Source organism: Mytilus edulis, chromosome 6, assembly GCF_963676685.1.
Source record: "Mytilus edulis chromosome 6, xbMytEdul2.2, whole genome shotgun sequence".
Taxonomy (NCBI): Eukaryota; Metazoa; Mollusca; class Bivalvia; order Mytilida; family Mytilidae; genus Mytilus; species Mytilus edulis.
The window spans coordinates 54927731-55039557 of NC_092349.1; the positions used below are offsets into that span (position 1 = coordinate 54927731).

At 32.5% G+C, this 111827-nt stretch overlaps 4 protein-coding genes and 1 long non-coding RNA gene across 5 annotated transcripts; 4 read left to right on the forward strand and 1 right to left on the reverse strand.

Annotated features, from left to right (window-relative positions):
• Nucleotides 1-5213: 5213 nt before the first annotated feature.
• On the forward strand, nucleotides 5214-9284 carry LOC139526490 (potassium voltage-gated channel subfamily A member 1-like). The gene is made up of 3 exons (XM_071321643.1): nucleotides 5214-5287; nucleotides 6985-7207; nucleotides 8006-9284. The coding sequence occupies exons 1-3, from the start codon at nucleotides 5214-5216 to the stop codon at nucleotides 8894-8896; spliced, it is 1188 nt and encodes a 395-aa protein (XP_071177744.1). The 3' UTR covers nucleotides 8897-9284.
• A 21131-nt stretch (nucleotides 9285-30415) lies between these two features.
• LOC139526142 (uncharacterized) lies at nucleotides 30416-31987 on the forward strand. Its single transcript, XR_011665144.1, has 2 exons — nucleotides 30416-30554; nucleotides 31562-31987. It is a non-coding gene; the product is annotated as an uncharacterized lncRNA (long non-coding RNA).
• Nucleotides 31988-37386: 5399 nt separating this feature from the next.
• LOC139526491 (methyltransferase-like protein 27) lies at nucleotides 37387-96185 on the forward strand. Its single transcript, XM_071321644.1, has 6 exons — nucleotides 37387-37429; nucleotides 38047-38147; nucleotides 38582-38713; nucleotides 93224-93359; nucleotides 94370-94462; nucleotides 96007-96185. Exons 1-6 carry the CDS (start codon nucleotides 37387-37389, stop codon nucleotides 96183-96185), a joined length of 684 nt encoding a protein of 227 aa, XP_071177745.1.
• On the reverse strand, nucleotides 40716-52272 carry LOC139527906 (uncharacterized). Its single transcript, XM_071323580.1, has 7 exons — nucleotides 52141-52272; nucleotides 48971-49135; nucleotides 48156-48241; nucleotides 47024-47115; nucleotides 45171-45280; nucleotides 43201-44045; nucleotides 40716-41948 (listed from the first exon to the last, which is right to left on the reverse strand). The coding sequence occupies exons 1-6, from the start codon at nucleotides 52270-52272 to the stop codon at nucleotides 43731-43733; spliced, it is 900 nt and encodes a 299-aa protein (XP_071179681.1). The 3' UTR covers nucleotides 40716-41948; nucleotides 43201-43730.
• On the forward strand, nucleotides 51855-67401 carry LOC139527905 (uncharacterized). The gene is made up of 3 exons (XM_071323579.1): nucleotides 51855-52556; nucleotides 55593-55682; nucleotides 62905-67401. Exon 3 carries the CDS (start codon nucleotides 62910-62912, stop codon nucleotides 64986-64988), a length of 2079 nt encoding a protein of 692 aa, XP_071179680.1. The 5' UTR covers nucleotides 51855-52556; nucleotides 55593-55682; nucleotides 62905-62909; the 3' UTR covers nucleotides 64989-67401.
• Nucleotides 96186-111827: the final 15642 nt, after the last annotated feature.

Consider the following 111827-nt stretch of genomic DNA (forward strand, 5'->3'; position numbering starts at 1 on the left):
AATTTTATATGACAAAATTTTAAATTTGTAGTATGCTACAAATTTTGTTAAACGGAACTAATCTTTGTTGAACAAAAATCACTTTTGTCCGTACAAAACTGATTTTCGAGTACAAAACCACAAGAGTCCCATTCGGCGCCCCTTAGCTAAACCTCTCACGTGTATGACAGTCGTATCAAATTCCGTTATATTTACAACGATGTGTAAACAAAACAGACATAAAATGGTTAAAGCAGACATCAATGTGTTACAATCTAAAAAAAACAAAAACATTAACAAAAAAGCACAAAAAGCATCTATCAAATTAAAAAAAAACACATTCATTGCTTAGCGCTTTGTCGTCAGAAAATGTAAACGTCACATAGGAAGAAATTTTGTCGTTCAATGTATATTCAAATTAATGATAATTTCACATTGGAAATGGTGGTGAATGGTGGTAAACACACTAAAACAAATCAAAAGATATGTTAGAATTAGTTTCAGATACAGACCGAGATTTCAAATTATCTAGAAGTTCTTTAGAATTTTTAAGAATCCATATATGGGCTATATGGTTAATACCACTATGCGAATTGTGTCATTGTTTGATTATCTTTTTGACTAAGATAACAAAAAAAAAAACAAAAAAAAAAACGTCCGAGTGCAACAGGTAACAAAAGAATCTAGGCAAAATGACAATGATACATACATTAACATAGGACTACTATCATTTAATGTTATGCCAGCCCCAGACCTCATTTATTATTAAACTGATTAAAGATTGTGTTTTCGTCATATTAAAAGCAAGCATAATACATATACGACAGGCAGGATATTAAAGAAAAGAACAAAGCTAACATAGGCAATTTATCTCCTGATTCTAGTACTTATAGATTGAAAATGTTCCTACAATGTTAGCTTGCAGTTTAAAAACAATTATACATTTTGAACAATATTCGTGTATTTTAAATTTTCAAATCTATTTAAACGTGCTAAAACAGTGATAGAAAAACGTTGCTCGCTAATCTTAAGGGCATACGATACAGTTTTGATTCCGTATTTACATTTTGATAAAAATTTCCATATAGACTAAATCAAATATGTAATAAATATACCTTCATGTGCTACTTTTTGAGCAAAAAGAGGTCTAAATTTTGTATATTTGCTCAAAATTCGGATTTGTGGACATATTTTCTTTCGAAAGAAAGACATAATTTGTTTGTTTTAAAAGATATACACAAATTGTTTTTTTGTTGAATAATTTGTAATTTCTGTATTTTATAAGTAATCTAAAAATTTATACATTTTTTTTCAGAAATAGCTCATATTTATCAAATGTTCATGAATGTAGAAGAAAAACATCATTTTTAATGCATTATTTACGAAAATTAGTACACTTATTAATCTTCTTGCGTAATCGAACGAAATGGTATTTTAAAAAAAGAGGGGTCTATGAACCCGTTTTCAAGTTAATTAAGTTTGAATGATAAAAATCAGTCGAAAACTGAATCTTTTCCCGATAAGTAATAGTTTGACGTCGCGAAAATAACAATTTACGTTAGCAACGTCATTACCTCCCCGGTAACTGTATCGTATGCCCTTTTAATTACTGGTTCGTGTCGAAAGTAGATAGATTGATTGTATCCCACAATTTATAAATACGCTTACAATATAATCGTCTACCTCCAAACAATACTCTGGTTCTTGATGCAATCAAGTCACATGAAATCATAAAAATATAGGCACCAAATATCTCCAAACAGCATACGTAGCTAGGTCATTTTCAAGTGTACACCTGAACCTCGGTCAGGGCCTAAAAGCCCTATTGGATCCAGGCCAATGAACCAGCTGGTAGTAGATGAGCGGGTGATAAGCCTTCGGCAGTTTTAAAGTTATTGAGGATGATATACCATTCCTGTTATTGAAAACTCATATCAATAACAACATTCTTTAGATTCAAAATGGTTATGTTTAATCTAGTCATTGTTTATTTAGAATCGTAAATGAAAATGAAATGATTAATTTTCTGAGTTGTTCAGGTGCAATATTAAAATGTGTAGATAGAAACCCTGGTTCACACCTGAAAGTTCTCCCCGCGAAAAGTTTATTCATTTATCAGTCCATTACAGGATTTAAACAAATCAAAGGTTTTCATTTAATGTCTGCACAAGTTTCATGACAAAAAAGGGGGTTTATAAATTAATCATGTTAATTAACTGGACATCATAATTACCAGGATGGAAATTTATTCTTGGGCTATACGCGTTTTCCTCCAAGAAAGTTTCATTAACTTTGACCACGATTTTACAAATAATCTATATGCACAAAATTTTAACCTCAGAATGTAAAAACTTCAAGAAATTACTTTTAAACATTTATAAATTACGGGAAAATTCATCATATATAATTTCGTCGTGATGCGCTGGATACTCTTTTGACCATAAACAGTTTTTGTCCAGCTATCGTAAAATCATACGATAGTTTGACGTATATTTAGTTATTATTATATTAGAGCTTTCTTACAAATTAACGAAAGGTACGAACGAACGTAAAGGAAGCACGTATTTCATTTCCACTATAACAATTTAGTCTTTGTTTTATCCGGTAAAACAGCATTCTTTTCTAAATCAAATTTATCTTTCAAAAATAAGCATATCGGAAATAATACACGCTTTTACTATCAGAAAATAAAGGAAAATAGTGTCAAATGCACTTACAAAAAAATGTACGTCCGATACGTTACTTACGTAAACCACGAGTACACACATTTCCGCCGGAATGGTTTAAGCACGAGTTGCACGATTTAAATTTTAATGGCATTGTTGAAGTTCGTTAGTACAAATTTAACGACAAGATTCACATTTATTTTTATTTCGTATAGTTCATTAACAGCAAATTGTGAACGTGGAATATCGATATTTGTGAAACAATGATGCTACAATGTTTTGAAAAAGTAATTTCAAATAAATCTAGTAAAACAGATTTTGTGATCCAGTTTTTTTGTATTAATGTAATGTTAAATGTTAAAAAAAGGTAATGTAACTCTTGTGATGGCAGGCGACAAATGTGAAACTATAAATTTAATTGCAAATTTAGGTTAATATTAACGTTACAAAGTTCACACTGTTAAACAAGTATACAATGCGGGGGAGGGGGGGGAGAATAAAAACAAACGAGTTATGAGAGCAACCATTGAACTTCAAAAGAGGAGGGGTTGTAGGTTTTTCTTTTCTTAGTTGTTTTTAGACGCTATCAATAAATTTATTTATTTTTCAGGTAAAATCTTGATTAAGATTGTTTAGTTTGTAATCTGCTTCTTGACCACAATACTTTTTTGGGTCAAATTGGGAATCGGAATATTTTTAAAGGAAAAAAACATAACCCTCTTGAAGTAAATTACTTGTTCCCTTACTCTCAAAGCAAAAACGAAAAAAAAGGGCTGTTTTAGAAAATTAAACCGTCTTTCTCTCTATATATGACTTAATTGTATATAATAGATTAATAGATTAAGGCAAAAGATCTATAATCTGAGGCTAGGAATGTGTCCGTTGAGTATTGGCACTCTTGTGCGAATTCCCATCTAAATCTGTCCTTGGGCTTTAAATATAGATCAGCTAATTATATAAATGTAGATTGTTTTGTTCATTTACATACACATTCAAACACCTAAATGTGTATCAAGAAAATAAATCTACACGTTTGCTTCATATAATACAATACAATATTATAGTATTAGACCTTTTCAACAATTGTCTACACCTACAGTTGAGCACGACTACGACAGGTAAGATGTGAGGGGTCGTCTCAAAAATAAAAATTGAAAATAATACTATACATCACTAAGAGATTTAATGCTTGAAATTGTTTTGATTGACAATGATATAACTTATAACAGAGAAAGTTGGCATGAATTTTTAAATTGAGAAGGAAAAAACAAAGATCAACTGTAAGGGGAAAAAAAGAAGAAAAACAGGTGAAAAAAAAACAAAAACAAAAACAGCGATCTCTGATCGACTAAAAAGGAATCCAATATGAAGACGAAGCATAGAGTCAAAATATCATATCATTAACTAAAATTTCCACTGTGTACAGGTTGTGGGGCACAACACATTCGACGGAGTTTCACTAATCTAATAAGATAAAAAAAAACAAAAAACAAAACAACAAAAACAACAAAAACAACAAAAAAGCTCCCTTATGTATGGTCATAGACGAAATTTAAAAGAATCATAAGTACGAAAAAGAAAAAGATTATAAAACCGGCAAAGATTTTTCAAGGAAAAAAGAAACAGTGAAACAATTTCTTACCCGTTGACAACAAAATAAAATATCATGAGCAATGACAGTGTAACATATAAAACCAACGATACTTGAAAACACGGACCCCATTAAACTCCATTGTTAAGCAATTCCCGCTTTTAGCAAGAAACTCAGAGGTCACTTTCGAGAACTGGGGAATAGCTCTAAGATAAAAAGGACAACGTCTGTTGTTTTTGGTTTTTTTTTGGAACACGGTTTATTATATTGGACAATCAGTTCGTGAGGACGACCATTTAATAATTGAGGGGAAAAAATAAGTCACTGGACTCCCAACCCCTGCTTAGCACTATCCAAAAACAATTTACAATCACGAAGCTCTATAATAACTAGTATGTTGAATTAAAAATTCCATACACAGGTATCTACTGATTAAATGTTATTACATCTCCCCTTATTCAAGAAGGAAATACACAAACTTTAACAAGGTATCTTGATCTTTTCCTTCGACCTTTGAAATCAATATGTTTTTACCTATCCCAAAATTGTATATGTACATCGGGTTAGGTTAGATCGTTTAAAAAAAGTCTCGACCGTGTGTACAAGTGTAACAGAAAACCTTTTACAGATACATATTTATTCTTATTGGCATGCGGCATAATCATAAAGTTTAAGAGAAAACTGATCAGGATGTGGAATGATTGTAGTATTTTTTTTAATCAATTCAACGTTATATGTCGTGTAAATACATGTAATAAGAATATTGTATGATAGAGAAATATTTTTATTTACTTTTTATATATTAGATATCTTCTGTAGCTATTCATATAACCACCAAACCGAATTTATATATCGTAATGATAATCAGACGTTTTAGTCTTTGAGACGACCCCTCCATTTTACCTGTAAACTGTAGGTGTCATTAGTCGGTGTCGAGAGTTGTTGAAAAGGTTTATTAATGAATGGGTATTTTTACAATGGCCCTGTTATATGTCCAAGGTCTGTTATTATGGTCGAGGAAGTCTGTAATGGACAGAGGCAACGCACCAAGGCAACTGACCAAGGACATATAACAGGGCCATTATAAAAACACCCATTTCTTAATACATTTATTAACCAACTTAAAAAAGTGTCATGTGTTGCTGCCAACTTGATGTACTCTCTTACTCTTTTCATGAGCGTTTAGTTTGAAAAAAAATAATTTGTACTTCACCATGATCAAGCTTTAAATATACCAAATATCCAAGATATTAAGTTGAAAGAAGTTATGTGTTGAAAAACAGGATCAACAGCGATCCCTTTATATGGTTCTTTAATGTTTGTTGCTGGTTACTAAATTAAATAAAATACAAAAAAATATTATACTCTTTACAGCTTAATTTTATTAACTTTATTAAAAACCCTAACTGGGCTTAATACAGACAAGCTGGGCATTAATACAGGGCCATTACAGAAAAACAGGGCCATTACAGAAATAGTACGGCCATTACAGAAAAACAGGGCCATTACAGAAAAAAAACAGGGTCATTACAGAAAATTTGTTTTTACATGATTTCCAGACCTATAGTAGACATAGGTGAGCGACACAGGCTCTTATTAGCCTCCAGTTAATTTTACGCTTTGTTTCTTTGTGATTGGTTATAAATAAATCCCCTATGAACTGATTTTTATAGTATGCTCCATTGTGGTACTGTTACACCACTGTCCCAGGTTAGGGAGAAAAAAAGTAACGCAAGCGAACATGTTGGACCACTTTTTCCATCACATTATGTATGTGTCTGTCCCAAGTCATGATCAGCACCCTGTATTTAGATAGATGTGTTTTTGTTGTTGCTGTACATCATATTTGTTAAATGTTTAGTACATAAATTTGCCTAGTAGTTTTTTCTAAGTAAATTGTTATTAATTCGTCATTTCGGGGCCTTTTAGAGATAGTTATGCGATATGGATTTTTCTTAGTGTTGTAGATGGCCGTACGGTGACCTATAATTGATGATAACTCCTACGTCAATTATTCTCTGATTCAGTGTTATCTCATCTCCTTATTTTTTTTTTAAGAATACAGGAAATTGTGACAAGAAATTGACCTGACGTTTTTTTTAATTTATGAATATATAAAAAAAAGTCTCCTTGAGTAAAATCACATGCAGCTTCGCAAAAATGTTCAATGATAATAACTCCTTTAGGATGTTACGAAAGAAAAATTATTAAAACAAAACGTGTTTGTCAGATTAACAATCTTTCTAACGTAAGGTAAGGTGTTCCAGTTAGTAGTGTCAATATTGAAATCAAATGAACTGTTCGATATCGTATAACACATATCATATGGATATATGGCGAAACTAAAAACACAGTACAAGAAAAAATTATCGGAACAATAAACCAATAGGTGTTTCTAAAGACAGTTGATGAGACCTTGTAATGAGAAAATTTGCTAAAGGTCTTTGCCTGTTACAGTTTTCCTTCGGTTTATCAGAATATAAAATGCACACTTCGAATGTTATATTCTTTCTCAAGTACTGCAACAGTGAATGTGATCCCATGTAAAAGGCCTATACATATTATTACGACTACAGTTAAAAAGAGAAAAAAAAAATGCCAATTGCAAATCACCAACCTTCTTTTTTCATCATTATCAATCATTGTTTTATATTTTAGTTTAATTTTTTTTTTAAATGTTTTTTTTTTCGGATTTGCTTTAATTTATGAAATAATTTGATGTATAAGTTATTTGTTTGTTTATTTCAGGCTTACAATGGACGACGACACAGTTCGTATAAACGTCAATGGAACAATGTTTACAACAAGACTATCAACAGTTCAAAAGTATCCCGACACGCTTCTTGGGTCAATTTCGTTTGAATCAGACTGTTATAGCAAGGACGACAAATCATTCTACTTCGACCGGAATCCAGAACTGTTCAACACAATTCTGGACTATTACAGAAATGGTTGTCTTCATCTTCCAAATCATCTCTGATGTTGGTTATGGAAAACTGAATTGGAATTTTGGAAGATACCTTCAACTGACATATCCGAATGTTGTCACAAAACTATATCAAGTTATAATAAAAGGGTAGACGTAAGCAAAATGTTAAAGGCAGTATTTTCTCCTCTGAACCATTCAGAATACGCATCACCATCTGGAATAGGAAAAATACGCAATAGACTTTAACTATTCCTTGACGAACCAGAATCGTCCACTTGGGCAAAAGTAAGCAATTTTATTTTAAACTAACATATACTTTTTACTTATGTATTTGTAAACATTATTTGCATAGTTACACTGTGTTCTACTAGTATCTACTTTTGTCTAATGCATATTATCTCATGTTAAAAACTAGTACATTGATGCGCAAAAAAGTTAACCATTCAATTGTTTTTCTAAGGGAGGGATAAATCCTACTTTTTATTTCAAACAGACATTATAAAGAGGCTAGATTTCATGATTGACAACATATGTGTTACGTTTGGAGGACGTGTTTTTTTTCTTCAAAAAACTATCACCTGACATGTACATTTAGATGTTAAAAAGCTGACCACGCGAGACCGTCATTGTAAGTTAAGGTCGTTTAACACCCCTTTGCAGTAACTGCTCTAAAATAAATTATTTTTATTTTTACAGAAACTACGTCCAGGCGTTGTGGGGTATTCGCCAATAAGACAACAATACAACAAACCCAATTATATAAGACGTATCAGTCAAATTATCCTTTAACGAAATCTTAACTTGTCAATAAACTTAATTTCTTTCAATATTTTATTTTAGGTTTTCAGTTTCATATACCTGAGCACAGTTTTAGTGTCTGCAAGTTTTCCGTGCTTGAAAACACACCCTGGGATTCGAATACAAACATCAAATGCCACAACAATATTAAAGCTGGCAGCTTATAACAACGTGCAAATGTGGATGAACAAAGACAATCACAAAGAAATGCAGTTTGCAACAACCAAGGAACCTAATTGGTTGTATTATTGGAGTTTAGTTATATGCATTTTCTTTTCTGTAGAGACAATACTCCGTGTTTTAACATGTTCTACCAAAAACAAGTTTGTAAAAGAGTGGCTCAATATTTTGGATATTATATTGTTCGTCATAATGTGGATATGTTATGGTATTAAACACGCTGAAAAGGAGATTCTTTCAAATAAACATTTGACTTACTTCCTTTGTTTTTGTGAAGCAGTATCTGTGTTGCGTCTCTTTAAATTTTTTCGACTGGCAAAACAGTACAGTAGCCTACGGATATTGTTTATAGCTGTGCAATCGAGCGCGAGAGAGTTGTTGCTACTGCTGATCACATTTTTTGTCTTCGGTTGGATGTTTGCAAACTTGGTATATTACACAGAAATTTTAGAGTCAGAATCGTTCCCAAATATGCTAGTCGGCTTTTGGTGGTCAGTTGTAACCATGACAACTGTCGGTTATGGAGATGTTTATCCTGTCGGTCCATTAGGGAGAGTAGTGGGAGTTTTGTGTAGTTTATGTGGATTACTAGTGTTGGCTATGCCAATAGCTATCATTGCGGGTAATTTTGATAGTCTATGCAGGCACAATGAAGAACGTGAGGCATATGTTAAATTACAGACTAAACAGAAATCGAACATTCCAAAAGCATGGGAGACATCAAAGATTGATCCAAATTATCCAATCAAGTAATATGAAAGTTACACGTGACTATACATCTCGACCAAAAGTCAGTTTCATGGAGAGTGGATTCTAAAATTTGATGACGTATACTAACTACCGTGATATAGTCTGATTACAACAACATGTATCAGATTGATGAAAACGCGTAGCACATATGTACACAAATCAAACTTGAAATTAAAAACTACGCATATTATAATTACATGTAGATAGCCGTACAATAAGGGACTGTGTGTTTCAACCTTGTATATTGTACAGTTTTTTTTTTCTTTTTTTTTTTATTGTAGATATACTTTTGAATAAGTTCACTATAGCATATTTGTTACATAAAATAAATAATGTAACATGATTTCATACAACCGTCATTATCCCTCTCTCTCTCTCTCTCTCTCTCTCTCTCTCTTGCGCACTCTATCTCTATTTAGCTCACTCGTTCGCTCTAGCTCACTCACTCACTCTAGCCAACTCATTCACTGTATCTCTCACTCTCTCACTCGTTCATTCACTCTTTCTGTCACTCACTCTGTCTCTTATTCACTTTCTCTCTCGCTTACTCACTTTCTGTCTCGCTTACTCACTCTCTCTCACTCATTTACTCATTCACTCACTCTCTCTTTCGCTCATTGTCTCTGGCTCATTCTTTCTCTTTCTCTCTGCTCATTATCTCTCTCTCTCGCTCATTTACTCTCCCTCGCACATTTACTCTCTCTTTTGCGCCCATTTACTCTCTCTTTTACGCTCATTTACTCTCTCTCTCTCTCTCTCTCTCTCTCTCTCTCTCGCTCATTAACTCTCTCTCGCTCATTTACCCTCTCTCGCTCATTAACTCTCTCTCTCTTGCTCATTTACTCTCTCGCGTGTTTATTTACTCTCTCTCTCTCCAGGTCATTCACTCACTTTCTCGTTCTTACTTACCATTAAATATTACCTTTCCTTAGATATTCTCCTAGTCAATTTACGACCCACTTCTATGATGACTTGCAGAAGCAATGCTTATGTTCTACTCCGCTGTGAAAAATCACAGTATATCCAGGAGAACACCATTGTCTACCAATATCAGGGAAAGGGTGACACCTTCACCTTCAGTTAAACTTTATTCGGTGAGGAGCACGTTTATTTGTTTTTTGACATGAATCTTTAGATCTCAACGAAAATGTTGTATGCTTTGGTATTTTTACAAATGATTTCTTGCAGTTTTATCTTACAGAAGGATGTTTATGATATTTTGCTATCATTTGCATGATGGTTTTTCATCATTCTATGTATTTTTCAAATAATGTCGAAACATGTTTTTAATAAATTATTGAGAAAATTGCAAACATCCATATTAAAGGACGATAACTGCAATTGATATTTTATTCATATTGCTACCATGTATCGGTACATGTTTTGTAGAAACAGTTTTCAACAAGATCCTTGGTTTGTCTCAGAAAGCTAGCACACACTAAGTTTGTCAGGATTGGAAACATGGTAATACTTCACCAAAATTTCGACAAAAAAGTACCAAAGTTCTGTAATCAATTTCAGTTATCGTTCAAAATCCATTCATCACAATTATAACGACTAAATTTTGACCGACTGCAATAATTGATTCTAAAAACACAAAACTAGGTAGAAATTATCATAAATAGGTGTAAAACCACTAATTCATAGCCCCATTGCTTTCTATGTTAAATTCAGCAATTTCAAGCATTAATAGCTTTTTTGTCTTCAAATAAAGTGGCAGTTATTTCATGTCAAAACTGTACCTTATCCTGACATGTGCTGCAAAAACAACATACCTTTAATTGCATATTAGAGCGTACTGGTTCCTTGAAGATTGATAGTACAAAAACAGGAACTTCTGATCTGAACAACAGGTCAAATGTACCCTTCTATCAAAATTCCATATACTTCTTCATAATTTAAATAAATCTCTCAACAAGAGTTCTGCAGTGATCCCAAGTCCCAAAGCTTTCATTTGATACCACAAATAACCAAATATACCCGCAATTGGCAAAGATACGGCTATGCGTAAGAACTATTTTGTAAAAATATGTACCACTTTCTTGTATGTTTCTTTCCGACCGGGCCTGAATTAGTGGTTATATACCTATAACAGCACTAAACTTGTTATATTGACTTCTGCTTGACATAATTTCCTTCCATGATCTATTTCTAACATTGAAAAACACATGAAGCTGTTGTAAAAACACTGTATCACTGAATTCAAGCTCTAATTGGACTGGTAGTAACATATGCGTCAAACAGAGAAAACTACATCTGGATACTAAAAGTGACAGATTTGACACTTTTTCAATTTTACTAGTCTTGATTTGTTAATAACTTCTCAAATAACAGTGTTCTGACCTAAATGACTTATTTTTATCAGAGATTCTTACTTGAATATAAATATAGTGGTCCAAATATAAAATATAATTGATAATTTTATCCCACTTTTTTCTACATATTAAAAAAAGAGAGTGATTTAATAAAAACCCTACTTTTGTGTATAAACATGGATCAACAAGAGTAATTTATATATCTCCAAGCTAGACAACTTGCTAAAATAAGTTATGAAATGCATTTCCAGTGAGATTTTGGAATTCCTATATAAGTATACACCAATGTTCCTTGAAATAAATAATTCACTAAGAAACCCACTAAAACATAAACACTCACTAGATAATTGAACCAAAAGCAATATTTATCTATAAACTAGTCATAATATACAAGTTTCATTGCTTTAAGTGTAAGAAAATGCAAAAATTAATTAAAACTTCAGGTAAAAGCTTAACTGTGTGCATGCTGAATGTCCAAAAAAAGGGTAAACTACCTTAGTGTAACAATCTGAAGACTGTAATTTGACACTAGCATATTTGTTACATACAATAAATAATGTAACATGATTTCTGACATCCTTCATTATTCCCCTCTCTCTCTCTTGCGCACTCGCTCGCTCTAGCTTGCTCACTCATTCACTGTATCTCTTACTCGCTCACTTGGTCGTACACTGTCACTCTCTCTCTCGCTCATTAACAGCCCCTCTCTCTCTCGCTCATTCGCAGTCTCTCTCTCTCATTCGCTCATTCGCAGTCTCTCTCTCTCTCATTCGCTCATTCACCCACCATCTCTGTCTCACTCTTTCCAGTTCATTCACTCACTGTCTCCAGCTCATTCACTCACTCTCTCCAGCTCATTCACTCTCTCTCTCCAGCTCACTCACTCACTCCCTTTCTGTCGCGCACTCATTCTCTCTCTCTGTGTCGAGCACTCATTCTCTCTCTCTCTCTGTCGCGCACTCATTCCCTCACTGTCTCAATCTCATTCCGTCACTCTCTCAAGCTCATTCACTCACTCGATACTAGCATATTTGTTACATAAAATAAATAATGTAACATGATTTCTGACATGCTTCATTATCCCCCTCTCTTGCGCACTCGCTCTATCGTGCTCACTCATTCACTGTATATCTCACTCGCTCGTAAACTGTCACTGACACTGTCATTCTCTCTCTCTCTCGGTCATTCACAGTCTCTCTCTCTCTCTCATTCGCTTATTCACCCACCATTTCTCTCTCTCATTCGCTCATTCAGCCACCATCTCTGTCTCACTCTCTCTATCTCATTCACTCATTCTCTCCAGCCCACTCGCTTAGACTCACTCCCGCGCACTCATTCTTTCTCTCTCTGTCGCGCACTCATTCCCTCACTCTCTCCAACTCATTCCTTCACCCTCTCCAGCTCATTCCATCACTCTCTCCAGTTCATTCCATCACTCTCTCCAGCTCATTCCCTCACTCTCACCAGCTCATTCACTCACTCTCCTCAGCTCTTACACTCACTTTCTCGTCCTTACTTACCATTAAATAGTACCTTTCCTTAGACATCGTCCTAGGCAATTTACAACCCAATAGGACTTAGTCCACTTCTATTATGACTGGCAGAAGCAATGCTTATGTTCTACTCCGCTGTGAAAAATCACAGTATATCCAGGAGAACACCATTGTCTACCAGTATCAGGGAAAGGGCGACACCTTCACCTTCAGTTAAACTTCATTAGGTGAGGAGCAAATTTATTTCTATTTTGACATGAAACTTTAAAACTTAACCAAAAGGTTGTATGCTTTGGTATTTTTACAAATGACTTCTTGCAGTTTTATCTTACAGAAGGATGTTTATGATATTTTGCTATCATTTGCATAATGGTTTTTCATCATTCTATGTACTTTTCAAATATAATTGTCCAAACATGTTTTATTTAATACATTTTTGAGAAAATTGCAAACATCCATATTAAAGGACGATAACTGCAATTGACATTTTATTCAGATTGCTACCGTTGTCGGTACATGTTTTCAGAAACAGTTTTCAACAAGATCCTTGGTTTGTCTCAGAAAACTAGCACACACTAAGTTTGTCAGACTTGGAAACATAGTAATATATCACCAAAATTTCGACAAAAATAGTACCAGAGTTGTGTAATCAACTTCAGTTATCGTTCAAAATCCATTCATCACAATTATAACGACTAGATTTTGACCGACTGCAATAATTGATTCTAAAAACACAGAACTAGGTAGAAATTATCATTAATAGGTGTAAAACCACTAATTCATAGCCCCATTGCTTTCTATGTTAAATTCTTCAATTTCAAGCATTTATAGCCTTTTTGTCTTAAGTTCAAATAAAGTGGCAGTTATTTCATGTCAAAACTGTACCTTAACCTGACTGGTGCTGCAAAAATCAACATACCTTTAATTGTATATTAGAGCGTACTAGTTCCCTGAAGTTTGATGGTACACAAACAGGAACTTCTGATCTGAACAACAGGTCACATGTGCTCTTCTATCAAATTTCATATACTTCTTTATAATTTAAATAAATCTCTCAACAAGGGTTCTACAGTGATCCAAAGTCCCAAAGCTTTCATTTGATGCCATGATTAACCAAATATACCAGCAATTGGCAAAGACAAAGCTATGCGTAAGAACTATTTTGTAAAAATATGTACTACTTTCTTGTATGTTTCTTTCCGACCGGGCCTGAATTAGTGGTTATATACCTATAACAGCACTAAACTTGTTATATTGACTTCTGCTTGACATAATTTCCTTCCATGATCTATTTCTAACATTGAAAAACACATGAAGCTGTTGTAAAAACACTGTATCACTGAATTCAAGCTCTAATTGGACTGGTAGTAACATATGCGTCAAACAGAGGAAACTACATCTGGATACTAAAAGTGACAGATTTGACACTTTTTCAATTTTACTAGTCTTGATTTGTTAATAACTTCTCAAATAACAGTGTTCTGACCTAAATGACTTATTTTTATCAGAGATTCTTACTTGAATATAAATATAATGGTCCAAATATTTCTTTTTTCTACATGTTCTAAAATAAGTTATGAAATGCATTTCCAGTGAGATTTTGGAATTCCTATATAAGTATACACCAATGTTCCTTGAAATAAAAAATTCACAAAGAAACCCGCTAAAACATAAACACTCACTAGATAATTGAACCAAAAGCAATATTTATCTATAAACTAGTCATAATATACAAGTTTCATTGCTTTAAGTGTAAGAAAATGCAAAAATTAATTAAAACTTCAGGTAAAAGCTTAACTGTGTGCATGCTGAATGTCCAAAAAAGGGTAAACTACCTAAGTGTAACAATCTGAAGACTGTAATTTGACACTAGCATATTTGTTACATAAAATAAATAATGTAACATGATTTCTGACATCCTTCATTATCCCCCTATCTCTCTCTTGCGCACTCGCTCGCTCTAGCTTGCTCACTCATTCACTGTATCTCTCACTCGCTCACTTGGTCGTACTGTCACTTCCACTGTCACTCTCTCTCTCGCTCATTAACAGCCCCTCTCTCTCTCTCGCTCACTCGCAGTCTCTCTCTCTCATTCGCTCATTTGCAGTCTCTCTCTCATTCGCTCATTCACCCACCATCTCCATCTATAATAATAATAATAATAATATCTTTATTTAGAGAGAGTAACTCATTTGGATTACACCAATTTTCAATAAGGCTCTCTTAATACAATAATAATTACATTACAAATAAACAATGCATCAATAATAATGGTAAATAAAGATTATGTACAATTTAAAATACAATAAACAATTATGATATGGCATTACAGTAAAAATATGATGGTAATGTTAAAAGTACATAGATTTGTATTTATGTTTAAATTCGGATACTGTATTTGATTTTTTTATTGAATTAGGAAGAGCATTCCACACTTTTGGTCCATTGTACGAGAAACTAGACTTATACAACTCTGTATTTGGTTTTGGAATAATAAAATTATCTGAGGATGAAAATCTCGTATTATATTTTTGGTTTGCAGAAGCTGATACAATAAGACTGGACATATATTCTGGAGCTAAGCCATGTTTTGCCTTATACATTAGTAATGATTTGTGATAAAGTATTCTTTGTGTGATTGGCACAATGTTACATTCGTGAAATAATTCTCTCACTATCTCCAGCTCATTCACTCACTCTCTCTCCAGCTCATTCACTCACACTGTCTCCAGTTCATTCACTCACTGTCTCCAGCTCATTATCTCACTCTCTCCAGCACACTCATTCTCTCTCTCTCTGTCGCGCACTCATTCCCTCACTCTCTCCAACTCATTCACTCACTCGATACTAGCATATTTGTTACATAAAATAAATAATGTAACATGATTTCTAACATCCTTCATTATCCCCCTCTCTTGCCCACTCGCTCTAGCGTGCACACTCATTCACTCGCTCCTAAACTGCCACTCTCTCTCTCTCAGTCATTCACACTCTCTCGGTCATTCACACTCTCTCGGTCATTCAATCTCTCTCTCTCTCATTCGCTTATTCACCCACCAGTTCTCTCTCTCATTCGCTCATTCAGCCACCATCTCTGTCTCACTCTCTCCAGCTCATTCCCTCACTCTATCCAGCTCATTCCATCACTCTCTCCAGCTCATTCCATCATTCTCTCAAGCTCATTAGTCTCTCCAGCTATTCCCTCACTCTATGCAGCTCATTCACTCACTCTCCTCAGCTCTTACACTCACTGTCTCGTACTTACTTACCATTAAATATTACCTTTCCTTACACATCCTTCTAGGCAATTTACAACCAAATAGGACTTAGTCCACCTCTGTGATGACTGGCAGAAGCAATGCTTATGTTCTACTCCGCTGTGAAAAATCACAGTATATCCAGGAGAACACCATTGTCTATCAGTATCAGGGAAAGGGCGACACATTCACCTTCAGTTAAACTTCATTAGGTGAGGAGCAAATTTATATCTATTTTGACATGAAACTTTAAAACTTAACCAACAGGTTGTATGCTTTGGTATTTTTACAAATGACTTCTTGCAGTTTTAGCTTACAGAAGGATGTTTATGATATTTTGCTATCATTTGCATGATGGTTTTTCATCATTCTATGTACCTTTCAAATATAATTGTCCAAACATGTTTTATTTAATACATTTTTGAAAAAATTGCAAACATCCATATTAAAGGACGATAACTGCCATTGATATTTTATTCAGATTGCTACCGTGTCGGTACGTGTTTTCAGAAACAGGTTTCAACAAGATCCTTGGTTTGTCTCAGAAAGCTAGCACACACTAAGTTTGTCAGACTTGGAAACATGGTAATATATCACCAAAATTTCGACAAAAAGAGTACCAGAGTTGTGTAATCAACTTCAGTTATCGTTCAAAATTCATGCATCACAATTATAACGACTAGATTTGAATAGCTTTTTTGTCTTAAGTTCAAATAAAGTGGCAGTTATTTCATGTCAAAACTGTACCTTATTCTGACATGTGCTGTAAAAATCATATTAAAAAAAGAGAGTGATTTACTTTTGTGCTGAATGTCCAAAAAAGGGTAAACTACCTTAGTTTAAAAATCTGAAGACTGTAATTTGACACTATAGCTTTTTTTAAATATCATACAACATTTAAGAGTGATATTTTACTATCATTACTAAATTCTGCTTGAATGATTTCATGGTTGCAAAATCAAGTTGTCGTTCTTTTACTGTTATGTTACTACAATCATGTTAACACCGACGGATCTATGAAAGTATTCCCAAAGTTTAAAAGTTTTCATATCATTCCTCGTTCAAAATCAAATGTGTATGTTCTTTGTAAGCTACCACATCTTCGTATGTTTGCTTTGTAAAAAAAATGTCATCAAAACTAGACTTGGCTGCAATCATGTTTCGGTAATCTGGTTGATACCTTGTGTCCGATGATCCAGTTATATGACAAACATGGCAGCGGAGATTAAAATACAACTTGATCAAATGCAAGAATTGTCTACAAAGGTAAGAAAAACAATTTATATAACAGAACTCAGATTATAGAAAAAAGTTTAGAAATATCAATAGTCTACTGTCCATATCAAAACGGACACATATTAATACATCAGGGACAGATCCAGAAGAAAGGGGGTCTGGGCGTTTGAATCCCCTTTTTATGGAGGATCAAAGCATTTGAATAGAATAGTGACATATATTTGGACTCCCCTTTTTATCCTAGATTGGGACCCCTTTGAAATAGCTGGATCATAGCCCCTATACATGTTGTTTAGGTAATTAAGGTAATTTCTATGTCCAATGAGTATAAGTGTAGGGCGTTTAGAAAGGCTCTTCCATGGAGCTCCATTTTTTTGCTTGTAAATAAGCAAAGGACTGGCAATGTGATTTTTCAGAGGGAGAACTTTTGAACAACGATATTGTCGTATCTAGGTCGAATATGCCAATTTCGAATTGCAACACATTACAGTCATAATAAATTTATCAGTCACATGTGCATCATTTAAGAGTTTGAAAGTGTTTTTTTAAGTTAATGAAATATATTAAATGCATGATCTACAGTAGTCAATATACGCGTGTGCAAACAAATTTGATTGGATTTAGAGCATGGGTGTAGTCACAAAGCGATAGAAGCACGTCCTATTTGAAGTACAGTTTTAAACCATGTACTACTGTATCATCATACATCATAATTAGTTTGACATATCAATCCGCCATCTAAGCGAAACAGGATTCTTTGGGTATTCAGATTTTTTCAAATTGTTATCCTTTACCACTTTTTACCACTTATATGTGCCTGTCCCAAGTCAGTAGCCTGTAATTCAGTGGTAATCGTTGTTGATGACTTACAATGTACATATTTGTTTTCGTTCATTTTTTGCAGATAAAGTAGGCCGTTAGTTTTCTCGTTTGAATTGTTTCATAATTGTCATTTTGGGGCATTTTATAGCTGACCATGCGGTATGGGCTTTACTAATTGTTGAATGCCGCACGGTACCTTCAGTTGGTAATGTACGTGTCATTTGCTCTCTTGTGGCGAGTTGTCTCATTGGCAATCATACAACATATTCTATGTTATACTTATGTTAGTCAGTGAGTTAAAGAGAGCACAGTCGTCTGCTTGTCCTTGTCTTCGTTCTTTAAACAGTAATGTTGATATGATGAAGTACTTTCCTACTGAAATTAGGAATTTCTTAAATGTGAGGCTAATCCATTTTATGATCACATTTATTTTTGTCAAATTCTGTATTACGATATCGTTACATTTTTTAACTATCAACCTCGTTTTACCATATGAAGCTTGTTTTCCGTTTGTTGCGCTTTTACATATCGACTTCAGGCAAATATTTCACGAAAAATCGAATGTTATCTTTGTAATATTTGCTGCTGGACGTTAACCACCAATCAATTGCCGGTTTAGAATTGTTTATTTCTAAAATCTCCGCTTTTTACAGAAAAGATTACACAAATGAAACTACATTTTGTACTTCGATGCTGATGCTGATGGAGTTTTATTCACCGAGGTAATTAGCAGTCCATTAGTCAGCACTTTTGTATTGACATGACTTATAATTGATATGGTCATAATTAGCTGTTTCATAACATTAAATATTTGCAATACTAAGGCTTCAGGAATAGATTACCGTAGTTTTAGTTAAAGATTACCTTACCTTCATTTGGCAAAGCTTTCAGGAATTTTTGGTTCTCAATGCTCTTTTTCTTTGTACTTTATTTGGCCCTTTTGACATATTTTTTAGCGTCACTGATAGTCCAGTCGATTTGTGAAACAATTGCTCAGATTGTGGTAAAAGCATAAAATTTGGCAGAGTAGACAAAACACGCGTCTAGCACAAATATAAAATTTCAATCATGGTATTATTGTTGCGGTTTTTTTGTATCTTTTCAAATTTAAACCCAAGTATTTTAAATCATTTCAGTAATGTTTTATAAGAGAGGTATACGTACATGTATGTTGTAATCATTGTGATGTTAAACATTTTTTTTTTTCAAAAACATTAATAGTTTTAGATTTGTTTCGAAGTTTATACTTTTTAGTTGATAATTTATTTACCATTATATTTTGTGTTTGCAATTCAACCTTTATGATTTATATTAAATAGAACTAAAAGCCTATTGTTGTCTTAATTTTCGCTTTGTTTTATATTCCTATGCATACAATTTTAGAGTTTTTGATTTTGCTATACTATTAGTGTCTTTTAATATTTGACAGTATTGCTGTAAATCTTCTCTAAGTACATGTACATGCATGTAGGATAACTAGTGTATACATGTACTCATTACATGTAATTGACTCGACAGTTTAAAGAGTACATCTACATATGATGGCTTTTTCGTTAAAAAAGAGAGGTGATACCAAGGTCATGCTCAAATTCAATAAGTCGAAAAATGACACCGTTAACATGAACGGAAGAAATACAGTGTGCAAATCATTACACAGAACGTTAATAGTTTACAGAAAGCACAATAGGCAAAACCATTTTTTTACGAGATGAATAAAACTAAAAAGAAACCAAATATATATTAAAGAAGATGTGGTGATGTTAATAAATCAATGAAACAGCAACGTTACCTATTAACTAAAACAAAAATCACAAATAACATCTTGAGGCCAACATATGGACTCGTTATTCATAGCCAAGTGTCTGTTTTGTCAAATGTCAAGCTTTAAATAGTCTTACTATATTTGGGATCCCGCTAGCATGTTTAACCCCACCAAATTGTCTATGTAAATGTATGTGCCTGTTCCAAGTCATGAGCCTGTAATTCAGTGGCTGTCGTTTGTTTATGTGTTGCATATTTGTTTTTTTGTGCATAAATTCAAAAATACCAAATATAGCTTTTCTTTACCTTCTCCAACAAAGAGTTTTCCATTTTTTGGTTTGAAATCAAATGGATATCAGCCTGCCCTAGATCTGTGACTGTTGAAAGGTCTAAATAAATTGTGTTGAATGTTTATCTTTTAGGTATGCCCAGTTAAAAGTCTAGTGATCACTGGTAATGAATTCAGTCTTTCAATGATCTTTCAAGAATAACTAGAACACATCCTCGACATATTTTTCGTCTAGATTTTTAGTATTCGTATTGTAACCTGATAAAGTCATGCTGATAATACGTTGAATATAAAGTATTTTGGACAAATTTGACATTTAAGAATGAGTGTACAGTACTTAAAAAAGCCATGAATGCTGTATAACTTCTTACAATTGAAGAAATAACTGAATGTTACAATCCCATTTCATTTTCCCAGATTGTAGTCACCGAATAGATATATCACCAGGTTTGTACGTACATGATCAACAGGACGGGTGCCACATTTGGAGCAGGATCTGCTTATCCTTCCGGAGCACCAAAGATCACCCCACTTTTTGATGGAGTTCGAGTTACTCAGTCTTAAGTTTTTTTTATTTTGTATTGTGTGTACTGTTGTTTGTCTGTTTGTCTTTTTCTTTTTTAGCCATGGTGTTGTCAGATTAGTTTCGACTTATAAATGAGTTTTTATGTGACTTTGGTATCTTTCACCTCTATTTAAACACGTTAAGAAAGAAATATAACGTTACCCAATTGTCATTTTGTTCTTGGTGTGGGCTTCACTAACCACTTGATTATAATATTTTATCATAGAATCGTACCTTAAGGCAAAACATTTTTTCATATAAAAAAGTTTATTGAAAATTAAACTGAAGTCATAACAGAATTTGTATTTTCATCAAAACAGAAATAGAGTAGATGAAAGGTACAAGTCATTGAGACAGTAACCCAACAACATAAAAAAATGAATTACAGTGTGTCAAATTATAAATCGATCCATATACATGTAGTGTAAATATTTTATAAATAGAGATTGAACAAAATAGTATCTTTGACTACGGCATAATGTCTTTTTACCGATTAAATTAATGGTCTATTGAATATAATGTGACTGCTTTCATATTCATACTTCTTAGTAATTCATACATTCAATTTGGCTTCAAACGTAATGTGCCATTGATGTTGACATGTTGAAATGGTAATTTATTACATTTTGATAGTCAGAAAATTTCCCGTATTATTTTCCTCTTTTGACTTCATGAATGAAACAATTTTATTTTCTTTGGAAGGAATTGAATTAATTAATTCTGTTCTATCTGCTTTCTTCTCTTTCTGAACCCTGTTATAACTTTCTCGGTCATTATTTGTCTTGTGGAGATCGTCAAAGTTCCCTGCAATGACTGCTATTGGCATAGCTATAACAAGTATGCCAATCATCGCACACGCGGCTCCAACGACACGACCCACTGGCCCTTTCGGATACATATCACCGTAACCTACTGTAGTCATGGTAACCACTGACCACCACAATCCATCTAACATGTTAGGAAACGTGTCTGGCTGTCTGATTTCAGCATAGTAAATTATGTTTGAAAAGACCCATGCAATTATCAGAAATGTCAGCAAAAGTAATCCTAACTGCTTAAAACCTGCTCTCACTGCCAAAAATAATATTCGCAAACTATTGTACTGTTTCGCAGCACTAAAAAACTTAAGTAAGCGCAATACAGAGGCTGCGGAACAAAAACCGATAAAATGCATTAGTTTTTCTTGTTGTGACTCAGCTATGACATCTGAAATGCTCCAATCTATGATAAAGCGGGACCACATCACTATGTTTAAGAAAAGATCTAAAACATTTAACCATTCCAAGAAAAACCTGCATTTTGATGGGCACGACACGAAACGTACAATAGATTCCAATGTGAAGAAAGCTATGGTAAACAGGTTCAAATTATAAAGCCAAGACGGCTCATATGTAGACAGTAATAGGACTTCCTTGTGATTATCAGGATCAACCCATGTGTCAGGATTTAACAGGGTATATTGGTTGATCGTTGTTTCCTTAAAGCGTTGTATCCGGACGTCTATGTGTGTTTGTAGGCATGGTATAATTGCTGAAACGACCACCGTGACGAGAAATATAATGCTAAATACCTGAAAATGTAAATTGTTACACATTGCTTCTAATAAACACATAAAAAGAACAGTAAAATTAATATATCTGGTTTTCAGCCCTACGTGAATTATTATACGAATCGAATTTAGCAGCAGTTACTGAAGTTGAAAATGGCTTCGTATGATCTTTGATTAACTGGTTGTACTGTGCCTTTTCATGATAGTTTTGGGCATAGTACAGATCTGATGATGAGTTAATTCCTTTTTAACTAACGTTTACAGTGTTTTTGTATGTTGTGTTATAGCACAACTGTTCCAGACTAGGGTATGGGTTGAGCGCTCTTACAATGTTTAACCTGATGTTCAGTTGTTGTCGTTTGTTGCTGTGGTTCATATCTGTTTCTCGTTTTTTTATATAGATTAGACTGTTGGTTTTCCGGTTTAAATGGGTTTACATTAATCATTTTGGGGCCCTTTATAGCTTGCTGTTCGGTATGGGACTAAGGCTCCGTGTTGAAGGCCGTTCTTTGATCTATCATGATTTTCTTTTACAAATTGCGATTGGACGGAGAGTTGTTTTTTTTTTTTTTTTTTTTTTTTTTTTTTTTTTAGAAATTGCACTTTTGTAAGCCGTTGCTTACTATGAGGTATAAGTTCTGCTAATTGTTGATGGCCGTATGGTGACATACAGCTAGATTATATTGGGTTCTAAATGTTCCCAATACGTTATAAAAATGGTGAAGCCTATTGTTTGCTAATTTTGTCATAATTTAAAAACAAATCCGCAAACAGGAAAAAGAAAAAAAATCCTATCGGACTCCATTAATGTCAAACATGAACATACATGTATGGAGATGTGGATAAGCGTAAAATAAACCGGAACTCAATACAAACAAAAAATACATCAGTCTAGAGCTCACATACGGTAACAACAAACGACAAGTTTCTAAAAACTGTTTGAAGCGTTTAATCCTTCCTAATCATAATAAGAAATATTTTGAATAAAGTTGACAAAGATAATTTTTCATGCCGCGAATAAATTAATGACTCTAATATCGGTAACTTTACTTTGAAGAACATTTTATACAATATCGACATATATACAGTACAGGAAGGCATGATCTTGAACAATAACTTTCATACAGAATGTAAATGCAAAAAAAAAAAGAAAAAAAAATATTCTTATTTTGTTTCAAACTATTAATACGCGAACTGAAAAAAAAATTCAAACGAAAATTGAATTGATTTGATATAAAGTTCTGGATTTCTATCGAAGTAAAACTGTTCATGTTCCTTATTATAAAATTCGGATGATATTGCTAATGAACCCAACAGTGTATCAGGGTATTTCTGAAGAGTTGAGAGTTTCGTCTGAAACATTGTCCCACCGACGTTAATGTATACACACTCCATGTCGCAAAACAAAAAGTCTCAAAGTTGAATTCCTTAATATTTAATTTTCGTTCAGTGTTGAACTTGATCCAATGGGCTGAGTTTTATATGTCTTGGATGTTTTAAACAATTATTGCTAATATATAAATATAATTTCAAAGAGAATTTTGTCCTCAGGTCTGGTTGCTATTGTTAATTCACGTAGAATGATGTCGAAAGCCACTGTGACATATTCCAGGCCAATAAATCCAATATATATATTAGTTTCTAACGAGATGTACAAGATCTAAATGCATTGGACTGTTCAAACTGAAGTTTTCTTTTAAGAAATACACTTAGACTACTCTATTTAACGTACACATAAATGTTTTTGCTGTCGAAACATGTTTGTAAATTCGTGGGTTACTGTATTGAAGACTCCAAATGCAAACAACGGCTTACAAAGTCACTTAGTAACTCATTAAAAATGAATATATTGTTCTTTCTATTAATATAAATAGTATCATTGTCTGATCTTATATACTATACAAGTATTAATTGAATTAGTGTCCTCAGGTCAATCTTCGTTTATTAGGAAATTGCTTTTTCGATGTTGAAGAGTATTAATATACAATACAATACAATATTTTTATTAACGTCTCACCTTTTACAAAGCATTACATTACATAACACATTGATTAAAACAAATTACGCATGTATATGTAAAAGCCATTCAATGACATTATAGAATTATGAGAGACGGTTATTTACACATTAGAAAAAAATTTCCCAACGCTTAAAAACATTAAAAATAAAAACAAAACAAATTCAAACTTATCTACATGTATATAAAAATCTACGTCCCCTATCATGGTTTGTTGTTGAGTTTTCTCTTTGACTCTCAGCTAAAAGGCAACTTCAATGAGAACAGAAACTGGACCGCTTAATTCGGGAAGACTTACTGGTTTCCATGCCAAGGATGGTATGAGGCATTTCTGTCGTTGGTGTGAAAATTTCTGCTGATGTAGAACAGAATCGACTGACACATATTTAGGAGACTGAGGTTTGCATTTTTTAAGGATGTTCGCTTGTCATGTTTTGGGTTTTTTGTAAGATTTTCGTAATCCTCTGGTTTTATCAAATTGAACGCCCTAACAATTTTTCACCATTGATCCCCATATTTCTTTTTATAAATCTTTTACATGTACATGTATAATTATAAGCCATCTATAAAAATCTTATAAAATCTTTGTTAATTTTCAATAGTTCTTGAGAACTTAAACTTGTCAATGATAAAGCTATCAAAACTCAAGAGATGATATTTTCCCGCTGAAATTTCAATGTCTCTAAAACGAGCACATTGACCTATATATATTTTTTTTACTTTTTTGGTTCTTTTACTTATCTCCTATTAATATATACTAGTGCTATGAATAGAATAAAAAAAAAAGAAGAAACAGTACAAAATAAATTATAATTTGAACGTTCAAAGAATAATCAAACAAAACATACATTTTTTTAAATGATTAAAACAGCAAATCCTTTTTTCAATATACTTTCTGATTATTGTTATATTAATAATTATAATGATCTAACTTAAGTTTTATCTAATTTTTCGAAGTTTTTACCTTATCTATTAAGCAGAGGACTGTTTGGGGAGCCAGCTTTAATTCGATAGACATACTTAGATGTGGTATGAGTGCCAATGAGACAACCCTCCATCCAAGTCACAATTTGCAAAAGTAAACCATTTAAGGTCAACACCACGGAGCCTTGTGTGTATATGTTCCAGACCGTATGAGTATTTGGACCGTACGCGTACGGTCTGGACCGTATGCGCACTTTTTCAAAATACGCATACGGTCGGACCGTACGCGTACGGTCTGATTAACATTAAGAAGTTAGTCAAGTTTATTAGATACAAATGTATATAACAGATCAACAGAACTTATGTCTCAAATTAATATAAAAAGTTCAATAGTAATGGAAATAAACACTTAATATTTTAACTATTTAAAATAATCACGCTTATTTAATCTGTTAATCTCCTGTATTTAGCATGTCAGTAATTCGTTAACTGCATGTAGCCCATTATGTTCATTGAAATTGAAGTTATCGGAAGTAAACATAATGTGGGGAGACAATTGTTATAGAATATTTAGGAACTTTAGAAAAAAAGACAAAGGAACATGCATGAACAAATCATGTTAATGTAAAAGAAAATATGACGTTCCTTGTGGTACATTTGTAGCAAGTGTCACCTTGGTCCAGAGTAACAAAATAGGATTCAGATATACAATTAAACAAATATTTAATGTCAATTGTTCGCTTATTCACTTTATTCATCTATTTGTAATAATAACAATTTGTATAACTAAAAATAAAGATTTTGATAAATGTTTGTTTAAATTTAACCCATATGATCCCAAAACATGTCTGCTCAGCTGGACCGTACGCGTATACTCATACGGTCCCACCGTACGCGTATGGTCGGACCGTACGAGTATACGTATACGGTCCGGACCGTACGCGTACGGTCCAAATACTCATATGGTCTGGAACATATATATATAACAGTACTCGCTGCGAGACGCTCGTAAATTAAGGCTCATATTGAACATTCCGACAAAAGGGCTAATTGTTAAAAGTTTTATAAGAACAGATGTTTATATCAATTAGTATGTCCAAAGTTATATAATAAATATTGACCTGCTTGTGATGTTAATTTGAATCATAACTTATTAGAGACTTGTTTTATCAAGAGACTTCATTTGTATAAATCTTGCAATGGGAAGGAACGTGTATGAGCAGATATCTTAAAATATTAATGACAATAGAAGATGAGCTTCGTAGCATTGTAGAGATGAAAACAATGAAAACGCTGTGTTTTAGCGCGTAGCCTAAATCGTGGTTTTATTGCAGGATACACATGTAGATATTAGGGGGTTGTAAAAGAATTAAATATGCACACATTTTTGATTTGAAGACCTTTGCGCACTATTTAATATGTGCTTCGGTGAATGCTTTATATATGTTCCGGACCATACGAGTATTTGGACCATACGCGTATGGTCATGACCGTATGCGTATACTCATATGGTCCGACTAACGCGTGTGGTCCGACCGTACGCGTATGGTCGGACCATATGAGTATCAATACTCGTTTGGTTATTACCGGACCGGACCATATGGGTATTTTGACCATACAGGTATTTTGTTTTAATTACATTCAAAAGTTTCAATAATACAAAAACTTAATCTAAAAAAATGAATGATTGTTACATGACAGTGTATTTTTTTTATAATTCAAATACTACGTAAAAAATAAACATTGATGCCATAGTTGGTTTTCATCTCTAATTACATACTTGTATGTAGGCTTGGGGTGACACTTTCTTCCACACAGTATCATAGCTGTTTTGCATTTGCAAGTATTGGTTGTGCTCGATCCTTTTCATTTACGGCTTTTATTTGCGAGTGAAAAGCTAGCTTTTTTGTAGCTGCGTACAGAGATATCGAGTCTTGGGTCATTCCGGTATGTCTACGGTGTTTTTAAAAAGCTATAGATCTCAATATCGTAACATGACTGCAATACACCATAGTCACAAGACAAATTAAATAAACTATGTTACCATCCAGTGCCTTCAAGTCTTGTGTAACAGTTCAAGAAATTTTTATTTTTTATAAGTCACTCGTAATAAAAAAAAATCGGTACTGACCATCGGCTATGACCATCGGTATAAAATGTTTTTATCAGATTAGTTTTCGCATAGTAAAATAAAATAAATTTAACTATGTGAAACTTCTAATTCTTTTTTAGCTATTATAATATAATAATAAAATCATCTCTATGATAGCGTCTTTTTAATGAGCTGTCATACCATATGAATAGTTTATAAGTTTAAATAAACTGTAACAGAGTGTAACAGAGCGTTAATTACCCCCACCATACGCGTATTACAAAATTTTAAAAACATTAATATTTTTAGTTATTATTTATATATATCATGTATAAAATTATCACCTGTACCACAGACTGCATATATATAGTTATTCATCATGTTTATCATCTTTTTGAATACATGTATTGAATGCTAGCCTTAACAATTAAATAATGGTTCAAAAGTAGAGTACATTGTGTAGTATATGGACGTACAAGTAGTTGAATGCCCTATATTATAAACCAGTTGAATGTCCTATATCATAAACTATGTTCAGTAGTGTGATAGATAAGATTTGAACTTTTATATAAAAGAAAATGGCAGGTGAGGATTTCTTATAATGCATTAAGGTCTTACAACCAGTGATAAAACGAACAGTTATTCTTTTTAGTTTGTTTTTGGATGCCACTGAACCTCTCCGTGTACATTGTACCATGTGTTCTGCTAGAAACAACTTTCTTGTCCAGTTTCCCTTAACTAAACCCAAAACTTGACATCTAACTAGTAATGTAGTAACTAGTATGTTAATCCAATACCCCTGAATGCCACCTGTTTTGCAAAACAACCATATTGAATAGTCGTGGTTTCGTTCGTATATTGCATATCGTTACGCTCGGTGTTGGTGACGTTTTCTAATTTCATGTACCTCTGACCAATTATCGGCTTAAAATAAGAAAAATACCGAGAAGATCAAATGGTTTTTTGTGTTTAAATCTTCGGAGCACTTAAAACATTATTTTTACGGTGGCTTATTAGTTTTTATTCACTTTTGTCAATAAGCTTTTCAAAAACAAACAAGACAAATCATATGTTTTTGCGTGTAGACGGGTAACATACTAATATTGTTTTTGAGGGTTCCTCCAAATTTCGGATACCCATAAGTAAATAAAATATAAAAATTGTATACCATTTGGAAGAGGAATGTTAGGGCTTTGTGATGTCATATTTGTATGACGTAATCGACACCATTTTCGAATCGAGTAGACCTTGGAAGAATCCATTTCAGCTTGTAGACACTAAAGGAAAAATATAAGCCCTTTGCGGCATAACAGATGAGAATCCATCGATAGCGAGATTGTTTGTCATTAAAGTCTTTATATCAATTATCATTATGTAAAACGAACTTGGAAAATGTTTTAAAAACATTGATTCCCAATTTAAAAGAACGAATTCAATTAGAACTTCGACATCATAATCAAAATCAAAGCCCCGAAAAACACTGTCACAACAACGTTTAAAAAAAACATGCTCTACTTGCAATTATCAATACCGAGTAAAAATATGTAAAGCATGATATCTAGTCCGAAAATACTATATGTCCGTTAAACTGGAACATCTGAACTGCATTTATTCATATAGCAGTCTCTTTTTCAGCATTACATAAAAATCTAATTATGTATATGAGTCCCCACAGGGCTCCCGTCACAAAACTTTTAACTAACGTCCAACGTTAGTAATTTCGATGTTTTTTTAAAGAAAACGAAGAAAAAAAAGGGATTGTGCATTTCGGAACGGAGAAATGAAGCCAATATGATAAATTCCTAATAAAAAAGAAACGGTAGTATGCATTCGTTTAAATTTTTGTCAATTTTTTTCGATTACTGATGCGTTGAAAGGGTGTCTACCAAAATGTCACAAAAATGGCATCTTCATTTTTTCTAAAATACTAAAAAAACAAGTTGTTAGAAATCTTTAGAAATAAGTGAAAACTGTATAATTAAAAAGAAAATTTAAGCGATAATCGGAAATTCTCAAACCGAAGGAACATTTCAATATAAATAGGATAAAGATTAATGTACAAATTATCAAAATACATTGGTCACATGGTGTTCTACCAAAATGTCACAGCGTTGCTTATTTGACGTTTTTGACGTTCACCTGTTTTTTTTTGTGGCGTTATGGCGGTTTTTGAAACGTAGTTATTTTGTTATAAAAACATCTAAAACTTAATTCAGAATATACTTTTTCTTTCAATTTTTTTTTCTTTCGTGTCATTTTTTGTTAAGCTAATCAAACAGAAACCAAACATGGAGTTGAATGTAGCGTAAATCCCACAATTTCTGTTTTCACAAAACACCATTATTATTCCTCATATATATTTCCATTTGTCTAGAGGTCCCCTGGCATACACCCGTATCTCCTTTTATTAACAGAAAACCAAGTGTTAACTTAAGTTGTTAAATATATATAATGGACGTCAACATTACAAAACGTCAATCATATAACATGATTTTGACGTTACGACGTTACCAAAAGTGACACCAACATCGAGCGTAACAACCACGTACGGGTCGAAATAATAAAAAAAATCCGAGGCATTGTCTGAAGACATTTGTATGGTTTTGTGCACAATTAAAAAGTCTCTTGACAGGTACAAAGTACGAACATTTTGTTATGAATGAATTGTTTTTAAGTTTTGTTATTGATCGAAACTAAAGACGTCAGTAAATACAGATAGATCAACATTTGATAAATGTAACTTATTTAAACGGTGTTTTTTCTGTCTGTTTATGACGCCATTACACTAAATCCATACACTACATAATTGTTGATGTGGTTCATAAGTGTTTCTCGTTTCTTGTTTTGAATATACATGTAGATTATACCGTTGGTTTTATTATTTTTGGGCCCTAAATAGCTTGCTGTTCTGTGTGAGCCAAGGCTCCGTGTTGAAATTATACTTTGACCTTTTATGATTTATCTTAAAAGAAATTATAAATTGTGAATTGAATGGAGAGTTGTCTCATTAGCATTATTCATACCACATCTTCTTATATCCATCACCACAATGTTCATGCAGTTCTGGTACTTCTTTGTCATGTCACTGAAACGAATGATGATCTAGGTCATTTAAAAAAAATGTCGAATTTTGAAATTGAAAAATTTATTAAAAGTTACTTATTCAAACAACCCTCACGGGTAGTAAGGTCGTCATATCGAGGAGCGTTTAGTACAGTGATTTTGTCCTAGTTTGGATAAGTTTGACATGACGGTGTTAAGTCTTTTTGATGACAATCAATGCAAAAATGTAAACATTGGGATATTTTGTAAACGGAACTTCTGATCATTAATTCAAGCTGGTAAGTACCTTTGTATAAAGTAAATATGTTAGTACATCACAAGTTGTATCATAGAGTTAATGATTTAACACAGAACAAAGCTTGCGTATGTCAAAATTTAAAACTTGCTAATTGGTTTATCGTGCATAAAAAAAGTTATTTTCTTATAGTCTGTTACATCACATATATCTTCGTGATATAACACTGCGGTCAATTATTCTGAAAAATACCTACATTTGCAATCAATTCAAAATTACTGAAATATCTGTGTCATGGTTTGGTTCATTAGTGTCATGGTTAAGTGCATGTTCGACATGGTTCAGTTATGTAGTTCTTCTAGTGTACAATGAAGAGTTACTATCAAAATTAACAAAAATCGTTCCATTTGAAACACAAAAGGACATAAAAACGCACAAACAATGTAGTAATATGTTATAAGTAGATGCAATATTATTGCCAATGAGATAACTATCCACCTGAGATTAAATGACGTAGATTTTAGCAGCTATTTGTCATCAAGAGGCCTTCAACATTCAACAATGAGCAAAACCATATTTCTTAGCAAGATATAAAAGGCTGCGACAAAATTCAATGTATAGGAATTCCAATTAGAAAATCATCAGCCTAATTTCTGTCCAAAATAAATAGCAAAATATGATACACAGTTACATACGATATTCACGGCATTACAGACACTTAATTTGAGACAGTATATACAAAATATTGCGGAGTAAAACATGTTTGTGGGCTCCCCAACCTCTGCTTCGCCTTAACCATGCCACAAAGGTAAACTCACCAGATCGGGTTTAAACAAGAAATTCAAGTAACAGAAACACTAAAGACACAAATAAATAACGATATATATCTAACACTGTAGTTTCATTGAATAGCATTATATGAAACAATATTGAGAGGATCCTATTTTTCAATATTTGCTTTTTAATCTTTAAATCTTTTATTGCCGCAGTCGTATTATAAACTTAAATCCAAAAGAATTAATTAAACAATACTACGTTTATTTAGTACAGAAGCCATGCAAAGTTTGACCAACCCCGAAGATCTACTGCTAAACGTAAATAGTGCAATCGTGAACCCATATGATGGATTTGCACATGGTGCTCAAGGAATTCGTCAGTACCATAGATATGAACAAAGTGTAGTAGTCAGTCGAGAACCAGCTTATGTTCTCATGTGGCGTGTTAGACATCTTTTTTTCACAATTTTAGAACAGATGTCGCACTGAACTTTAGTTGTTTTTTGGCAAACCCTGTTGATTTTCATTATTGACTGATATAGGAAAGATTAAGAAAAAATTCTTCCTCATAAAAGAGCATGTTATGATATCTAAAAATGTCATTATCTTGAAAATGAGACAATATATCATTTAAACTTTATGAATGCTAGAAATGAATCAAAAATCAAATGTTAAATTTATTAAATATTATTTTGTTTTACATATTTTACAGTGTCTGTTCACGGAATGATCGATTCTTAAAGCATATTTTTTTGCCGCAAACATCGCACATTAAAGGGTTTGAATGTCGTGCTTCATGTTCCGTCAAGGCCCATCTACAATGTATCTGAGAATTTCGCTGGACAATGAGAACAAATCAGTTGATCCCCGTGTGTTCTCATTAAACTGGAATCCGCTTGTATTACGCTTCACTTAAACATAGACTTTATGAACAAATTGTGAAAGGAAGGGTTTTACACATTTCATTTCAAAAACATATTTACTGAATTCCGAAGTTGCGACTCACCAAAAAAGTCCAGAACCTAGTGACGCGACAAGTTGTCCTATATGTCATACCTTACTGGTTTACGCTATACTGAGAATAGTTTGATGGTTTCAGATTTCTGGTTGTCTCTGTTCTATTTATTTACCCATTTTATAGAAACAGGCAGATATAGAGTTTGGCCAATTTAATTCATCCTATTGTTGAAGAACTCATGTTTGTGTTGCTGGTTTGCTGTCTAATTTATGTATTTCCACGTCATCTTACATTTGATATTACCTTGTAAATTGAAAATCAAATAAGCAAAAAGGATAAAGGGCAAATACAGATAGCATAAAAATAGCATTGAATGTTCTAAGAAGTTCAAATGAAGTGTACTAGTGATATATATCAACAAACTTACCATCTGTTTCATCTTCGTTCATCTTATAATGCGTTCTGTCCTATTACAAACGATGATTTCTTGTCTAGCCAAACAATTAAGGTCGTACACAGTTTAATTAATGTACATGTAGCAGACAATATAACACGTGTTTCTATGAATTTCAATCCTTTTCTCAATCACATTTAATAATATACCACCTCATACTTAAAACTAGTTAGCAGGAGTTTTTTTCAGATAGTATAGAAACTGTATTACATAAAAAGTAAAATATTTGAAATAATTCAATGTTACTATACATGATGCATTTATACAATATTACAAAGATTTTTATTGATTCCTAATAATAATTGATAAACTTGAACATTATATGAGCTTAAATCCAAAATTGGAGCTGTGATCTTTCATATTTTAAATTCAAACTTTGAAAGTACTTTTTATTGTAATTTCACCTATTATAGTTTTAAAACCAATAAGTTTTAAAACTGTTGTCCTTGTCACGCGTAACTATTCGGTTTCGTAAATGGTTGAAGACTTATGATGTCCTCTTAATATCCTTTGGTTAGTTTTGTAGTTGGGTAACTGTATCATGGACCTATAACCCCACATCTCCTTTTATTCATCATTAACTAGTTCAAAATTTACAATAAAGAAAAACCAACAAATGAATAGTTTTCTAGAAAAGAAAATGAATAACAAGAATTACTTTTTGACTGGCTGCCACTTTTGAATAGAAGTCTTTAGCTATTTGGCTAGTGATGCCGCTCATGATATCCCCGGCAGAGTCAAGCATGGACATATGGACAAACGATTATATATGTGAAACAGAAGCAACGCTTTGTCTTTTTTTGTTTGTTAAATTATATCGAAAGCTAGTTTAAAAGAGCAGTGACTTTTAAATTTATATTGTAGAAAACTTACGAAAAGTAACATGACATGTTTAACATACGCTTTGACGATTATACCACTACATTTGGTTAAACAGGCTTTTTTTCTTCTCAGACAGTTAATATATAGTGTAACTTAGTTCAATAACAGGCGCTATCAATCAACTTTTCAGTATTAAAAGTGAAACACATATATATTTATTTCTATCTAAACCATGACAATCTTGACCAAAACCATGACGAATTTCTAGACTCTTAACCGAACCATGTCAATCGCTTAACCAAACCATAGCAATTCCGATATCTTGCTTATTCTGCGTTAATTTCGTGAAACAACAATTCCAATATAGATCGTTTGAACTCCAATACAGATTCAGGCATCTTATTTGCTTTTTATCTGCTCGTGTGAATAGAACTGAGGCAATAGTTTAGGGAAGCAACATAAATTAACCATGTCAAACTTATCCAAACTATGACAAAATCACTGTACTAAACGCTCCTCGATATGACGACCTTACTACCCGTGAACCCTGTACATAAGCAAATCAAAACAAACAGTACTTTAAGAACAACATATTAAAAAATGCAATCTTAATGGTGGTATACAAGAATATCTTGAAACATTTTTTTGATCGGTGGTACAATATTTTGTCTATCCTGTTACCATTTTCAAAAGAAATTTTGGGTTATTAAGAAAAGGTTTAGATAAAATGTTCAGCTTGTTTTACGTTACCAATTAGATGGTTTTCAAGAGAATAAACTTCTATATATATTCATTCTGTAAAATAATAGATTATTTGCCAATTTTCTAGATTGTACTGAAAAATGGCTCTAAAAATTGGTTTTCAAAGGTTGTAAAAATTACCACCAGTAATGCAAGTCTAAGATAGCAACTTATATTGTTCGGCCTTTTTTCACCCTTTCAAATAAACCAAACATCAAGTAAATCCCTTATAATTTAATTTACTTTTCTTTTTATTTCGTTGGTAACAGGAACGTACGTTTCTGATATATCACTATATAAAAGTCTATCCTGTTACCTTTTTGTCTATCATGTTACCGATATCAGTATTGCACCTGCAAATGGTTAATTGGGAAGATTAAGACGTTATAACCTTAAGATGAGTTCAAACAATGAAATATTTCATTTGTTTTCCACCTACATGTTAAGATAAAAAAAATTAACGACGTTTTTGTTTATAATTGTCTATCCTGTTACTGTAACCATAGCAACCATAGTAACAGGATAGACATAACAGGATAGATAAATTTCTTCGTTTTTGATTGCTGTTGTGAAATAACTACTCCCTTTGGTGAAGTGATTATGGTTTTCTATTGTGAATTTGGTTTCCAACACGTCATTGCACTTTTTACAACCATTCTGTTAGTCATTTAATCAAAATGGTTGGTAACAGCATAGACATGAAAAAAAGCACGCTCTATTTTTTTCACTAAATGTCTTGAAATTTCTTTTCTCTACACTGTCGTTCAAGAAACGAGGCGTTTTAAATGTAAAGATTACTTTGCATTTTTGAAATCACTGATTCAATATTCATAGGGGGAATAATTTAACGATTGATTTAAGTAGCGGTAACAGGATAGACATGAACCTCCTGTACGCTGATTGAATTTAGTTTGTAGATAATTTGTTACATACAATGATTAAGAAGCTACGATTTTTCGTTAGAATTATAATTAACGTTCTTAGAAAGTCCCTTTTGCAGATATCAAGGCGAACAGAAAATCGGAAAAAAATCATTTAAAATGTGTTTTTCTGACAATGTACGCACACAAATACCCCCAAAATCGGCCTTTAATGCAGTTTAATCTTATCAAAATAGATGTAAGCTGTGTTTATTATTAATGTTCTGAATCACAAATCCGACAAGCTTTCATTTAAACCATTACAACTGAAATTTCCATTAGAAATACAAATTTTAGCATGGGTGTACTGAAAATTCGACATTTTTTGAAAATGACCCATCTCATGAATCAATTGCAGACTTCAATTCTCTCTTTTATCAACATACTAAAAACCAAATTATTTTCACGGGTATTTTATTTCGCGGATATTTTATTTCGCGTATTAATCGATCTAGTCCACTCTACGGCTATTTAATTTCGCGATTTTCTAATTCACTTGATGTAGTTTAATATGTTTAATAAGAACAGATCTAAGTCTTACATATTCTTGTAGATTTATATTCGCCAAAACCAAAGCATTTTGAGCAAATCTGACATAGAGTATAATTGTCTATTAGGTCAAGATCTATCTGCCCTGAAATTTTCAGACAAATCAGACAACCCGTTGTTGGGTTGCTGCCCCTGAATTTGTAATTTTAAGAAAAAAATTGCAGCTTTTGGTTATTATCTTGTATATTATTATAGATAGAGATAAACTGTAAACAGCAATAATGTACAGCAAAGTTAGATCTATAAATAAGTCACCTTGACCAAAATTGTCGATTGACCCCTTAAGGAGTTATTGCCCTTTATAGTCAATTTTTAATCATTTTTCAAAAAATTAAGTATTCTTTTAAAAAAATCTTCTCTTCTGTAACGACTGGGTCAAATTTAACCATTCTTGGCCACAATCATCTTTGGGGTATTAAGTTAAAAAAAATGTGTGGCATGACCCGGCTAACCAACCAAGATGGCCGTCATGGCTAAAAATAAAACATAGGGGTAAAATGTAGATTTTAATTTATAACTCTGAAACCAAAGCATTTAGAGCAAATTTGACGTGGGTAAGATTGTCTATTAGGTTAACATCTATCTGCCCTGAAATTTTCAGACAAATCAGACAACCCGTTGTTGGGTTGCTGCCACCAATTAGTAATTTTAAGAAAATTTTTGCAGTTTTTGGTTATTATCTTGAATATTATTATGGATGGAGATAAACTGTAAACAGCAATAATGTTCAGCAAAGTAAGATCTACAAATAAGTCAACATGACCAAAATTATCAGTTGACCCCTTAAGGAGTAATTGCCCTTTATATTCAATTTTTAACAATTTCCATAAATTTTTGTAAATTTTTAGAAAATTATTTTCCACTGTAATTACTGGGCCAAGTTCATTATAGATAGAGATAATTGTAGCAACAAGAATGTTCAGTAAAGTAAGATCTACAAACACATCACCATTACCAAAACACAATGTCATGAATTTATGTGTCCATTGTTTAATATGCACATAGACCAAGGTGAGCGATACAGGTCCTTGAGAGCCTCTAGTTTGTCTTCCTTGTCTTCCTTGTGTATCCCAATTTTGTTTTTTTCTCAATGTATCAGTGAGAAGCTTAATGTGATCAATGTTTAATTATTTAAATTTAATAGAATTAGGATTTACAAATTCCTCGCCTAGTGTCATTCTTTACCATCAGCGCTGCAATGGACCTTGTTGAAGTGACTGTTTAAATTTGCTTGCTTGTTTGTATTAATAAAGCACAGGTAACTGAATATCTATGAACCTGTAGATCTAAATCACGCGGCTATTTCAATCTTCCTTGTTTCAAAAGTGAAGAGTACAGAATATACATTGATTTCTTTCATCTAGTGTTCCACAACTTTGCTCGGTGTTTTGAAGTATAACATGTATAAGGCATCATAAATTATCCTTGTACAGAAATAGACAAACAAAATTAATCGTCAGAATGAACTTAGTCTTATCGGGGCCTTTTATAGCTGACTATGCGACATGGGCTTTGCTCATTGTTGTAGGCCGTACGGTGACCTATAGTTGTTAATGTCTGTGTCATTTTGGTCTTTTGTGGATAGTTGTCTCATTGGCAATCATACCACATCTTCTTTTTTATATAAATAAAAAAAAAGCAATGCCAACATATTCATGATATTAAACTTTACACAATGTAATGTATGTGCATTACAAAGTTTGTTTTTCATAGAAAATCTAAACACTTATTCAACACAGTCATACTTCATTCCTACAGCTTAACAACGCCTCCCCTTTAAATGTTTATGGTTACTTTTTTGCACATGAATTATACAAATCTTAAGGATTCTCTCATGATTTTTATCAAATTGTGTGGTAACATCTTTTGTCTCAGGTTTGGTCTTAGATGACAAAATCAAAAGCAAACAAACAATTATATTGTATTCTTATTTCATCAATCGTGAATTGGGCAAAAGGTCCTGCCTCAATGAAAGTTCAAAGGGACGCAAAACATACCAAATGCACATTCACAGTCATAATTAAAAAAAAAAATAAACCCCATGATAAAACAAACCAAAACAAAGCAACTCAGAAAACTAAAAACTGAGCAACAAGACCCCCACTCCACATTCTAAAGAACCTGAAGAGATTTCAGGTGCTCTGGAAAGGGTACATGTAAGCATATCCTGCGTCACGCTCGATGTCGTAATTGCTACATTTGAACGTAAAACCACACACATATGATTGTTCATTTGATTTTTACTATTAGTCTTTCTTAGCGTCTAACATTGACAGGTTCTTTTGTAAGCTTATAGAGTGGTTTTGTTTTTGCAGAACACTTCGCCAAAAGAGAAAAAGAAATCATTAATGGAAACATCACACCAGATGCCGTGATAGATTATTATAATAATTGGGCAGACAACGGATATGATGAGGTATTTAACATATTATTAAGAACTTTGGAAGCTTGTCACCATAAAAAAAAATCAGCGAAAATTTTGGTTAATCGTCGAAATGACAATATTATCCGTATCATTTTAGTAAAGATGTATTGTTCAATATTGTATAAATTTCACATTCAAGATATATATTAACGTTTGTACATATTGTTTTATAAGTTGTATTTTGTTCATTCGTTAATTGTTTAACTACAAGAATCTTATAAACTTTATTGCAAAAAGTGAACTCTGACGGGTTAAAATGCAAAAATAATATGCACGAGTGACAAGAAACATATAATACACGATAATTGTTTCAAACAAATGATACGCTATTCAAAATAACGTACACGCGAACGAATAAAGATAATATCTAGAACTTTAAAAATAGAGAAATTCAACATACACTGCAAACGTTTTTCTCTTCCTAGGAAGTTTCACCACAGGTTTATCGAGGACCTCAGATGACCGCTGAAACAGTAGCTTCTCTGTTTGATACATCTGCACGTGACAACACAGAAATTCTTGATATTGGTGCCGGAACTGGCCTTTTGGCGACACAGGTTTGTCAAACCAACAAGTCAAAACATGATTTACTCAATTAAGCCATTTTTTGGCTGCTGTCTCAAATGTTTTCGAGTCCCTGGTCTTTAAATGCTTAATTGTACACATATTTTTATGTGTTTAATTTTTTTTTATGATCTTGGAACACTGGTGTTAAAATGATAATCGTAACTGGAATTACGAAGATCTTAATATAGCGACGGCAGAAATGGGTAAAATCTTTTCAGTCATTTTTCTCAAATGTAGCCTGTTTTGTCAATAGTTGCTCAGCTGCAAGGTTTTTCTATACCATCATGACCATTAGATCCTATTTTAATCGTAACGGTGCACTATAATTGTCTAAGCGCTTAGAAAAATTCGGGATGATAATCGTAACTCGAAAAAAAAGATAATCGTAATTCCGGTAATGCAAATTGAGAAGATAATCGTAACTGGATAGTTACGGACGCCATCACGAGTTGGTTGACCGTTATGGAATAACCGTTTCACAGATGATATCGGATATGTTCCTTACGTCGTAACTACAATCTCCTTCCCTTTTATGAATGTGATCTACCGAATTAGACTTCTTACCGGATTTGTTCACTGCACGAAATGATGCATTTAATACAAAATTAAATTCATATTTTATTCATATTAAATTCCAAATTATAAAAAAATATATGCATTTACTTTAATGGAAAATTTCTAATTTAACATAAGTTTAAACTTAATTTAATAATGCAAATAAATTCCCAAATTTCAACCTAGTTTAAAGATATTTTTATATCTGAATAAATTTCAAATTTAAACAATTTTAATATAAATTAAATTTGAATAAATGTCAAATTTAAAGAATTTTTAGTGTAAATTAAATTTGAATAAATTTTAAATTTAAAGAATTTTAATATATATTAAATTTCAATAAATTACAAATTTAAAGAAATCTTAATTTAAATTAAATTTCAATAAATTTCAAATTTATAGAAATCTAAATTTAAATTAAATTTCAATAAATTTCAAATTTAAAGAATTTTTTAAAATAAATTAAATTTCAATAAATTTCAAATTTAAAGAAAACTTAATTTAATTTAAATTTCAATAAATTTCAAATTTAAAAAAATCTTAATTTAATTTAAATTTCAATAAATTTCAAATTTAAAGAAATCTTAATTTAATTTACATTTCAATAAATTTCAAATTTAAAGAATTTTTAATTTAAATTATATTTGAATAAATATAGAATTTAATTTCCAGTTCAATTTTGCTGAGGTACCTACAATCATGGAAATAAAAATTGAGAAAAGTTTTCTCTTTGCTTGATTTTTTAAATTGGAGGAGGGATGTGGGTTTCTTTTTTTTTTAAACTTTAATGTAAATATTTGGTTTGGAAATATCTAATTAAAGAAAGAAACGGAATAAAGAAAATAGGAAAATTCAATGTTTAAAACATTGAAGCTATTGAAACAAATGATGGATCCTCCAACTTTTCTTATCAATATTTACAAAGTATGAGACTTGAAAGGTATGGATTGCTCCTCAGTTTAATAACAGTAGAATAAGAGTTTTGGTTTCAAATTGCAATGCGCAAATGTATGGTTTGTCAGTATCATTGAAGCCTGTAGAGATGAAACTACAACTATAATCCAAAGTGTAAAAGTCATTTATTTGCAAAGCCTAATACCAGTTTGTACCTATAAGTTAATAATGCCAATGCCTCATAATTTATACAATAACTTAAATGTTTAGAATTAAAGACTTACACATAACACAAAATTTAGATATAGTCATTATAGACTTCAGGGCAAGGCTATCTCTATGTGTGATAATTGCAACAATATATATTACAGGAGATAACAAAAACTTTTGGACAAAGCATAATCATACACAACAATTTCCTGTATTATCTATCTTATTGTCATCCTGTCTTGGGCATATTTATCAAGGTTGGATAATAATAAAAAAGAAATTGAATTGTCTCCCTTTGTCTACTTCAATAAAAGAAACAGTCTTTATTAAATTAATTTTATTCAGATACTGACAAAACAAAGTTATTTTGATTATCAATAAAAAATACTGTCAAAATGTTTGTTACATCAATGAACTACAATTTTACAATGTAAACAAATATAAAAATACTTTTTTTTATAAATAAGTTCAGTTCTACATCAAATTCAAAATAGTCAATAAAATAATGGTATGTGGCAAGAAACATGCTTACTAGTTGAGTTTGCTTGTTTAAGAGTCATTACAAAAGGGTTATAACAAACAGCAAACATAAGCAGCTTGGTATCATAAGAATATTAATGAATAATCTCCCCTGCTTGCATATTTGTCGATCTAAATAAAAAAAAAATATATATATATCAAACAGCAAAAAATTAAACAACAAGCATAACATAATTGCTAATTTCAAACCAATATGCTGCTCAGACATTAATTCAAATTTTATAGGATCTCACCCTAAATGAATACACAAGTCAAAAAAGTCAATTTTCAAAATATATACAATTAAATAAAATAGCACACAACTAAATTTTATCAACTAAATTATGAAATTTCATGCACAAAAGTATCAAATATTAAATGTACTAGGACAATTGAATGAAAATAATAAGTTTTTTTAAGATTAATTGTTCATTAATGTTCAACATGTTAAATAGAGATAACAATTGCTAAACTGTTAAATATACAGAGTTATCTCCCATTGACCAAAATATATAAATAATGTGGTGAAATCTTACATTGAAAATCAAAGACAGCAAATACCAGAGACACTCAAATAAGCTACACTCAAATTATCATTCAGCATTTAATTAATCAGAAAAACCAAAAGAAAGTTAATTAAATTTTTTTTCTTCAAAGTTTGGTATCATAAGAATATTAATGAATAATCTCCCTTGCTTGCAATATTTGTCGATCTAAATAAAAACAAATTAATACATCAAATCGCAAAAAATAAAACAACAAGCAGAACATAATTGCTAATTTCAAACCAATATGCTGCTCAGACATTAATTCAAATTTTATAGGATCTCACCCCAAATGAATACACATGATACAAGTCAAAAAAGTAAATTTTCAAATATGTACAATTGAATAAAATACATGTAGCACACAAATAATTTTTATCAACTAAATTATGAAATTTCATGCACAAAAGTATCAAATATTAAATGTACTAGGACAATTGAATGAAAATAATAAGTTTTTTTAAGATTAATTGTTCATTAATGTTCAACATGTTAAATAGAGCTAAGGCCACACCAATTTGATTCCTTGTTCGACGGACCCGCCCGCATCTATTTTTTTCAAAACAGAATTTTTTTATTTTTTTTATATTTCCGCTTCCCGCATCCGGAAATGTAATCATGTCCATTTCCCGCACCGTTTTTTTTGTTGTAAATATTATAAAAAGAACAAAAAATCGGTTACTTTCCCCCTTACTTATATTCCCTATTAAAAAATGTTCGTTTTTAGAATAAAGTACAAAGAACTTCTGAAGGATTTGCCTTCAACTGCAATTGTATTGTATGCTGGCGAAACAAAACTATCCATAGCCGCTGCATGTTTATGCACCTGTCCTGATTGATTCAGGGGCCTGTCGTTCAGCAGTTATCGTTTGTTGATGTTGTTCATTGGTAATTTTTCCCGTTTGGATATACATGATATATAAATTAGATCGTTGGTTTTCCTCTTCGAATTGTGTACGCTAATAATTTTGGGGTCCTTTATAGCCTGCTGTTTGGTCTGTATCAAAGCCCTGTGTAAAAGGCCTGTGTTTGTTACAACCCTCCCTCACAAGGGGTCATTTTACTGATGTAGAAAAGAAAATAGAAATACCAAGGATTTGTATAGTTCTTCTATACAAAACCTTTGAAAACTTAGAATTTTGTACTCAAAAAGAGGAGAGTTACATCATATTTTAAACAACTTTTTCTAAAAAAAAGGGGTCCACTTATTTTGAATAATATTAAACTGTTAAAGTAAATGTGTTAACATGGTTAAAGTACAGGAATATTACAAAATTCTTGGACATGTTTTGACCATTTAATACCAGATAGATATATAGTTCTTTGAGAAAATATGAGCCTTTTGTACAAACAAATATATTATAACTTATATTGATTCCTCATAAAACATGTAAAAGGGATATTTATAACATTAAGGGGTTGTCTCCAAACTGATTATGACTTGGAAGGAGAATTGTCTCATTGTCAGTCACACATACATAACCCAGATTTAATTATTTCTTGGTGAACAGGGAAAAAATACTTCAGAAATTAAAGAAATGTCAAAGTACAAGTGATAAATCAAGCTTTAATATTGTCAAAACCTACTATTTTATGTTTACAAAAAAAAATTATAATCGCTCGCCTTTACTTTTCAAGCTTCGCCTCAAAAATTTGCAAATTAAATATTTTTTTATTAAAATTTTCAAATCGCTCGCTCGCCCCAAATTTTGGAGTCCAAAAATCCGTAGAACAAGAAATTAAATTGGTGTGGCCTAACAATTGCTAAACTGTTAAATATACAGAGTTATCTCCCATTGACCAAAATATATAAATAATGTGGTGAAATCTTACATTGAAAATCTAAGACAGCAAATACCAGAGACACTCAAATAAGCTACACTCAAATTATCATTCAGCATTTAATTAATCAGAAAAACCAAAAAAAAGTTAATTAAAAAAAATATGTAGGTTAACCAAACACAATAACATTATCTGATGACACAGATATGTTGCACCTGTAAATAATTTTGATAGTAAAATGAAAATGTTGAAATTAAATAGCTATACTATATCTTTTACTTAAAAAAATAATCAAGTCAATTCAATAAACTAAGATATTCCGTCTGACTTATTTTCAGAGGTTCCCTTTAAACTGATTTACTGGTAATCTTTATATTTATAAAACATGTAAACTTTAATTCAAAAGTAGATCATGAAGGTATTTTTTTCTTTGCAAATTCCAAAAGTGTACTTTTGAATTGGTCCTATTCAAAAATGTAAGATTTTTTTTTGTATTATGCCCTTAAGCAAAAACCCATGAAAGATCTTGAGATTTATTGGGACAAGGCCTCTCTGATGGCCTGCCAACAACTCTCTTAGATCTCAGCTTTTTGCCCTGTGCATTGAGCTGTCTCTGGTATTTACTGTCGAGTTTATCCATGTAAGATTTAAAATCTTTCGACACCCATGGCAGAGGTCTTGTAATAAGGCGCGTTTCATCTTCAGAATCACTGTCCTCACTAGACATGAAATCAATTTTCATGGCCTTCATTATTTTGTCCTCTTCAGGCACTGGTAGTTTCTTTGCTTGAAGGGCCTTAACTCTATTTTGAAGCTTCTGTAATGAAAATGTTTAATTTGATTTAAATTGACTAGTAATATCTATCATGTCTATTAGACAAAAGGAATCTTTTCTGCATGCAGTAATTCTAACTTATCAAAATCATATGTTTAAAAAATATTCTATTGTATGACCAATAAATATCCTGTGGAATAATTAATATTTTAAAAATAACTAGAAGTTGTGACTAAACATGAAATTAAGCTGCATTAGAAAACAAGAAACATGTTCATAGTACATTTATTCTCTGCTCCCATAATGATTTTCTATTTTCAGTGGACCATGAAATTTGGCATTAAATTTAATATAATAACATAGACAACATGTGTATTAATTTTAAAGTTGATTGGACTTCATTAAAAACTATCTTGACCAACAACTTGAACCAAAACCTTAACCTGAAGTGAAACAGATGAAAGGATAACAAGAATGTGTCCATAGTACACGGATGCCCCACTCGCACTATCATTTTCTATGTTTAATGGACCCTGAAATAGGGGTAAAAACTATAATTTGGCATTTAAATTAGAAAGATCATATCATAGGAACCATGCATGTATACTAAGTTTCAAGTTGATTGGACTTCAACTTCATCAAAAACTACCTTGACCAAAAACTTTAACCTGAAATTTGCACTATCATTTTCTATGTTCAGTGAACCGTGAAATTGGGGTTAAAACTCTAATTTGGCATTTAAATTAGAAAGATCATATCATAGGGAACATGTATACTAAGTTTCAAGTTGATTGGACTTCAGCTTCATCAAAAACTACCTTGACCAAAAACTTCAACCTGAACGGATGCACAGACGAACGGACGCACAGACGAACAGAGCCACAGACCAGAAAACATAATGCCCCTCTACTATCGTAGGTGGGGCATAAAAAAGATCTTTTCCTTTATATATCATTTTGAAAAAAAGCATTTCATTTCAATGGTAACTTCAACATGTTGACTTAAAAATCTGTCATATCTAATAAAGAAAGTGCAATTTTTTAAAATAAGATGGTTTGAATAAAATGCATTGTGAAGTCAACACAATAGACTGATAGAACAGAATAGATAAGCTTGTTTATCATTCTACAGTTTTTTTCCTCAACTGTTACTATGTTTTGTACTTACCCTGTTCTTTCTCCCATACAAAACCATTTTTCTGTTGTGTGAGGCCTTTTTTCCATCCTCCTCCATTTGTCTCCTCTGTTTTATGGTATTGAAATATGTCTCAATACCAGCTGGAAAGTGAATATAATATACAAGTCAGTAATAGGACTATTCCATTTAAATTTCCCACCTGAGGGTGGAAGGCTACCAATTTTTTTTATTCTGTTGGTGGGAGGGTTTTGTAAAATTTTAATGTGAAATTAAAGATTGTGGGGCTAGTCACAGTTCATTTTCGTGTTTGTTGCCGGTGTAAATTAGATTAAATGACAGCCATTACAGTGACAGGTATTACTACAGAACCTTTCCTCTAGGTGGCGTGTCTTGGAAGAAAAGACATTTACTTGATGAGAGATATATTTTCAAAATTTTCCTATAGGAGGGGTATAAAAATTAGGCAGCTTCACCATTTTCCTCCATGGCTTATTATTGATTTTTTGTTTTGTCTTATTCAATTTCAATATTAATGACAATATTAAGTACTCCCATTTTGTTTTCTTTTGACCTATAAGATGTGTTCGTAATTAGCCCAATCAGCTGTTTAACTGAAACTGAATTACTGCCCTTTTAATATAATATTATCTATCTATTTAGTAATTAATCTATTAATCAATATAAATCCAATGTGCAAATTTTCAAACAGAAAATAAGTCAGTCATTGTTTGATTGTCTAGTTCATTCAAATATAAAATTGTTTTGAATTATTTTTCTGTTGTTTTTTCCTGCAATTATTTTTGGTCTCTATAACATCAATGAAGTTTTCAATCGTTTGACTAAAGTGCATTAAAATTACTAGATGTCAAAGAATGGATCTCATATAAAAATTAAAGTGTTTAAATGATTAACATATTCAAATTCCAAATAAAAAAATTTGTAAGGGTTCCGCGAAACCCAGTGTCTGGCCAACTTTTGCTGTAAATCACAGGCTCATCAAAAATGAGAAAAAAAATCAATAAAAATATTCCTCTTGATACTATCTTTTGATTGTAAAAAGTTCTGTCCAAGTTTGGTAAAAATATAGGATAGTTTATGAATGTGAATAATGTTTTAAAAACTTTAACTACAGACTGTATGTAATGTTAACTTAAAGAAAATTAAGTCCATTTATAAGTAAAATACAAATACACAGATACAAAATTTTGTTAAATTTCCTTCTAGATACAAGCTTCTGTCCAAGTTTGGTACAAAATCCTTGATAGTATAAGAAAGTTATTTAAATTTTAAAAACTTCATGAACTTTAAACCACAGAGTGAATTTAATATTTCCAGCAGAAAAACTATAAGTCCATTTATAAGTAAAATACAGAAAAAAGGTATTTTATTTTTACAAAATTTAGTTCTAGATACTATCTTATGATCATAAACAAGCTTCTGTCCAAGTTTGGTCATGTTGGTAGAAATCCAGTATAGTTTAAGAAAGTGATTAAAATTTCAAAAACTTTAACCACAGAGTGAATATTTGTGGACACTGCCGCCACCAATGCCGACAGAATGTAGGATCGCTTAGTCGTCGCTTTTTCGACTAAAGTCAAAGGCTCCACAAAAAGAATGTGACAAAGATGCTCCCCTTTCCACTTGCATATATGTAATAAGGGGAATACCTGGAGAAAATAGAAAGGGATTCCATTTAAATTAGAACCTGAACTGTTTTGTAGTAACAATTTTTGTGTAAATCTTTCATACCATTTGATTAAAACTAAATTCTATTGTAGCTTAGTGACAGGGTTATACTTTTATGCTCCTCAACTAGCAGCAAGGGCATAAATTATTTTAAATGTATCATATTTGCATTATTATTGTAAAAAACATGTACTTACTCTTAATAACACCTTCTTCTGTTGTGGGAAATTGTCCTTTGACATAAAGACATATAGCCTCAGACAACTCTTTATTTTCCTCTGAGGAATACCTAGAAGAAGCTAAAAAGTTAATATATATTGGCCAAGTAATTGCATTTTAAGAAAACACTAATAGTTTGAATATTTTAAAATTAAATGTAGAGAGTCTTATAACAACAACACTTTAGGGACTGCTGCAGAAATTTATTGATTGACATGTTTCGGTGCCTAGGGCACCGTCATCAGGATAAAAACAATACATAAAATTAGGTTGAAGTACAAAATCGGGTTGTTAAAATTTAAACGACACAATGTTACAATGGTAAATGTAGAGAGTCTTATAACAACAACACTTTAGGGACTGCTGCAGAAATTTATTGATTGACATGTTTCGGTGCCACTTGGATGTTCAAAAATGATGTTAGGGTTAGGGTTATTTAATTTTTGGACAGGCTACCTACTCTATGGTAGGATATTCTGAGCCTCTGTCAAGTATAAACCCTAATTAAAAAGTAAGCTCAATACAATTTGCACAACTTGGGGAAACATGATTTTTTTCTGATGGTTTTGTCATGTATAAAAAAACATTAACATTTTATTCTCAAATTGCACCAATTGTAAGCTTGATTCTACCTTATTGAGTTGCTCTTATATTAAATTAGCTTTTATGTTATTTTTGTTGGGTTTTCTTAAACTTGACTTACTATAATGTATATCTGCCAGTCAAAATTCAAGAGCCAGATTTTAATTGTTGTCCTTGGATACTGTCTGTCAAATTTGTTTTCGTTAATTGCTTTCTCATATAAATCAGGACAATTGCTTCACATTTTGATAAGAAGTAGCTTACTATATGGCATGGGTTTTGCTCAAGGTTTAAGATTTGATGAATGGTAACCTATTGATGGTAAAATTCTCTTCATGAGAACTCTATTTTTTAGTTTTCTCATTACCAATTACACTGCATCTCCTTAAATAATACATTTTGACAGGGGTCAACTTATAATTTATACAGTATTTTCCATAAAATTAAAATACAAAGATATTTCATCCAGTACCATTATCCTAAGACTCAGCCCAGTCATGTCAAATTCGTGTAATTACTATTACTTACTTCAAAATAGAACCAGCTGCTGTTTTACATGCCCATATTAAATTGTTTTCTGTAGTGCTATGCCTGTAAGCATCACGAACAGCTTGCTGCAAAATAAAACAAAAAAAGTTTATTAACTATCATGACTATTTTGATTGAATAAATGTGTACTGACAGGAGATCATGAGGAATATATGTTTTCAAACTGGTCTACACCAGGAACATTGCACATATATTTGTAAAACTGGGTCTATGCATAGGGAAGGTTGGACAGGGGGTCCATGATTCCTAATACTTGAAATATATACTTTGCACAGTTCACTTCTTGGCTATTTGAAACATTATGATTGCATGTATAAATTTTCCCCGACACTTGAACTTACATATAATATGTATAAGGTATATTTGCAGATTTTAAGCAGGCAGGCTGACTATGGGGTATGGGCTTTACTAGATGTTAAACAATGACTTATAGTTAATTTCTGTGTCATTTGGTCTCTTTTGGAGAGTTGTCTCGTTGGCAATATTCTTTTTTATAAGCAAGTATATTATAAGCTGATAAAACAAAAAGACATATATATGTTCCTAAATCAATGTTCTATCAATGGCATGTCTCTAAGTGAATTACATGACTTACATGTAAAGTATATCATTTGATAGATTGTTTTTAATTATGAAATCAGAAAATGTAGACAAGATATTTATTTTTATAAATATATACGTGTCAGGGATCTCCATGGATGAAAATTGAACGATGGAGGAACTTTCACCATTACAAACCGTGTATACACGGTGTATACACATGATACACATGTATAGCTGTATATATACTGTACCTTAATATGAGCAGGAACATGGACAGCTCTTTTATTTCCTTTTTTCTGAGCTGCATGTAAATCAATCCTCTGAATCAATTGATGTAATTCTTCAATTTTTTCCCCTTGATCCGTCAAGGTCTTCATCAAAATCTCAGTTTGAGCATCCATCATTCTCTTCATTAGCTAAAATAAATATATCCTTTTGAGAGATTGTAATATAAATATACATTATATAGTAGTCTAAAAGTCTAAAATTCTGTCAAATCAATACCTTTTTAACTTTGATTTACTGTTAATATACATGTATGGCAAAATTTATGGTAGTACAACTACTGAACTGCATGTTCTAAACTTGGGACACATTCTTACAGAATAATTAATTAAAATGCAGACGCAGTGGTAATGTTGCAGGCACTGGCAAAATATTATCAAAAAACATGTTTGTGAGCATTTATTTTGGGTGCCATTTTGACAGAGTGCCAAAGTGGCTAATATTCCAATATCAGCATCTGCATATACATCTTCAGACTTTAAAGTCTTTAAGTTTATACTCATTAATGCAATGTACTGTAGACATGGTAGACTAGCTAATTGTTTCTAAAGTTGATTACCAGTCAGGGAACTTATTAAATTAAGTGATTTTTAAATCACTTATTTAACATGTTTAAGTAGCAAATTCGAAATTTTGTCATAAATTGGGATTTTGTAGTTTTACCAAAATTTTAAACGCATAAGTTTAGATAATATCTTTTCATGAGTAAAATTGAAAAAAAATGAACTTTTTGCTTCTTTTAAGGGCATACGATACAGTTACAGGGATGGTAATGACGTTGATAACGTAAAATGTTATTTTCGCCACGTCAAACTATGACATATCGGGAAAAGATGCATTTTTCGACTGATTTTTATCATTCAAACTGATTTAATTTGAAAACGAGTGCATGGACCCCTATTTTTTAAAACAGCAATTTGTTTCATTTTACAAGGAGATTATGTGACCCAAATTTTTTTAAACTGTAAATAGCGCAATTTTTTTAATTTTGATAAAGATGCAGCAAAAAATGACGTTTTTTCCTCTATTCATGAACATTTGATAAATATAGAGTTATTTCGGAATAAAAATTGCATAATTTTTAATGATACTTATAAAATACAGAAATTACCGATTATTTAATTAAAAACAATTTGTGTTTATCTTTTATAACAAAAAAGTAATGTCTTTCTTTCGAAAAAGAAAATACAGACACAAATCTGAATTTTGAGCAAATATATATATACAAAATTTCGACCTCATTTTACTCAAAAAGTAGCACATGAAGGTATATTTTTTATTACATATTTGATTTAACCAGGTAAAAAATAGCCTATATGCAAATTTTCATCAACTTGTAAATACAGATTCAAAACTGTATCGTATGCCCTTAAGTAGAAAGGTTTATGCCTTTGGTGAAATAATTTAGCTGCAAATTCTATTTCAGAGGATAAAATGCTAAAATAATGGCCTAACTTAATGAACTGATACTTTCTTAACAGATTTTTCCCAACAGTGGGAGTATTTTTCCTGTAAAGTTCAAGGTTTCATCTTTCAGATGAAATCGAGGTATGATACTTAAACAAGTGATTTTTATGTCATTATCCTAGATTCAGTACAAGGTCATCACCTGACATGACCTGGTCATCCTAGACAACACAGATGATGGTTCTGATAATTTTAGAAACATAATTAGTCCCTCCAGGGATCATTTGTTTTCTATATTTAAAACAACAATAAAATTAAATCACTTAGTCTAGTGATAAATTTGTACTACTTAAATAGGTGATTATTAAAGAAAGATAACTCTTACTTCAAACCGTTATGAACATAATGTTACTTGAATCAGTGATTTAGATAATCACTCATTTAAGTAAGTCCCCTGACTGATTACAGACTTACTCAAACATGTTTTTGCTCTAGTCAAAATCCTTATGACGTCGTGAAAGGCTATTATATTTTTTTTCTTTTGACAACTAACATCTACAGGCATTACAAGTGTCAAAGTGAAATTTAAATATAGCCTTCCTAGACAGCATAATCATTTGGACTAGTAAGTATTTGCTCAAGACCCGTTTCCCACAGAAAACAAGTGACAATGAGTGAGTTTGCACACAACGACCTTCCCCCTTTAACACCATTTCAAAAAATACAGTGAATAACAAACCTTTTTCACGAATGCACGTGAAATAAAAATGGCAAAACATGTTGCACGAAAATAACCCTTTATCACCCTCTGTAATGTGTTACCAGGTATTTCAAAATAGTGCCCACTCCTTTGATAGGTTTTATGTAGTCCTAGGAAGGTGTCCCAGAAATAAATTAAAATAACTTTGCCAAACGTCATAATCTGATAATTATTTGGACTAGCCTTCACCTGTTCACTAGCTATAGGTTTTGTGGAGAAAATTGGGCATAAATCATTGAATGTCAGAATGAGCTTCAAAAGAAAAATGGTTGTGTTATGTCTAGAACATTATAAGTAATACGGTCACCAAATCGATAATCAGACTCATGTTGAACTTGAAGTGACTGTTGTGTTGACAGTGTCAGTGTTGATGAAAATTACTTCTTTGCGGATTTGAAAATCCCGCAATGACAATATGAACTGTGCTGTATCGAAAAACCTCGAGGCAACCGAAAGATACAAAATCAAACTAAATACCAATAAGATATTATTTGTCAGCCCAATAAGATAATGTATTCTTTTTGATAAATTGAGATGATACATATGATATCACTTATATAAATATAATGGATTTATGGAATAAATGAGAGAAATGTTATCTTTAGAAATTGATGAAATAAATAATAAAGTGTTTTCCTTGTCTACTTTTGGGTCTTAACTTACACTGTTATTATAACAACATTGCAAAAAACCGCGGGACATGACCAGCTATAAAGATACATCATTTTTCATACATAAATCAAGCTGATTAAGTTACCTGGACTCATTCACACATGAGAATGCACCTGCATAGGTTTTTCTCAAATTATTGACTAAATGGAAAGTTCAAACTTTACTCAACAATAACTTGTATACGGTCATGTACAGTGATATATATACATGCATTATGAACAGTAATTGAGTTACACAAATTGTATACAGAAGTCAGAACTATCCAAAATAGTGACAACTAATTTAACTTAATTTTACCTCATTAACTGACTCCATGTTGACATTATTGTGTGCAGCGCTGGTGTGAAATGCGATAGGTGTTGAAGTTAATCTTCGTCGAATTGAAATTGGTGTGTCCATATCTGCTGGTCCACCGCATGCTCCAGGCATAAACTGTACTGAAGGGGCTGACAAATCTAGAGGCGCCAACACAGCATTCCTTTGCTTCTTACGGAGAGGACTTTCAGAAGAACCCTTTTCCTGTATGGATGTACCTATATCCACTGTTTATGAACCGTCATCCGACCCTGAGTCTGAGTTCTCCATTTGGAGATGGAAACTGGTAGTACTGGTATTAATGATTTTACTATGAGGAATATCATCATCTTCAGAACTTGAAAGACTAGCAAAGCTTCCAGACGACATATCAAGACAGTGATGCAAATAATAAACAGGTACAAATTTTTGTTACAACTGTGTTTTAGGGAGAAATTCTCGAATTATGGTTCTGAACTAAAATTCAGTCTCTTAAATATCATGTATGGTCCACTGATACATGTAGTTAATCTTTATAATTAAGGGAGGGCTGTATAAATATAATAAAAATATTTATCCAATGAAAGCTAAATGTGAAATTTAATTTCCAGATTTAAAGCTTAGTAAATTAAACATTTTTTGCTATAGCTGCAATTTTGATGCAAAGGGAGGAGTCATGACTCGCACATCCTTCATTCTTTATTAGAACTGTCTAACCAGAAATTGTTCTGCTGTATTCATCATGTTCAATGGCCACAATATTATTATTAATATTATTGACAAAAATCTTCACAAAATTAATGTAGAATAGATCACATCTAGCACTTTGATGTGTCATTAGTAAAAATCATTCATAAAATTTTACAATCATTGGAGTCAAACAAAAATATATATCTGCTAGCACATGCATATCAAGTCACACATGCAATGAACAGTAATAGAACAACTTTAGAAAACTGACTTCATTTTTAAAACAATTTAAAAAAAGAAAATTTGTTTTAAAATCCTGCGTCCATCGTCCGGCGTTAACTTTTACAAAAATCTTCTTCTCTGAAACTACTGGGCCAAATTTAACCAAACTTGGCCACAATCATCATTGGGGTATCTAGTTTAAAAAATGTGTCTGGTGACCCAGCCAACCAACCAAGATGGCCGCCATGGCTAAAAATAGAACACAGGGGTAAAATGCAGTTTTTGGCTTATAACTCAAAAACCAAAGCATTTAGAGCAAATCTGACATGGGGTAAAATTGTTTATCAGGTCAAGAGCTATCTGCCCATAAATTTTCAGATGAATCGGACATTCTGTTGTTGGGTTGCTGCCCCTGAAATGGCAATTTTAAGGAAATTTTGCTGTTTTTGGTTATTATCTTGAATATTATTATAGATAGAGATAAACTTTAAACAGCAATAATGTTCAGCAAAGTAAGATCTACAAATAAGTCAACATGACCAAAATGGTCAGTTGACCACTTTAGGAGTTATTGCCCTTTATAGTCAATTTTTAACCATTTTTCGTAAATATTAGTAATCTTGTAGAAAAATCTTCTCCTCTGAAACTACTGGGCCAAATTTAACCAAACTTAGCCATAATCATCATTGGGGTATCTAGTTAAAAAAATGTGTCCGGTAACTCGGCCAACAAACCAAGATGGCCGCCATTGCTAAAAATAGAACATAGGGGTAAAATGCAGTTTTTGGCTTATACATGCAACTCAAAAACCAAAGCATCAAGAGCAAATCTGACAGGAAGTAAAATTGTTGATCAGGTCATGTTCTATCTGCCCTGGAATTTTCAGATGAATTGGATAATCAGTTGTTAGGTTGCTGCCCCTGAATTGGTAATTTTGAGGAAATTTTGCTGTTTTTTTTTATATTATCTTGAATATTATTATAGATAGAGATAAACTGTAAACAGCAATAATGTACAGCAAAGTAAGAACTAAAAATAAGTCAGTATGACCAAAATAGTCAATTGACCCCGTCACCCCCTAAGGAGTTATTGCCCTTCATAGTCAATTTTTAACAATTTTCTTAAAATTTGAAGATTTTCAATAACATTTTCCACAGAAAGAACTGTTATAGATAGAGATAATTGTAACCAGCAAGAATGTTTAGTAAAGTAAGATTTACAAACACATCACCATCACCAAAACACAATTTTGTCATGAATCCATCTGTGTCCATTGTTTAATATTCACATAGACCAAGGTGAGCGACACAGGCTCTTTAGAGCCTCTAGTTATATTATAAAGCCCTATATAAATAACATTAAAATGGTCATAATTTCAAATGTTATGTTGAGCATGTGAGTATACCATGGCCAGTACCTTCAGAACCTTTGATTTATTTTGTAAAAATTTGGTGATTCTATTAAAGCTCTTTTAGAAATTTTTTGAATTATATGTTATATAACATGTGTAATGGATATCTGATCTGATAAATTTAAATTATATATATACAATGTATATATTTATTTTTTTAACTTAAACCAAATTGTAATGTCCACAAAATATATTTTACCCTTTTTATATATACTTTGTATCTCTATATTTCTAGACTGTAGCATGTAATTAAGTGATATTAAAGCTAAGTCAAAGACATATATAGTGAGTGTGCTTATTTTATCTCTTATGTTAAATGTATGTAAAAACATTCACAAAAAATTACTGAGAACTTAAACAAAAAAATACTGTGTACACATTATAATTTGTACTGTACAACATTACAATTTGTCCACAACATATATATATACAAGTGGCAGATCCAGAAATTTTCATAAGTGGGGTTTTATAACTGAGCTTAAGAGGGGCTCGCTCCGATCATGCTTCAGTAATCCCCTATATATATAATCAATCAATTTTTCCCCGGTGACCTGGCCCCCTTCTAAATCCGCCTTTGTATACTAAAAGCTGATTTTTGTCAGTTTCAACTTAATTGGATTTATAAAAGGGGGGGGATAAAATATTCAAGATAAAGTAATAAAAAAAGGGCATACCAGAATAGAGTGAAATATGAAAAAGGCATGACAGAGGTATCAGTTAAAAAGATGCAGGATTTTTTTTCTTCATCATAGCCTCTGTTACAAATTAAATGGTACCTAATTCTTATGCATGCAGTTTTCTATATTTTTTTAAATGAAAAATTATTCTTATAGTTTTTTCACTAACCCCCTACCCCCCCCCCCCCCCCCCCCCCCCTCTTAATTGTATAACTTAATTAATTTGGGGAAAATTGGCTGACCAATACAAAGACATACAAAATGTATATAAAATTGATGTCAATGAAACAAAATCCCCCCCCCCCCCCAACTATTTGAATTAAGTTTTTTATCCTTCATTGATTTTTTAATGTCATCCCTAATGGTAGCTATAGTTCTTATAATTATTAATTGAATCGAATTAAATCACTTTTTTTATATTTAAATATTATCATGTGTATTTTTTTTCTTTCCAGGCACTCACTGACATGACTAAAAGTTAATTGTGATAACAGTATACATGTACATGTATGATGTAGCAGTATATAATAGCTTATCATAACACTGTAAGTATACATTCATTATATATAATTAAAGGACCTACTAAGAACCGTTTATTTTTGAGTTACGAAAGGAGAAGGGATAAAATTGGCCCTAAATTTTTAATGATTTTTAAATCTGGCCAAAAATTTACAAATTTCCCATACAAATACTTATTAAACAATATTTGTATTGAAAGGTCAATAAGATATACAGAGTTGTTATTTGAATAGTTCCAGGGCTATTTGTCCGGCCATTGTAATACGCATGTCATATAATGTGCGTTTTGAAGTGCGTTTAATACTATCTTCAGAAGGGGGCGCGTGTAATCTGATCACTGATTTTCAATTTTAGCCTGTTTAGGATCATGACTGAAAACGGTGATACATGTATCAATATTTGTGATAAATTTTGCAGTTTGCAGAATTTGACAATGGAACATGATATTATGAACTTCCAAGAATGATATATATAATCTTATAAAAGGAACTCAAACAAATTAAAACCACAAGGAAAATGGGAAATAAAAGATATTGATCGGAGAACTAGTTTAACAAAATTATTCGATTGAGAAAGGCCTTTACAAGGTTGGGGTTGAGGCTACAAACTGAAGTGGGGATGTTGGAAATAGGATTATAAAAAGTGGGGTAATGAATACACTGCACAGGCACACAAAGATGGGATCAGGAGAAAAAAGAAAAGAGAAATTTGGGAAAAGGAACACACTGTGTCACCCGACTCCCTCACATAAATAAAATAAAACACAGTGTTTTTTACATCTTTTCTTTTGGAGGGGGGAGGGGGTTAAAGAAAAATCTCTTACTTCTCACTCAAAATATGGATAACTTTATGTCAAGGGGTCTATAATTCTTTTTGACAGCTAGCCGGAAAATAGCAACTGCCTTATTCTAGATAGGTTTTTCTAAAGCTTTTAGGTCTGCAATTTTGCAAAAAATCATCATATTTTGAAAAAATGTACAAAATTGGCTTACTTAAATTGGAGAATATTAATATGTACTTTTAGGAAAAGAAATGATTTTTTAATTAGCATTCAGGCTTTTGAAATATACCAATTTACGAACTATTTTGTGACCTTTTGGTGTTCTATGATAAAGCTGATACCTAAGCTAGGCCATTTTGTGCCATACATTTGTAAGTGGTCCTTTAAATATATTAAATTAAGAAAGAAAAAAAAAGGTCTTAGTGATTTTTGTCAAGACTGCAACTTTTGTTGAAAAAGCGAGACATAAGGGACGACATCAAAAGTTCAATGTAGGATAAAAAACTTAATTCACATAGTTTTTTCACTGACCCCCCACCCCCCCTCTTAACTTAATTTGGGAAAAATTGATTTATCAATAGGGATATATGTAAAAATCGATTTTAGATATACAAAACTTGCAGAATTTTAACCCCCCCACCCCCAAACTATTTGATTTAAGTTTTTTATCCTACATCGATCTTTTGATGTCGTCCCTAACAATCCTATATTCTATTGTTGTGGTCTGCAGTAGAGACTATACAAATATTCACTATTTGGTTAAAGTTTTAAAAAATTTGATAACTTTCTTAAATGAAACTATCCTTGATTCTACCAAATTTGGACAGAAGCCTGTTTATGATCATAAGACAATATCCAGAAGTAAATTTCCCCACATTTTTGTTTAGCATGTACGGGACTAAGAGCAAAAGAAGGCAAGACACAGGGTTCCATGGAACTCTTACAAATTTTTTATTTGTATGGCATTGGCATTAAGTGGTCTGGGCCATAAAGGTTTACCCTTGTCTGTCATTCAGTCATTCTTCAACAAACAATAATAGACATGTTTTGTCCATCATTCCAACAATCTATTGTACAGACTTCATTTCTTTTAAAAAATCTGATATTTGACTGATTTTTGATGAGCAACTTTTGTCACAAAAATGAGACATAGCGATCCTTTATGAAATATTTTGGCGGCAGCAGTGTTCACTAATATTTACTCTGGGGTCAAACATTCTGTTTATCCATACTTTATATATACCTATATTAATTAGTTCTGCTAGTTTAAATATTACATTCACTCTGTGGTTTAAGTTTTTATGCTCCAATTATGGACATAATATTTTCTTGTCTGTGCGTCTGTTTGTTCAGTTGTCCATTTGTCCGTCCGGCTGTCCTGCTTTAGGTGAACATTTTTGGTCGAGGTAGTTTTTGATGAAGTTGGAGTCCAATAAACTTAACACTTAGTGTATATGTTCCTTATGATATGACCTTTCTAATTTTAATGCCACATTAGAGAATTTCTCCCATTTTCACTGTCCACTGAACCTAGAAAATATAGTGTGGATGGGGCATCCAAGTACTATGGGCACATTCTGGTTGGAATTTAAAATATCCTGGATTTCTACCAAACTTTGACGTTAAAGTTTGTTTACGATCATAAAAGAGGGAAGAAAGATACCTGAGAGGGACAGTCAAACTCATAGATTGAAAACAAACTGACTACACCATGGCTCAAAATAAAAATAAATAAAATAAGATAGTTATAATCCAGAAGTAAACTTTCCTGTATATATCTTATAAATGGACTAGTTTTTCTTCCATTTAACATTATACATATACAGTCTGCAGTTTAAGTTTTTTTTTTAAACATCTATTTGATTAAAAAAAAACATCCTTTTTTGTCAAGTCTGTAACTTTTATTGCAGAAAGCTCAACATACGGATAGTACGTGGTCCTACGCTGTGGCTACAGCGGTGGCGTTAGTTAACTTCTTAAATAAGCTTTATATTTAAGAAGGTTGAAGACCTGGATGCTTCATACTTTGTATATAGATGCCTCACGGTACGAAGTTTCCGTCTGTCACTTGTCCATTGTCATTGACCTCTTTTTTTCATGGTTCAGTGACTACTTGGAAAAAAGTTTTTTTGTAATGTTAATTTTTCTCTTCTTATTAGTCATAGGATGACTATATTTGGTATGTGTGGTCCTTGCAAGGTCCTTGTCCCTGTCAGACAGTTTTCACTCGACTTCGACCTCATTTGATGGATTGGTGAACAAGGTTATGTTTTGGTGGTAAAGACCATGCATGTCTTAGATACTGTAAGCAGTAGGTCTAGTATATTCAGTGTATGGAAGGACTGTTAAGTGTACATGTCCAACTGACAGGTGTCATCTGACCTTGACCTCATTTTCATGGTTCAGTGGTTACAGTTAAGTTTTTGTGTTTTGGTCTGTTTTTCTTATTCATTTACTGTATGCGATAGGTCTACTATATTTGGTGTATGGAATGATTGTAAGGTGTACCTGTCTAGCTTGCAGGTGTCGTCTGACTAATGACCACATTTTTGTTGTTCAGTGGTCAAAGTTTTTGATTTTTGGTCTTTTTTTTTAATGCTATATGCAATAGGTAAACTATATTTGGTGTATGGAAATATTTTATGATACATATATATGTCAGTTGTGCAGGTTTTATATGACCTTGACCTCATTTTCATGGTTCATTGCTCAGCACTAAGCTTTTGTGTTTTGGTCTGTTTTTCTTAAACTATAAGCAAATACATTTGTTGTATGGAAGAATTGTTAGATGTACATGTCTGTCTGACATGGTGTCATCTGACCTTGACCTCATTTTCATGGTTTAGTGGTTATAGTTAAGTTTTTGTGTTTTGGTCTATTTTTCTTAAACTATATAAGCTATAGGACAAATATATTTGTTGTATGGAAGAATTGTTAGCTGTACATGTCTGTAGGGCATGGTTCATCTGACCTTGACCTCATTTCATGGTTCATTGAACAATGTTTATTTTTCTTGGTTAATGTTAAGTTTATGTGACAGTTAATTGTAGTAAAGCTTTATATTTAGGACTATCAACATAATATCAATGATAAGTAAAGAAGGCCAGACATTTCAACCTATGCACTCTCGTTTAGCCTGCAAAAGAAGGCGAGACACTGCATGGGTTCTTCAATTCTTAAAAATTTTGCTCAAATGAGTTACAGATCAAGTTTTCACATCATTCTGCCCTTCCCCCTCCACTGATCTCTTGACAATTCCTGAAAATAACAGGGATACATATTTTTTTCTATACACCTTAAGATATTAAGTTGGTTTTTAATTTGTGATAACCATCAGTGGTTGACACAGGGGTTGCCCCCCCCCCCCCTTTTAAGGACTATCAATGCATTTTAATTGGAACATATATATGGTTGGAAAACCCCACCCCCTTTTTTATCCTGGGTTGGGAAACCCCCCTGAAAATGGCTTAATCAGACCCTCCCCATGATATTTTTTTATCATTTTAACATATGTTACAACATGTACAATGCAAAATCATATTTTTTACTTATTACTCTATGCTGACTGAAAGTTCTTAAACCTGACATCATAAATGGCATAATGCTAATAAATAATTTTTTATCTGTTAATTGGAAAGTAAATACATATATTCAAAGTTCATATGAGACTGAGTACAGTGTAAATACAAGTTCTAGTTTTTACTTTTATATTGTCTATTAAGCTTGTCAAATAAAATTTTACCTCGCATGATTTTGTTGATAAACACAGTTAAAAAATTTGATCTTATTTTAATAAATGCTGAGACCCTGTAAATAGGGTGGATATTCAAAGAAGAAGATGAGTTACAGATCAAGTAAACATTTCTTTTTACTCTGCTGATTTTTGTTTTAATAACAGGCTTAGATTTTTAAGACAGAGCCATTCCTTTCCTTCCCACACACCTAATTGTAATAAACTTAAGATGTAAAAGTCAATTTTTCTTGGGTCAAATTGGTGACTGATAACTTGTTGACAGATAAGAGATTCTCATCCAGCTTTACTAGTAGAGGTTCTGATAAGAGGTTATGATATGCTGAATGGATTAATTAACATAAATAAAGTGGTGCAATCTGATATTATTATTTTAGGATGAACTCGTCTTATATGAGACATTCATTTCCCACACAAATTTTGGTTACATAATTTTTATATATTGAGAGCAATGCTTTTTTTTTATAAATCTACAAAAAGAGATTATGAGTTCATTTGATAGGCTTCATGTTTATAATAAAGAATTTCTTTTCCAAAAAAAATTTAGCAAATGATATAAACCAAAATAACTCAAATAAAACAAACATTCAAATAAAAAACACAACTTAACAAATTTGGTTGTATTGAACCTCATAATGACAGGAAAAGGGAATATATGTTTGATATGTTTTATAGTTTAATTAATCTTACTATTATAAATCCTTCAAGTTGGTCGATACAAGATTTAACCAAAGAAACTAGCTCATGTGCAATTAAGAAAAAAATCTGTTTTATAAAGTAAATAATGTACATTTAGAATTCTCTAAACCTATATTCAACCTCTACCCTGACTTTTTATTTGACTACAACTGGATTGCATTCATATAATGGCTTGGCAATTCTTCACCGTCATGCATCCAAAGAGGTTTCATTTCTAGACAATAAAGAGAATAGAAGAAGAACATGTTTTTCCCAAAATTATGGATCCCAAAGGGCATAAACATTACAACATATATAATACCGGGATACATAAACACATTCAGGGGTCTACAATCTGTTGATACCTGTATCTTGGCATTGCACAAGGTCATGTTTTTCTCTGACTGTTTATATGAAGTCTTTACACTAAATTCATTGAATGTTTGGATGTATACTGATTGATAATTTAGTTGTATTTATTTTATTAGTCTTCGTACATATAGTCTAAAAACAGATTTACTAAGTATTGTGCAACAGTATATAGCATATTGCACAAAAGCAAGAAATCTTCAATTGAATACAAATTCAAATCATATGTAACCTGCAATTTTAAGTTCTTTGACTACATTTATTCAGAAACCTATGTGTCAAATTTTTTTTTTACAATCCAAATTCAGACCTGTATCAACATTGTGTCCATTTGTCCCCAAACTGTTTAGAATTGAACCTCTGCTAACCCAACTAATCCAGTTGTTATATCCCGACTAACTATCCACCACTACATCAGAGGAATCTGGGTCTGTTTGCCCTGATTCATGTTCGCCCTAGTGCCTGTTCGCCCTGATACCTGTTCGCCCAGGGTCCATTCGCCCTGATTATTATTTTTTTCTAATTGTTGTCTAGTGGCATTTGAACAAATTATGTTTGTTGAAAAATTGACACAATATTTATGTTGCCGCAATCAATTTATCATTTTCCCTTTGATTTGCAGAGTAGAATACTGGAATACAATGTATTTATCTTTATTGATATTTGTTAACAAAATAATTGTAATCAGTCAATCACGAAAGTATGCAGTATAAATAAATGAACTTGTAAATCCTTTTCATAATTTACAGTTCGTACATCATTAGTTTTATTAATTTCAAGCTGAATATTTTATCAAAATAAAACGTTTGTTTTTATTATTAATCCATCAAAAGACAAGTTTCACAATAATCAGTTATCCGAATTATTTTGTAATTGAACAATTAATGATCAAAAACAAGCCATAAACTTTTAAATATTTCAATGTTTCCATAAATTTCAAGAATATACATGATATATATACCATAGAAATATCTGAATAAGTTTATTCAACTTCAATGCCCTGAATATTAATATTTTTATAGTAGGGCGAATGGACTCTGGGCGAACGAACTCAGAGTGAACGGACCTAGGGCGAACATGTTATTAGGGCGAACGGTCCCGATACCACATCAGAGGACTGACCTATAAAGGGCGCTGAATCATTTGAGTTAAACCTCTACTTTCATATCCCGTGAGCTGCCCTCAGTGAAGCAATTTACTTTTCATAATTATGTCTATGAGTAAAAAAAGTGTGTTGAATTTCAAAAGCTTCCATATACATATAAAAAGTTAGAAAGGAATAATGTCAAGGGGCATACAATTTTGTTATAGATGGAATGAAAATGTTTTATTCAGCTATACATTCCCCTATAGATATATTTTTTATATAGATATATGGGTCAACATTACATCTATTGTGCATTACACTTACAGCTTTCAAATATGAACAGATTTGTCAAATGTATTAAAGCATTACAAAAATTATTTACTATTTCTTTATAGTTTTATATATACATGTAATATATTACCTTTAAAACATACATGAGAAAAAAATAATGAAGACAAATAATCAAATAAAATAATCAAATAATTGCAAATTTTTCTTTGTGACTGGCCTTAAATATCAGCAGAAATATAATGTATATGCTTTATTAAATTAAATTAGTTAAATTGTTGAATATTTTTTTAGGATCAATGTCTAAAAGAGGAGCAGAACCCACTACTTCAAGTGCGCATATTGCTTATAAACAAAAGAAAGGAAAAAAAGAATGCCCAGGCTGCAATCAGTGGTTTGGAAATAGGCACTTCGAGAATCATAAAACCAAATATTTTAGGCATAGAAATTGGAGATGTAAAACTAGTGATCCTCAAGAATGTGAGGTGGGGGAGTATGAAGTTTTATCTAAGAATTTAAGCACTGAAGAATTACATAAATCACCTTTTGTGTCATTGATTAGAAAAAAAATACATCAAAAGTTGAATTCTAGTTTGAATTCTGGAGATGAACAATCTGAAGATGAAGATGAAGAATTTTGGCACAATCTTACATTAGCTGACATTGATGCAGACTTCAATGGGCAGGATGAATCAGCTAGTGACACTTATTATTTAAATATTTTTTCACATGATGCTATAAATGATGACAATTTGAAAAAAAACACTTTTTATTTATTTGTTTGTCTGTGTATTTTTATCTGTACTTGGCAATCTTCTCATGTTATTCCGGATATTGCAATCCAACATTTATTATTGTTTTTATCTGATTTTTTTAATGCTCTATCAGCAGAAGTTGTTGCCTTTGCTGGACTTGCATCAGCTTTTCCAGCTACAATTTATAAGTTGTACAAATATGTTGGATTTCAAAAAGATAATTTTACAAAATATGTTGTATGTAAAAAATGTTATAAATTATATAAGTATGAAGATTGTTTAATAATAGTAGAGGGTCAACAACAATCCAAAAAATGCAATAATGTAATTTTTCCAAATCATACACAGGTTGGTAGAAGAAGGCCGTGTGGTGAACCTCTTCTTAAAGTTGTTCAATTACAAGGAACAAAAAAGTTGTACCCATTTAAAACTTATTGTTACAAATCAATTGCTTTGACCTTGTCTAGTTTTGTACGAAGACCAGATTTTGAAGAGAAATGTGAGATTTGGCGATCAAGAAGACAGGAACCTGGATTTTTGGCTGATGTGTTTGATGGAAATATATGGAAGGAGTTTCAGAGTGCAGAGAAAAACAATTTCTTGAAAAACAAACAAAATTATGGAATAATGTTGAATTTAGACTGGTTCCAACCATATGAACATGTCCAGTACTCAGTTGGAGTAATGTATGCAGTTATTTTGAATTTGCCTCGAGAGGAACGTTTTAAAATTAAAAATGTTATACTGCTTGGCATTATACCTGACATGAAGAAAGAGCCAAGCGTGCAAACTTTTATTGGTCCTTTGATAGATGAGCTGAAAGTAGGGTGGAAAGAAGGTTTTTTTTTAACATCATACCAGGAAAAGAACAAGGAAACCATATTCAAAATTGCTTTGATGTGTGTAGGCTGTGACATTCCAGCAACAAGAAAGCTGTGTGGATTTTTAGGCCACGGTGCCACACTTGGGTGTTCCAAATGTTACAAAACTTTTCCAGGTGATATAGGACATAAATGTTATGGTGGGTTTGATGTTAATGAATGGCCAAGCAGAAATTTACTAGAGCATAGACATAACATGAATGTAGTAAAGAGTGCTAGAACCCAAACTGAGAGAGACCGGCTTGAGAGTCAGTTTGGGATAAGATATTCTCCAATCTGGGAATTAGATTATTTTGATCCAATAAGGATGTCAATAGTGGATCCAATGCATAATTTATATCAGGGAACTGCCAAAAAAATTATTAAAATTTGGCTTGAACTAAAAATTTTGTTACCAGAACAGCTCATAGAAATACAGGAAAGGGTTGACTCAGTTAATGCAGCTAGCAATATTGGATCAATACCAAGAAAAATAGCTTCATCCTTTGGTGGGTTTACAGCTGATCAATGGAAAAACTGGACAAACATTTTTTCAATTTTTGCACTAATTGACATTTTGCCTTCAGATGATCTTGAAGTTTGGAGAGAATTTGTTCTTGCTAGTCATATCATTACTTCAAAATTTATTACAGAACCAGATATAAGACGGTTTGAAAAACATATATTGAAATTTTGTAGATCATTTGAGCAACTGTATGGTACTGATAAAGTCACACCTAATATGCATCTTCACTGTCATTGAGCAAGCTGTGTGAGGGATTTTGGACCAGTGTATTCCTTTTGGTTATTTAGTTTTGAAAGATACAATGGACACCTTGGCTCACTTCCAAACAACAGCCGTGCAATAGAGTTACAGATAATGCGGCGCTTTACAAGAGATGCATATGTAAATTCCATTGAATTACCAGATAATTTTCAAGAATTATTTAAAAAAAATTTCTTGGATCTGAACAGGTGCACTGAAATAGGAATTGAAGTAACGGATCATGAGATTCGTAATATTTTATATTTGTCACGGAGAAGTGCTCCGATACCAAATCAAGACTGGTCAAATATTTCAGCCTATAAGTTTTCAAAGGTTTCAACGCATTGTCTTACTGCAGAAGAATACAGAGTTCTTAGATGCACTTATACAATTATCTATCCCGATTTAGCCCACATGGTATTACCAGAATCCTGTCGAAAATGTAGCTCTGTCACACTTAGAAATGAAGTTTATGGTTCTTGGGAGTCTAGACATAAACGTTCATCATTTGTCATGGCATATTGGAATGCAGAAGATGGACAAATTGTGGAAGATATTGGTACAGGGGATCTGCTCCCTGGTATTGTTCAAACTTATTACCTTCACAACCTCATCATAGAGAATGAAAGTAAGGTTCACTTGTTTGCAAAGGTCAACTGGTTAGCACCACTTCCTGACCGCTATAGATACCATTGTGGAAAGCCAGTAGAAGTTTGGTCAAGAGATATATATGATGTGTTTGGACCTTCAGCTTTCATACCTGTTCAAAAGATATATTGTAAATATGTTCGAGCAGATGGAAAACTCTCTGAAAAGCTTGTGTCCTACATATGCCCTCTAAACAGTGGAATGAATATATGATGTATACATTTTGGACTAAACTAAAAGTTTGTTATTGATTAAATATGGTGGAATTAACATTTCTTAGATTAATTATGCACATGTTTTCTGAGCATCAATATAATTATATGTTCTTCCAAAATTTTTTATGGGCTATATACTAAGTCTTTCACTTACACTTAAATCAATATAATATATAAATTTAGCTGTTAATGGCTAGGCTTGTCTACCGAAATTTGTAAGGACATTTTTTCCCAGATTAGACTTGTCTCAACGACATCCTTGCTGCATATTTATTTTATAACTACCTGTAACATCTAGTAATAAAACCACCAGCATTTTTATCTTGGTTTTAATTGTGTCTCTAATCAAACTTATTCCTTCAGTGTAGAATGTTTAGTTTTTTCTGTTTAAATCATGTCTATTTGATGAGTTAAGTATTCTTCAATTATTTTTTCAAGTGTGTTTAATCATGTTGTAATGTTTCACTACTGTCTTAGATTAGGTTGAAGGTTGGCATGCCTATTAAAACGTTTAAACCAGCTGCATTTGAACTTCAATGAAACTTGTATCAATGGAAGATGTATGGATTAATATGCCTATTGATTGAAGTGGAAATTACTTTTGGTTTAAGTAAATTATCTAAGAATGAGTTGTGAGAAATTCATTCAGAGTTAAAAATCAGTGGCGGATCCAGAAATTTTTATAAGTGGGGGCCCACTGACTGCCTAAGAGGGGGCTGCTCCAGTCACGCTTCAGTGATTCTCTATATAAACAACCAAATTTTTTTCCGAAAAAGGGGGGAGGGCCCCCCCCCCCTAAATCCGCCTCTGAAAATGGCAATAATATTGCATGTTTCTTTATCTTTGGAAGCATTGTAGTATTTGTATGCCCCACCTACAATATAAGACAGGTATATGTTTTCGGGTCTGTCTGTTTCTCTGTCCTAGATCAGGTAAATAACAAATTGTAAAGTAAGGTAATGATGAAATGGTAGTCACAGCAACTTGAAACTTAGTACACATGTCATAGCATGTCAGGTTTTGCTTAATTCTATAGTTTTTTAATCAGATTTGGTGCCCAGACATATAGCAAATTGTAAACTGGAAATATTAAAAATGTCAATGATAAATAAAGATATATTTGTAATGAATTTTGAACTTCTTTTTAAATTTGTAAAACTTTTTTTGGATTTCTGACAGCATTATTTAGAGAAAAGATTTTCAAGGTGTGCCAGTGGTAGGAGAAGATCAAATGAGAAACTTTCCTAAGTTTATTCAATATACAAAAGATTATTTTACAAAATCAATCATTTCTTATTCATCATGTCATCATTCAAGATTGCATAAAGACTTAATGTCGAGTGACTAAAGTGTATATTTGTCTGTTAATGTAAAAAAACAAATTGTTTTTGTTCTGTTCCTATTTCATTTATTCTTTTTGTTGTGTGATATTTAGTTAACTTTGTGTATTCATTGTATCTCAATTATGAGGAAATAAACACATGAATGAATGAATATTGTAGATTTATAGTTATATGCATAAATATAAAAATAAATACTAAACACAATTACTCTTCTTTTCAAATGTTTGCATTGCCAAAACTTTTTTCAAAAAAGGTGGAAGGAAGATTTAGCCACTAGCTGATTCTGATAACAATCTATTTATGTATACAACACTTTTACAATACATGGTACACATATGGTCATCTCTAGTCAGTCATCTAAAATATTGTGGTAAAAAAACTGCTTTGAAGACAAATAAACAAGTGTTTGAATAAATGATTTATCAGTAAGCTGTTAATTTGTTAATATTCGAACTATTTTTCTGAAGAAACTCAAAATCTGGCGATTGTTCTATAACTTTTTCGTGGATAGTTTTCTCATTGGCAATCATACATGTACCACCCTCCTGTTTTGTATATAGATAATAGACAATATTTATTAGCACAGACACATTTACATTAAATGGTTATGGCATACAAAATCAAGACAATAAAGTGACTATATGTATGTATTATTTTTATCGAGCCTGCAACTTTTGTTGCAGAAAGCTCGACTTAGGGATAGTGATCCGGCAATTTCGGCGGCGGTGTTAGCTAACTTCTTAAAAGCTTTACACTTTAAAAGGTGGAAGACCTGAATGCTTCATACTTTTTATATGGATGCCTTATGTTTCGAAGTTTCCGTCTGTCACTTGTCCATTTTCCTTGACCTCATTTTCATGCTAAAGTGACTACTTGAAAAAAAGATTTTTATAATGTTAATCAGTTCTCTCTAATTATTAGTAATAGGGTAACTGTATTTGGTATGTGCTTACCTTGCAAGATCCGTATGCGCGTCACAGAGTTTTCACTTGACCTTGACCTCATTTCATTGATCAGTGAACAAGGTTAAGTTTGGGCGGTCAAGTCATAACTCATACTATAAGCAATAGGTCTAGTTTATTTGTTGTATATCAGGATTGTATGGTGTATATGTCTCAACTGGCAGAAGTCATCTGCCCTTGACCTCATTTTCATGGTTTAGTGGTTATAGTTAAGTTTGTTTTTTGTATGTTTTTCTGTATGCATTAGGTCTACTATATTTGGTGTATGGAATGATTGTAAGGTGTACATGTCAAATCCAGGTATCATCTGACCTTGAACTCATCTTCATGGTTCAGTGGTTACATAGTACTTAAAGCCCGAGTCACAATAGAACACGATCACACCACGGCTCACAGCGATCTTTAATAAATTCAGATCGTGGTTAGGTCGCGGTATGAGCGGCATGAAGAAAAAAAAAATCGTTGTTTTCACGATGCTACTACGTCCTCGTTACACTTCTACAACGACCCTGCTACGATTATATATTTCATCAGGGACTTTCTAGTATAGAAAATATAGGGACTTTCTAGTATAGAAAGTATAGGGACTTTCTAGTATAGAAACGGTATAGGGACTTTCTAGTATAGAAAGTATATGGACTTTCTAGTATAGAAAGTATAGGGACTTTCTAGTAAAGAAAGTATAGGGACTTTCTAGTATAGAAAGTATAGAATTTCCCGATTTCATGTGACGACAATGAGCATGATGGTCGTATGTAGTATAAAGGTAGTCAGGTCGTAAAAACACCATGACGAGGACGACATGGGTGTGCTAGAATCGTACTATGGTCTTGAAAAGCGTGGTATAGTCGTAGTGGAAGCGTGGTTTGGTCGCGGTGAGAACGTGTGGTCGTGACAAAGGTTGAAGTAACGTCGCTGTGATATCGTATCGCAGTCTCTCGCTTTCACTACACTCTTACTACGATGGTACCGCGACCTTTGCGATCTTACCACGACCTTACTATGTTCTCACTACGCTTCTTCAACGACCTGATTTCACCACGACCGCACCAATATTGTTTTTAACATGTTCAAAGTTGGCCACACTCATCACGATGACGATGAACTCATGCACCACGTACGTATTACGACCTTACTGTGTCAAAACATGCATTTTTTCACAGATCGCAACCACTGAGTACTTGTGTTTTGGTTTGGGTTTTTTTCTTCTGTAGGCTTAGTTCTACTACATATGTGGAATGATTGTGAGGTGTACATGTTCAACTGGCAGGTGTCATCTGACATCGATATAGGCTATAGACCGCTAGATTGCGCCGAATTATTCGAGTTACCTATAGGGATACAATTGAAGATGTTTTGTGTTGGCTTTCGATTGGATTCTAAATAAGATAAAAGCCGCATTCAAAAGACATAAATTTTGAAGTATTTTGGGCACAATTACCCGAACTTAACTGTGGAACAGTACAGAGTTGAAAGAAGAAAAGTTAAAATCAATTACCATTAATTTGTCATTACTAATTGTTTATAGTTTGCATAATTGCAAAATTGATTAGCAACATAAAAAAAATCTCTGGACTGCTGCCTGCTTAATGTCTAGTGGAAAGTATTTCATGCATATTTAGAAGAAACGTAAACACTATAGTTTAGTAGTTAAATTAATTGTATACAAAGTATATCGCATTGTACTGATGCCTTTCTATATATAAGTCATGCAATGAGGATATTGCACGCTGGCCGGTTTCCTAGCTGCAGTTTCCTAGCTGCAGAGGTATCTTCTAATTTCTTCACCAGTTCTGATTTTTTAAACGTTCGCGAAATATATAAAGTGGTATTCAGGTTCTATATTAAATTATTATAAACTTCGAGTTACAAGCATCACTTAAAGACACGCAAACCTGTACAAGATATATTACGTCCAGTGGAAAATGTTTCATGCATTATAAAGACAACATATTAACAATAAATACTATATATATGGGTAAGTTCTATAATGAGATGCGGAAGAATATTTTCTCGAATCCGAGACTCAGGGATTGTACATTAAGCTTCTTTATTCCGGGAATTTGTACGTTTATAAGAATTTACACTAATTGGGTCGTACTCTGAAATAAATAATGATTTTTTGGGAGTTGAGAAAGACAGCTTTATTTTCACGGAACAACAGTAAAACAATAATGTATTCCCCTTTATATATACAAAGTAATTGGGGCTGTTTGAAATAAAAGTCGGCTAAATTCCAACTGCTATCAGATAATAAGGGTATATACAAGCGGCGGTAAATGAATTATAATGGTTACCTTGCTGCATATCATTGACGGCACCCTGAAAGAGTTGTTACAAGGACTTTGCAGATAGAAGCAATTCTCCTTATAGCGGATGTTTCTGATTCCATATCCGCATTATGCCATTATTGCGTACTTTTACACCCCGCACAACCAAACGGGGTGCCACTTTGGCACGGGTTACCGTTATACTGTTAGTTAGACATAAAGGACTATGTTTCAATAAGTCGATCAGTGAAAGAGAAATAACCAAATAATGGAGTACACGAATTAAAATAAGGCCTCAGTTAAGCTTTCATAGAAAGCTTTAAAACGTTAGGCCTTATATATGGGCACGTTTGTGAGATTGAGCATTAATAAAAATGGTATGCTTTGGCGCACTTCTAGTTCAATGACGTTATGTGGACACGTTTTGAGGAATCCGACACGTTTGGGGGATGGACACGTTTCTGAGTGTAACATATATTTGTGTGTGTGTTTCTGAGGCAGTTTGCAGGTTGGCAACCCGCACTTATACATAATTATATATCTTTTTTTTTTCTATAAAAGCTTAAGCTCGCATCTGTTGGTGAAAAGCTAACAGTCGATACCTAAGTAGTCAGTATATATGGTATAACTCGTTTATGAACAGGTCGACGGTCTGCATTTATTTTATAAACTTCAGAAATCAGTACATATAAAAAATCTCTAATGTGAAAACCGTCATTGTGTCAGTAAAAAAGCTCTTATATTTTGGTGGGAAGGATGCATGGCAGTCCACACTTTTCGTTGTAATTCCTACGCAACGTTAAGCTGGGATCACATATTCGCGATCTTTACTGTCGTCCTTGTTAAAGTTCTTGTTAATCGTGGTTGGACATTCAAACTTTTATCAAAATTTGTAAAAACATTTATTTGATGATATTGTTAAAGCTGGGGTCACACATTCACGATTTTTACTGCCGTCCTTGACAGGACCCTTCCCGATTAAAATTTGTCAAAAGTCTGATCAAGATCCTGTGAATCGTGGATGGAAATTCAAACTTTATTTAAAATTTGTAAAACAAATAATTTAATCACGACAACAATCAGATATTGTTCAGGAAGCGTCGATATTCAACCGTTTCCACGCGAATTTATCCCGATAATCCCGTTCTTAATCCGCTTTTTTTTTTCGCCAGGTAAAATTCGATCGAGTCTGTTACGACTGCGTCCCAATTCTACCGAATGTAATCCGACAGAGATCAGACAGTGAAACGACGCTGACGGAAGTTATCCGTTCAAAAAAAGGATGAGCAGTAACTGTCGGAACGTAATCCTATCACGGTCCGCTCTATCGCATTGCAAACGGCTTTGTCTGGTCTCAGTCGTATTGTATTCTGTAATTGTCGGGACTCTGACGTGGGTATTATTGACGAATTTCGTACTAATAACGGGACTGTTCCGGAATGGTTTCGGCAAAAACGGTTCGCAATCGTCAAAATCTGGATGCAATCTGGACTCAATCGGCAGAAAAACAGCAATGAAAAATTTCGCCAGATTATTTCCGTTCCACAGGACACCGTCCAGAATAAACAACATTGTTAGGATTTTGATCCGATACAGTAGAATCTGTCACGACACATAGGCACGATTGAAATCCGACTAGACTAAATCGGCTGAGTTTCTCCGAATGTTACGGGACGCACCTAAGTGTCGGGGTGCTTTGTCGAACTATTTGGACCCTTCAAGACCCGTAGGACTCTGCTACGATAATTGAGGATAGTAATCTATTTCACTTTTCGTGTCGTATCGCTGTCTGATCTCAAACGGGATCAATAATCGTCAATGTGTGAACCCCGCATTAGGAAGCGTCCATATTCAGCCGTTTCCATCCGAACTCATCCCGATTATCCCGTTCTCAATCCTATTTTAATCCGATTCGCATCTTTCCCATGGTTAAAAACAACCGAATTTATCCCAGCAGCGTCCTTATTCTGCCAAATGTGATCGGACAGACATCAGACAGTGACCAGACAGTGGACCGACGCTGACGGAAGATTTCCGTTAAAAAACTGTCACGCCATATTTTGTTCCGGAACGGGTTCGTCAAACACGGTTCGCATTCGGGATACATCCTGGACTCAATCGGCAAAAATCAGCAATGACAAATCTCTCCAGATCATGCCCGTTCCACAGGACACCATCTAGAAAACACAGAACATTGTTACGATTTTGATCCGATACAGCAGAATCTGTCACGACATAATCACGATTGTAATCCAACTATAAACAAAATCGGATGAGTTTTCCCGAACGTTACGAGAAGCAGTGTACGTAACTGTCGGGGTGCTTTGCCGACCTCTCCGAGCCTTAGGAATATGTTACGAACGTATACTACAGTGTTCGGGCAATAATAGGACATTCCAGTTCATTGAGGATAGTAATCCGACTTTTTTTTACTTTTTTGTCTTAACGTTGTCTGATCTCAAACGGGAGCAATAGTCGGCGCTGTGTTAACCCCGCATTACAGGGAACATTATATTACCGGGAGTTCGGATGTGTCCATGTGTTTGTCCGGCCACCAGTTTATAAGCCCTCTCATATGTATAATTCTTGCCAAATGTTAATCAAACTTATATCAGAGATATATCGTCAGCAAGGGTTCGGACGAGATTGCAAATATGTTCCGAGCAACCTTTTTTTTAAATGTGTTAGGATTCAGAAACAATAGTTTTATGGGAATATTGCAGATACTTATCAAAGATCAGTGGCGGATCCAGAATTTTTTTATAAGTGGGGCCCACTGACTGCCTAGGAGGGGACCCGCTCCGGTCATGCTTCAGTGATTCCCTATATAATCATCCAAATTTTCCATGAAAAAAGGGGGGCGGGTCCCCGGGCCCCTCCTCTAAATCCGCCTCTGAAGATTGATAGGAGCAATGTCTAGAACTAGTTCAAAAATCAGTACGGGTTACTTTTTTATTCAACCAAAAAATAAATGCGTTTATTTAATGCTATTACGTTGTCGTCATCGACGTCGGTGTCGTCCATAGCCATTTGCAGTTGGTTTCCGGGCAATAACTTAAGTATAAATGAATGGATCTCTATGAAATTTTTCCACAAGGTTCAATACCACAAAAAAGTGTTACCCTTGAATTTGAAAGTTATAGGAATTATAGGGACCAAAAAAGTGGTCAAAATAAGCATTATTCTTTTTTTTTTCTTCGGAAAACTGCTTGTTTATACATTTTTTGTAAGTGAATGGACCTCTCTGAATTGTACCACAAGTTTCCATACCATACAAGAAAATTGGGATTTACCTTTTTTTATGATGGTTCTGTGGTGGAATTAGGGCCAAAAAGGGGGAGTGGAAACAATGTTTTTTTCTTGTGTATACTGATAAGGTCGATATATATAAAAGTGCCTAGAAAATCAACCAAGTTATTTTAGAGTAGATCTGATTCGTAACTTCCTTCCCGACCGGAGCTTGAACATACATGTACTTTTTATTTCTAACTTCTACGACAACACCGTCTAGCATTGCGCAGAGGCCTTTATCCCCTCCTCTAACTCTAGCTTAGCTGCTGAGAAATGATAAGCTTTCGTTTCGGGATGTGTTACCTTCTAGTAGAAATGAAATATATATAAGACTTAGAAATACAGTATAGGTTTATATTTCACATTCACCTTTGAAATCTGAATACAACAGTGTATTTAAAATAAGAGATAATTTTTCATCCTTTAACACGCCGCCCCCCTTTTTTTCTTTAATATGTTGTATTGTAAAGAAAAGATCTGAATTAGAGTTAAAATCTATTTTTATCTCTGATCATGTTTCATTGAATGAGATACACGTGAATATAAATGTTAATTTGAAGTTATGTACGTAGTAAACTGATAAAAGTATTGATAAGTTGCCTAGTCAAAACGACAAGGTTTCGCTGGATTATTTAAGAGAGATGAACGGATATATTTGCATTTACCATTGCTACGATAACTACGTTCGAAAACAACTTTCACTTTAGTCTTTGGGAGAAAAGGTCTTCAAAATTACAACTGAAGATGTTTTACGTTCCCCTTTTCTTTATTTTGGTATTTAATGAATTGATCCCCCGGAGCGGCTCAAAGGATAGCTTGAACAGGTCTTTCAAGTGCCTTCATTAATATTTATGAAAATGGAGGGAAATTTAGAAAGGTCGAGGTTATTTCTAATTGAGTGTCTGAGGTTAGTATTTATTTTGTTGCAGTTAAAACCACATTTGTTAATGTGTCAGATGTTTCCGACATTTTTGACATTTGCACCTAATTAACACAAAAAGACTAGGAATTCCCAACAGTCAGCTTTGTTATAACAAGGAATGGCAATGTATCGCATTTTAGATCAGTACACGTCATGTACGTATACGTCTCCTTTTTGGAATATAAATATACATGCATGGGCACATATATTTCAAAAAGGCAGAGAAATTTTTTTTCTGGGTAAAACGTCTCTGAAATGATTATGTCTATTGATAAAAACATAAGGGGCGGATCCAAAGGGAGTTTGAGGTTTGGAACCCCATTTTTTGGACGATCAATGCATTTGAATGGGGACATATATGGTGTGGACCCCCCCTTTTTTAAATGGCTGGATCCGCCCATGACATACCATAATCAATAATATTTCAATAAAATCTTACTGACAGTTGGGATTCCTCGAAAATAACAGTGGCGGATCTAGAAATTTTCATAAGTGGGGACCCACTGACTGCCTAAGAGGGGGCCCGATCCCGTCACGCTTCAGTGATTCCCTATATAACCAACCAAAATTTTTCTGAAAAAGACCCTACCCCCACCCCCTCCCCCTAAATCCACCTCTGAATAAAGAGAAATTGTCTTTCAAATGACATATAATGTTAATACAAATTAATGTATCAATCTGTACACATTTTTTAACTCATTTGCTAAAATTTTTATATTGTAGTCTGTTTCAGACTTGCTAACTTGAGCAATTAGATATTTTTATAAAACAAATACAACCTAAACTGTATAAAAAAAATAGGACAATGGTCTCAAATAAGAATAAGAATACAAGTTTTACTAGTCTAATCAAGAACCCATAAAGGGCATCATTTATCAACAATAATACGCACAATATGGTTGGAAAAAAGAAATGAGAAATATTAAATGGTATTTAAAAATCGACAGAATATGATCGAAATTGTAAATGTATCTTAATATATGTATGTTTCTGTACGGCTTCGTTATGTATCCGTAACATACCCATATACCACATCGTTTTAGTTATTTAAAATTGAGAATGGAAACGGGGAATGTGCCAAAGAGACAACAACCCGACCATAGAAAAAAACAACAGCAGAAGGTCATTAACAGGTCTTCAATGTAGCGAGAAATTCCCGCACCCGGAGGCGTCCTTCAGCTGGCCCCTTAACAAATATATACTAGTTCAGTGATAATGGACGCCATACTAATTTCCAAATTGTACACAAGAAACTAAAATTAAAATAAAACAAGACTAACAAAGGCCAGAGGCTCCTGACTTGGGACAGGCGCAAAAATGCGGCGGGGTTAAACATGTTTGTGATATCTCAACCCTCCCCCTATACCTATCTCCAATGTAGAAAAAATGTATTGTGTATATGCTTGAAGTTTTCAGTCCGTCTGGGTTGTCCTTTTTGCAATAAAGATTATTACTATAAATATTTTGTTTACCTATAAGTCACGGGTGTCATTCGGTTTATCGAGAGAAATGGTTGTGAAAGAATATCTAACGGCGGTCAAGTATTGAAAGACGATCGTGAAAGTTCTGGTAACGGATCGTGAAAGACATTTAATCGAGAAGACATATGAAAGGTCAATACATATTCTAATTTAATTAATTACACCGACAAATTTACGACAAAATAAAACTGTCTGTCGAAATGGTTCAACATTATGATCAGTATGTGAGAATATCCAGTTTTAAAAGTACATAGTTATTATAAAACAACAAAAGGCAGATTGCTTCTCGACATTTCAATGACATAAAAAATGTAAACAAACATGATTTTTTCATAAATTCGACTAGAAAAACTACTTTAATACGAATAAGGGCATTCTATTTGAATTAATCAAATAGTTCTCATAGTTATTTAGTATAAACATAATCTGAAACTTGGTAAATAAAGAACTATTTACACAAAAATCGATTTTTTTGGATCGTGAAAGATCACGTACCGCATTTTTGAAGATCGTGAAAAGGATCGTGAAAGATCTGATGCTACGAAGACGTTCAAATTATTCTTCAATTATATCAGAATTAATTGGCCAAGCATAACTTTTACATTTGTCAGTTTCTAAGGCACTGTAAGGATCGGAACACATTTATTTGGTCGACGGGATATATGTATAGATCTGTATGTCATGGTTCATCTGACCTTGCACTCTTTTTATGAACCATTGACAATCATAATTTAAAAAAAAGAAGATGTGGTATAAATCCAAAGAGACAACTATCCACAAGAGACCAAAATGACACAGACATTAACAACTATAGGTCACCGTACGGCCTTCAACAATGAACAAAGCCCATACCGCATAGTCAGCTATAAAAGGCCCCGATATGGCAATGTAAAACAATTCAAACGAGAAAACTAACGGCCTTATTTGTATAAAAAATGTACGAAAAACAAATATGAAACACATAAACAAACGACAACCACTGAATTACAGGCTCCTGACTTTGGACAGACACATACATAAATGATGTGGCTTGGTTAGACATGTTAGCGGGATCCCAATCCTACCCCTATCCTGAGACAGTGGTATAATAGTACAACATAAGAACGAACTATAAAAATCTCATCAGATGGACAAAAATACATTAAGCGCATTAAGCGCATTTGACACTTCTAGTAAAACCCTTGATATTATAGACGTTCCAAAAATTAACTATCATAAGTAAAGCAGACGAGACATAACAGCATTTGCGCTCTGGTATTCTATAGTCTGTAGTATATAGTTAAATCAATCCACATCTGCGTTGTATATACAGAACTTAAGAAAGTACTGTTCCACAAAATGTTGGTTACCGTTCAATCTCAAATAACTCATGAAAGATGCTGTTTTGTTGCAATGTTTTGTTTGATGGATATCATTTTGGTTTTAACGTTGCATATCCATATTATTGGCTAAATAGTGTCGGTCTGCCTGAATACTTGACCGATTCTCAGAGCTGAATCTTTCAAACTTATTTAGAGACGTTTTTAGTTGTTGTTTTTTTAACTTTCGAGGTAAAGTGTTGAATAACAAAAAATAGCTTTAATGTTCATCCTTATCAAAATAGTTACAGGCTTCAACCAGTTGCAGGTTTATCAAATGGTAAAAGAAATACTGATTTCTGATTACTAGTAATAAGTCTGGTCACGCATTATCTTTCACGAACAAAATAGTGCGTTGCCTGATCTTTCACGATCAAGTTTGATGGATATTAAACCAATATACAAATTAATGCTTTTAAGAGAAGAACATACCTTCATTTTACTGTACTATCGGATACACCAAAGATTAAATTTAAAATATATCACGATAAACTGAAATATGACCATTATAGGTACAAAAAGCGTGTTATACCAGAGCTTTCACGATCGTCTCTCAATACTTGACCGCCGTTAGATATTCTTTCACGACCATTTCTCTCGATAAACCGAATGACACCCGTGTAAGTGGTTAAGCAACTACTAACTTGGGTTCCTGGGACAGCTAATTTGAGTTTTTCTTTGTTTGTTGCTAATTTGACTGCCAAAAAAGTTATAAAAAAGGTATTCACATTGTAAAAGCCCATCACCGAGTTCTCGAAAATCGAGTAAGAAAAATGAAGTAACATTTTGATGGTGTGGAGTAGACAAAGTTATGTTCACATTGCCTATCAGACTCAATCATGACAGACGAAGCCACCAGAAGACTGATCCGACTCGTTTTAACAAAAAAAGTTCGGGCTGGTCTATTTTGCTTGACATTGATCTAACTTTCTCCCCGACAATTTTTCCCATGTCAGTAGAATTCGAGTAGGGACCAAGAATCCATGCACTAAGTATTCGTCGGGAAATGATAGTGTAGAGATCAAGATTGATCATCATACAAATATTTTAGGTAAACGCGGACAGAAAGTCACAGAACCAACCACTTTGACTTTGTTCTTAAAAAGTAATTGACCATTATCAATATTTATCAAATAAATTTTAACTAAAAAGCTACTTTAAATTAATATAAAAGTTCAAGACAAAAATCAAAAATGTTTTCATACCCAGCCATATTAAGTTTTGCCCATGTCCTTCCGTACGTACCAAAATTTGTTTCCGTTCTCTAACTTTAGTTTTCCTTAACCAAATGTTATGAAACTTATTTATAATGCTTATAATTACTACCACATAACACAGATGCATGCAGTTTGAATTTTGATGGTGTCATCAGTTTTTACTCGTCTAGAGGTATACCCCTTTACAATAAAAAGCTAATCCTAAATTTTTCGTTTCCGTTCTCTAACTTAAGTTTGCCTCATAGAAATGTTATGAAATTAAAAAAAAATCTTCCGACACAAAACTCAAATCAGAAACACACTTGGATACCGTACCCGTCTCTTTTACTGTTCTTGATTAATGTTCCTTTATAACGTTACAACTATGCAATGGACACAATGCCCATTAATTTTTTTAAATAAATGTTTTAATTTATTATTTAAAGAAAACTATTTCAAAACTGAATTTTGACTTTTTTGTCCAGTGACTTTTTGTCCGTGACTTTTTTCTGCGACTTTTTGTCCTAGTATGTATTTTACTGGTCAGCGCAAGACTACTTGTACTCCATACAAACATATATCCGATCGCTTGCAGCTCAATTCCTTTCTGTACATGTGTTGTATCTGTTTTCTATATTTACTCGTGACCACTGACTGACTACTATCACCACAAGTACATCAAAAACCTGACATATTTTTGACTCGACCAAACTCGATCACTTCTTGGTTCCTTCTCAACCATACACGAGTACACATGACTGCTACAAGATACAATAAAAGGACGTGCAGATCAGATATTCACATATTTCTCATTTATCACAAATACAGTATTAACATTTTAATTGGGTTTGAGAGGATGAAACAGCGTTTATAAAAAAAATTAGTCGAGAGATGAAAATCATTCACTGACCTATATTGTCATATAAACATTGTAAAATTACAACCCATTGACATATAGATCTCCGTTGTAGTAGAACTTTAAAATAATTCATACAAGCATATTTGGTTTAATAAAAAGAAGATGTGTTATGATTGCCAATGAGACAACTCTCCACAAGAGACCAAAATAACACAGAAATTAACAACTGTAGGTTATCGTACAGCCTTCAACAAAGAGCAAAGTCCATACCGCATATATAGTCAGCTATAAAAGGCCCCAAAATGACAATGTAAAACAATTCAAAGGAGAAAACTAACGGCCTTAATTACAGGCTCCTGACTTGGGAAAGGCACATACATACATAATGTGGCGGGGTTAAACATGTTAGCGGGATCCGAATCCTCCCCCTAACCTGGGACAGTGGTATAGAAGTAATTTTTCGAAATTCGTTTTGCCTTCATGAGGTAAAGTCTGGTAAATCAGCAATTTTAGTTTGACATCAGGCTTATTCCTCTCAGTTAACATGCATGTTTACGCTGTTTTTCTGGCGTCTTTCCTATAGCAATTTGTTTTAAAGCAATCACATTCCATGTATAGTTTTCTTTATGTATTTAAAATAAAAAACACGATCCCAAAATTTTCAAAACGTCCATGGCATACGTGCGTTTTTCATCCGACACCTCATCTGGGATACTCTCCGCGCCACAAGACACTTCTATTGATATTGAAGATTTGCGCATCCGCAAATGGATGGCCGGACAAAGAGAGATTTTTAACTATTTTCCAGTCTAGCCGGACGAATAGACACTCCGTTTTTGTACTCGTTTGTCCGGTTGATGTCTCTTTTACACATTCCCCGTTCAATTCTCAAAAAGTTCGAATGTTCAACCCTAAATCTGTATTGGTTGCATAGTGACAAAACTGCAATCTCGACTTCTGCCACATCTCAAAGGACTAAAAGACAGACCAGAAAACATAATGCCCCTCTACTATCGTAGGTGGGGCATAAAAATTGGTTGATCAAACAGGGATTCACCGAGGCATGATTGCAGCGGACCCCTCTTCGGCAGTCAGTGCTCCTCCCCTTATGAAAATTTCTGGATCCGCCACTGCATGCATGGCAAAACAGAAAATAAAAGTCAGGAATAAAAGACCAGTTTAAAAATCTTTGTTTTCTACTAACACTGTCTATATTTTAAAAAGATAATATCTTATTCGAAAAGTTTTACTAGATAGTTTAGAGGATAGATTGATGTAGGTTTGTGTGAAATTGGTGAGAGAAAACAATATTGCAGGGAGGATAAAGATTTTCATTGAACTTTTTATTTCACTCTAAGTCATAAGCCCTGATTTTACACATAATTTACAGTTTTATCTCAGCATGTTATCAGTAATCTGTTACATATATAAACTTTGTGGTCACACTTTCTCTATGGTTAACTAATTGTAACCAGATGTATGTTGACTAAGTAAACCCCTTAATGTTAAACTGTTTTTATCAGAAATTGTTTTGTATAATTGGTATGTCCCTGTCCTTCCACAGGTTTCATTGTATTTCCTGCTCTCTCTGGTAAAAAATATGATGATTTTGAAAATAAAATTTGGGACTATTAGACCCCGTTTACACTGACAAAAAAGATCCATCTTTGGTCCAGTGTAAACGGGTAAGATCGATCTTCAATCGGACTTTAAAAGTCTACCTCTAGGGGTGGTTTTAAAAAGATCGATATTATTTGAATCGATCTTTCTTTTTGTGTAAACGCTTAGATCGATCGCGATCGATCTTTTTTCAGGTGTTTGTTATATTTAGACAGGAAAATAAAAGTCAGACCGGTTCTTTTTATGTTGTAGTGTAAACGCACTGGATTAAATCGATCTTGCTTGTGCAATGTAAATGCGAGCTTGGGTGAACTCGGCCCTTGTCTTTTTAAGATCGATTCAAATAAAGATCGATTCAGTTTCGTTGCCATGCAGTGTAAACAGGGTCTTATAGTAAGTAAGTAAACGTTTATTTAAAAGTATAATAGTCCAGATAAAATTTATAATAAGAAAAAAATACAAGATTGATAATGAAAATACGAATATTTATTTTACTACTTTATACAACCTTCCCTGCATTTATCTGAAAGGATTTTATTCCTCAACTTTATTTATTTTTTATTCCTTGTACTTCTTAATCTAAAAAAAACATACGATATAAAATGTATGGTATAAAAAAATCTAGATAAATTTCTCATTAACTTAATGACTTCCTATTTTTCAAAACTGTTGTTGAAGTGAATTCAGGAAAAAACAAAGATGTACCATAAACAATTATTCCATCATCGACAAAGGATCTGATATATATATTCTTATCATTTCCGTGCGTAAAAATTAACTCTTAAGTAGGCACGGGGTTTAAGTATGCATTGCCCTGTCTGTCTAGTTTGTTTAAATGATCAAACAAACTTTCAATTCCCTTTCACTATCAATTCCAAGTGTTATACGAAGCGTAAAATTAATAGAAAACGAAAACTAATAGATCTTGGAAATAGGGGGAGGGCTAAAAAATATTGTCCTTGATCTATGGAATCATTTTTTATTTATTTTAAATTCTAGATATTGATTGAACTTAAACATACTTTGGAGTAAAGTAGTTTTGAGGTTTTAGCTACCATTTATTTTACTTAAACTGCGGAGTCCTTTGGATTTTTCTGCGTGACAATTTCTTTTTGGCTTAATCCATCTTCTTGAATATTTTGTTTTCTAGGGAAAAAAAGTTCTCCCTTGATGTCTTTAGCAAAGGTTTCAGATCCAAAGTTGCATTCAATTTCTCCTAATTATAGTTTTGATAGACACCCTTGACACTCAACAAGAAAATCTGGAATAGGTGCAAAATTAAGACTTGCTGACAAGAAACCAGTATATGAAAGGCAATCTACATGTTTTGGAAGTGTTTGAACAACACATTAATGTGTCATTCCACAGCTGACCATTTATTTGGACTCCTTAATTCCTTTTTTTTTTTTGGCATTTCTAAAGATATCTTACATATGTCTTCCTTAAGTAAATCAATGAAGGCATATTGCCAAATTTCATTTCTACAAAAACTGAGGTAAATATGTCATTTGATAAGTAACATGGTGTAGCTTTTGGTGTCATTTCAACGTCGCACACGCCCTTGTCAAAATCAATTTTATCAAAAGATAAACGAAAAATATTAATTACACCCCAAATGACTATCCCCCTTTCTCCCCCATAACAGTACAATGTGTATATCAATTTCTTCTTTTCCAGCCTGCCCATTAATGCATGACAATATCTGAACGTATGTCATTCTCTTTTTAAAAGTGTGTAATATTTGCTACTGTGCAAAACAATTAGAATTGCAATAAAACTTAATCCCTTTACATAGAATAAATTAAAGTATGATTATAAATATTTTAATATATTTCTTTTTCCATATCAACTTCTGATATCAAACTTTCACATAAATTCTAATGTTCTCTTTCTATATCAATATTTATTAGAAATCATTTGTTCACATTTATAACGGTACTATAAAATAAATGCTGAAAATAATATATATTAACTAACGTGATATGAATGTGATCAGTTATTCAGGGGATGAAGATAAACAAACCCAGCATAATACATGGTCTGGGGTAATTGATATTAATATGATGTCTGATAAGACCGCAGCTACAAAGAAGCTGTAAATTCGGGCATCACTATATGCATTACATGATTTGCGCGCATTATAACACCTTTTCTCTCTCAAAAAAAAAAATCATTCCTTTTTTACTACATTTGTACGCATTTTTTACAGGTGAATTATTGTGCACTAACGTATACAAGAAAAATGTAAAAATATAGTTTATTGAATATAATGCACATTTGTACCCATATGGGTTGAAGGCATACATAAGTCAACATAGTAATTTTACAATACATCATACAGAAAAAACCAACAAAAGAACCAAACATTATATACATATATGTATCTATTATGCAGTTGTTGAGTCCACCCTCCTCAGTGACCATGACTTTTTAACAAATGAAGCAGCATACTGCATAATTGACGGACAAGAAAGACATAAAACCAATTTATCCAAATTATCCATATTATCTATATTGGAATAGATATTTTTAACTTTTTGCAAAAATTCAAATCTCAAATCTTTATTTTTTGTACATGTAAATAAAAAATGCTCTTCATCATCTATTTTATTTAGACAACAATGTTGACATAAACGTTCTTCTCTTTTTATATTTTTGTATCTACCCCTTTCAATTTCCAAAATATGGTCACTCACCCTTAATTTAGTGAATTTTTTCCTTATTTCAAAGTTATTCTCTTTAAGTAAATAAGGCTCAGTTTCATATTTCTTTTTGAATTTACTATAGATAAATAATTTATTATTTTCTGTTAAAGAATTTAATTTTTTAAAGAACAGCTGTTTATAGTTTTCTTGCACAATCTCTTTCATGTGTTTATTCATTTTATATTTTTTCTTTTATAAAGTCAATATTTTGTATATCAGATATATTTAAATTATTTTCATGAGTTATATTTTTTACAAAGGTATACCAAGAATAGGTTCCTGTTTCATCCAACAGTTTAGCTGTGCAATATGCATCATATAACAACGGATTAATTTCTGTGTCAGATATTCTTGCCATATATTTTAGTGCTTGAACCTTTACATATACATCTATTGGATATTGTCCTAACTCTGCCCTTGATGCAATGTTTACTGCTTTTTTACTTAAACCTAAAAAAAATTAAATTCACTTTTTCAATAAAGCTATTATCAATTGATGTTAGTAAATCAAAATCTTTATGATTATTTATTGCTCTACTCTGAGATCTTAATATTTTTTCATAGTAGTCCATATACCAAATTTCTGAGTTATACATTAAAATAGGTTTTATTAAAGATTCAAACAGTTTTTTATGTATATTTATAGGTATATTTTCTATATTATTCAAATATTTAAACAAACTGAATAGAACTTTTGTGCCTTTTTTTGATAGTTCCATATGTGATGTATGGAATTTACCAGAAGCCTCTATAATATTACCTAAATATTTATATTTTAATACTTTTTCTAATTTATAACCATTCAAAGTAAACTCTGCTTTAGTGTATGGTATGTTTTTTTGTTGAAATACTATCACTTTAGTTTATTTATGTTGATTGACAACTGCCATTTTTTACAATAGTTACTTAATTTCTCTAATGACTTCTGTAAACCCTCTGCACTTTCAGACAATAAAAGTAAATCATCGGCAAACATAAGACAACTTAATGACATGTTATTGAGATTTACTGGTTTACAGTCACTATCAAAAATTTCAGGAAGGTCATTTATATAAATATTAAAAAGATTTGGGCTGAGGCTGTCACCCTGTTTCAAGCCTCTATCTATAAATACAGAATCAGATATGTTTTCTTTATATTTTACTGAAGCTTCAGTGCATTCATACATATTTTTTAACACTTTATATAATTTAGGTCTCATATTATCAGTCTTGATCAATTTATATAGAAGGCCTAGTCTCCAAACTGAGTCAAATGCCTTCTTCAATTCTACAAAACATCCAAAGTAAATCTAAAGATTTGAGAGTACTGATTGCACATGTTGTTACGTGCACAAGAAATGGATGCGCTGATTAAAATTGCTCATATTAATGAACATGCCATGGGAATGATTCTGAGCCATTTGAAGCACACCTGAATGCTGCTGACAGTAGTGATGCCAAACTATATTGAGGAAATAAGGAATCTTCAATCATCAACAGTGCATCGCCTTGAAATATCGTTCTTGCTTCGTAATAATGTGGTGATCTAAGAACAGAAACATCAGCATTTTTACAGATAAACAAAATATGAAACTCATCCCATATTCCCTCATTATATAATGTACATATTATTGTTTTCCCTCGCAAAATCGCCCATCTCTCCGTCTCAATAGATAATTTCAAACTTTCGAACATCGATGTTTAGATATATGTAACATCTGTCCTTATTAGAAATAAGGTTCCAAACAACACTCAAGTTTAAATAGAGAATAGTATTCCTCTTGGATGCATAATATATCTATGAGAACCTATCTGATAGTACTGATCTGTTTATCGTGGTTTTACTATACTCTTTTCACCAATATTGCAGGCCGTTGTGGAATTTATTCCCTGTTTATATTAATATTAATTTGGATCTATTTTTCAATATTAAATATTATATTTTGATATTAATACATCGAATTTTTAATATTAAAATGACTTTTTAACTTTAGTAAATAAAACCTATTTATTAATATCAAGAAATGAATATTTTTTGATATTAGAAAATTTGATTTATTAAAATTAAAAATAGGGAATAACTTGATTCCAAAACGGCTTGTTATAAACCTATCAATATTTACAAAGTATTGATTGTTCCATATATAACTAAAACCTGTATCATCAAATATTATATTTTTTACATATTGAATCCATTTAAATTTGATAGGATTAGTTTTATGTAATTAAAAGGATATTTGACCTTTTTCTCTGAGCTTTAATAGTTTTACGCCAAAATGATGCCATTTTTAGTTTTATATAGTGATTGGACTTCAACTTCTACAAAAACTACCTTGAACAAAAACTTTAACCTGGAGAGGGCCAGACGGACAGAAGGACGGACGGAAAAAGTAATGCCCCTCTATATGTATACTATCGTAGGTGGGGCATAAAAATGGTCTACTTTTCCGAACCCCAGGAATATTTTTACGGCAGTGGCTATTCAAAAATGTCTTATTGTTCCAGCAAAGAGGACAAATTGCGTTTTTACGGTATTTTGCTATTTGTCCGGCCAAAAATATAATGATGAAGATGTAGCACCGTGTTTAAGTAGATACATAAAGGCTGCGTAGTAATGACAGATTTTCTACCATAGTAGTTTTATGAAAAGGAACTCATTGGATTAAAAAGAGAAATACAAACTCGGTGGCTGATTTTATCACCAATCCGACTTTTGTAATATTATTTATACAGACTCAGCTTGAAGGTCTAGCTCGTGCTCATAACATATTTAGCTATAATGTTCTGAGTATGCATGTAAAAGCTACCCAAAACAAATTGAAAATGAATATACAACAAAGTATACATTTTATTCAGATTTTTTCTATTCGAAAGGAATTGTGTGTGTGGTGGTGGTGGTGGTGGTGGTGGTGGTGGGGGGGGGGGGGGGGGGGCAAAATGACTCTCTCTTTTTAAAACGTTCTACCTATGAATTTCCTATAAGGTAAAGAATCAGGCCATTGATTATTGACTTCAGTAGACATCTACAGTGGAGATAACTTCAAACCTTTCACCAAAACTGTCAGAAGTTGTCAAGAGAACTGTTCTAGGACATGATGTAGAACTGTCATCCTGACACCTTTTAGACAGTTCTAGATCTAGCTAGATCAGTTCTAACCTATAACTGATTTAGACAGTTCTACCTTGAACTGATCCTGACAGTTTCAGACAGTGCTACGACTAGAACAGTTCTACGATTAGAAATGATTTGGCTAGATTTGATTTAGTCAGTTCTATACATAGAACAGTTTTAAGAACTCTTTGTCTTAAAAAAAGGCGATTTGGTGCCACGATATCTCAGTAGCATGGGTTCGAATCCCGGCGAACCCATGCTACCGAGATATCGTGGCACCAAATCGCCTGCACTGTAACCGGCGTGCTAGATCACAAGAACAAATGGGCTTCATTAAAATGAAGCTTTCGCTGGCCGGGTGTTACCTTTCCACGCCAGTTTTAATCTAGCATCGTACTACAGTACATGCTTTAAAAGGTATGAAGATGTTATTTTTACAGATCACCTAAATTATCTATAGTGAAGGATTCTACAAATTAATGTAAGATACAGTCACAGAAATAATTATATTTATAAGTACGTCTGAACCAGTGACAATTCTACAACAGATGTATCCATCGGATCACCAGCAGTGATGGTGATACATGACTGTGTGCATTCTGTATACAACTCGTCTAAACATCAACCCAACAATGTTAGATCTGTAAATTTGCTTTCGCAAATTTTTTGTATAGGGAAGAACAAAAAAATTGAGAGAGTAAATTTACAGATCTAACAGTTCTACCTATAACTGTTTAATATACAGTTCTATCTAAAACTGGTTCTGACAGTTCTACTAAGAACAGTTTTAGGGTAGAACTGTTCTAGGAGAGTTTAGAACAGTTCTATGACAGATTATTCTGACAGTTCTAACGAGAGATCAGAAGTTTTCTCCACTGTATGATTCCAAAAGAAGATCCTGCATTTATTGTTTCCTTTCTTTTTTTTTTAAATCAGGTCGTCATTTTGCACGATTTTTTTAAATGACTCATAGGAAATAAGAGAAAAAGGTAAGCACGTGTAACCTGCCCCAAACGTTAGATTGTGTTTACGAAAAAACAAGAAAAAGAAAAAAACCTGTTTACTTAATAAAACAGAATAAAAAAGGTGGGTTACCCCAACCTTGATATCCTTTTCCCAGTCTAGGCGTATCAGTGCATGTTCATAGATCTCCGTTTGTAGAAAAACATCTTCCTATATCTATTTGAAATAACAATGAATAATACATCCAATTTGGGGTCCTCATTTGCGGTCTGCAGTCATTTGAAAAATGAATTATCTTAATTTACTTGTCATAGTGTTTCTGAAAAACTAATACGCGCCAATGTAATTGCGCAAACGTAAAAAAAAGTTAATCACAAAATGCGCGCAAATGAAATGCAAATGAAATGCGTCCGCATAACTTCCACTTACGGAAAAGAGATTAATGTTGTACAAACGGGTATCATTATTTGCGAAAGAGTCAGTAGCAAAATACGACGACTGGGGAAAAAAATCCCGTTTACTTCGTGAATATTGTGAAATTTGCGCTAAAACAGCTTTTACTTTTTATTAGTGTGCCCTTTTATGTATGCGGCACATTTGGTTATTTTTTTTTTAAAGAATTATCCATCCATCTGTAAAACTGTGTTGAATATATGAAAAGAAAGACAATTTTTAAAATGTATAATCTTAATCTTTACGCTTTTCCAATGTAATGGGAGATAACTTATTTTTAAAATAAATATTTTCCTCTGAAACAGATGATTGTTGACAAAAAGAGTTACATCCCATCATAAATATTATCAAAAAAGTAATACGATATTTAAGAAATATCTGACAAAGTGCACTGTATAGAAGTAAATTTCGTATATATATGATTATCATAAATATCAAATGAGTGAAAGAAAAATGTCAAAATGTCAAAATATATTTAAGTTTATAATAAGGGGGATAATCAAAACTGCTTGTTTCTAAAAATAATTTATATTCTATTTATGTTGTTGATATATACATATGTACTTCGATAAATACATGTTGTTTAAACTATTCATAACTGAATTATTCCTTATAAAAGACAATAAAAATCAATCAATGAAATTTAGCCATTATTCAAGCTCTTGTTATTTGTTGTGTTTTGTGTTTTGTGTTATTGGGATAAAAGATAACCAGAACGTCCATGGAAATCTGACAAAGACCTTTACTTACTTGAAAATCTCTAAAGGTTTGGGGATTTTCAAGATTTAAATATTGATTTACGTAAGTTGATAGTGTTTTTCCTACGTAAGTTTCTTTTTTCCTCTTCTTCTTTTTGAACAATTATAATAAGCCCGATCGTAAAGTCGTCTTGTTTTCTTAATAACGTTTAATTTCGCTCCATCTTATTTTGTACAACATGTATTCATCTGACAGTAGTGAAATCTTGTTGACCCTTAAGAAGAAGAATTACTTCATCATTGAAATTAAACAAGAAACATAATATAAAAAAGAAGATGTGGTATGATTGCCAATGAGACAACTATCCACAAAAGACCAAAATGACACAGACATTAACAACTTTAGGTCACAGTACGGCCTTCAACAATGAGCAAAGCCCATACCGCATAGTCAGCTATGAAAGACAATGAAAAACACGTTACCAAAACTGGCATTAAATTTCAAATTTACCGAACAAAAATTGATCAGTATAAACTTGTTATTTAATCTAAATTAAATTTCAGTTAAATCGTCTGATATTAGTAGTTTTGATAAAAAATAAACGAATACCAAAACTGGCATTAAATTTCAAATTTACAGAACAAAAATTGATCAGTATAAACTTGTTATTTAATCTAAATTAAATTTCAGTTAAATCGTCTGATATTAGTAGTTTTGATAAAAAATAAACGTATATTTAAACGAAAAATTTAACGGCGATAAACTAGATTTAAACCTTTTAAATAACAAATTTAAACTGCTATTATTTTTCAAATAAATAACAAGTTTAATAACCCATAAATAGGAATTAAACTTAAGAAAATAAGAAATTTTAAAAAATTATTAAATTTTCATAAACTACTAAAATAATTCTTCATAAATCAGACCTTAAATTCAAAACTAGAAATTTAATTTTTTAATAAATTTTGTAAACGTATCATTTCATGCAGTGGTTATAACATGAGCAACACGACGGGTGCCACATGTAAAGCAGGATCTGCTTACCCTTCCGGAGCACCTGATATCACCCCTAGTTTTTCGTGGGGTTCGTGTTGCTTATTCTTTAGTTTTCTATGTTGTGTCATCTGTACTATTGTTTGTCTGTTTGTCTTTTTTATTTTTAGCCATGGCGTTGTCAGTTTATTTTCAATTTACTAGTTTGACTGTCCCTCTGGTATCTTTCGTCCCTCTTTTGGCCCCTGATAGCATATGACGAAACTATGCTGATGAATTAATCACGAAAACGTACCAACATCTTATGACATTTCTTTGAGTTATAACGAAAACAGATACATACTAATATATCATAAATTGGAATGGAAACAAGCTTCAGGAAATTTGGAAATGGGGAAAAACGAACTATGTTGAAATACAGAAAACTGCAGGAACTAGGAATGTCACAAAATATTGAAACGAGTGAAAATGCAATTTTAAAGGAAGTTATGATACATGGCAATAATTGTCGGGCGAAACGCATATGTCACCCCAAATCAGATCTGTGATTAAGACTGTTAAAAACATTGATTTATCCTGAATAAAAACATAGAAAATATTGTTCTAATTTATTTATTGCAGGTGGCTATATGTGCTATTTCTGTCCCCGGGGATGCCACTGCTGAATTCAATACGTACCCTATTATGCCACAATAGAGTAGGAAACACTTTTAGTATACGCCAAAGACAGTTTGACGAGAAATTAAAAACTGCAGTTTTCATGTCCTTTCATTTTTCTTGGTTTATTTCACAACTTTAAAGTTATGTAGAACAAGGGACATCTTTACAAATAAACATAACCGACAAAAAGATTACTGTCAAACGAACACAGGTTGACGCCCCACATACAGGAATGTAACAAAATAAGTGGTTTAATTCAAACAAAAATAAATGATGAATCCAGTCAAACAATTTACTTGATACGGACCTTTGCAAGATGTTGCTTCCGTTTTGAAAGGAAGGGGTCATTACGAAAATTTTCTCTCTGTTTTGAGGTGTATTGCAGATTAAACTTTGATTGATAACATTACATTGCATCTCTTCTTGATGTAGGAAATTCCACAAACTGTAAACAGGGATTACGTTATAGTGAAGACAGTATTACTTTTTGGGTTACAGTACAACAAGTTGTTTAAAGGGAAAGGAATAAATCTTTTCAGCGGTTTTAAAGCTCTTGGATTAGTGAAAGATAAAGAGTGCATCAGTCAAAAAAGACTGTCGAATAAATTTTGCTGTCCCATCAAATCGCACGTTAGCTTCAGAATCCACTTAATATACTGTTGGAATAGAAAATCCTGGAATTTTAGATACATTATTAGATGTAAAAAGAAATAGACAAAAATATAAAAATACGGAAAGAAACTTGCTTTAGTTTTTTTTAAAACTGGTGACGTAAATTTAGGTGGATTTGAGAATTCTCCTACTCTAAAAGAGCGTCAAGAACGATTGGCATATGAACAAATAACCGCAATTAAGACACACTTAAGACCGATTCGAAGATTTAGATAGGTATAAGGCTAGGCAAGGCTTGCTACTGACTATCTCATATATGAGTAAGCGTATACACGAGCTTCGGGCATTCAACGTGAAAAGGAAGCGAGATGTCGAAATGCGTAGACGGAAATTGGCAACAAAGTTAAGTTCGCGCATGCTATAAGTTACTGGCAAACAATGTTAGTTCAAGCCAAGAACTGTGCATTATAGTTAATAGGTGGTATCGATAAATAAGGAGATATTGCATCTTGCTTGACTGGTACCCCAAACAACTATATATTCAAGGAAGTAAATCCACAGTAAAGTTAACAGACAAGAGAATTGTAAAGCTTAACAGACGGAATAGAGTTGAATGAACCGTTGCACCGAAATCAAAATATCATTACACAAAGATGTAATGCGTGGCATCAACTCCGAAATGGAAGTAAAATATTACAGGCAGTGCAATATTTAGAGCGCTTAGTCTGGACACTTTATGAGAATCATTATGATAAAAATTACAAGGGAGTTTAACAACCAATATCTGATCATGTATCCTCACTCTTCGAATATAGACCAGCTCAATAAATTAATGCCTTGAGTCCATTTGTTGGAAAATTTATGCCGGTGTATTTCACAGACCTGCTTTACAAACAGGACGGTTGTATTACTCTATCTTTCGGAGAAACATAAGCGGTAATACGTAGCGATGGGACTGGTGTCAATACCAACAATGATGAAGTTGCGTTCGTGTTCAAATGTCCGGAAAGAAGTATAAAACTGACGCATTATATGAAATTCCTGTTTATATCTCAACCCAGGTGCTCAGCCAAACATATAAGGTTGAAGAATTGGCTTTTATTTGTTACACAGCAGACAGTATCACATACATCCGTGTACATTTTGATGCCAAACTTTTGTCAAGGATCTGGCGATTTATCGCAAATGCTATGGAAGTAATGATGCAGCGAGACCAACTAGAAGGATTCCTGAATTAAATGATGGAAGACACATTTATTATTTTTCAGTTACTAGTATCCGATAAAGAAATTACGATTATCAAACAAGAAAAACGTCATCGAGTAACGATTATCATCCCGAGTTTTCAACGGCAATTTTCTAAGCGGTTAGACAATTATAGTGCATCGTTACGATTCATATATGATGTAATGGTATAGTAAATCCTTACAGCGGTGTAAATATTGACAAAAACATGCTACATTGTACCTATTTTTGCCGTCGTCATATTGGGATCGTCGTAATTCCAGTTACGATTATAATTTTAACACAAGTGTGGAAGAAACCACATTTGCCAAAGCAACATCAAAGTATACAATAAAAAATGTGGCACACTTTTAAAACGAAAAAACGCAACAGAAAAATAAGAATACGCAATAAAAGTTGAAAAAGTAAAATCACAAGATTAGAACTGAACTCCGAGGAAGGTCCCTAATCAAATGGATGACTCGAAAAGTTATTTTCTTGCATGCTGTTTTATGACCATTACGATAGACATTCAATCCAATTGCCTTTAAATATATTTTGGATTTCGTGTTTCTAAAGTTTTTAATTTAATCGTTTTAAGAAAGTGAGGGGTAGAGATTATTTCTTCTTTTTATCACAATAACTTTTCAAATATTTAATTATAGCTTCGCAAATATGGATTCAGCACAATTGATGCCCTGGAACCTTCAATTGGAATGTTAAATCTAGCACGGAAACGAAATTTGTACAGAAACTATTACAACTGTTACCTGACAAATGATGCAATACCAGATGTCAAAGGTATTAGATAAGATTCCTCTCTGCGTTAGCTCTATGAAAAATACCGTTTTCTAAACAAAATATTACTTTACTACTTTCTATTTTTAATAACAACATGTGCGTGACGTGACAACTAAAAAGCTTTCGTCAGTTGTATTTTAAACTATACTGAAGATCAGTATGGCTATATCTGTTGGTGTTGCTTGCTAGAACATTACACAATCTTTCCTAAGGTGAAAAATTTCATTATCGAATAAAACAAAAATAACAGACCATGTGGTAAATTGATTCAGTTGAGGTTTTTTTTCTTCTAGATTTGTCAATTTATAGAGGATATGAGGGATTTTCCATGTTCTCACCAATGAGCAAAAGGCTCAGTAATACATTGTTTTACATTTAGTCTAGGTTTCGACAATACACAGATTTAAGATAATACAATACAATATTTTCCTTAGGAATGATTTGTTGAAAATAGGGATTTATACTGCACTCGTTCTATTTGAGCAGTCAAAATTCGTTGACTGTATATTTCTATGTCATATACAGGCAATTAATGGCCTGATATCACTTTTCCTAGTGTATATTTAAATAGAAATTGCCGAAATTATAATTAATTATTCGTACGACCTATTCAACCTGTTCTTGTTACCAATGTATACAACGACTCCAACTTACTGTTGCAATTTGTAGAAAAAAAACCACATTTCACTTGTATATATGTTTGGTTTGCAAACTATAAATCATTTCGTTTTATGCTTATTGTTGATATTTTAGTTCATTCTCAAACAAATGCGTTCACCATCGATTGGGGGTTTCAACAGGTAATGTACATTTCATTGAGTTGTATATTTCTCCGCCTGCATGATATGAGCCTCGCATTTCCCCGTTTATAAGCCTCATCCTTTTATCGTTCAAATATGTCAAGTCAATGCACGAGTATTGTCTATGTATTATTGGTATTTCTCGATACATATATGTATAACTGTGTCGTTCTGAAATTTATGTGTAAGAGTTTTTTTTTATTATATCAGGTTGCTTTGATTGTGTTTTAACATGTGGATGTTTTGTACCAGGGCATCTCCCACCTGATTGCCTTTATGATTGTTTGCCGTTTGCGAAGAAAGGTAAATATACACATGTTAAAACCAACAGAGCATGCAAAATGTACGGAAAGCCCATAATCAAAAGGCACAATTAAAAGCTCATACATATCAAACAAATGGATAACAAATGACTTATTCTTGACTAGTTGCGGGCATTTTTTCTGTAGAAAATGATGGATTAAATGTGGTTTAAAGCTCGTTAAAACTCTTATTTGTAAGATAGTTGCATTAAAATCCATTTTTTTGACAATTCAAGTACTGTGTTTGGAGAATTAACTGCTGGAATAAATAATATTTACTGTTTTCCTGTCATATAAACTAGTCAACGCTCTTTAAAAAGCCTGTTTATCCAGACATATTGTTGATTTGTTCTCGTATGAGTACGCCATAATTGCCAACAGACGTGAAGAAAATGGTACTTAATAACAATGAATAACATTTTCTCAATAAAATTTTTTTTTTTTTTAAATATATACAGCCCATGGATTGGCTAAGACCAAAGCGTAGAAGTTGTTTGGGCTTGCGGGATGAACCAACATGCAGTCATGTACGGTTTGAAGTGCTACCGTTTAATCCTGTGAAACTTGTAGCCTGCATGCTACCATTCTCTGTATGACTAAAAACAATCGGAACAATTTTTGAGTGTCCAAGATTGTATGTAACAAAGCATACCCGGGCCCTATCCAAATGTTCAATTTACAGTAACTGTGATAGTTCTATTCCAAACCTGTATCCCAGTGGACCTTCTACACACCATGGCATCAATTGTTTATTGTTCTGGCCCGGCATATGCATAACACATTTATCACTTCACATTTAGCAATCAGGAGTCAATAAATAACATATTGATTAAATATGTATCGTAGCATATCATGTTGAATTAGAAAACTCGAACTGCAAGTAAAATGAAAACACCTTGAAAAGTAACCTTTTTTAATAGATACTTGTTCGTATATTACTTCGGTTCATATTTGCTGTAATATTTTGATTTATTGAATATATTACTATATGTAAAGATACATACGTTTGAAATACGTAAATATGTTATAATTGATAAAAAATGATAATTGTTTCAGTTAAAGGTGTTTATGAGATATCTTTTGTAAATTTAAAATAACTGACTCGTGTAATGAGTTGTTTTCAACTCTAAATGTTGTAGATTTTTAATAAAGTGTAAGATATTTGTGTTTCAATTGCGCAATGTAAATGTCATATTTGCTGTAAAAACAACTTGACCCCATGGTGCTTGTTACCGTGCATTTACGAGCATTTCTTATGGTGGATTTTTGCATTAGAGTATATGTTTGCCCATGTTTCCATGTGAACATACAAAGATTGACATATACTATAGAGACTTATGTTGTTGACGAATGCACATGGGACTAATATGATTAGTATCTTATATCAGGTATGCTGTTTAATTGTTATACCGTTACCATATCTGCGAATTTTTAGAAGAATTTAATAGTAACCAGTTCCAAGAATTTTACATCTGCATGACCATTTTTGTTTATTCTTCGTCGCAAAGCAAATAGCTGAATGAAGTGACTCGTGTTATTTTACAGATGGTAAAGTTGTAATATCCAAGAGAGCAAACTATGGTGAGCCGAAATATGAGCAGTCTCTAATATCTTTAATGGAAGAGTTAGAAGTTAATGGTAAATGGAAAAAGATATTAGAAATACCTGTTCCTAATTATTGTTATGATAACTTAGGTGTAACCTATGTATTCACTGTTTTATAAAGCAATAATGTCGTATAAAAAAATTGTTAGACATTTCATAAATAAAGAACTAACATTTTTATAATCACTGTCTCAGATTAGATGGAATGTTGGCGCCTTCAAACGAGTATAACCCCGCTACACTGTTTGTTCATGTCGAAGTCAGGATCCTGTATAAAGTTTAAATCGGTGGTTGTCGTTTGTTACTTTGTAACATATTTGTTTTTCTTCATTATTTTGTACATGAATTAGGCCCTTAGTTTTCTCGTTCGAATTGTTTTACATTGGTCACTTTGAGGCCTGTTATGTCTGACTATGCAGTGACGAATTTGTTCATCGTACGGTGATCTATATTTCTGAAATTTTGTGTAATTTTGTCTCCTCTAGAAAGTTGTGTTATTGGTTATCATACCACACCTTCTTAATTTCATATTTACATTACTTGCTACTATAATAATGAAAACAAGTGGTTCTTTTTTCTCAAGCATTGTTTTACGATTCAATTAAAAAACAGACTTTAATCAGAGTTGTCTTGAATAGAACCAAAATATTGCCTTGCAATAAGCCACCTTTATTGCAATGTTTTATAGATAATATTATTCACCAATTATTTTGCATCAAGATATAAAGCTATTAGTATCATTCGATATTAACGACATGTTAAGTATTCGGTAACTGTTATGATTGGCTGCATCATGATGTGCATAAGTTCTATTGGCTTAAATGAAATATAAAATCGGAAACATGTCCCGAACAGAAAAAAAATTCAGACATGGAAGAGAAAAAAACCACTGAATTACAGTACGGTGTTCAAGATTAGATCAACCATTTTTTTTTGCTTCATGTTGACGTAATTCATGTAATTGCGAAGTACTGCGTACACTATACGAAAGGTTCAAAGTGCACATCTATTAAATTGCTATTGTTCATTACAGTACTGTACTAGTGTACTAGTTTATAGTATTGAAGTCAAATGGAGAGCCAAGGGATGCCCGTTGTACGTTACATAAAGTTAATTATAGTAGTGAGGGTGTTGAAATAGCTTCTTGGTTCCATGTATTAAGTTGGCAGCCATATGCGGTCAGAATTGAGACGTTAAATCCAATGCCTCGTATAGAGGAAGTGATACGCTTTTTTTTAATAACCTTGCAATAACTCCTTGAAGTCCGTAGGTGACCTGTCCCTATCCAAAATACCATCATTTTCCTGTTGCAGTATAAATTTCCCCAACCTTCATACCGAAATGCCTCTACTGTAAGACATACTTATGACTGTTTTAAAGAATATATTTCAAATCCTTTTAAAAAAATTGGCATGTGAATATTTTTTGAAACAATACAAATTAGTCTGTTCATGGATAGAAAGTCCAAGAAACAAAAGTTTTTAGTAAATGTTTAAATATTCGAACAAATGTATCTCTTAATTTAGCACATGAACTTGATAAAAGTATATGTTTATTATTACATATTTGAATCCCCTCAGGGAAAATTGCTTGTTTGATAATTTTCGTAACAAAATCACCGTGAGATCAAATGTTTGTCGTATGCCTTAACGCATGTCAAGTATAACATTCAATAATGGTTTTACTTATACCCGTAATTTAAATTTTTTATAGACGATATTGTATAAAAGTATAAAAACGTTTGCCTACACAAACGTAAAGTATAAAAAAACCTGATGATAAGTTGAAGGTTATCATTGTTATGAAAAAAATAGATATATATTTGTACGTTTTTGCTTGACTGATTCGTAGATGTTGCACATTTCTAGCCAAGTACCTAAGATACAATGATGGGAAGACGATATCGACATAGTGGTCTGATATGTTTTTTATCTGTTGGAATACTGATCTGTGTGATGTACAGAGTCAAATTAAAGGTACAGATTTTTTGTAACAAAAAATAAGCAATGATAATTAGTTTAATCATATATGATTGTTCAATAAAAGCATCAGTAGTATACCATTATATCGCTGTTTGAAATTCATAAATCGATTGAGAAAAAAACAAATCCGGATTACAAACTAAAACTGAGGAAAACGCATCAAACATAAGACATGAAAGAGGAGAACTACGACACAACAGAAACACAACATTAAAAGTAACACACACAGAATCGAGCTATAATATAACAAAGGCCATTTTCCCTACTTGGTACAGGTCATTTCAAATGTCAAATATATATTAGAAATAAGTGGTTTACTTTTATAAATTGTTATTTTGAAGGAGAGTTGTCGCATTGGCACTCAAACCACATCTTCCTATATCTATCTTTAAGTTTTACAACTAATTAACGTCTTCTTTAAAATTTGGTGACTATCTGTCCCATCGAGCTATATACATGATATGATAAATGATACAACAGTATGGAACGCCGGAACTGTCTTATAGTGTAAATATTTAATGTGTTCTGTCGCTTTGTCTTTACGTCATGTCGTTTTCTCTTTATGTTATGTGCAAATGTTTGTATTTCATGACACGGCATCTCTGTGTTATGTCAAATTAGTTATTTGTTTCGTCAAACAATTGTATGATATGTCATTGCTAAAGTTGGTTGTATACAATAGGTATTACATCATGCTTTAACTACTATATATTATGTGAATACTTTGAAACATTATGATCAAACAACTACACATTCTCTCATATTTTATCTATGTTGTGTCTATTCTTAATTACGTAAATCGGTTCATAGTTGCGTCCTGTCTCAAGTGTTATTGTTATGTCAAATGTTATAAACGTTTTGTTTTGATACACCTTTAATTTGTTCTATGTAAATATCATGATATTATAGTCTTTTGGTGTTATGTTGTATTTAAACATATGTATCTCCAGTGAAAAACACAATACATCAGGTATAATTCATATGCATTTTACCGTACAGTTGATACTCTCTGTGAGCATTCATTACGTCATGTGCAAACGCCTTTTACATTATGTGCAAACAACTTATACGTTTTGTGCAAACCTCGTTTACCTTATGTGCAAACATCTATTACGTTATATGCAAATACCTATTAAGTTATGTATAACAACTACATCATTATGTGCAAACACTATTATGTTATGTGCAAATACCACTTACATTATGTCCAAACACCATGTAAGTTATTTGCAAATGCCTATTACATTATGTTCAAACATCTATTACGTTGTATGCAAACACCTGTCATGTTATGTCCAAACACCTATTATGTTATGTGGAAACACCTATTACGTTCTGGTAAACGCTTTTTGACACAGATTAAAACAAAACTCACTAATGATATGCATTTTGAAAATAAAGAAAATTAAAAGTTTGAGCTTTCTAACAAACTCTGGATTTTTATATATTGATTGGTGTAAAAATGCTATACACATACAATGTATTTAGTTTTATGGGAAATTATTTTGCTTTACTTTAAGAGTGTGTGTTATGCATCCATGCTTTGAAAATTTGTTCACTTTACTTTTTGAAAATTTTAACAAATATACAGACACGACTCTAGTTTCCAAGAAGTGCAACCGAAAGGAACAATACGATATAAAAAGGAAGATGCATGTGGTACGAATGCCAATGTGACAACTCGAGAGACCAGGAAGATTTGTTATTACCCTCCCAGCACGGTTTTCATCTAGCGAGAAACATGTACTAGATTAATGCTACAAATGCAAAGACGTCTCTCACGATTCATGTAGCAGATAAGGAATCCTACAGAATGTCTAAGATTTTATTTTTATTCATTTACCTTAACAGTTGAGAATTTTATTCTGAATAACCTTCCTAAGACTTACTATTTCCTCCGTCCCTGACAAGGTGTGTTGAGACGGATGGGTGTCCTGAAAATGGTCGGTCAGGTGACCCGCCCCTCTTATATGACAATTTTGTTAAAACTAACAAGGATTTTGGAAAAATTTCATCTGATTTTGGATCAGACAGATATAAGGGTGTAACAAGAGGCTGCATTTTCTCTAAAAAAAATTCATAAAAATAACTGCCTTATCCGGTTATCCACAAAAATGACGCATACACATATTTCTTCTAAAGGCAAGGGTTATCAGTATTGTTTCAAATTCACTGGCCATACTCGAAATTAAATCCTGCAACTTAAAACTCCAGATAATGACTTTGATTTATCCGTATTTAGTCTGGTAACTTTTCGAACCGTGTCATCAATAACGATACAAAAACAAAACATATTCTAGTAAATTGTCATTGTTTTCTTTTCTTTTTTTTTTTTTATATATAAGTGATGTGCATATCGTTTCTTTAGTGGTCTATAAGAATAAATAAATAATTTCGTTGCTAAAATGGTCAAGTTTCCCTTTGAATTTCAGAAAAAAATGACTATCTATAAAAATAAAAGATGTGGTATGAATGCCAATGAGACAATTCTCCACGAGAGACTAAATGACAAATAAATAAATAACAATAGATCCCCTCATGGCCTTCAACAAAAATAACCATACCGCATAGTCAGCTATTCTATTTATTTTTTTACCCCATTTAATTTGTTCAACAGTTTGTAAAAATAGGTTACAGTTAAGTAATTCGCTTTTATCCTGCAATTAGCTTATTGTTGTATACAAATAACAGGTAAACAACATTTTTTTGCTTTGTTTGTACATGCACAAATAAATTTTCCTGTTACCTGCTTCCATGTTGATCAATCGGTAATATGGATATTTCTTTCTTGGTTATAGTTCATTTTGGGGTTTTCTTCGAGTCCGCGTTTCAATAATTGTAAAAATTAGAGACAATGGTTAAGATTTAAACAACTTGTGCTCAAATACCAGGTGTAAATTTTAAACATAATATTTACATTGTCAGAAATATAAAGATATATTAGTTCTCACTGCGAAACAAGAGAAAATTCGGCAAGCCTCGCTTTTCGTCCTGTTTCTAAAGCTCGTACAAATAAATTTCACGTTTACCGACAAAGTACATTTATAACCAATACATTTTTCCACAGTTGTTGATATGAATTTCATCTTTTAGTTCAATATTTCAACTAATATCGTCGTATAAATTTGGAACATCAACTTATTTTGCGAATGGACAGTCATAGAGTCAATGAATATTATTGCGGGATATACAGTATAAACGGTAAGCTTCGATGCGTTTATAGTTATAAACGCGAATGTTTCGATATATATAGCTAAATACACAATTAAGCCAAATGTTCATAAAAGGGATTTGCTGCACATCATTATTCTGAGAAAACGTATTTTAAAAAATATGACAATTTCAAACAAACATATTCTATTGGATCTAAATGTTATCATTCTAAAATATACATTGTTTTGACAGTTTCCGCTAAATATTGTCATTTTTAGATATATCTGTCCCCCTTTTCTCGGCTTCTGTTAAAGCGAGACGTTGTTTTCTCATTAATAGCAGGCGAGGCATATGATACAATCCAAATAATCCTCAAAGTGCAGAAACACTCTTAAATTGATGCAATCTTGTTCGCCTTGAAATCGACGTAACATATTTAGTCAAAATTATGTAAAAAAATCACCTATATCATGTTTAAAAAGAAAAGAAAACTGTGACAGACTTTAACAAGAACTACAATTCTTCTGTAATTTTCCTGCTACTGATTATAAATTAAGAAAGTTCACTTGTCATGTTTTGTATTGTTGGAATTTCGGAACCCTCTTGTTAATCCGTTTAAAGCACCATGAAACAATTGCCAGCTAACTCCCAGTTTTCAATAATCTTTCAATGTGCAGTATGTCATTGATATGATTTGAGTTCTCAAAATGAATTAAGATACAATAAGGATAATAAGACATTTGTAAAAAAAATATAAAACCCTTGTTATGTTTTATTACTTTTTGAGAGCATCTTTATGTTAAAGATATGAATCAAAGTACTGAAGTACTGAACATCTGATGACCGCAAGTTCTTGCGGACGGTCACAAACACTTGTCTCAGAAAACTAAATCACATCTCTTTACCTGAAAGTGACGTTAAAGTACAGATATATTTTTTTTCTGAAACAAGTCCATGCGTGGATGATAAACTCAACATCATCGTTGTAGTGATACAAATCAGTAAACTCTGTTTTTTTGTTATACATTATTTAAATATGTTTGAATTACAGTTACATGTATATATAACTTTCATCCTTTTGTTTATCATTCCATTGCACTATATTAATGATAGTGTTGTGCAAGTGCATGGTGGACACTCTTCTGTAATAATTCGATTTTTCTATAAGATTGATTTTGAGTGGGCATTTGTATTTTCCCGCAAAACGTTCAATATCCCACGCAGAGAGAGGGAACAAAGACAGATAACTCTGCATGGGAGATTGCAAACGTTCTTGAGATATTCTTCCGCATGCGTTTACACACTTTTTCTTTAGGTGTGTATAAATAGTAAAGATCTTTTACTTTATTTATGTTTCTAACGAGTCTAACGACATTTTCATATTATGCAAAATTTTTTTTATCTAGGAGTATCCATTTAAAATGAATTTATAACAAGCGATACGGAATGTAATTTTGCAATCGATAATGACCGCGTATTTATCATGTTTATAGATCGGTTACAATCTCGAAACGAAGTTTACGTTATGGAAATTTAGGCGACAATTCATTCAATGACCAGTGGCGGAATTTTTAAAAATGATGTAGCTGAGTTTGTTGGTTCTATAAGCAGGTTGATTAAGAGGGGGCTCGGGACTCAGTTTTGCTAAAACTCCCTGCTAATTTAAAAAAAATATATATATAAGATAAGAGGTGGCGAGAAAATATCTTCGTCCTCGGTCAATATAATCTGAATAGAGGCATTTATAATGTGTTGACCTTGTTAAAAGTCTATAATTGATAAATGTAATTCGGCGCCTTCCAAAACCATATGTTATGATTATGAAATGACCCGCTTGATGCAGATGAAGGAGAACATTACATAAATAAGGCCGTTAACGTCTCGTTTGAATTGTTTTACATAATCATTTCGGGGCCTTTTCTAGCTGACTATGCGATATGGGCTTTGCTCACTGTTGAAGGCCGCACGGTGATCTAAAGGTGTTAATTTCTGTGTCATTTTGGTCTTCTTTTTTATATCAACTTATTTTCCGTTTACATTTTCCGTAAAGAAATGAGATTGCATTTTGCTTTTTACATGTAGCTTTTTTTTGCTTCTAATTACGGGACAGAGCTTTTAGTTTCAGTCGATATACACGCCATCTTGAAATAGTTACTTGTCACATATAAATTCTGTTTGGTTGCTTCATGATGTGGCTGAATTACAGAATGTTCTGAGGATATTAAGCCATCAAATGCCGGAAAATTAACTATGTGGATTACATTTCAGATCAAATGTTAATTCATGGTTGTTTTATTATGCATTTATTACACACTAAAGTTGAAAATTGAAATATCAATCATTAATACGCCTTATTTGCAATATGCACGATTTGTTTGCTAAAAAAATGTTCCTGTACAATGTTTTCAAAATGCATTATATGTATTTTATTACTTTTGTCAATCTAGATATAGGAAGATGTGGTGTGAGTGCCAATGAGACAACTCTCCATCCAAATAACAATTTAAAAAAGTAAACCATTATAGGTCAATGCGCGGCCTTTAACACGGAGCCTTGGCTCACACCGAACAACAAGCTATAAAGGGTCCCAAAATTACTAGTGTAAAACCATTCAAACGGGAAAACCAACGGCATTCCTTCAGAGAGACAACCCTTGAGAATCGTGTCTGTATATTTGTAAATATTTTAATTTTCAACAAGTAAAGTGAATAAAATATAAAAAGAGTGGATGTATAACGCACACTCTTCAAGTAGAACAACATAATGTCCCCTATAAATTAAATATGTACATAAATTTTTATATCAATCAATATATAAAAATACCACATTTCCAATACTAAACCAACAACCCGATGCACACATATTACCTTGAAAAAGAATACAGAGAAGTAGTTCAAATCTTTTTAGAAAAATTGAACTTATAATTTTCTTAATGTTCAAAGTATGTATCACTGATGTGTTTTGTTTTAATCTGTGTCAAAAAAGCGTTTACCAGAACGTAATAGGTGTTTGCACATAACGTAATTGGTGTTTGGACATAACGTAATAGATGTTTGCACATAACGTTATAGATTTTGGACATAATGTAAGAGGTGTTTGCACATAATGTAAGCGGTATTTGCACATAACGTTATAATGTTTGCACATAACGTTATAATGTTTGCACATAACGTTATAATGTTTGCACATAATGATGTTGTTGTTATACATAACTTAATAGGTATTTGCACATAACGCAATAGGTGTTTGCACATAAGGTAAACTATTTTTGCACGTAGGGTAAACGATGTTTGCAAATAGGGTGAAGGAGGTTTGCACATAAGGTAAACGAGGTTTGCACAAAACATACAAGTTGTTTGCACATAATGTAAAAGGCATTTGCACATGACGTAATGAATGCTCACATAAAGTATCAATTGTTCGGCAAAACGCATATGAATTATACTATAATGTATAGTGTTTTTCACTGGAGATACATATGTATAAACACAACAAAACGCGTAAAGACTATAATATAATGAGATTTACATAGAACAAAGGTGTATCAAAACAAAACCTTTAGAACATTCGGCATAACAATCACATTTGAGACAGGACGCAATTTTTAACTGACTTACGTAAAAGAAGAATAGACACAATATAGATAAAATATGAGAGAATGTAAAGGTGGTTGATCATAAAGTTTCGAAGTATTCACAGAATATATAGTAGTTAAAGCATGATGTAATGCCCATTATACACAACAAAGTTTAGCAAAGACATATCATACAACTGTTTGACCAAGCAAATAACTAATTTGACATAACACAGAGATGCCGTGTCAGGAAATACAGACATTTGCACATAACATAAAGAAGAAATGACAGGACGTAAAGAAAAACGACAGAACACATTAAATATTTACACTATAAGACAGTTGCGGCGTTCCATACAACAGATACATTTCTTGACATACATCTAGAAATTTACAATGAGGGTCGGTTGAAAACAAAACTTTACGACAAAAGAGATGATTTCAGCTTTCCAATTGTGAACTTTCAATTGCTAGGTAGCAACATCCAGCAGCACACGAGGTATTTATCTCCCAATTGATACGATATTCCCGTGCTTCCATTTCCTATCATGATTTTCTTGATAGAGGGTTGCTGCTCACAAGAAAGCTATTAAACCAAGAGTTCCAAATGGTAAATTTTACGGACGCCATCACGAGTTGGTTGACCGTTATGGAACAACCGTTTCACAAATGATATCAGATATGTTCCTTACGTCGTAACTACAATCCCCTAACCTTTCGTGAATGTGACCTACCGAATTTGTTATAACATAAGCAACACGACGGGTGCCACACTTGGAGCAGGATCTGCTTACCCTTCCGGAGCACATGAGATCACCCCTTATTTTTGGTGGGGTTCGTGTTGCTTAGTCTTTAGCATGTTGTGTCATGTGTTTTATTGTTAGTCTGTTTTTGATTTCTTTCATTTTTATCCAGGCGATGACAGTTTATTTTCGATTTATGAGTTTGACTGTCCCTATAGTATCTGCCGTCCCTTTTTTAAAGCAATGATGAATTAATATTGATAAATAAACATATGACATGTTTTATACTAAGAAATACTTGAAAAGAAAGGATATTTTTAAAACGAATAAATGGATTTGTATTGAAGCATACGCACATCGATTGCATCTGGTAAATAACAGCTAAACTAACACAACTTTATGCACGAGTTAAGTCTTTGGTAAATGTAATTCTTTAATTCCCAAGTTAGTGCTATCACGTAATTTTTAGATGGAAAAAAGTAAATCACAAAAATACTGAACTAAGAGGAAAATCAATTCGGAAAGTCCATAATTACATGGCAAAATCAAATAACAAAACGCATAAAAAACGAATGTATAATTAAGTTATGAAATAGATATAAACTACACAGCATGCAATGGTATGTATTGCTTAACCAAAAAAAAATAACACTTTTAAATAATAGAATAATAGAAAAGCGTTTTTCTGGATTAACATTTATTAGGAACGTTAATTGGTGAAAATGTGAAAAGAAAGGATATTATATAACGCTCCTCGTCGATATTTATTACTTTTAAATTTAACATTTCCGAGTTATGGTGTTTTAATTCTTTTAAAATGGAGGATATTACAGTGTTTAGCCGTCAACTATGCTTTAAATAATTTACATGAGACTTTGGTGAATGATTAATATCCATATCGAGCTCCATATCGAGTTTGGTCAAACGCGTACGATAACTCAAAAAAGCTTGAGCCTTTTACAAGAGACATTTGTGAAAATAAAAATTAACTCCTTTTATTTTGTTTAATAAATTTCTGATATATCATTGAGAAGTTGCGGAACTTTATTCTATGAAAAAGAGATGGCCGCAGCATGGTCACATGGAGCAATTCTTTCTTCATTAATTTTAAATGTAGATGAATATTTATGTTTGTATGCATATTTGTTTGTATTGCCTTATTGTGTTATTTCAGGAACATAGCGAATCTTGCTCTGGAACTGTTCATATACTTTCTGCTGTGGCGCAAGCAAGAAAGAATTTGAGTTTAATAGAATTTATTGTTCTAAATGTTCTCGACGGATCTATAGATTGCGAATACGACTGCTGTATTTACGGAGATAACGAATTATATGTTCATCGGGTACAAGCCATTATAAAAGAAACCTATAATCAAAACAATGAACTAGCCATTCACATTGCTAAACAGTATCAATGTTCTGTACAACAAATAAATTTCAAAACGAAAAAAATACAATTGGTTGGAGACGCTGAACCTTGTAACTTTTCACGCAGTGTGCATTCTGTGATATATCCAGCAGTAAAGGAAAATGAATTCGCAATCTGCACTAAAATAGCTTATAATTATCTCAATCCTTTGCATCTGATTGAATGGTTCGAATATCAAAAAATGATGTCTGTCGATACAGTACTGATATCACTTCAAAATATAAATGAAGATGCTCATACAGTATTTAAATATTATGAAAGTGAAGGAATTGCCAAACTGATTCCATATCCAAGTAAATTGCCCGGTGATATAGGTATGTAGTTTTAAGCACCTATTGCGTATGCTTTTAGTGTCACAATTTATGAAGAGAAAAACAATCAGCTGATATCTTATACTTTAAACAGCTATAATTGTCCTTTTGTGCATTGGGGGATTAAGTTCACACCGATCATGTAGAAACTGTCGAAAGAAAGGATTAACAATGATTGTCGTCACTGTTTCTTCTTGTAATTGACAAAGTTATTTTTTGTTCAATGGGATACATTCTCCCACTTGTTCAACATGCCGTCATGCATATTGTGAAGATCTGTTTTTGTTTTTATTTCAACTAACGTAATACATTAAACACTTATATATTATAAAATGAGTGATTTCGTTTCCACAAAGTCCTTCAAAAGATTACGAAATACTTAAGTAAGTTCACACTGGACGGTATTATTAATGATTTTATTAATAATATTTAAAAAAAAACTAAATATGCATCGCTATATATATATGGTTATTGGCCCTTATAATCATTCATTTTGTAGATACTTATGAATTCTATAAATTTACCTGCAAGAAGTCATGCTTTTTGTAGATCATGATTAAAATATTAAATCTGATTGGGGATGAGTCATTTTAATTATCATAGCAAAACAAAACTTTTAGAACATTTATGTACTCTTAGATTGGTGCATTTTGTCTTTTGTATTCTTGTGTTCTTGTAATAATATTAATAATGATAAAGGAAAATGCGCCAAAGAGACAACAACCCGACCAAAGGGCAGCAAAATGTCACCAAGCGGTCTTCATAACAGTAAATAAATGTCGCTCCCCAAGACGTACTTCAGCTGACCCCAAAATAAATTATCACACATCATGAAACATAGGAAATAATAATTGACAACGAATCGTGAAAAAAGTAAAATACAAAAGTACCAATCTCTAAGGAAAATTCAGAACTAAAAGCTTGAACATCAAAGAACGCAAAATAGAAAACTGCCATATTCCTGACTTGGAACAGGCGTTTCTTTATGACGAAAGTGCAGATTAGCCAAGGCTATCAAATATAATATCAGTTTTGCAACAAGCAAGCATACGGTAAATCTAAGTGTACATATAATAGTAATCTATACATATAAACGTATGAAATAATAGTTTAGCGAAATAATAATTATAAATACCAACGTATACATGTACATGTAGTTTTAACTGGAGTCTTCGTTTCGGCAAACGTTGATTTCCTTAAAATATAAAGATAATTTTGAAAGTATTATATGAAATTACAAAGTGTACTCTTATTACATGTCTTTGAGAAAAGCTGTTTTCCGTTAAAAGACGCGTATTGTTAATCATGTTCAACTAATGCTATTGTATTACATATAATGATATTCATACACTGTAACATATATATAATATCTAACTGAATAGATTTCCAAATGTCTTTTAGATCGTGGTTTTGAAATGCATCGATGGCATTACCACCAAAGCACTCATGACGAACAGGTCGCAGTATATTCGTGCAAAGAAATTTTGCAGGGATTCGCTTTTGTGGCAGTGGTAGATTTTGATGAATTTATTGTTCATCCAAGATTTCTAGCATACCGAAATATTCTCATGGTAATTGATAATCGTGAGCGTAAAGTTTATAATCTTTAGTTTTAAACTAGATAGACTGTAAATAAAAACACAAACAAAGAAATGCATGTACAGCGTTTCATCTATATAGATTCTTCATAAACATGTAATAGTTCTAGGGTCAACCTGTCATTCCACACCTGTACTTTATTCATGCATATTTTTTTTTATCAAGAGATTCAACGAACACATCAAATTACAAAACAGAAAGCACAATACTATGGTACAATATGTACAATAACCATAGTTATGCAAATAAATATCATCAAGAGAACATTTAAAAAGACTTGCTCTTACTTACAATAGTTTTATGAACCGTATTATCATTCCCGTTAATCTGGTTAAAAACAAAGTGGGCAAGGTAATCGTTGCAAAGCTGACGAAAACTTTTGTTTTAGTGAACTACATTTTTATTATCAACATTTTTAACTTAAGGCAAATTTAGAAAATCCGTTTAATCTCATAAACGTGCTCAACCCGCCGCATTTTGGCGCCTGTCCCAAGTCAGGAGCCTCTGGACTTTGCTAGTCTTGTATTATTTTTAATTTTAGTTTCTTGTGTACAATTAGTTTAGTATGGCGTTCATTATTACTGAACTAGTATATATATTTGTTTAGGGGCCAGCTGAAGGACGCCTCTGGGTACGGGAATTTCTCGTTGCATTGAAGACCTGTTGGTGACCTCCTGCTATTGTCTGTTTTATGGTCGGGTTGTTGTCTTTTTGACAAATTCCCAATTTCCATTTTCAATTTTAGTGTTTCAGCTTTTGATTTAGTCATTTGCTTGATTACTTTCTGTTTAGAGTTTTCTTGCAGTTTTTGTTATTTTAATGTTTTCAGTGGTGTCTCTATATAGTTCTTGCAACAATCGCGGGTTTCTTAATTTGATCATTACACCAGTTGAATAAATATGTAATAACGGTGTTAATTACGTCATTGTTGGGCATATTGCTTACTTGTTACAGGACATTTTAAGAAGAAATAGCGGTTGAATCTGTTTTATGGCTAGCCAAACCTCCCGCTCATATTGTAATGTTAAAAATACAACTTACATGAAAACATAACGTGACAGTAAGACAGTACAAATAAACCCAAGAACACTCAGGACAAAGAAATATGTGGATAGATAATATAATAACACATAACAAAATGTAACGACAAAATAACAACCGACAGCTCCTAAGAGTTTACGGCAGGACACCAACGGTTCGTGTTTGTTTTTAGACTTCATCGTTCTTAGTGACGGTATTAATAAAAACATATTTTGGAAGTATGCAAATTTGTACTCAGGTTCTATTTTGATATAAAAGAAATCTGTTCTTTCAGAAAGTTTATTCAATAAATGAGCCATGCATTCAAGGGGATATCATTGTTCTATTTACCAAGATTTTATGTATATCTGCAAGACTCTCTCCTTGAACGTATCTGCTGCTACACATCATCGTTTTTCATAAAGTTTGTTTGTTGCAAACTAACAAATACATGTTATTTCCATTATTATAAGTCTAATACAATACTGTGTTCTATAGTCAGAACTGTTACCTATGTATCCGGATGCTGCTGTGTTCACCTTGAATGCATCATTCTTCATAACAGATTGGGGAGTGTCAGGAGTAGAACCTTTGTTAACAAGTAAATACATAAGACGATCAAAACCACTTTTTCATCGAATTAAAAATATATATTTGCCAAACAGAACAGATACCATGGATACGCATACTGCTTTGCCAAGAGAAGGATACAGGAGGTATTGTACACATCAATGTTAAACAAAAAATCAGTTTTATTATCTTTTTGTCATTACGTTTTATTAGTGTACTCATCTAACAAAACAGTCCGAAAGTGAAATACACATGTCAAAGCAAAATCATATTCACAGTTCAATAGACATAAAGTGTGTAACATTTGTTTCGATTTTCATTACCGCTAATTGCAAGTACTACAGATTTGTGCTGTATAAACTTTTGAATGTGAAAACATCCCAACAAACTACGAATATCCATACTGCTTCAACGAGGCCTTTGACCTCATTTCAAATGTTTGCATTTAAATTTTGTTCATCACAAATGTATTGCAATACAATCTCTTAATGTCTTTGTATTTCTGTCGTCGTTTTATTGGATGAGTATGATTAGAATTTACACATAATTGTTAATTGTATATGTGTAATTGCATAGCTTGCACATTACATAAGTCTTATAAACTGGATATTATTCGTATTGTATTAACAAAAGTTTGTTCCTATTATTTATTTAAGTGTTTGGTGTTGTTGTATTTATTTGTTCTGTATTACTGTCATGTAATGTTGTCATTTTAGAGATATATTTACCATTGCGATAAAGCGCGAAAGTTTGGCTAGCTGATTTATTTTCTATCATTCGATGTTTTGACTTTTTTTTGAACAGCGGTATACTACTGTTGCCTTTATATATATAAAAAACTATTAATGATGATGGTTTTTTCATGTTACAGATTTATACTACGCTCACACAATGTTATATTACATCACTACAGAAAATGTAAAAGATCAGACAACATTTCGGATGAGTGTGTGACATTTTCCAGAAATACTGATACTAAAATGATGAAAATCATGCCGTCTTTATATGAAAAAGTTGTTCCTGTTACGAGAAGATGTGGTCTACCTTTTGGATAAATAACACGTATTTGCACCATTCGTACACGCTTAGTGAAGTTTGATCATTCATATTTCAAATTAAATAGAAGACATACCATATTGTTTTAGAATTCGAGATTGGTGTCCACTTATCTGCATTTATACTTTGGTATATATTCTGAAATCTTATTAATTGGAGATGAAACACATATAAATAACTGAAAGGAGTTAGGTTTACAATGCTGAGGATTGATTTTTTGATAATTAATGAAGACTCATTATTTATTTTAAAAAATGTATTTAGCTACTTCAATATGCATGACTTTACTAAGGAATTCATAGTAAATAACCTTCGAGACATACTA

Coding starts and splice junctions, on each gene's coding strand:
- LOC139526490 (XM_071321643.1), top strand. CDS start 5,214: ATGGCCCTGTTATATGTCCAAGGTCTGTTATTATGGTCGAGGAAGTCT. Junction 5,288..6,984: donor GACAGAGGCAACGCACCAAG/GCAACTGACCAA, acceptor TGTTTATTTCAG/GCTTACAATGGACGACGACA. Junction 7,208..8,005: donor GTTGTCTTCATCTTCCAAAT/CATCTCTGATGT, acceptor ATTTTATTTTAG/GTTTTCAGTTTCATATACCT.
- LOC139526491 (XM_071321644.1), top strand. CDS start 37,387: ATGATATTAAACTTTACACAATGTAATGTATGTGCATTACAAA. Junction 38,714..93,223: donor CTGGCCTTTTGGCGACACAG/GTTTGTCAAACC, acceptor ATTTAATTATAG/CTTCGCAAATATGGATTCAG. Junction 94,463..96,006: donor TTTGCCGTTTGCGAAGAAAG/GTAAATATACAC, acceptor GTTATTTTACAG/ATGGTAAAGTTGTAATATCC.
- LOC139527906 (XM_071323580.1), bottom strand. CDS start 52,272: ATGCCTGGAGCATGCGGTGGACCAGCAGATATGGACACACCAATTTCA. Junction 49,136..52,140: donor ACATGGAGTCAGTTAATGAG/GTAAAATTAAGT, acceptor TATTTATTTTAG/CTAATGAAGAGAATGATGGA. Junction 47,116..48,155: donor GCAGCTGGTTCTATTTTGAA/GTAAGTAATAGT, acceptor AGCTTCTTCTAG/GTATTCCTCAGAGGAAAATA.
- LOC139527905 (XM_071323579.1), top strand. CDS start 62,910: ATGTCTAAAAGAGGAGCAGAACCCACTACTTCAAGTGCGCATATTGCT.